Genomic DNA, 144,179 nt, shown 5'->3' on the forward strand with positions numbered 1-144,179 from the left:
AGGGGCCCCTCAGGGGTGCATGCTCAGTCCCCTCCTGTACTCCCTGTTCACTCAAGACTGCACGGCCAGGCACGACTCCAACACCATCATTAAGTTTGCCGATGACACAACAGTGGTAGGCCTGATCAACGACGAGACAGCCTAGAGAGAGGAGGTCAGAGGCCTGGCCGTGTGGTGCCAGGACAACAACCTCTTCCTCAACGTGATCAAGACAAATGAGATGATTGCAGGTGCATCTTGATTCCATTGATCATCCTTGAGATGATTCTAAAATTTGATTGGAGTCCACCTGTGGTAAATTCAATTGGTTGGACATGAGGACATCCATACTTACTTCATCATTCTGGACAAGTGAGCGCTCTTGGTGCCTTCGATGAGCTTTTCAAGACACACTTTGTTTTTGGTATTGCTTACAATACAATGCTGCGCAACACGTACACCTTCATACAGACAACTGTGTACAACCTAGACATTGGGAAGGTTAAGGACTCCAAAGGTTGTTGAGTTCAGAGCTAGACTCCTGCACTAATGCCGATTTAAGTTATGATGATATGTTTTGTTTGCCAAGCTAGTCATGGAGGTACCAACTTGCTCGTGAGGCATTTCAAGTTGATGCATGGAATGTGCTCTGGTAGAACTCTTAGACTAAAATGTGGTCAAGCAGATTGTTGTTGTGTGTTTGGTACATTTTCAGGCTTTAGGAAGCATTTGAACAGGGCACATTCAGGAGACTGTCAAATTGTGTTAAACGCTAACTTGGATGCTAATACAGCAGTTGATAATCAACCAAGTAATGCTGATTATCCTTCAAATTCTAGTTGTAACCATGTTGTACCAATATCTAACAAGAACCCACTTGATATATGTGAGTCTGCTATTGCACAACTGCAGGTGTAGGTCAGACAGCTGTAAATAGTTTTGTATCTTCCATGGAAGAAGCAGTTCAAGAGATACAGGGTCAAGCTGAAGTGACCGCTCGTACATGTATGTCTTCAAAAGACACAGAAAATGTCAGAAAAATCCAACATTCTTTTCAGGATATTGAAAATCCTTTCACATTGTTGAATTTTGTATCAAAACGAAGTGCTTATATCATACAAAAATGGGGAACAGTTCAACCAGTTGAGAGTCCTTGGTGTTAGATTTGACAATGGAAGAAACACAACTACTGGAACTTATGATCAAATAGTTATAACTGATCAATTTTCGTATGTTCTAATTCTCGAGACATTGCAGTCAATTTTGAAGAACCCAAAGTGGCATGTTTAACTCAGGGCACAATTTTAAAGATGGAGTTTACTTTGATTTGTAAGATGGACAATACATAGGCAACAACGTCGCCTATGGGCACAAACCCACCATTGCTGGACCAGACAGAACTGGCAAAAAGTGCTCTTCCATGACGAGTCGCGGTTTTGTCTCACCAGGGGTGATGGTTGGATTCGAGTTTATCATCGAAGGAATGAGTCTTACACCGAGACTTGTACTCTGGAGCCGGATCGATTTGGAGATGTATGGTCCGTCATGGTCTGGGGTGGTGTGTCACATCATCATCGGACTAAGCTTGTTGTCATTGCAGGCAATCTCAACGCTGTGTGTTACAGGGAAGACATCCTCCTCCCTCATGTGGTACCCTTCCTGCAGGCTCATCCTGACATGACCCTCCAGCATGACAATGCCACCAGCCATACTGCTCGTTCTGTGCGTGATTTCCTGCAAGACAGGAATGTCAGTGTTCTGCCATGACCAGCAAAGAGCCCGGATCTCAATCCCATTGAGCATGTCTGGGACCTGTTGGATTGGAGGGTGAGGGCTAGGGCCATTCCCCCCAGAAATGTCTGGGAACTTGCAGGTGCCTTGGTGGAAGAGTGGGGCAACATCTCACAGCAAGAACTGGCAAATCTGGTGCAGTCCATGAGGAGGAGAAGCACTGCAGTACTTAATGCAGCTGGTGGCCACACCAGATACTGACTGTTACTTTTGATTTTGACCACCCTTTGTTCAGGGACACATTATTCAATTACTGTTAGTCACATGTCTGTGGAACTTGTTCATTTTATGTCTCAGTTGTTGAATCTTATGTTCATACAAATATTTACACGTGTTAAGTTTGCTGAAAATAAACGCAGTTGACAGTGAGAGGACGTTTCTTTTTTTTCAGAGTTTACTTTACTTTGAGAAATTTTACCCCAAAGTTTAATTCAATTTTAGTAAATATTCACTTATGTGCACTCTTCCATACCCAGGACCTTAAAACGTATGGATTTGATTCCATTCTTGAGCCAATAGTAAGCGATTTGAAAGTGCTTGAGACTGAGGGTATTGAAGTTCCCTTCTTCAGTGGTTGTATACATGGCAGTATTGTCCCAAGTAAATGGAGATAATCTTGGTAAACATTGCCTGTTTGGTTGTGTGGAATTGTTTAGTGCTCGTTATTGTTGCCATTTTTGCCTCACTGAGAAAGTGAATTTTCAAACTGTGTTCTCTGAGGATGACCCAAGAGTGACTTTACGAACAAACACATGCACTCAGACCATTGTCAAATTCTTCAGTCAAACCCAACACTACCTCATGTGTACGGTGTGAAGCATGCTTGCTTATTGAACTCTGTAGTACTTCAATACTACAGACAATTCTTCTGTTGATATAATGCATGACATTTTAGGAGTTGCACAATTTGAGGTAAAACTTGACTACTGTAGAGCTGTTCTGTGAAGGGACTAGTACACAGCGTTGTACGAGATCTTCTGTTTCTTGACAATTTCTCACATGGAATAGCCTTCATTTCTCAGAACAAGAATAGACTGACGAGTTTCAGAAGAAAGTTATGTTTCTGGCCATTTTGAGCATGTAATCGAACCCACAAATGCTGATGCTCCAGATGCTCAACTAGTCTAAAGAAGGCCAGTTGTATTGCTTCTTTAATCAGGACAACAGTTTTCAGCTGTGCTAGTGTAACAGTATAACTTTAAACCGTCCCCTCGCCCCGACACGGGCGCGAACCAGGGACCCTCTGCACACATCAACAACTGTCACCCACGAAGCATCGTTACCCATCGCTCCACAAAGGCCACGGCAACACTACTTCTAGGTTTCAGAGCAAGTGACGTAACTGATTGAAACGCTGTTAGCGCGTACCCGCTAACTAACTAGCCATTTCACATCCGTTACACTCACCCCCCTTTCGACCTCCTCCTTTTTTCCGCAGCAACCAGTGATCCGGGTCACGGCACCAATGTAACAGTATAACTTTAAACCGTCCCCTCGCCCCGACACGGGCGCGAACCAGGGACCCTCTGCACACATCAACAACTGTCGCCCACGAAGCATCGTTACCCATCGCTCCACAAAAGCCGCGGCAACACTACTTCTAGGTTTCAGAGCAAGTGACGTAACTGATTGAAACGCTGTTAGCGCGTATCCGCTAACTAACTAGCCATTTCACATCCGTTACACTAGCATAATTGCAAAAGGGTTTTCTAATGATCAATTAGCTAATCCAAGTTTATCATTTTAAAAGACTAATACAACGTGCCATTGGAACACAGGAGTAATGGTTGCTGATAATGGGCCTCTGTACACCTATGTAGATATTCCATTAACAATCAGCCGTTTCCACCTATAATAGTCATTTACAACATTAACAATGTCTATACTGTATTTCTGATCAATTTGATGTTATTTTAATGGACAAAAAATTTGCTTTTCTTTCAAAAACAAGGGAATTTCTAAGTGACCCCTAACTTTTGAATGGTAGTGTACATTTTTGTCTTCTAATGCCTCTTAAGGGGAAAGTAATCTAAAAGTAACTGAATGTAATCAGATTACGTTACTGAGTTTGGGTAATCCAAATGTTACGTTACTGATTACAATTTTGGACAGGTAACTAGTAACTGTAAGAGGTTACATTTAGAAAGTAAGCTACCCAACCCTGTCACAGATACACAGCATTCCAGTTCTGGCATAGGAATGGCCTGGTGTTTTTCAGTGACCTCTTTTTTTAATAACACACGTGTCTCATTTGAAACTCTGAGTGTTGACCATAATATTCCCAATACCCACTTTTTTTAGGTATCTCCAAAATCGTGGCTTACCTAAAAAAATATTCCCCTTCATTTCCGCTCCTGCCTTTTAAAGTGTCTAGTTGAGAGGTGCTTAGACCTTAACCCCTATCTGAAGAGCACAATATCCAGGTTATACAACATGATACAGAACATGAACCTGCCTTCCTGGGAAAATACCAAGTCTGCATGGGAACAAGACATGGGTGGCGAGCTACCCGATGACATTATGGCAACGTAGTATAGAGCGATTTCACATCTCATAATTTTGCATAAGGCACGGTTTCATTAATTTCAAAGTCTTACACCATCTCCATTACTCAAATTACAGACTGTTAAAAATATATTCAAATGCCTACCTAAAGTGTTTGAGATCCTATCAGAGTTCAGCAACTGTGGGGCATATGTTTTGGTCATGCCAATCTCTGAGGAGGTATTGGGACACCATATTTGAGGCATTTTCATATCTATGTAACATCTGTTGACCCCAATCCGTTCACTGCTATTTTTGGTATACCACCTTTGGATTGTACTGTTACCACCCACCAGATGAATGCAGGAGCATTTGCTTCACTTCTAGCTCGCTGTCTTATCCTCTTTTAATTGGAGGTCGGCAAGACTTCCTTCTCTTACGTAGTGGGTTATGGACGTGATGTCATCTCTGCCACTTCAAATGGTTAGATACATTTTGTGCAGGGGTCCTGAGAGAAGTTTGTCCTGACTTGATCCCCTTTCATTGAACATGTAGAGAGCCTATTTTTCATAGTTTAGCTCTCACATTTCAGTATAGGCAGTCAGGTCCTGTGTAAGTGGCTGCGATTTGTTAATAGGAATCCACTGTTACTGTCATACCTGTTTTACCTTTGTTATATTTACTATTCTGTTCTCTGTTGCCTTGTTGTCTCCAGCCACTGTATGGACTGGATTCTCCTGGTCCTGGGGGCCCGGAGGGTGCAAGTCTTTGTACTTGCCCAAGTGATGGAACACTTGATTAAATTTACCAACTCATTACCAAACTTGTGACTGGAGTCAAGCGAGTTGGATGGGGGGGCGGGGATGTGTGCCCCCTCGGGTCCCCGGGGCCAGGACTGGGGGACGCTGTCATAGGCCAGATGGTGTTTGAGCTGCTAGTGGAGAATGGCTGTATTTTTTTTCAGTACAGGCAGTTATGTCAGTGGCTACGGTGTGCAGATAGGATTCCACTATTATTGTGACACCCATTGTATTTTATTTTGTGTTATTTAATGTTTTGTATCATTATATTGTTTTTTTGTATAATGCCTTGGTGGGTGTGATAAAGGACTGGGGATGTTGTATTGATGTCAATGTCTCCATGTTCTCAAATTTGAAAATAAATATGTGATATAGATATAAAAACAAAAGATTTGAATCCAGTGTTGTGCAACAGAACAGGAACTTCTGCCCTCTCTGTAATATGTTTCCGGCAGCAATCAAACTTGGCAATTAAGATTTGGCTTTATCTGTATTTAAAGGCTGTTTTCGATCAGATCCGCTTTAGCTGACGTCCACAGAGGTTGTTGTTTATGCGGTGTTGGAGGTGGAACTGTGTTAGAGCTGTTAAATCCACAAGCGGCTCCTGACATTATTCCTAAAGCGGATATTCTCTTTCACATATCATCTGTGGTAATCAACAGTGTCCCTTTCTCAATAAACCACCCCTGCATTCCCTAAAAAATAAATTTCACAGGTGTCACTTTGAAATGATTGCTAACACTTTATTTGCATAGTTCACATGTAGATGCTCTAGACTAACTATCTACTAACCTCATCCTTGACTTAAAGTTAACCCTTGGCCTAACCTTAACCTAACCCTTATTCTAAATCTAACCCTAACCGTAAGCCTACAGATACAATCTATCCAAATAAAGTGTGACTAAATTGTTTATCATTCACAATCTCTGTGCTTGCCTAAAGATGAGGGGGTTCAACCTTGGGACAAAGTTATTTTTAAGTTAAAAGGGTAAGGCCCAGGTTAGGGTTAGTATTTTCTACCATACTCTCAATCATGCAAGTGATGGAATAATGTCATTGCATTTCAGAATGAACAACTTTTTCTTAACTTGGTCTGTGAAAATATGCAGAAGCAGATGTTTGGAGAAAGATTAAGCAAATCTTGCTGTAAGTTTAAGGTGGTTTTACTGATATACCACAGGGGGGCGACATTGTATACTTTCTGTTATACAATGTTGCACACTGAAAGCAGTTTAGGCTGCCAGAGAGGCTATGACTACACAGGCAGCTCAATTTTTTTCACTTTTGACCAATCAGATCAGCTCTGAAAAATATCTGATTTGAAAATAACTATTTATATGTGAGAAATATCCAGTAGGCATAAATGAGTCCGCCACTCCAGGTTGAATACTAGAAAGTGTAAAATGAAACAAATGGCTTAAGAGACCACAACATCTTTATTTACAAACTACATTCATACAAACAAGGCCACAGGTAGGTATTTACAGAAGTGTGTGTGTGTGTGTTGACCCCTCACTGCAGTCGCCCCCTACATGGCCAGTGCTACAGACATTGGCTTCAGGTCCAGGCTGCAAGGTGGTGCAGCTAAGAGAAGAGAGGTAGCAGTTCACTTTCAGGTGTCCATATGTGACATGGCAGTGTTATCATCAGAGGATGACTTCATTAGACAAGTTGATGGTTAATGCACATTCTGATGATGGTGAAATGTGGTTTAGCTAGATATCATGATGCTGATCTTAGGCCAGTTACAGACATCTTAGTTTTTCCTGAAGGTAAAATAACTTCTGATTTTATGACAGTGCTGCATGAACCAGCAGAGGTAGACAGAGGGTGTAAACTGTAGGTTATGTAGGATGAACCATCAGACTGTGCAGGATATGGGCAGTAGAAGCAGTGACATATTTTCAGACTGTGGTCATGACTTTGAGAGAGCCGGCGCGGAATCGCAGAATCTTCTTCTTCAGGGCGTGAGAGGCTTTGATTTTGACAAAGGCCTTGGGCTGCGAGGAGGCCTCTGGGGAGGCCTTAGGGGAGGAGGAAGAGGAGGAAGCAGAGGGGGCCAGGCAAGGGGGCAGCTGCTGGGGCCATACCAGCCCCCCCTCATCAGAATCACTGGAGAGAGAGCTGGAGGCAGGGGAGTACACCTCACTCATGCTAGACTCTGACTCCCCAGGGGTGGCCCGCACATAGCCCTCTCCCCGACACAGAGGTGCTCTCTCTTGGTATTCTGAGAGGCAAGGCTGGGCATGGACCTGGGAGTGGTGGTTGGGGTTGGGATGAGAGCAGGCCTGGGTGTGGCAGGCCCTACGAGGTGGGCGTCTGTGGGCCTGCTCATCCTGGGTCTCCCCTTCCTCCTGGCTGAGCTCCAGGGTGGAGCACCAGCGTCGCCCCCCAGCGGTGTTCCTGTGCTGGGGGCCTGCATATGGGACCTGGCCCCTCTGGTGCTGGGGGTGCTCGGTTGTGCTGTACCTGCGCTTAGGGAGTGCCCTCTGCCCCATCAGACTGTTCTCAGACTGGGAGTGGCAGGTCTTGTGGCCAGGCTTCTTGGAGCTCTGTCTCTCCTCATGGCTTTTCTTCCCCATGGCCCTGGGTTTTGAGCTGCTCTGGTCTGGGGACACAAAGGTTCGGCTGGGCTTGGAGGGCTCTAGAAGATAGTGTGAGGGGGAGCATTCTGGAGGAAAGTGTGAAGGGGAGTGTACAGGGGTGTGGCAGGCCTGCCCAGGGATGTACTGGGCACTGACCAAGTGGTTATATGAAGCCGGGGAGTTGGGCAGCGGGTAGTGCTTTGGGGAATCAGACGCACTACTAAAACAAGGGTCCAGAGCGCCACAAGTGGGGTCCAGGGAGGGTGGATGGGCCCCGGCCAGGGAGTGGGGTCTGATGTGGGGGTAGGGTAAAGACCGATAACAGTCCTTCTCCATGGATGGGGCCTCTCCCCCCCATTCCTCCCTGTCTAGCGAGTCACACCACCAGGCCTGGCACTCAGGGTCAGGGTAGAGGTCCTGTGGGTCAGAGATGCAGTGCTCGGAGGTGTGAAGAGTGTGTTTCCTTCGCAGGCTGCTCTGCCTGTTGATGCTGGAGGAATAGGGGATGGAAGGGTCAGGCCCCAGGCTGGTACGAGGCATGCAGGGTCGGGGTGAGAGCGCGTAGCGATGGATGAGACCCAGGATGTAGCCTTTAACCCTCATGGCCTGCTGGAAATCCTCCTGAGTGGCCTGGTCCTCATCCTCCCAACCCTGGGCACAGTGTAGGTCCCACTGCCAGGGCTCCTTGGCCGTACCCTCCTCAGCGATTCCCTCAAGGTGTGGGTAGGGGGCAGAGAAGGAGAGGGGAACAGTGGCATGAGGGGCTGACTCCATCAGACTCTCACCTGTCAGCTGGAGGGCATATCCTGTAGACAGAGAGCACAGAGAGAAGTCAATTGATCAATTGACGGGTTTATTTTACTACTGATACGAGTACTTAATGCAACTAAAATAATGATGCAATAAAGTAAAGACAGTCCATGGTATTGTTGCTATGATACCATGAACCCTATTGTGGTTGAAAGAGAGCTGTTGATAGTGGAGAGTGGAGCTGAACTCACCCAGAGACTTGGGCCTCTCTGTGCTGCTGAAGCCCCAGCCAGGGTGGGGCTCTAGGAAGTCAGAGCGACAGGAATGCCCCTTTGGAGACTGGCTCTCACTCGACTCATAGAACCCTGGGAAACACAGATGATGTCACTCATTAGACCTCTATCAGGCTTTCTCAAACCATATGCTGACAAAACTCATTTCCAATTGTTTGTCCCTTTCACAAACCACAGAACAACTAACAGTAGCAAGAAGGGCATGAAAACAGCATTTGTCAAAACTAATGAAATGTTAGTCATTATATATGTACTTCGGGGAAATATAGGGCCACAATTCTTGTAAAAAAGTACACAGAAAATATACAGAACATGGGTCAAACACATGCAAAAAAGAAGTTTAATTTAAGTGTCTACATTAAGAAAAATATAACTACACAATGCCCCTCTGATGTGGTTCAGGGGTTAAAGTTCAAAAGTCAGAGAATTAAAAGGTGGTAGCATGAGGAGTACCTGAGCTGGGCCGACTGTTCCCCATGTCCCCTTGGGTCCCCTCATAGGTGACATCATCTGTGTCCACTCTCAGCTCGCCTACCTGCTGTTCCAGTGCCAGCATCAGCCCCCAGGGGGAGCTCTGGAGCGCACTCTGAAACAGACCAATACACAAGCATGATCACACAAACACAAGACATACAGTACCAGTCAAAAGTTTGGACACACCTACTCATTCAAGGCTTGTTCTTTATTTTGACTATTTTCTACATTGTAGAATACTAGTGAAGACATCAAAACTATGAAATAACACATGGAATCATGTACTAACCAAAAAAGTGTTAAACAAATCAAAATATATTATGACAGCTTTGCACACTCTTGGCATTATCTCAACTAGCTTCATGAGGTAGTCGCCTGGAATGCATTTCAATTAACAGCTGGGCCTTGTTAAAAGTTAATTTGTGGAATTTCTTAATGCGTTTGAGCCAATCAGTTGTGTTGTGACGAGGTAGGGGTGGTATACAGATGATAGCCCTATTTGGTAAAAGACCAAGTCCATATTATGGCAAGAACAGCTCAAATAAGCTAAGAGAAACGACAGTCCATCATTACTTGAAGACATGATGGTCAGTCAATCTGGAAAATTTCAAGAACTTTGAAAGTTTCTTCAAGTGCAGTCGCAAAAACTATCAAGCACTATGATGAAACTGTCTCTCATGAGGACCGCCACACGAAAGGAAAACCCATAGTTACCTCTGCTGCAGAGGATAAGTTCATTAGAGTTAACTGCACCTCAGAAATTTGCAGCCCAAATAAATGCTTCACAGAGTAACAGACACATTTTAACATCAACTGTTCAGAGACTGCGTGAATCAGGCCTTCATGGTTGAATTGCTGCAAAGAAACCACTACTAAAGGACACCAATAATAAGAAGAGACTTGCTTGGGCCAAGAAACACAAGCAATGGACATTAGACCGGTGGAAATCTGTCCTTTGGTCTGATGAGTCCAAATTTGACATTTTTGGTTTCAACCACCGTGTCTTTGTGAGACGCAGAGTAGGTGAACGGAAGATCTCTGGATGTGTGGTTCCCACCGTGAAGCATGGAGGAGGAGGTGTGATGTGTGGGGTTGCTTTGCCCGTGACACTGTCAGTGATTTATTTAGAATTCAAGACACACTTAACTAGGATGGCTGCCACAGCATTCTGCAGCGATACGCTATCCCATCTGGTTTGCACTTAGTGGGACTATCATTTGTTTTTCAACAGGACAATGACCCAACACACCTCCAGGCTGTGTAAGGGCTATTTGACCAAGAAGGAGAGTGGTGGTGCTGCATCAGATGACCTGGCCTCCACCCAACTCAACCCAATTGAGATGGTTTGGGATGAGTTGGACCGCAGAGTGAAGGAAAAGCAGCCAACAAGTGCTCAGCATATGTGGGAACTACTTCAAGACTGTTGGAAAAACATTCCAGGTAAAGCTGGTTGAGAGAATGCCAAAAGTGTCTAAAGCTGTCATCAAGGCAATCGGTGGCTACTTTGAAGAATCTAAAATCTAAAATATATTTTGATTTGGTTAACACTTTTTTGGTTACTACATGATTCCATATATGTTATTTCATAGTTTTGATGTCTTCACTAGTATTCTACAATGTAGAAAATAGTCAAAATAAAGAAAAAGCCTTGAATGAGTAGGTGTGTCGAAACTTTTGACTGGTACTGTACCTAATTATAAGTCAATGTGAATTATGACTAAGTGTAGTACTTTTTCCATTTAACTGGATGACAAAAACACACTATTTAGCTTATACAGATAACCTTATACCGAATGTTTTATTCCCACCTTTGGATAGTGGAGGTAGTATAGGCCTACAGACATTAGTGTGCATGACCGCATGGGCTGCATGCATGCTACTAAAGCCCCATTCCAGTTATGTAAGATACCTGAGGATGCAACTAGCTGGAACATGAATGATTCACTGTAGTGGGAAATGTGTTGAGATGTTATTTTTGTGGATGCACACGCAGCAGGACACACAAATCATACACCAGGGAGGAAGAAAAAGTGCAATTGGACATGCTTGTTCAAGTCAGCCAGGCAATTTCAGGTCATCTGAAGAGCACTCACAGCCAACACACACTAGCTACGCATTGCCTCCCCAGCACACACACACACTTCAATTTGCCTATTATGACTGTTGCTACATTATGTCATTTTAACAGATATCAGCAAAATGCTGTGACCTCCTCTACATTACAGAGTCTTTGGGATGGAGAGGCTGTTAGACAACTAACAGGAATTGCTGTGTGTGTGTGTGTGTGTGTGAGAGAGAGAGAGAGAGAGAGAGAGAGAGAGAGAGAGAGAGAGAGAGAGTGTGTGTGTGAGAGAGAGGCTTATTTCAAAAAGGATGTAGCTGTACACTGCTGGAATGCAAAGAATGTATTAAAAGTGACCAAGGTTTCAGCAGCAAGCGGACTCCATCAGAGAGTGGCAGGGAGGGGAAATTCTTCCTTGAATTAAATGAGAGTATGTAGAGCGTGCAAAGACAGATGAATGAAAAATTCAGTCTGTCATTTTGTCATAATAAGGAGCCAACCTTTACCTGAGCCAAACCAGCATCATACCAATGCAAGCTAACATAACGAGCTAGACAGTATAAAAACACTCCACATACTGTAGATCCCAATTTTCCTATTCAGATGCTGAGTAAAAAAACAACAAGCAGCACCATATCTGGTCATGAGGTTGGCTGCTGTTTTGGTCACTCAGCAGCGCTGGAATCATTTCTGGGATTCTGGGTCATTTTTCTCAGGCAGACTAGAGTAGATCAGTGTGATAGAAGCGCTGTGTTTGTGAAGAGACAAAATACCCAAGCCAGGCTGTGTCTACCTAAGCATCCATTATGCAATAAAACCTATTGGAGAGATGCTTTCTGTCACTAAACTAATATCAAACACGAAACCATTGTATTATGGTGGTTACTAATAGGTGAGTGGAAGAGATCTCCAGGTTTTATAGCTACCTGAGTGCGAGCAAAATAAATAATACAAGGAAAGAAGGAGGAAGAGAGTGTATTGGAAATCAATATATCCATGACACACTTTCACCCAATTGATCATTAGGCCTAGGTCCTCCGGCAAGCTCACATGGATCTAGAACTAGCAGGCACTGTGACAATTAGGCTGGCTAATTAAAACATAATGACACAGAACACAAACAAAGCTTTGAGGACACACACACAGGACACATACACAAACATAGCTGACTTCCAGAGTGTGTAGCTCTGTAGGGGTCTCATTCATGACTCACTCACTCCCTTTCATGACGATACTTTTGATTCTGATGCATTATTAATTAACGCCTCTTGGCTCCCAGATCTCATAACGCACACTGCCTGGTGTCATTACTATTTGACTGCATCTTGTGCTCTCTCCGGTGGAGAGAGGGATGGAAGGGGAGCAGCCAGGCAGCTTCGTGGCAGCACACAGACATGCATGCACACACACACCATGTTTACATAACAGGCGTGAATGGGGCATGCAGGCTGCACACTCCAGCCTCTGTGGTCTGCCTCCCCAGAAAGGACAACAGGCTCTGAATGGACTCTATCCAGCTTGACTTCAGTCAGTCAGTGCTCAGGTGACACAGCTGCTCAGAGCCTCCAGACCAGAGGGAAGCTAGGTTAAAGGGACAAAGCCCGAGCCCAGGCAGTGCTCACCCACACATATCATCAGTCACTCAAAGCCCCGAGCCCAGGAAGCTCTCACCCACCCATATCATCAGTCACTCAAAGCCCCGAGCCCAGGAAGCTCTCACCCACCCATATCATCAGTCACTCAAAGCCCCGAGCCCAGGAAGCTCTCACCCACCCATATCATCAGTCACTCAAAGCCCCGAGCCCAGGAAGCTCTCACCCACCCATATCATCAGTCACTCAAAGCCCAGAGCCCAGGAAGCTCTCACCCACCCATATCATCAGTCACTCAAAGCTCCGGGCCCAGGCAGCTCTCACCCACCCAGACATCAGCCACTCAAAGCCCCGGGCCCAGGCAGCTCTCACCCACCCATATCATCAGTCACTCAAAGCTCCGGGCCCAGGCAGCTCTCACCCACCCAGACATCAGCCACTCAAAGCCCCGGGCCCAGGCTGCTCTCACCCACCCAGACATCAGTCACTCACTGCTGAGAAGGGAACTCACACTAATGATGTGGCACTCTATGGAAGACATGGGCACACGGCGTCTTAGACATGCCCAAATGACCACACACTGAGGCCAAGCACATAGATCAATAGAGACGCAGATGTATGCACTCGCACACACACAAGTCTATCGACACACACGCACACACGGGCTTGCTAATGCTTGCACTCTCCAAACACACACAGCATGGTGGCTCAGAGTGGGGTCAATGTCTTGTGCTTTACCAGCTGCTGTCTGGCATGGCATGGCTGTCAGCAACTACACACTGGGCCTCTGGGCCTATAGAGAGGACAGGAGGCCCTGGGGCAAAAGCAAAGGCCAAGGAAACTCTCCCCAACACTCCCAGGAGAGGGCAACATGGGTCAGTTGCTTCTATGTGAACCTGCCTTAAATCCCCCACACAACATAGACTCTCTACATGCAATATGAGATTGGGTCCAGTGGGAAACACATGGAGAAGTGGTGATTGAAGGGCTCAATAGAGGGGGTTCAATTAGACATTGATGTCACATAATTCTCCAACCAATAATCTCCAAGGAATTTTCTGCGAAATTATTTGCATGCTTGGAAAGACAATGAAGTTAATATCTGTCAGTATCTATCGATCCAAATGGACAGATCCCTCAAATGGACCGACCGGAATGACTTAATGAAATGTGCACAACAAATTGCGAGAAAATATGCGGCATTTAGGGGCAGTCACTCGTCGAACAGTGTAAAAAATAGTATTTACCATCACGGTCGAAGCGGAGCCAGTTTGCCCTGCGTTGACATCTCATTAGGTGATGTGTTCCAGTTGTGCATTCAAAGCGGCGGCCGAGGTGCATGATTCGCCTGTCGGCGCACCGAGGCCCTCGTGTGCATTAGTATTCCTCTCCATATGCGCCTATTGTTTGGGCCGCGGCGGAGGAGAGGAACGTGGGGGGAAGCTGGGAGGAGAGGGAGGCGGCTGCTTTAATTTCTTTCACCCTCTTTTATAGAAGCTTTCTATTGAGAACAGTGGGCCGTGTGCGAGTCGATGGTGTAGTGTAGTCTAAAGGCTACTAGCCTGTATATCTTTTCTTTTTTTAAAGATAGAGGGCTGAAAATTGGGCGTAAGGAGATAACTGTGACATCCCATTCATTCCAAAGAAAAACATGTATTTTTTGAAGTTATGTTTTATTTTTTTACAAAAGCCCATTTTTTCTATAATAGGCTAATGTTAAGCATGCGTAATAGTTGCCATCGCGGATAGCTAACGCTCTTTTTTATTATTTGGGATGACATCGGTTGGATGGTCGGATTCTCTGTACGCGTGGTGATTTGAGTGATGGGACACGCATCACGCCCACCTCTGGCATCATAGTTCCTAACGTTAGTTCCCACAAGGACATCGAAAATCTCCACAGTCTAAAGAAACGTGCCTCATAACTTATATCTAAATCATATCATATATGATGCTATACTATTAATATCAGATGAAAATGTATTTAATACAAATGTAACTATTCACATGTCCTATCAGCTCCCATTATGAACTCATTTGAAAAATAAAAGTAAACGAATGAATATGTATAAACACTTGCTAAGTAAAATACAACATAAATGTAGGACCATGCAGGGACCATGCAGGGAACAATGGGTCATTAAACGGTGGACTGCAAAAGACGGGTGCTCCAACCCCCATTCCGTTTCCCCAAGGCATATATTTGCAGCCGAAGGATGGGAACGATTAGATCCTTTCAGATGGGGATACTATTAATCAAGTTAAGTAACTTTTCTTGCAGATAAGTTTCGTCGCTGGACAATAGGCACACACCACCAATGCATTGTCCACTAACGGGGGAAACAAATCGTATTTTATATAGGCTACGTAGCCTATCCCTCTATAGAGCCTAGGGGTAAACTGGGGGTTAATCGCAGTGGCGACCGACCACCCTGGTCGAGTAGCCATTCTGTGCACTACAAAAATGTTCCTACGAGGTGAATTAGCCTATCTATTTGTCACATAAAAAGGCAACAATGTCCAAACTACCTCCACCTCTTTTAAACTTCTTACCAGATGACGTCTCAATGTCAAGTTCTCTTGCCCCCAGCTGCTGAAACCCGATAGCTCGTTCCTTGTGTAATTTTCGGGCATGGGCTCCCCCAGGGCCAGAGCACCGAGGACCAGGCACTCCTGCCTCTGCTTGCGGAGCTCCAGCTCACAGAGTCCGGTCAGACTGGCCTCCATACGCTCCTTATTCCGACTGCGCTCCGCAGTCATTGGGAAAGAAAAGGCACCGTACATGGTTCCAAAACCTTTTCCAATGGTTTGATAGAAACACCTGAATTACTTACAATATTTATTTTACAAAATATTATTGCTCAAGTCCTTATCTTGTTGTTTTTTAACCCCCTTGTTGCAACCAGTTTTGTTCTTCATCGCACATGTGGATATCCAAGCTGATTTCTTTGCATTAGGTTAGGCTATAACGCTGGTTGCCTATTTGCAGCATGAGTGCCTGTGGCTGTGCGCTATACATTTTCTATTTCGCAGCTGTCAGACGTAGAATGGTGTGATCCGCCCTCCTCCACAGTCTATTGGCTCTGATATCGCAGTCAGGATTTCATCCACCCCTTGAAATCTAGCCCCAATTGTCATTTGATGAAGAATGCTGTGTGTCTTGGTGGGATGGCTATAGCCCATTCCCTATGTATTTTCTCATTAACTTTACGCACTATACATCTTCCCCAGCCATGCACACTCGAATACTGTGGGTTGAGGCTGGTTGGATGGTGTCATCCTGTTGATGGCATGTTTCATTATGTCATTTTGAATGAAATATGACGATAAATAAGAGGGTCAAGAGATATGAATGGCCAATAACCCTTATCATCAATAGTATCGTTAGTCATATCCCATCCAGTAAGCAACAGGAAGTAACAAATATATTTTAGACATCTTTTCCAGAAGTTGCCATCAGGTGCAATTTAGGTGCTGAATGAAAGATGAAAATACATTTTAAAAAATACCTATTTTCCAGATGTTGAAAGTACAAAATGACTTTGAAAATACGTAATTTTTTGTCATTGATTCTATGACTAAATTTCACCTGCACATACTGTACATTCTCAATTAAGTAAGCATGATATTACAATAATACTTTTCCAAGCCCATTAATATAAGAAAAGAGGAGACAACTGATGATTGCAAAAGAATATTTATTTTTGTTCCCTTCTGTCACATCCACTGGCAGCAATGATGTTCAAACCTATAAAATAAACCAATAGACCACTCCAACTAGAATAACATTCTCAGTAAGGGTTACATCATTTTTATTGTATTGCTATGACTGTTATATGTTGTTGTGTATCTATCTACCTTAGTTGAGTCTGTAAGTGACTCCGGATAAGAGTAGATAGAGTACATTAGAGTAAAGTTGGGAAGAATACAGTACCCTATACTTTTCATTACTGTACTCTACTGTCCCCTAGCTAAATAAGGTTAGCTGATCTGGACATTTCTGACAAGTTATAAATAGCTTTGTAAGGTATGCAATGACTGACATGACAAGAGGAAAGCTGATGATGCACTACCCAATTTCGAAATTGCACCTTGTGCATTCTATTACAACTTTCAAGAGTAAGTTGAAAGCCGGACTGAGTTCTTAAAATGTGTATTATTTTATTATTATCTGGGTTTTTTGGGGGGGGGGGGGGGGGGCTGCCGACCTCTCCCACACAGCCTAACGCCTCCTCTGCTCCCACACAGCCCAACGCCTCCTTCTGCCCCCACACAGCCTAAATCCTCCTTCTGCTCCCACACAGCCTCCTTTTGCTCCCACACTTCCTATGCCTCACAGTCCTGTGGCTGCGCCTCCTAGGGACTGGGCGAGCACGAGAGTAGCGTCTGCGTCTGGGCGTTATGATGATAGATGATATTTCAAACTACACAGATTGAGTGGCTGAACCCGCGCCATGCACGCCATGCACGCCTCCAACTCAATCATCAAGTTTGCGGACGACACTACAGTGGTAGGCTTGATTACCAACAACGACGAGACGGCCTACAGGGAGGAGGTGAGGGCCCTCGGAGTGTGGTGTCAGGAAAATATCCTCACACTCAACGTCAACAAAACAAAGGAGATGATTGTGGACTTCAGGAAACAGCAGAGGGAGCACCCCCCTATCCACATCGACGGGACAGTAGTGGAGAGGGTAGTAAGTTTTAAGTTCCTCTGCGTACACATCACGGACAAACTGAATTGGTCCACCCACACAGACAGCGTTGTGAAGAAGGCGCAGCAGTGCCTCTTCAACCTCAGGAGGCTGAAGAAATTCGGCTTGTCACCAAAAGCACTCACAAACTTCTACAGATGCACAATCGAGAGCATCCTGTCGGGTTGTATCACCGCCTGGTACGGCAACTGCTACGCCCACAACCGTAAGGCTCTCCAGAGGGTAGTGAGGTCTGCACAACGCATCACTGGGGGCAAACTACCTGCCCTCCAGGACACCTACACCACCCGATGTCACAGGAAGGCCATAAAGATCATCAAGGACAACAACCACCCGAGCCACTGCCTGTTCACCCCGCTATCATCCAGAAGGCGAGGTCAGTACAGGTGCATTAAAGCAGGGGCCGAGAGACTGAAAAACAGCTTCTATCTCAAGGCCATCAGACTGTTAAACAGCCACCACTAACATCAAGTGGCTGCTGCTGTCACGTTCTGACCTTAGTTCTTTTGTTATTTCTTTGTTTTATGGTCAGGGCGTGAGTTGGGTGGGTTATCTATGTTTGTTTTTCTATGTTGGGTTTTTCGTTTGGCCTGATATGGTTCTCAATCAGAGGCAGGTGTTAGTCGTTGTCTCTGATTGGGAACCATATTTAGGGAGCCAGTTTTCTATTGTGTTTTGTGGGTGGTTATTTTCCGTGTCAGTGTTTGTCCCACACGGAACTGTTTCGGTTTGTATTTCACGTATCGTTTATTGTTTTGTTTCTGTGTTCGTTTGTATCATTAAAATATATTATGGACACATACCACGCTGCGCATTGGTCCTCCGATCCTTGTTACTACTCCTCCTCAGTTGAGGAGGAGGACAGCCGTTACAGCTGCCAACATACTGACTCAACTCCAGCTCACTTTAATAATGGAAATTGATCAAACATGTATCACTAGCCACTTTAAACAATGCCACTTCATATAATGTATATGTATATACTGTACTCTATATCATCTACTGCATCTTGCCATCTTTATGTAATACATGTATCACTAGCCACTTTAAACTATGCACTTTTATGTTTACATACCCTACATTACTCATCTCATATGTATATACTGTATTCGATACCATCTACTGCATCTTGCCTATGCCGTTCTGTACCATCACTCATTCATATATCTTTATGTACATATTCTTTATCCCTTTACACTTGTGTGTATAAGGTAGTAGTTGTGGAATTGTTAGGTTAGATTACTCGTTGGTTATTACTGCATTGTCGGAACTAGAAGCACAAGCATTTCGCTACACTCGCATTAACATCTGCTAACCATGTGTATGTGACAAATAAAATTTGATTTGATTTGATTTATTTACAGTTTTCCGCGTCAATGACATACGTCATCACATTCACATGATGCAACAACCAACAAAGCAAATCACTTGTGACTTCATCCCCATGGGACTATAAAAAGGGACTGCACGGCATCCCTCTGAATTCAGATGATATTTTGGAACGATCATGGATTCAATAGTTTTATACTAAATCAGAAGCATCAACAGTAGTTGCCACAGATGTGGTTCTACTGTGGTTCTACTCCCGCGCCATACTGAGAAGTTACACCCCAAAAGTCCCTTCAGTGACCAATGGGGGCTTCGGCCGGGCAATATTTGTCTGGCAGGCCAGCCTTGACAACAAGAGCGGTGGCAATCACCCATTGAAAATATGGTGGATTTCTCTATTTAGTTTTTTATTTTCTTTGCTTAAAATGTTTATTTCAAAAGTATATTTATTTGAATAAATAAATATATTTTAATATAACTCTCATTATTCATGTCTGTATGTCTTTGTATATATTTGGGTAAATATTGTAAAACAAAATGTATTAAAGACATTTTTTATTTAATTATCATTACTGTGATACAAATTAAATATAACTTCAAAGAGATAAAAATTACATACTTAAAATGTGGAGGCTCAAAATACCCATTTTAAGAGAAACATGGTATCTCAATTACCTTGAAAAGGCCTTTATGTAAGACATATTAGCTTGTTCTGTCACACCCTGATCTGTTTCACCTGTCTTTGTGATTGTCTCCACCCCATCCAGGCGTCGCCCATCTTCCCCATTATCCCTTGTGTATTTATACCTGTGTTCTCTGTTTGCCTGTTGCCAGTTCATCTTGTTTGTCAAGCTTACCAGCGTTTGTCCTGTCAGCTCCTGGTTTTTCCCCAGCCTCTTTTTCTCACCCTCCTGGTTTTTGACCCTTGCCTGTCCTGACCCTGAACCTACTGCCTGACCACTCTACCTGAGTCTGCCTGCCGTCCTGTACCTTTGCCCCATCTGGATTTCCGACCTCTGCCTGACCCTGCCTTTCTGTACCTTTGCCTATATTGCTCTAATAAACATTGTTACTTTGTTACGTCTGAATCTGGGTCTTACCAAAATAGCAACACTTGTGTATGTTTCATAGAAATATATATTTCATAGAAATACCCATATACAATTTTGAATGAGAAAAAGTCCAAAAATATATTAGTATCACATTGGTGTACATATGATCCCGCAACATGTTCCCGCAATACACATTTCTGAATGTCAAGAAAGGTCTTTGAGGATAAGGAACTGCTTTTGCAAGGAGAACAGTGAACTCTGAAATCTGATGGTCAAAATATTGACATATTTTGAGAAGGTATGAGTAATGAATTTGTTGTGCGCATGGGGATTTCTGTACTAATTAATTACTGATGTGTTGTTGTAGAATAATGGCTGAAGCAGGAACAACCCACACACATATAGTGCTAGAGGTATATTTATTTTACAGGCTACATAGCGTAATATTAGTCTGGTAAATATGTATCCAGTACTACAAGCGTGGGATGGCATTATTCTAAAAAACACGTAAATCCGTCCTTCATTGACAGCCTACTTAGTATGCGTAGATGAACCATGTCCCCATCTTGTGGCCTAAATAATAATTGCATTACCATGCCGCAAGGGCATGGCTGAGCGTTTCTTGAATTATATTTATAATTTACCATAGTTAGTTAATCTGTGTCGTTTACAGTGGAGCAAATGAAGCATAGTGGGCAGAACAAGTAGGGAGATGAGGCGAAGACAAGCATGAGCTAGCGAGATCCTATTGGCGCGTTGTAGAACGTATTTGCATATTTATGTCATGGAACGGCTCCTCTGTGAAGTGCGCGTGTGCACAAACCAATTTCGACTGTGCACTGCTTGTAAACAACGCAATTTTTCAAAACTTTGGCAAAGCGTCAAGTCTATACAACTTGGTGCACTGTGTTCGTAACATATTCTAGTTTTGGGAGAGTAAAAAAGTATTGAGATCAGATGTTTATTAATCGATGAGAAAATGATTAGGTGTTGAGAAAACGTTCAAAACGGATGCTTCAGTTTTATATCCCCTGTGACGTGTCTGGGTTACCCTTCTGTCTGTGGTTTCCTTTTGCAAGGGTGTAGACTTCGTTCTAACGCGTATAAACACAAATTAATCACGCAGCTGACCAAATTACGCAAAATATGACTTCTGGGTTAACAGAGATTAAATATAGTATATCCAGATGTGCTTGATAAAAGTTGTTATTAATCAAGACTGTAAGAACCCCAGAATCTAGCTAGTTTATTCATCAAGACAATCCTAAACTATGTTTCACTCACCAATGTTCCCCTCTTTGCCTTGCTGTTGTTGCTGATGTAGTTCTTGTAGGCTTCATCAAGGAGAACATATATTTTAAAAGAGAAAACGTCACAAATCTTGAATCTTTTTGTTCAATTTTTATTCATACCTCCAATCTCTACTTCACATCTACCAGAAAGCCACTTTATCTTAGTCTCTATTAGGCAAAGTCATTGGCAAGTCAAAACCCACGCACAGCGCAGGTTTGATTCTCTTGTCAGTGTGTGTAGACTGCAGATATACACAACGTATACTTACAGTATACCATATATAAATCTAATTAAGAATCCTTTTACAGATCAAAACAGGTCTAAAAAACAAACATTAGGTTTTTGAACTGAGCTACACCAGTAAGATAATGCCAAGACACACGTGTTAAAAGTGTGTTCAGTAGTCATTTGTTCAGTAGTAATTTTCAAGAAGGTTGGGACTCCTGTAAGTTAGCCAGAGATTCAACAAGGCATATTTCAATTAATGTAGTCAGTGAAGAACACAACGTATGCAGTAATGGTGCTGTCAAGACATCTGGAGCCTTGGTTACAGAGCTTTAGAGCCAGAATAGCAATCATACAATCATACTTGCTAATGCCAAAATATGTGAGAGCGTGCGCAAAAAAAAAAGAAGCTAATCAGATCTATGAGAGGTCATGAGTTATATTTTTTAGGTGATTGCTTGTAATGCTGAATAATATGATTGAATAGCCTGTGTTTTCTATGAATATTGTTACAATATGGTATAATAAATAGCTTGTTGCATAAACAAACATCAACCATACCCTTATAACTAGTTCATGTTTACTCATATGACACATAACATGCTATAATTCTGCATAACAGCTAATTCCATACTTATAAACTAGTTATAATGTTTTGTGGTATTGTCATGAATTTCAGAATTAGATGACTTTAAGTTAACATTTGGAATGAATGACAATTAATACACCCATCTTATGCAGACATTCTAGTTGCTAACATGAGAAACCCATGGGTATGTTACCGTGCTTCTTTCAGATTATTTGAAATGGTCCATTTCAATTACTGAAATAAATTTAGAAATCCAAGCAATTTTATAACTCAAAAAGTCCATACACTTAAAAAATAAACAAAGCATTTCAATCACATTTTCACATATGAAATATAATCACATATTTGAAACATAACCCCAGCATATCTTTCAGTATAATATAGCTTGATTGTGAAAGGGATTTCTATAAAACAGAAATATTTTCCAATCACTGTTATTCAGATCTTAAGATGTCCATAAATGACCAATAATACACGCTGCAGGAGAGCCAAGCCTAAAACATGCTCATTCAGTAACATCGGAAACCCAGAATTAGAATCTAGCCTGTCATGAGAGATCACTCATTCAGTAACTCACCAATGCAACGCCAGCACACATTAAAGCCGGGGAGTCAAACATACTCAACATACTTTAAAACTACTAAAACCAAATCGAAACTGTGTAGAAATCATATAATGGACTTACATTCATACAGTTTCTTGACTGTGTCCAGCTTGTTATCAATCACCGAAATTAAAGCTAGACAGTCAGAATAGAGGATTTTCTTTGTTGCACTTTTTGATTGCGAGTAAATACTGTAGAACACATTTTCAAAACGTCACTCCGGACCTCGTTCGTTGAGGACCGAATGCGGCCCCCGGGGCAAAATCCGTTTGATGCCCCTGCATTAAAGAGATAGATATCCACTCCTTCACAGTTCACGCACAACCCACTCCTGTCCGGTCTAACCCTGAAATATTTAAGCGAGAACAGTCACTCACAAAATCATGTAATTACATCATCAAGTGAACAGAAATGTGTTGAAATGAAATTTCAATCAAAGTTACAGAGTAAGCATTCTATTATATTGGATACACATAATACTTTTTAGAATGCAAAAAGGGCTTCCGTTTCACTATAACATAAGGGCTGCAATACCACTGAATTTCTTTCATTCAACATTTGGAAGGTCTTTAAAGTGCAGTACTGTTTCTCTTTTTGGAAGTGATTTTATCACTGAGCTCATGCCGCAGCTAGGGGTTACACTTCAGACATTGCCTACCTGAGGTTAATCCAGCAGGTATTTACTTGTCTTTCAATAAATCAATGACAAATAGCTAATTGAAAATGAATGACATCTTCTGAAGGCTTTATCTACCCTCTGTTATGGTTCAATTGAATTGTGTACAGATTCCAACACAAACACTGGACATGGAGAGTGGGGGTGTGTATATGATTTTGAATAAGCAGGGATGCAGGTTGTTGATATGGATAAGCAAAGAGGGTGTGTGTGTGTATGGTTGAGTCAAGCCACTTGGCATGGACACAGAGATGTCCATATGGGCTGATTGTAAACTGTTAGCCAGAGAGGCTAATGCAAGGCTGCATCCAAACACATGGGCATTATAAAAGGCAGTTTGGCTACATGTGCCAGAAATGAAATGTTGAGACACATCCATGTGTGGAATGATAGAAATGTCACACTGTATAAATTAACACATGTGCACACACACACGCACACAGAAACATACAGTACACTCAAGCACACATGCATACTAGACATGTCACAGACATATCTGGCATGCTTTTCTGAAGAAAACAGTTTTCTTTATAAATTATTGTACCCAGCTAGAGCTCTGATAACTTTCCTATATACATAAATAAACAATTAATATATGCTATGCGTATATATCTTGAAATATTCAATATTGAAATATACATATATATTTCAAATATATTTATATAATTATTTTAATCTTCAAACATTTTTAAGAGATATAGTCACAGTTTAGTAATAAAACACTTATGTAAGAACACAGGTCTCCCTAATTGTCTTGCTGCAGTATCCCTTTTTCAAGTATCAATGACTTCTTAGTCTGCATGCTGTCTTTTCCAACACAAAAGACTACTGGTCAAGTTGTACTACATTCTTGGGTCTTATGGATCCGTACAAACTAATTTTGATAAATGTGCAACAAATGGAACTAATTAACACTGTGCATAAAACAAATCACCAGTAACTGATAAATAAAAGCTCTGTATTGTTGCCGTACTTTGAAAGTAGAAGTGACAGGCTAGCTATCATTCATAAAAATTGATCAAAATACTGTTCCACAACTGATAAGTTGATAAGTCTGATGGACAATGAACTGCATTACCCAACTAGTAAAATAGTGGCAATACAACGTTAAGCTAATTCATAAACCTTCAAGAAGACTCTAAATTCCATAAATTCCTGTTGTTAACAGGAGATCCATTTGCCACCAAGCATGGATGTTTTGACACGCCACATTACATATCCTCTCTATCCCCAACAACATCCTGCAATCTCTTAACGTTTCTCTTTATTGAGTACCTGTGAGATGGTATCCTCCTCCACCTAAGTCAATCATTATGCAAATTCCAACACAACAGCCTAGCTCTAGGTGATTAGGGAAACCAGCCCTGATGCACTGTTGAGCCTGGGGGAAAAACAAGGCAGTTGAGACATTTCAGTGGAAATGTGCTTGGACATACATATACTCTATAATATATATTTGCTGGTGATCCTGCTACTCTAGAGCATGATCTGTGGCCACGATCAGAGGAGTTCATAAAAGGGACACTGCAGCGCGGACCTGTAGGGGAGGATCGGTTTGGAACAGTCAAGGGAGTATAGAAAGTCTTGAGACTGTAGGTCCCCTTTCCTCGTCTATCTTTCCTCTTTTGTTTGTCTTTAGACACTCACAGAGCAGGAATGGAACCACAGACAGACGCTCATTGAGAGGAGTTAAGGTGAGGAGTAAAATCACATGCTGAGCTTTTTGTTGTCCTCCATTCCCCATGTGGCAATGGCTGACAGTACAATGTCCTTCCAACATTAAAAGACAAAGAAAAATAAGAGACAGAAGTGGCGTCAAGGTAAGCAGAGCTGTTGCCTTCCCACGATGCCTCAGTGCTGTGGGAACCCCACTGTTCAATTCCTGTCTGTGATAGGGGCACTTCCTGACTTGCGGGGTCATGACCTCTGTGAGCTGGGGGACGGCAGCCGGTAGGCGGTCCCTGTCACACTGGGGCCAGCTTGCCTGGCGGTCGGTTGGTCTCTTGTCTCTCTTTGTTTTGTTTGCATACTTATACACAAACAGTTCCTATATTGCACACCATGCCCTCATGGCCTAAGCTCGTATGTCAGTGGTAACGGCTTCTTTTCTCCTCAGCTTCTGAGCTGTAGTCCCTTAAGCCAATGCCCCTTTGAAGGTTCAGTAGAGAGTCTTTCATCTGTAGAGGAAAACAGAAAACATTAAAACCCTGCAAGTAACTATAATCATAGTTTCTTATGAGAAATATCTTTCACACTTTGAGACCCTGCAAGAAAACCTAGAGGATTTGATTCTTAGCCTTGTGTTAATGCTTGTAACTGTATCTGTCCTCTGTGTTCCCTACCTGGTCTAATAGTACCACTGTTCCCTACCTGGTCTGATAGTACCACTGTTCCCTACCTGGTCTGATAGTACCACTGTTCCCTACCTGGTCTGATAGTACCACTGTTCCCTACCTGGTCTAATAGTACCACTGTTCCCTACCTGGTCTGATAGTACCACTGTTCCCTACCTGGTCTAATAGTACCTCTGTTCCCTACCTGGTCTAATAGTACCACTGTTCCCTACCTGGTCTGATAGTACCACTGTTCCCTACCTGGTCTGATAGTACCACTGTTCCCTACCTGGTCTGATAGTACCACTGTTCCCTACCTGGTCTAATAGTACCTCTGTTCCCTACCTGGTCTAATAGTACCACTGTTCCCTACCTGGTCTAATAGTACCACTGTTCCCTACCTGGTCTAATAGTACCACTGTTCCCTACCTGGTCTGATAGTACCACTGTTCCCTACCTGGTCTGATAGTACCACTGTTCCCTACCTGGTCTGATAGTACCACTGTTCCCTACCTGGTCTGATAGTACCACTGTTCCCTACCTGGTCTAATAGTACCTCTGTTCCCTACCTGGTCTAATAGTACCACTGTTCCCTACCTGGTCTAATAGTACCACTGTTCCCTACCTGGTCTAATAGTACCACTGTTCCCTACCTGGTCTAATAGTACCACTGTTCCCTACCTGGTCTAATAGTACCACTGTTCCCTACCTGGTCTAATAGTACCACTGTTCCCTACCTGGTCTGATATTACCACTGTTCCCTACCTGGTCTGATAGTACCACTTTTCCCTACCTGGTCTGATATTACCACGGTTCCCTACCTGGTCTGATAGTACCACGGTTCCCTACCTGGTCTGATAGTACCACGGTTCCCTACCTGGTCTAATAGTACCACTTTTCCCTACCTGGTCTAATAGTACCACTGTTCCTTACCTGGTCTGATAGTACCACTGTTCCCTACCTGGTCTGATAGTACCACTGTTCCCTACCTGGTCTGATAGTATCACTGTTCCCTACCTGGTCTAATAGTACCACTGTTCCCTACCTGGTCTAATAGTACCACTGAGGATTTGATGATCTCTCTCCACTTCTGCAGCTCAGCGTCATGGTAAAGCTGTTGGGACTCCAGGAGCTGGGCCCACTCCATCTGCGTCTGGGGCAGTTTACTAGACAGAAATACACACATACTATCAAACACACCCAGATGCCACACGTTTTTTGAGGTTGGGAAAACAGGATGAAGCCCATGTGGTTTTCAGATTAAACTAAACAGGCATATGCAGTCTGGGTTTGACTAAGTACACAGTCATATCAATTCTAGTATTATGTAGACAATTGGCATAATGCCAAAAACCTATGGGTGGTTAGCGACTTAGCGTACCTTTCATGTATCCGCAGCCCTTGCCAGGTGGTAAGATGCTGTGCAGAATACTCCAGCATCGACAGCTTATAGAACAGCATCATGTTGAGGAACACCAGCAAAACCAGGCTGAAGGAGGAGAGGAAAACAGAAGAATGTAAGGGACAAAGGAAAGAAGATGAGTAATGAAAGCTACACAGCTGCTTTAGTCTGCATATTCATTAACCTCTACAGGATCGGTGTCCTGACCTCGGGACGGTTGAGCTAATGTAGGCTAATGTGATTAGCATGAGGTTGTAAGAAACAAAAAAAATTCCCAGGACATAGACATATCTGATATGTGCAGAAAGCTTAAATTCTTGTTAATCTAACTGCACTGTCCAATATACAGTAGCTATTACAGTGAAAGATTATCATGCTATTGTTTGAGGAGAGTGCACAATTATGAACTTGAAAAAGTATGAATAAACCAATTAGGCACATTTGGGCAGTCTTGACACAACATTTTGAATAGATATGCAATAGTTCATTGGATCAGTCTAAAACTTTGCACATACACTGCTGCCGTCTAGTGGCCAAAGTCTAAATTGCACTTGGGCTAGAATAATTCATTATGGCCTTTCTCTTACATTTCAAAGAAAAATACAAAAAAACATGTTTTTTTTCTTTGTATTATCTTTTACCAGATCTAATGTGTTATATTCTCCTACATTAATTTCACATTTCCACAAACTTCAAAGTGTTTCCTTTCAAATGGTATCAAGATTATGCATATCCTTGCTTCAGGTCCTGAGCCACAGGCAGTTAGATTTGGGTATGTCATTTTAGGCAAAAATTTAAAAAAGGGGCGGATCCTTAAGAGGTTTTAATGAACCAGTTACAATGAGGAAGGAGTACGTTTCCTGGTCAGGTCTAAGAGGTTTATCTTTAGCCAGATGTACCTTAGACAGATCCTATGGCAAGCAATGAAAGGAGAGGAGAGGAGAGGAGAGGAGAGGAGAGGAGAGGAGAGGAGAGGAGAGGAGAGGAGAGGAGAGGAGAGGAGAGGAGAGGAGAGGAGAGGAGAGGAGAGGAGAGGAGAGGAGAGAGGAATCACATTCAGAAGACAAACAAAACAAACAAATGTTTAACACAGAATCAGATTTTTGATAACTACTAAAGATTTAAAAGAGAGTTGAACTGAAATGACTACACATGAAACACAAATGATTAAGATGGATCTGAAAGTGAGTGTGTATACTGCATGTGTGTGTGTGTGTGTGTGTGTGTGTGTGTGTGTGTGTGTGTATGAGTGTGTGTGAGATAGAGAGTGTACTCACACAAAGCTGATGATGAGCAGCAGTTTGGGCACGCTGTAGAGGGAGAAGCCTCCAGGAAGGTGCTCAGGCATGTGCCTGGTCTGAGTGGAACCTGAGGGGGGCAGACCAAACACGGACCAGGTCAACTAGATATATTTAACACAATATGATGTGTGGAAATGTATAACAGTGTATGTAATGTATGTACCTTATGAAAGTGTATAAGAATCTACAGTGCATTAAGAGTTTATAAGAGTGTGTATTAGAGTATAAAAAATGTTAAAGAAAGTAAAAAAACGTAAAAAAAAAAAAAAAAGTGTACCCCTGCCATCTGACCTGTCACGCCCGCATGTTTGATGCGGTGGATGACCTCATCATCGGTTGGCGTGGTGACGGGGCTGAGGAGGGCGTCGTCCAGGTGCTGGCTCCGTAGGTGGACCAGGGGTCTCTTCCTCCGCCTCACAGACGTCTTCACCCCCTTGACCTTGGGAGAAGGCCGGGTCGACCCCAAAACCACATCCTCCACCTTCGACAGCTCCAACTCTGATAGGGCACCACAGAAGCCGCTTTTACGTTCATACATTAGGATGGCTTCCGGTCATCAGATTAAATGTTGCTGGATATTTGGTGTGACAGACTTAACAGCTAGTAGAGGAACTTACCAAGATGGCGGAAGTTCTCGTCCAGCCCGCTCCAGAAGTTCTTCTCGATGAAGCCCTTCACTAATCCCCATGGCTGTTTTCTGTAACGCAGCTCAGTGGACACCCTAGGGACAAGGCATCCACTGGTTTAAGTTGAGGCAGCGTTTCTAAATGAACATGTAATAGTTTCAAGAGCCACATGTTATTACAACAGCTGCTATAAGGCCCTCCTCACCTTAACCGGCACTTGTTCTTGGCCACCCGTGTCAGCATGTAACGGTTGAGCGTGTAGAAGTAGTCGTGGTAGGGCACGTCGTGTGTGGTGACTTCAGCATCGATGATGTAGCACTCACTCTCATGGCTGGCCTTGTACAGTGTCTGCGTCTCTGTGACCGTGGCTGTCTTGGGGGCCAGCGGGTTGGACAGGGAGATTGTGTACATGATCTCTCTCGTCTGGTTCCCCGCTGCGTCGTCCTTCTTCCAGGGGTGAAACACTATATCTGTGTGGCGTTATATGGATACACATTCGATCACTACATAGTCAAAGGACAACACCAATGGAAGAGACAATAATGTGATGCTAACGCCAACGGACAGAATGTCTGACTGACCTGAAAACCTGCGCTGCTCCATGAAGTCGGTCATAAACTGGGATTCTGTGAAGAGGATGTCATACATCTTGTCCACACTGAACTTGTAAACCTCATCGATGTACTGTCTCCCTTTAAGGTCATCGTGGAAGGCCTGCACCTCCCCTGCTGGAGAGCCATAGAGGGAAACACACTTTAGATGAAGTGCCCTTGGGGACATAATATCATATGGAGACAGTATTACCAAGACTTAGCGGCATCACTGAAGAGCCTGTTTCATGCCATATATACAGTATATGCATCAAATCTGTTAATGGATGGAAGATTGAAGCCGTACCCTCATCGTGGGTCTCTGAGGAGTCGCTAAGTTCGGTGGGGATGTCTTCATTGTCGTTGAAGTCCAGGGAGGTCGAGGGCACCAGGCCGCTGGCCTCCAATAGGCTCTGCTCCAGCACCAGGGGCAAGGCCAGCAGCTCCCCGTCAGGGAGGCAGTCGATGTACTCCTCTGGAGGGAGGTCAAACTAGAACACACAGAGGGGGAGGAGGAGGGGGTTAGTCACTAGAAAGACACTGTAGGATACTTTAGTACATAGTTATGAGTAGGATTGGTCTGTGTTCATGTTTTGGTTATCAAATTACGAAACATTCCCCATATGCAAGTTATAGGCAGAATAACAAATGCATTTCCCACTCCATCAAAACAAATAACAGTAATTGATTTAACCTCTGACCTCTATTATGTCGCAGAGACTCACAGAGAGGGGCTCGCTGCTGATGGACGAGCTGATGGTGCTGTTGGTGATGATGCATTTCTTGTGTATGGATGGTGGGCTGCCCTCGTGTTTGGCCTCCGCGCTGCTCTTAGACGAGTTGTCATTACTGATCTCATTCTCCTCGTTAGGGATCTCCTCACAGAACCTGCACCATCACCGTGGGGGAACAGGGACCAGCTGGAGGTTAGGGTTAGGAGTTCTGGAGTGTTGCTGAGAGGGATGTGAAGCGGGACTGAGAGGGTGGTGTGTATTTGTGTATGCTTCAGTAATGAGGCCAGCCTCTCATAATAACCCGACAGAAGATCAAGGGCATTTTAATCAACCATGGTAATTGATGAGGCATTGTTTATATCTGTATCTGGGAACCACACCCACCCCATGGTGTTGAAGTCGTCGTCAGGGGGAACGTAGTCCTCGTCGTCACTGGTCAGGCCTAGTTCGTTGCCATAGCACTGATGGACAAAGTGCCATAGCTCTTTGGGGCACAAGGGCTAGAGCATTGGGTTAGAGATGACACTCAGTACAGCAGAGACTTGGATTCAATGGAAAAGAAAAGTAGCAATATACTGAACATGTAGATCTATTTGTGATGAGGTTAATGGAGGTTGCTGGCTTACTTTGTCCAGCAGTGCATTCTGCCACAACCTGAACATCATCATGTAGGTCCTGTCCCGCGCTCCAAATGAGGTGAAAAAGTGCTGTGAGGAGAGAATGGAAATAATTCAAAAATATGCTCTGAAATAAGGTGAAGGAGAAGGTTTGAGCCTCCCCTCAGTCAGTGAATGCCAAAAATTCAGTCCCTCTCCTGTCTTACCTTCTCACCATCTGTGGACACCTGGATGGCATTGGGGATGAGGCGGGCTGTCTTCTCCTTCGTCATGGTGCAGATGTCCTTCAGCCTCACTGTCAGCTGCACACACATGCAAGCAAAATAGTTTTTTCCCCAGCATTGCTTAATATTCAGATAAATATATCTGTTGAACTGTTCCTGAACCACATTAAGGAAATATATACTGTGATGCAAACCATAAAAATACAATCAATTCTATTTCAATACTGTAAACTAACCAACACCAGAGACATATAGATAAGATCAAAAGAATAGAAAGCCCCAGGCAGAGGCCCAGTGCGTACCAGCGTTTCCCAGCGGAAGATGTTGCTATAAAAACAGATCCAGTTTTCTGAGAGGTAGAGTCGGCCCTGCAGGAGAATGTCTCGTTGTAGGGCGCAGGAGTAATCTGCCAGCACAGGTCAGAGGTCAAATATCAGAGCCCAGGAAGAATACATCCACCCATCAAGGTCGGGGTTAATTATATTTCATCATAGTCAATTCAAAAGATGAATTACCTGAATTGATAGTTTAAATGGAATTGACTCCAACCAGCCAATGCAAACGTGTCCAAAACCAAAAGATTTTCCTATATCCACCATATTGCTGACAGAATTGGTCATAGTTGCCTAGTATTTTGCGTTAGTAACTCACCCACGATGAGCCGCTCTGTGTCCGGTAGCTGCTTGAAGAGCTTCCTGAAGTCCTCATTACGCTGTTTGTATGTGGGGCTCAACACCTGGAGAGACGGAGAGCAACAATGATAACTTCTTGAGAGAGGGACGACTCACACGTACACATTCCTGAACACACGCTCTCTATCTCACATATACACACTGAACTGCAATGGACTGCATCCATTTTCACAAGGGCATTTTATACAAAAGCACGATCCCCTGTTGACATTAAGCCACTTCAAGACATTCAGTAAGCATGCTTTTGGGCATCGTGAGCATTCCTAATGTGAGTCACATTCCCAAGACAACAATATATAGTAACATCATTATACGAACACACACAATGCTGCTTTTTGTGGCGCAACAGTTAATATGTAGGACAGAGAGGGACAAAGACACAAATCAAATCTGTTCTGTTAGCAAACCCTTATGTGGCTATTGGTTTATCTTATAAAACATAGTCTGCCACCATTGTCGGTTTAGATCATGAGAAGAAATGTTCTGTTCTCACACAGAGGAATTCATTCTCTCTTGTTACATTCTCAGGCATTAAGGTACATCTTATCTTGGGCCTGGATTCAGGCTTGTTTAAAGAGGGAAGTATTGCTGTGACCCACAGCCAGTGTGAGTGCAGGGGTGAGTGCTCTATGTGTCTGAGCCAGATGCTGTCTTTTAATAGGAACAGCTTCAGGAAACAATGCCTGCCAGTACGGTAACCAAATACATCCCTTCGTGGGAAAAACCTCTCGCTGCTTCAATCTGAAGGAAAACATCAGACTGTTCACATTAACATCAACTAGCTACAGTACATGTTCTATACTCATATAACAAGAACAGCCCAGAATGGATAGACATAATCTGTTTCTGTTAAGCTATGAATGAAAACCACTGGTGCCTGTCAAGAAAACTTGATAAATTCGAGAACTTTGAAGGCTGGAAAAAGGCTGGATTATGAGTCGGACATATTTACAGTCTAGAAATGTTCACAGAAAGTACTCTCTATAACTGCCTAACATATCAAGAGTATTAGACCCCCCATTTCACAACAAAAGCCTGCCTATTCCCCTTAAACTACAGGCTTCTTACTTTGTCCAGGGAAAGGGTCCATGGGTACTATGGGAATGCAAATAGCTACTGACTCATGCCTTTCATTTCATTTGCTTTCCAAAATATAATTGCGGGAGGGAACCACAGAGTTATGCTCTTGGAGCAGGTACAGTACACAAACTGCCCATTCCAACCTTCTCACCCCTCTTCCCTCCCCGCCGCTACCCCTCCTGGCATCAGCTCTCTAGGGGTAGGGTCAGTCACTTACTGCAGGGACCTCCTCTGACTCCCAGTCCTGGTCTTGGTGGTCCAAGGCGGCCCAGCCCCACTCCCAGCCAAACTCTCCCCGGGCCGGATCCTGTGGGAGCCACCCAGCCAGGGCTTTATCTAGCTCCACCTGCCAGTCTGACTCTAGTCCTCTGTGAGCCTCCTGAGCCTCCATATTCCACTCACTTCCCTCAGGCACATGGGCGGACACCTAAACCAGTGGTGCCCTCGTGGGGTCCTCAGAGTGGTGGATTTCAATGCGGGTGGTCCAGGTCTGCTGCAGACAAACAGACAGAGCTGTTGTTGTCCAGTGGTTGTTTCTTGGAGACTGCTGTGACTGACCCGGTTTGGGTGCTACTCCCTTTCAGTGTGAGAGCTGGACCCAGCTGACTGCTGCCACATGATTCCAGTCCTCTCTCCCTCTCCCTCTGTCTCTATCAAACACAGAGAGGAGCTGCGGCCGTTAGCCTCTAGTAACCCTGGCCACAAGTCTTTTATTATAATGGCAGCTCTGGCAGGCATGCAGTGTTACCCTGTCCAGATCCAGACGCCTCAGAGTGCTTTGGTGAGCACAGCTCAGACACACCAGCAGCGAAAGCAAGAAAAATATCCTTGGTAAAGAGAAAAACACAGAGAAAGAGAGACTGTTTCCTAACTGGAAAGCGGTGCAGTCCCGTCTCGCTGGCTGACAAGGTGATTGAGTTACAGAGGACAGATGTGCACACAACCTTCAGTTACTTCTACGCTGCGTGAAGAAAAACAAGTCCATTCATCTTGAGTGGTGTGGCACGGAGTCACATGACAGCTCAGTCTAATGCAGTTGGAGTATTGCACCTCTGGGAGTATGTCCACTTCCCCTGTTGTTGACCATTCAGGTATTAGAAAGCAATTGCATGAGAGGCTTAACACATTTAGAGGTGTTACTATTACTAAACCCCCCCTGCATCCCTGTGACCTATTTCCCTACTCTCTACCCCCCACAACTCTCCTGTCCCTTAAGGTCAAGTAATGCACTCCTGAAACCAGATCCCTGTCAGTAACTACGATCAGACTAGATAGACAGGCACAGAGATTGGTTCTCGTCTGACTCTGAGCTGGGTAAAACAACCTATCAGCACAGTGGTGGGAGGTGGACACGACAACATCAACAAAACAAAAACTGTGGCTACATTTGGCACTCCATTAGGCTCACTTGTGGTTGGAATTGTGCCCTGGAATTCCGCCACAAATTCCACACCTTTCCTGCTTACTCAATTTCCACAACCCCCCTCAACATCTAGCCAAATCAGTGAGGAGAAATAAGCTCCAGGAAACTGAAGCAAAATAATCCTCAGCACACTATTGAAAACAGTGCAGATCATTCACAGATCCCTCTCAGACGTGAACAGCTTTCGTCCTGTTGAAAATGCCTCTGCATCCCGTGAATAAGGTTTCATCAGACGTTTGCGAGCCATGCAAGTTCACTCTCTTCGAAAACTGGATCCAAGAAAAACAGTCAGATAATCGAGTAGTATCTGAATTAAAAGTTTTTCCAAGAGCTTTTCCTAAAAAGGAAAATGAAGACTAAAGCAAATGCAGAAGCTATTGATACGACTATCTCCCATCTTCTCCAGGTGACAATGTGACAAGTCCTAGGACAGTGTAGCTGCCAGGTGGTGATGGGGATATAGACAGTCCCCGAGGTGGCGGTTAATCATTAACCTGCTGGGTAAACAGGGAGAGATGTCGGAGACCGGCACAGTCAACCAGGGTGGGGCCCCATTAGTTTCAGGGGTGGTTTACTGTCTATCCCCACACAAACAATGAGGCCAGTCTCTCACCCCACTGTCCGTAGGTTGCTACAAAACCACTCTAGAGAGGAGTGGCCAGGAAGATGTATGCATGTGTATAGCTATTGTAAGTGGCACTGCCAAGGGAGTGTGCATGAATGTGTGTGTGAAGACTTTTGTCTCAATCTGAAACACACCTTTCTTTGACACTTTCCCTGCCAATGGTCTGTTGATGCTGGGAGGGTGGAGGGTCTGTTGATTAGAACCAGATGTGGGAACAGCTCAGCAGAGAGGTGCTGGCTGGTTTAGAAACACAGCCAAGCCAGGATCGCTGACTATTCACCCTGTCCTGCATAAGACACACTGCTGTAAAACATATGTGTTAGGAGATCTACAGTGGTGTCCTTTGTGTGAGAATCTACCTCAGAGTAAACATGTCTCTCCCCCTTCTCTCTCTCTCTCATATGCAGGGGAGATAAACTAGAATGTTTTCATAGACCAGAGAGTATGAGGAGGCAGACATTTCACCTCACAAATCTCTAGGAGAAAAGCAGTCTCTTAAACCAGCCACTTTAGTCACTGTCGATACTATGAGCCACTACACTCGGTGTCTGGCAGACATTGATTTCCTTATTAATACCTCAACTGCCTGCGTAGGACCTGTACAGTTGCCATGAAAGCATTGCAACAGAGTCATTAGGAAAGTTGATACGGCAGGGTGGGGCCTGTTGTGTGTCTCTACTGGGCTTAGACCTCATATCAGGACGGTTGTGATGTAATCCCAGTAGGTTCAGTGCCATGGGAGAACATCACTGCCTTGTAGAGAAACACAGTGACTGCATGGCCTACCACATACCCTCAGGTATAGCACTGCATCAGACACATACCGATATACGTTTCAATGGTCCAGAACAGAGATTAGGCATAATTACATAGTTAAAGCTTCTGGGAGCAACATCATGTCTAGATTGGCATTATGATGCTTTCCTTTAGTAACGGTAGAACAGTAGAGAAATGAAGGTGAGTAGCTAAAGGTGAGAGTATCAGAAAGCATTAGATGTGGACCATGTTTTTTCTCAACATTCTGGAGAATCTCCATTTCAGGTTTCACTATGCAACAATGCCCCACCTATAAATGAGTCCATAATGACAAAACGAACACATTTGAAGACGTAGGAGGACTGGAACATGCTAACCAGTCTCATGCTCCATTCCCCTGTCATTCAAGGCATTCAGGGCTGCTCCAGACACTGACCATGGTCCGTGGGTTTAGTATGATACACTGAGCAGACTTGTTACCACCTCGGGGCTATTCAGTAGTCGCAGACCGTTTTGCAATGGAAACTGTTTACCGTTTACTCTAGGAACAAAATGGAAGCAAACGGAACGAAACAGGGAGGGACATACAATAATTCGTCCATTAGAAACTCTCGTTTTCGTTTACCTCAAAAAATAAACAACAAAAATGACAAAAAAACATGGCAAAACATTTTCCGTTTGGAGTAAACAGTTTCCGTTGGTGAAATTTTCGCAACAGACGAAATGTTTTGCAACGGTCTCCGACTAATGAATACACCCCTGTTGCATCACCACCATCACAGCTCTGAGAAGCCTATAGTTCCCCTTCACACAGCAGCCATTTTGAAAACACTATTTTTCCAGACACAACCACAATGTGGCCATGGCATTGTGTCATCTAACCACCATAGTGCTGCATATTGTGGCTTCGCTCTCAGGTGGAAACAACGTACTGATCAATCAAATCAATGAGGGATGAGGAGCAGACAAGTGGAAAGGGAGACCAGCCAAGCGATCCAAGAAAAAGGAATAAGCAGAGAGATATTTGAAAAGTTGCACAAGAATACAAGTCATGCTTACTCTCAGGATGTGTTGTCTTTCATGCTAGGGAAAGAGGGGGAATATATAGACACAAAGAACAACAAAAGAAAGGAATAAAACAACAGAACAAGGGAAAAGAAAATGGAGTCCCACAGAGACACCATAGGAGAAACCATGGCTTCATAATAACACCATATCTGGGTATCAAATCCTTTCTCACATAAAGATGGCCAACTGAGCCATCAAGTAGATTTACTTGGCAGTTTTAGAAGAATCATAACGAAAGGAACTAATTTCAGCCCCATTAGAATGTAGCAACCTTGTCTCTTAGTACACTGGCCGGCAACCTTGTGTTAAGTCAGGACCTCTTGTTGTAATGGTCTTGGTGTTGGACTGAGATCACTGGATCAGGCTGTCACCATACTTTCGCTACAAGATGCCTCTGTCTGTCAAACATTTCATCTATGAATCACATCTGTAGTAAGGTATGGGAGTTTGCAACAAAATGGACACTTTTATTCATCCTCACAGCATTTGGTTCATTTATTATTCATCTGGGACATCAGTCATTTTTCTGATTAATTCAGCATGCCATCACACTGTCACCCTAGACTCTTAGAACTCTAAATCCCACTGGTTAGCATCCTGGGTAAGCCTGAGCTCCATATGAAAGTGACCTTTGGCATTTACCCTTGTGTGATTCTAAACAGGGTCTAGGACCCTTCACCTCATAATCTCTCTCTCTCTCACACGCACACCTCTTAACACAAAGAGTAAGAAGAGGATGAAACTTACATTGTACCAGCTCTGGCTCTTCTGTAGACAGCGAGGAGCAAAGCAGATAGGAGAGAACAAAGACAAGTGTAAGTCAATGAGACAAGGACACACCAATACTTGGCCACAGGGCTCAATATCATAAACACATAGAGGTCAAGGGACAATAAAAACCGACAGTGGGTATTTATAGAAGGTGTGAATGTCAACCTCTGGGTGGACACATCCTACCATGAATACAGGCCTCTGCTGCTATCCAACAGAGTTGTATCCCTTTGAGCTTGTCACATATTTTAGTTAGACTTTTCATCGATTTCTTGATTTCTGTGTTGTTTTTGGGCCTCACAAATATTCATTTGCATGGATATTTGATAAGCAGATGGTAGATTGGGCTAGGGTTGTGTGTGGTACAATATATTTATCCTTGTTTCTAAGTGTTTAAATTATGTATTAACGATTTAGAGTTGCTTCTAAATGCTTGTGTATAGAGATGAATTGTGTACTGCTGTGTGTTGTATATTTTCTGACAGCAGAGGGCAGTATACACACTGTTATTGGCAGGACCATAACTTACCTGCTTCTGTTTTATGGGGCTATAAAGAGAGTGTAATACGTCTCACCATTGTGATCCGAGAGGGAGGCATGCTAGGGACCATCCAGTGGGTGAATAAAGGGCAGGATAATCAAGCACGATTTTAGCGGTAAATAAATGTCAGTTTGTGTCAAGTAGTAAATAGCAGGAGTAGAACAAAATGGCTTCCTCTTGACACCATAAAAAAACTTAACCAGAGAACTACAAATAATATGTTTGGTAATTTCAGTGACAACATACAAGAGGCATACTGGTGCGAGGCTACTATTGTCAATCAATCCTTTGGAGATGTGAATGTAGATAATCCAATATTTCAGCTATCAGATAAGCGTGTAGTGTTTCCTGTCTGAGAGTTGTGAGGCCCCAGTCCTGTTCCTGGGCTTTGGGCTCTGACGTGGACAGGGCTAATCTCATCTGAAGGTGACAGAGGCGTGAGAGACGACTTAAGCCTTATGGTGTCTGCATAGTGTGTGTGTATGCGTGCCATTGTAAATGTGTTTTAGAGTTGGTGTAATTGCATGTTTGTAAGTGCATCTTTATAGCAAAAGTAAATGTGCATGCATGTCTAAATCACATGTTTGCTTCCCCACGAAGCACATGTGTGTCTGGGGATGTGTGTCAGCAGCACTACGAATCAGGTTAACACCCACTGATTAAGTGCACTGTGTAACAGAGAGAGCTTGTGTACGGCAGTAGTGTCTTGACCTGGATTCCCCTGAGGATCAGAAAGGCCTGGGACGTCTAGTTACTTTACACAACCAGGCCAGAGTCATCTCTCTCACTCTCACTCACTCACTCAATCACTCACTCACTCACTCACTCACTCACTCACTCACTCACTCACTCACTCACTCACTCACTCACTCACTCACTCACTCACTCACTCACTCACTCACTCACTCACTCACTCACTCACTCACTCACTCACTCACTCTCTCTCACACTCTCACACTCTCACACTCTCTCACTCTCTCACTCTCTCACTCTCTCACTCTCTCACTCACTCACTCACTCACTCACTCACTCACTCACTCACTCACTCACTCACTCACTCACTCACTCACTCACTCACTCACTCACTCACTCACTCACTCACTCACTCACTCACTCACTCACTACCGGGCCAAACCAGAACTGGCCAGCGCTAGCTGTAACCCAGACAAACCTATCAGGTATAACCCACATAGCTTCAATCAACACTAGAACAACAAAGTAGTTCTGATGAACAGAACTGAGAAGGCCTGATCAACCTAGTGGAACAGTAAATAAAGACTGTAGCACCAAGCCTAAAGAATAATCTGATCTAAGTGCATACATTTTAGTACTTTTTCATACTGGTCCCCCATGGGAATCGAACCCACTACCAACTGCTAAATCCCACAATTCCACACCTACTAAAACACTCAACCAACCATGCTCTACCAACTGAGATGTTATATCAACGTTTTGACACATCACACATTGTACAAAAGGAGTGACACTTTAAGGAGGGAGGAGAGAGGAGAGGAGGAAGTTCAGGTCTGAGACAGGAAGTGGAGACAGCTAGGGGCGCAGACTGACATCACACCACAGGAGGCTGCTGAGAGGAGGACGGCTGTGCATTGCCACCTGTGCATCACACATCTACAGAGGATGGGAAGAGGTCGTCACTGGTCAAATCGGGCTAGGGGATCAATGGGCAAATAAAAGCAACAGGAAATGCTTACTTTAATCAGGTTAAGTCTGTCATACTGAAAGGAAATTAAAGAGAAAATGAAGAGTTAACCAACATGAAGGAAAGAGCTCAGAAACAAGAGAGGGGAAAAGGCTTTGTTTTTGATTTGCATGTCTACTAAGAGTACTAGGCTAAAACACTAAAATATCCAGGTTTGCGTACTTGTAGTGCCAAGACACACTATTGTCCTATCTAACTCTACTTTCATGATGTGTCCATGTCTCAGTGTTTTGGTCTGAGATGGGTCTTTATGCTGAGTCTCTATGTACTCTCTCTGTAGTGCTGCTTACTGTTTACAGTTCCATCAACAGCCTCATTGATTGATGACAGTTGGAGACTGAGCAGAGCCGTCATCACTGAAGCAGCCAGCCAATTAGTTGGTGTGGGACCGCCGGCCCAGGTCCTCTACAGAGAGGAGCCCCTCTCCCTGCCTGCCTGTCTGTGTGTTTCTGGATTGCATTAGACTAGGGTGACAGAGCTCACGTTGCCTGGGCGACTGCACACAGTGCCAGGGTCATGTGACTCCTGCTGACCGCCGGCCGGGGGCTCACGTGGGACCAGAGAGGGCTGGCACTCGGACACACCACGGGCCTGAGGGGTGATGTCATCGACTGGGTGTGCTGTGAAATGGGACAGACACCGCCTGAACACCAACTCAACTGACCAAATGTCGCTTGGCTGCCATTAACACCATCCTGTCTGCCTGTCTCATAGTCCGTGACAAAGCTGAATGTAGCCGAATGCAGCGAATGTGCTGACGTGCATCAAAGGGTCCTTATATGAGAATGCTGTAACTAACCGGTGACACATGGCCTCTGCTGCTGTCTTGTCTGAGGAGAGGAGTGGTGTATTCTGGGCTTGTGGTGCGAGGCAGAGAAAAGGAGCTTCTGATGTAGAAAGCTCTAGGGTCATCAAAAAGTAATGTCACACAGGAGTGGTGGAAAGGGATGCGGAAGGAATTTTACAGTCTCCCCCTGCCACCATCCCTCTGCATTCAGGCACATACTCAGCATCTCAGAGATTAGGGTGCTCTTAGTTTAGACACAACAACGAGCTATGTTGAAGTTTTAATGGACTTGGGGCAGGGGTTGGAGGAGATAGAACAGACTGAAGCACACTGAGACAAGCTGGGAGAGAGACGTGTCTGAAAGCCAGCAGCCCTGCAGGGAGTTAGATGAGAGGAAAGGTGGCAGGGTGGCAGAGGGGGGTAGAGGAGAAGGTTATAGCAACATGGATACCATCTGCAGGGAGTGTGTTCAGATGGAAGAGGTGGGTGGAGGGGGCACATGACAGCTCACAAGACATGGAGGTGGGGTGGGGTTAAAGAATAGAAAAGAGTAATGCTTACTTTGGAAAGTCGCTTGTGAGACTAGCATGCATCAGGAGAAGAACAAAGAAATCAGAAACAAAAAAAACTGCAATATACAACAGCTGAAAGAACCCTTTTTTTTTTTAAACAGTCAGTTTCAGATCACAGACATTTCATATGGCGACAGCGAAAGTAAGAGAAAGCAGGCGCTCTGTGTCAAGAAGAAAGAATGAGAGAAGAGGAGAACACAATGACAACAAAAGCAACAGGTGTCTGACACCACAAGGACTGGGGAGCACTGTGGGCAGTGAGTGAATGGGAAAACGGATGAGAGGTGAGAGAGCCATTGCCGCCAACTACCACACTCCTTATCACTTCACAACAATAAGATTTTCAGAGGAGGAAAGTACTAAATATATCACCCAATATTCTCATGTTCATGTTTTGCTTAAGATGTACGCTGAGTTACCCACAGTCAAAGCTCCTGTCCTTCACTCCACTACCTTACTCTTCAATTCAGATTCTGATGAGCGAGAAGTGAGACTACAGCCTCTTGACCTGCCTACTACCCTCTGTCAGAACGAGCCTTGCAGAGTTGAGATAGCTGCAGTTAATGACTGGCTGACTGCTGCGATGGAGTGGGCTGATTGACTGAGTGCCCGGCCTGTGATTACAATGCTGCTCTGATAGGACCAGATGGATCCAGGGGATGGAGGGAGATAGGGATGTAGGGTGGGAAAAGGGAGGGAGGGAGGGAGAAAGGGATGGAGGGAGGGGAAAAGGGAGGGAGGGAGAAAGGGAGGGAGGTAGTAAGGGAGGGAGGTAGTAAGGGAGGGAGGTAGTAAGGGAGGGAGGTAGTAAGGGAGGGAGGGAGAAAGGGAGGGAGGGAGAAAGGGAGGGAGGTAGTAAGGGAGGGAGGTAGTAAGGGAGGGAGGTAGTAAGGGAGGGAGGTAGTAAGGGAGGGAGGGAGAAAGGGAGGGAGGGAGAAAGGGAGGGAGGTAGTAAGGGAGGGAGGTAGTAAGGGAGGGAGGTAGTAAGGGAGGGAGGGAGAAAGGGAGGGAGGTAGTAAGGGAGGGAGGTAGTAAGGGAGGGAGGTAGTAAGGGAAGAATACAGTGAATCTGTGGTATAAGCATCTTTCCTGATGATGATGGGTCCTTATCCACAATTGATGTGCTGAGGGTCTCGTTACTCAGTCTATGATTGGCCAATTGTACGAGAGTGACAGTTAGATCTGACCTATAGTTTGAGGATGGAAGTTGGACATTACCCTATCAGAGTCATAGCAGCTTTTATCAGGAGTACATTCTACCACTGTCAATTGGGGCTACATGAGGATGGCATGTTTGATCCAGTATGGTGTGCCGATGCGGAGGTATGATGGGGGTAAAATCACTATGGAATGGAAAATAAAAGCTGATAAAACCATGCCATTTCACAAGATATCACGATATCTCACTCCTTCTCGTTGACTATTTCTTACAGAACATGTTTTATGGAATGCAGGAAGACAATAAGACTTTACTGGCAACATTTGGAGGTTATCAAGACATTATGTCAGGGGTAAACAGTAAAAAAAAATATCTTATCACAAAACATAATTAATCCCCCTGTATCACCTCAGTGATCACCAAATAAATGTTGATTTCAGATTGTATTGGAAGTGATGTTCAGGAATGATACACATGTCTTGCTGAACTGAAGTGATAGGCCAGACTGACATGATTTATTTGTGAGTTATGAATGCACTGTATGATGAACTAGTCATTTTGAAAACGGCACTGTTGGCAGTCTATTTGAGACTATGACCTGTACTGTCTTGTAGTGTGATTGGTGGAAGAGGACTATGCCCCTGTACTGTGCTGTAGTGTAATTGGTGGAAGAGGACTATGATCCTGTACTGTGCTGTAGTGCGATTGGTGGAAAGAGGACAATGATCTTGTACTGTAGTGTGGGTGGTGGAAAGAAGAGGGCCCTGAAACGGAGACGGTCCACCTGCGCAGTGATGCTCACCTTGGAGTTCTTGCCTCCGCTGCGGGCGGACTGCAGAGAGTAGGTTCGCTGGACCACTTGCTCGGGGGTGGAGGGGGACTTATCAGAGGAGTGGTCCGAGTGGCCCTTCTCCACCATATTCTCACTAGGCTCCAGGCTCTGGGGCGTGGGCGAGCGCGAGCGTTTAGGACGCAGGACGGGCGAGCAAGCAGGCGTGCTCCTGTTCGAGTTACTGGCAGTGCTGGGGGTGAGAAAGAGAGAGAGAGGGAGTATTAATTCTACTTCTCTAAACTCTTTCATCACATCATGAAACTACATATTCTGCACTGTTTGAAAATGTAGGGACGGAGCAAAACCCATTAAAAAACAATGACACACATTACATGAATAACACAGGAGTAACTAATAGTACGACTCCACAGTTCATTTAAACACCTTATCTAAGTGTAAGCCACTTACTTTTACACTTATTTTACCAGGTAAGTTAAGTTGACTGAGAACACATTCTCATTTACAGCAACGACATGTGGAATAGTTATATAGGAGAAGAAGGGGGATGAATGAGTCAATTGGAAGCTGGGGGTGATTGTGTGACCGTGATGGTATGACGGCCAGATTGGGAATTTAGCTAGGACACCGGGGTTAACACCCCTACTCTTATGATAAGTGCCATGGGATCTTTACTGACCACAGAAAGTCAGGTCAGCCGTTTAACGTCCCATCCAAAAGACTGCACCCTACACAGGGCAATATCCCCAATGACTGCCCTGTCCCCAATCACTGTGCCTCCTACTGGCCCTCTAACTTCCAGTAGCATCTGGTCTCCCATCAAGGGACCAACCAGGACAAACCAAGCTTAGCTTCAGAGGCAAGCCAGCAATGGGATGCAGGGTGGTATGCTGCTGGCTAAATGTTAATGATGCTAATGTGTTGCCGTCCCACAGGCAATGCTAGGCCTACTAGTGTACCATGTAAAGACTGAGACGTATGATCCCATTCATCCCCAGAGTGAGTATTGAGGTTACATCACGGCAAATAGGCTTGAAAGCTACCCACTAACACAGTTAATAACAACAGCAGCTAGCCTACATAACCCACAGATCAATAACCACAACAGCAGCAGCTAGCCTACATAACCCACAGACCAACAACAGCAGCAGCAGCAGCTAGCCTACATAACCCACAGACCAACAACAGCAGCAGCAGCAGCTAGCCTACATAACCCACAGACCAACAACAGCAGCAGCAGCAGCTAGCCTACATAACCCACAGACCAACAACAGCAGCAGCAGCAGCTAGCCTACATAACCCACAGACCAACAACAGCAGCAGCAGCAGCTAGCCTACATAACCCACAGACCAACAGCAGCAGCAGCAGCTAGCCTACATAACCCACAGACCAACAACAGCAGCAGCAGCAGCTAGCCTACATAACCCACAGACCAACAACAGCAGCAGCAGCAGCAGCTAGCACCAGAAAAAATAGCATAGTCAAAAACAGATGGCATACTCTACATGAGTCATGAGGATTAGTGAAAACCATAAGTCAGATAATGTATGTAATATCCCACTGCTGTATCTTTAAAGAGCCAGGAGAAACACTCACCCGGGGTGCACGTGTAAATACACACTGAAAAATTATACAGCAGTGGGATATACAGATTGGATAGAGGTAGAGAAATGTAGCGCTAATAGAAGAGGAGTGCAGAGGAGGATAGGAGAGGAGTGAAGGAGAGGAGGAGGATAGGAGAGGAGTGAAGGAGAGGAGGAGGATAGGAGAGGAGTGAAGGAGAGGAGGAGGATAGGAGAGGAGTGAAGGAGAGGAGGAGGATAGGAGAGGAGTGAAGGAGAGGAGGAGGATAGGAGAGGAGTGAAGGAGAGGAGGAGGATAGGAGAGGAGTGAAGGAGAGGAGGAGGATAGGAGAGGAGTGAAGGAGAGGAGGAGGATAGGAGAGGAGTGAAGGAGAGGAGGAGGATAAGAGAGGAGTGAAGGAGAGGAGGAGGATAAGAGAGGAGTGAAGGAGAGGAGGAGGATAGGAGAGGAGTGAAGGAGAGGAGGAGGATAGGAGAGGAGTGAAGGAGAGGAGGAGGATAGGAGAGGAGTGAAGGAGAGGAGGAGGAGAGGAGAGGAGTGAAGGAGAGGAGGAGGATAGGAGAGGAGTGAAGGAGAGGAGGAGGATAGGAGAGGAGTGAAGGAGAGGAGGAGGATAAGAGAGGAGTGAAGGAGAGGAGGAGGATAGGAGAGGAGTAAAGGAGAGGAGGAGGATAGGAGAGGAGTGAAGGAGAGGAGGATAGGAGAGGAGTGAGGGAGAGGAGGAGGATAGGAGAGGAGTAAAGGAGAGGAGGAGGATAGGAGAGGAGTGAAGGAGAGGAGGAGGATAGGGGAGGAGTGAAGGAGAGGAGGATAGGAGAGGAGTAAAGGAGAGGAGGAGGATAGGAGAGGAGTGAAGGAGAGGAGGATAGGAGAGGAGTAAAGGAGAGGCGAGGAAGAGAGGAGGAGAGGAAAGGAGGAGAGAAGGGAGGAATGGAGCGAGGGACGCTTCCCTTCCTGAACCACAGGCCAACCTGTTTATTAGGTCCTGTCTCTTGAGACCAGCCTGCAAAGACAACGTCCCAAATGACACCCTATTGCCTTTAAAATCCACTGCTTTTGGTCAACGCTAGTGAACTGGGTGGGGAACTGGTTGGGGAACTGGTTGGGGAACTGGGTGGGGATCTGGGTAGTGAACTGGGTGGATAACTAGGTGGGGAACTGGGTAGTGAACTGGGTGGATAACTAGGTGGGGAATTGGGTAGTGAACTAGGTGGGGAACTGGGTAGTGAACTAGGTGGGGAACTGGGTAGTGAACTAGATGGGGGACTGGGTAGTGAACTGGGTGTATAACTAGGTGGGGAACTAGGTGGGGAACTGGGTAGTGAACTAGGTGGGGAACTGGGTAGTGAACTAGGTGGGGAACTGGGTAGTGAACTGGGTGGATAACTAGGTGGGGAATTAGGAAGTGAACTGGGTGGATAACTAGGTGGGGAACTGGGTAGTGAACTAGGTGGGGGACTGGGAAGTGAACTGGGTGGATAACTAGGTGGGGAACTAGGTGGGGAACTGGGAAGTGAACTGGGTGGATAACTAGGTGGGGAACTGGGTAGTGAACTAGGTGGGGAACTGGGTGGGGAACTGGATAGTTAACTGGGTGGTGCTGTGGGTAGTGAACTGGGTGGGGCTGGGTAGTGAACTGGCTGATCCTAACTGTCAGTGATCTCTGTGGCTGTGCTCTGCAATACCCAGAGCTGATCTCTCATCTAACTAATTGGATGGATGGATCATCAGCTCTGATAGAGTACATTGTGGTTACAAACAAATGATGTGGTGTTGTTATTTGATAAGGAAAAGTGTGTTTGTGTTTGCACAAATGTACTGCAGGTTTCTGGAGAACTGACTGTATGCACACGTACCTACTGCATAATACTTCAACATACAAGACAACGATGATTCAGAATATGTTTGAGCATTTGTGAGTATAGGCCTATGTACCTGTATAAGAAAATGTGTGTGTAACGGTATACAGTTGAAGTCAGAAGTTTACATACACTTAGGTTGGAGTCATTAAAACTTGTTTTTCAACCACTCCACAAATTTCTTGTTAACAAACTATAGTTTTGGCAAGTCGGTTAGTGTCTGAACCACAAGTAATTTTTCCAACAATTGTTTACAGACAGATTATTTCACTAATAATTCACTGTATCACAATTCCAGTGGGTCAGAAGTTAACATACACTAAGTTGACTGTGCCTTTAAACAGCTTGGAAAATTCCAGAAAATGATGTCATGGCTTTAGAAGCTTCTGATAGGATAATTGACATCATTTGAGTCAATTGGAGGTGTACCTGTGGATGTATTTCAAGGCCTACCTTCAAACTCAGTGCCTCTGCTTGACATCATGGGAAAATCAAAAGAAATCAGCCAAGACCTCAGAAAAAAAATTGTGGACCTCCACAAGTCTGGTTCATCCTTGGGAGAAATTTCCAAACGCCTGAAGGTACCACGTTCATCTGTACAAACAATAGTACGCAAGTATAAACACGCAGCCGTCACACCACTCAGGAAGGAGACACGTTCTTTCTCCTAGAGATGAACGTACTTTGGTGCGAAAAGTGCAAATCAATCCCAGAACAACAGCAAAGGACCTTGTGAAGATGCTGGAGGAAACAGGTTCAAAGGTATCTATATCCACAGTAAAACGAGTCCTATATTGACATAACCTGAAAGACCGCTCAGCAAGGAAGAAGCCACTGCTACAAAACTGCCATAAAAAAGACTGCATCTGCACATGGGGACAAAGATCGTACTTTTTGGAGAAATGTCCTCTTGTCTGACGAAACAAAAATAGAACTGTTTGGCCATAATGACCATCGTTATGTTTGGAGGAAAAAGGGGGAGGCTTGCAAGCCGAAGAACACCATCCCAACCGTGAAGCACGGGGGTGGCAGCCTCATGTTGCGGGGGTGCATTGCTGCAGGAGGGACTGATGCACTTCACAAAATAGATGGCATCATGAGGATGGAAAATTATGGGGATATATTGAAGCAACATCTCAAGACATCAGTCAGGAAGTTAAAGCTTGGTCGCAAATGGGTCTCCCAAATGGACAATGACCCCAAGCATACTTCCAAAGTTGTGTCAAAATGGCTTAAGGACAACAAAGTCAAGGTATTGGAGTGGCCATCACAAAGCCCTGACCTTAATCCTATAGAAAATTTGTGGGCAGAACTGAAAAAGCGTGTGCGAGCAAGGAGGCCTACAAACCTGATTCAGTTACACCAGCTCTGTCAGGAGGAATGGGCCAAAATTCACCCAACTTATTGTGGGAAGGCTACCCGAAACGTTTGACCCAAGTTAAACAATTTAAAGGCAATGCTACTAAATACTAATTGAGTGTATGTAAACTTCCTACCCACTGGGAATGTGATGAAAGAAATAAAAGCTGAAATAAATCATTCTCTCTACTGTTATTCTGACATTTCACATTCTTAAAATAAAGTGGTGATCCTAACTGACCTAAAACAAGGCATTTTTACTCGGATTAAATGTCAGGAATTGTGAAAAACTGAGTTTAAATGTATGTGGCTAAGGTGTATGTAAACTTCTGACTTCAACTGTATGTCAATGTATGCATGTAAAAGTGCACAGGATATATGAGTGTACAGGAAATGTCTCACAAGCGGCCCTCATAATATGTAGTGCTGTGGAATCAGCGAATAATGCAATGAGCTGGTACAAAGCAGAGGACACTGCTATTTCTCCTGCGTGCGAATCACTGTCTGAACCCAGAGACTGCCTGAGATACACACACACACACACACACACACACACACACACACACACACACACACACACACACACACACACACACACACACACACACACACACACACACACACACACACACACACACACACACACACACACACACAAGTATAGACATACGCACCCACAGGGCGCAGATGCACCTGGATGCACATTGACGCAGACACTGACACACATAAGCACACACACAGAACAGTTCTCATATGCCAGTGGGCTGTGTGAGCTGCATCATCTTTCATGTCACATCCTGGCTCAGTTACTAACGATCTCACGCTCACCTGACTTTCATCAGATCCACAGAACCAGACAGAGTTATGATCAGAGCTGAGCACACAGGACACACCGTACTAGAACTACCCAGTCAGATATCTGCCAGTCATCATCATCACCATTAACTGTGGGTTTATAACCCCATTATGGCCAGTCTCACTCCATAAGTATAATGGCTCTGACTGACCACAGGGTCATAATGATCACAGGCCCTAACATCACCTGCTGTCAGCTCTGTTCTCTGTCTCCTGATTGGATAGAAGCCTATGCACCTGTATTTCAAAACATTAATTATCAACCTAAGCCGACTAATATTGCATGCCTAGAGCCTAAATGCATTGAATGTGCGTCTGAAAAATGTTCAGAACAGTGCAGCCAGTTATCATGAGCATTCAGTTGGATCACACATCCCTCAACATGATAAAGGCTGCGTCTCCATGGAAACCAACATCACTGCTTTTTGTCAGGGAGGAATTCTCGGCAGTGCTCTCCTCTTGAGATAAAACAAAACAATGGGAACATGGATAAATCCTCAGCATATGAATGGAGGTTTGATCAGCTCACTCCCAGTAATGTGTGTCTTTGCTTATTAGACAAGACTAGGTACACATGCTGCTAACATGTACAGTCAGACAAGAGCGTTATAGCCTTAGCCAAATCAAATCAAATGTTATTTGTCACATGCTTCGTTTACAACAGGTGTAGACTAACAGTGAAACGCTTACTTATGGGCCCTTCCCAACAATGCAGAATTTAAAAAAAATAATAACATGAGGAATAAGTACACATGCTACAATGAGTTACTCTATGAACCAAACGTAACATGTGTGACAGGCCATTACACATTACTGTCAAGTAAATTGTCTCCCGTTTGTTCAGCATGAGAGGAGAGGAGACAAATGCATGGGCGGTAAGAATGGCATCCTACTGCAGAACAATAGAGACAGTTGTTTCTGGATGTTAGCCTATACCTGAAGCTGACCCAGAACAATAGAGACAGCGGTTTCTGGATGTTAGCCTATACCTGAAGCTGACCCAGAACAATAGAGACAGCGGTTTCTGGATGTTAGCCTATACCTGAAGCTGACCCAGAACAATAGAGACAGCGGTTTCTGGATGTTAGCCTATACCTGAAGCTGACCCAGAACAATAGAGACAGCTGTTTCAGGATGTTAGCCTATACCTGAAGCTGACCCAGAACAATAGAGACAGCTGTTTCAGGATGTTAGCCTATACCTGAAGCTGACCCAGAACAATGACACAAAATATTAAAGTAGCTGCACAATTTGTATATTATGACTTGTAAGAGAAAATGATGTGGTTGTCATGACTAGTGAGAGACAATGCATGGCGGATTGTGGGTAAACAACTAAAAGCCTATCTGGCTTCTCGCCCCTACAAATGAAGCGCAACAAAGCACCGTCTATATGAATATTGCTATAGCAACTGTGACTAGAGAGAATTTATTTAAATATTCATAATATGCTTCTATATATAATCTACTGGGCAGAGACAGACCTTCTGTTGAGCTTGGCCTTTTAACTGGAAATAAGGGATTTGGAGGGGAAGGGAGAGACAACACTATCATGGCTGACTTTGATTGAGGACTGAGTAGAACTGGGTAACCTGCTAAATTAGTATAATATGCCAATCTGCCATCTAATAACATCATTTGCATACAGTTTTGAAGCTAGGCCTCACAGCCATACAATACTTATTTCTGAGCCCCTCCAAGACGTATGATACCTACTACTAGTCTTATTACTTTAGACAGAAAGTAGGGAGGTTGGTCAGGGAGGATGTATGAGTGTTTACTGCGACCGTCTAGAAATCCAAAGGTTGCATGCTCGAGGCGAAGACAACTGTAGCATTTTAACTCTTCCCCTAACCCTAATTCTAACCTTAACCCATTTGACCTAACCTGCTGTATAATTTGTCTAACCTTTGTCGTTAGTTCACCTAACCACCAACATAAATTCTGCCCATAATTCTCCTTTATTGTTACTATGCAACTAGCAAACTGGCCTCAGAGAAAGACATATAATACTATACATTCTCAAAGATGTATAATATGTTACTTCAAGCAATTCATATGCTGCTGTACGACCGGGTAAGACGTATGATACTGTACATCCTCTAATTTGTATGATATTTTTACATTCATAATGTAGTCTAAAGTAATGTAATATATCATACTAAACGTACGTACCAAATCCTACAAATTGCCCTGAGACCAGGTTGTGTGTGTAGCTACAGCAGGTCCCTAAGGCAGGGAAGCAGCTGGGCTCATCTGCATTACAGCACCAGAAACAATCAGTCCTGACTGTATTGTATGTAAGATAAGGTTGATAAGAACATGGACTGTATATACTGCAGCAGAACAACAAAACAATGCACTTGGACTGCACATGGAACACAGATAGACCAAATATAGACCACACAAGCAAATGATGGTCAAAGAAAGAACACTGAGCAATAAGATGCAGGTTGAAAAGCATTATAATGAGCTTGGTGCTCTACACATGCCCAGTGAGAAAAGCAAATCCATCTGCTGGTGAAACTTTGTTGCTGTCTTTTTGTAATGTGCTCTAAATCTCTGGGCTCAGGCTATCCAAACGAGGAGGGCAACGCTTCGCTTCACAATGCACGGAGTTCCGGCCTGTTTCGAGGGGCCTTGTTCTCACTGACGCTTTTGCTGACCCTGGAAAATAACCATCTGGCAATGGACCTTGTGCTTCACCATGCTAAAAGTGCAGGGGTGGACCGAGCTCAACGGCAACACACGCACGCACACAAATCATGCATGACACAGCTTCAAACAGCACATACACACACAGCACATACACACAACTAATACTAGCCTACACTTTCAGACACCACACTCAAACACACCCATGCAATAAACTCCATACAATAAACACACTACCCCCCCCACTCCCAACACCCCCCCCCCCCAACTACCTACCAACACACACACACACACACACACACACACACACACACACACACACACACACACACACACACACACACACACACACACACACACACACACACACACACACACACGTTAAATCCGCTTGGGCCACAGAACTACAAGTCCACCATATCCAAGCCGATCGACGGTCTCAACTCCTCACCAGTCAATCATAGGCACAACAGCATCCTTAACATTGTTCACAAACATCCAGCTTCCGTTGGTTGCTGTGACGCACTCAAAAACCTCCATATCCTCATATAGAGAAAGGAGCAGCAAGGAGCTGTTCATCCAAGGCTCATCTGAGAGCTCCTTCTCCTCTCTCCCCGGGAGAGAACAGAACAGGATAGAGAGAAGAGAAGAGCCCTGGGAGATTTCCTTCAGCAGGCTTAGGGGTCTGATCTCCTCCTGCCAGCGTGATCTCTTAATAACAAGCTAGATTACGTCCCTGTGACAACACCTGCCAAACGGGACAAGCGGATCGCTGGGCTGTTGACTGACACTCCCCTTCCACCCCCACCCATCTGCATATACAGCACTGGAATGCAGCACAAGTGTGTCTGTCTTTCTGCATGCAGACAGGCAGGCTGCTCTCTCCCTCTCTACTAACCTGGTAGCCATGTAGACCCAGCTCCGATGCGATCAGCCCCCTTTCAAGCTAAGGCTTCATTCAACCAGCGGGAGCCGCAGACGGGGGAAGGGAGGAGGGACAGAAGGATGAGGGGAAGGGGGGAGGATGGGTTCCGGAGCATGCCAGGAGGATGAGAGGAAGCAGAGAGAAGAGAGAGCACAGAGAGTTCCTTTTGGAGAGTGTAGAGGCTAGTCCACAGCCTATTTCTATCTCTCTGTGTCTAGCTATCTGAGGCTGCTCCCTCCCTCCCTTTTTCACTCACAGACTCCCCTCTCTCCTGTTCCCTGTGCGTTTGTCAGCTCTTCCTCTTGACTGGTGCGCCCTGTTCCCCATGCATTTGTCAGCGCTTCCTCTTGACTGGTGCGCCTGCTATGTCTGTATCCAAGCAAGGGTGTTCTCGACTCTCGCAATCACTAGTTTTATCTAATATTCACAGGCACACACAGGCTGATAGAGTAGAAGAGAGGCGAGGGGAACAGTGGCAGATAGAGTGAGGGACGGAGAGTGACAATGGCAGAGAGAGTGAGGGAGGGAGAGTGACAGTGGCGGAGAGAGTATGAGGGAGGGAGCGTGACAGTAGCAGAGAGAGTGAGGGAGGGAACGTGACAGTGGCAGAGAGAGTGAGGGAGGGAGAGTGACAGTGGCAGAGAGAGTGTGAGGAAGGGAGAGTGACAGTGGTGGAGAGAGTATGAGGGAGGGAATGTGACAGTGGCAGAGAGAGTGAGTGAGGGAGGGAACGTGACAGTGGCAGAGAGAGTGAGGGAGGGAGAGTGACAGTGGCAGAGAGAGTGAGGGAGGGAGAGTGACAGTGGCAGAGAGAGTGAGGGAGGGAGAGTGACAGTGGCGGAGAGAGTATGAGGGAGGGAACGTGACAGTGGCAGAGAGAGTGAGGGAGGGAACGTGAGAGTGGCAGAGAGAGTGAGGGAGGGAGAGTGACAGTGGCAGAGAGAGTGTGAGGAAGGGAGAGTGACAGTGGTAGAGAGAGTGAGGGAGGGAGAGTGACAGTGGCAGAGAGAGTGTGAGGAAGGGAGAGTGACAGTGGTAGAGAGAGTGAGGGAGGGAGAGTGACAGTGGCAGAGAGAGTGTGAGGAAGGGAGAGTGACAGTGGTAGAGAGAGTGAGGGAGAGAGAGTGACAGTGGCAGAGAGAGTGTGAAGAAAGAAGAGGGAGAGAAAGACAAAGTGGTGGCTTCTACTTTGCATTCTGCCACTGCTTGGTGCTCTGAGCCTGCTGGCCACTCAATTATTCATGCTGTTCATGAATGGAGGGGCTGACATCACCGGCATTCAGGTCACTTTACATTCTGGCCTCTTCTGAATCATACAACCAATCCCCAGAAGACCCACTACACCCCAGAGCACACTGATATAAAATGTACAATACACATACAGTACAGTTCAGTCCACCCACCCATAACCACCTACAAACCCACCTAAACTCAGCAAAAAAAGAACTGTCCCTTTATCAGGACCCTGTCTTTCAAAGATAATTCGTAAAAATCCAAATAACTTCACAGATCTTCATTGTAAAGAGTTTAAACATGGTTTCCCATGCTTGTTCAATGAACCATAAACAATTAATGAACATGCACCTGTGGAACGGTCGTTAAGACACCAACAGCTTACAGATGGTAGGCAATTAAGGTCACAGTTATGAAAAGTTAGGACACTAAAGAGGCCTTTCTACTGACTCTGAAAAACACCAAAAGAAAGATGCCCAGGGTCCCTGCTCATCTGCGTGAACGTGCCTTAGGCATGCTGCAAGGAGGCATGAGGACTGCAGATGTGGCCAGGGCAATAAATTACAATGTCCGTACTGTGAGATGCCTAAGACAGCGCTACAGGGAGACAGGATGGACAGCTGATCATCCTCGCAGTGGCAGACCACGTGTAACAACACCTGTACAGGATCGGTACATCCGAACATCACACCTGCGGGACAGGTACAGGATGGCAACAACAACTGCCTGAGTTACAAAAGGAATGCACAATCCCTCTGTCAGTGCTCAGGCTGTCCGCAATAGGCTGAGAGAGGCAGGACTGAGGGCTTGTAGGCCTGTTCAAAGGCAGGTCCTCACCAGACATTACCGGCAATAACGTCGCCTATGGGCACAAACCCACTGTCGCTGGACCAGACAGGACTGGCAAAAAGTGCTCTTCACTGACGAGTCGCGGTTTTGTCTCACCAGGGGTGATGGTCGGATTCTCATTTATCGTCGAAGGAATGAGCATTACACCAAGGCCTGTACTCTGGAGCGGGATCGATTTGGAGGTGGAGGGTCCGTCATGGTCTAGGGCGGTGTGTCACAGCATCATCGGACTGAGCTTGTTGTCATTGCAGGCAATCTCAACGCTGTGCGTTACAGGGAAGACATCCTCCTCCCTCATGTGCTACCCTTCCTGCAGGCTCATCCTGACATGACCCTCCAGCATGACAACGCCACCAGCCATACTGCGCATTCTGTGTGTGATTTCCTGCAAGACAGGAATGTCAGTGTTCTGCCATGGCCAGCAAAGAGCCCGGATCTCAATCCCATTGAGCACATCTGGGACTTATTGGATCGGAGGGTGAGGGCTAGGGCCATTCCCCCAAGAAATGTCCTGGAACTTGCAGGTGCCTTGGTGGAAGAGTAGGGTAACATTTTACAGCAAAAACTGGCAAATCTGGTGCAGTCCATGAGGAGGAGATGCACTGCAGTACTTAATGCAGCTGGTGGCCACACCAGATACTGACTGTTACTTTTGATTTTGACCCCCTCTTTGTTCAGGGACACTTTATTCCATTTCTGTTAGTCACATGTCTGTGGAACTTGTTCAGTTTATGTCTCAGTTGTTGAATCTTGTTCTGCTCTTACAAATATTTACACATGTTAAGTTTGCTGAAAATAAACGCAGTTGACAGTGAGAGAACGTTTATTTTTTTGCTGAGTTTACAAACCAAGGTAAGAAAAGTAAGAACTAGGCCATTTCTAATTGTGAAATGTGTTTACATCAATAGGCAATACAAGCATCTCTTTCTATTCCCGTATGCGTCTATTTACAAGGTGTGAAGTATACTGAACAAAAATACAAATGCAACAATTTTAACAATTTTACTGAGTTCCAGTTCACTTAAGGAAATCAGTCAATTGGAGAGGACGATCAGATGTCCGTCCTGGCTCCTTGTAAATTCATTAGGACCTAATCTATGGATTTCATATGATTGGGCAGGTTGCGTAGCCATGGGAGGGCCTGGGGGGGCATAGGCCCACCCAGTTAGGAACCAGGCCCAGACAGAAATACTCAGTTTCATCAGCTGTCTGGGTGGCTGGTCTCAGACGATCCTACAGGTGAAAAACCCGGATGTGGAAGTCCTGGGCTGGCGTGGTTACACGTGGTCTGCGGTTGTGAGGCCGGTTGGACATACTGGCAAATTCTCTAAAACGACATTGGAGCGACTTATGGTAAAGAAATTAACATTCAAGAGATCTGGTGGACATTCCTGCAGTCATCATGACAATTGCACGCTCCCTCAAAACTTGAGACATCTGTGGCATTGTGTTGTGTGACAAAACTGACATTTTAGAGTGGCCTTTTATTGTCCCCAGCACAAGGTGCACCTGTGTGATAATAATGCTGTTTAATTAGCTTCTTGATATGCCACACCTGTCAGGTGGATGGATTATCTTGGCAAAGGAGAAATGCTCCCTAACAGGGATATAAACACATTTGTGCACAACATTTTAGAGAAATAAGCTTTTTGTGCATATAGAAAATGTCTGGGATATTTTATTTTAGCTCATGAAACATGGGACCAACACTTTACATGTTGCGTTTTTATTTTGTTCAGTATAATTTTTCTATTTACACTTTCATCTCACAACATACAGTGGATTCAATATTTATAGTTTATTATTTATTTATAGTTGCCTCCAGCACCACCAATAGCTGGTGTAATGAAAACAGGAAACAATTAAATACTTGAGATATTACACTGATATTACAATTAAATACATTGAGATATTGGATCATAAATCTAATGGTCCAACTCCTACAGACCTTAAGCCATATGTCAATCTGCACTTCAAAGACGTTCGCATTTACACTTTTGTTATTAGTCATTCTGCTGCAGTGAAAAACGCTTGCTTGAGTTATTTTCACTGAACTTTGCATTTGAAGTTCCCACTTTAAATACTGTCGTCCTCATGACTCGCTAAGAAACTGTAGTTTTAAGTTGGCAACAAGGTAATTTATCAGCCAATGCCACTTCAGGCCTACTTAGCTTCACATAGGCTACACAGGCAGCCCAATTCTGATATTTTTCCACTAATTGGTATTTTGACCAATCACATTAGATCTTTTCACAGCAGATATTTTTTAGAGATGATCTGATTAGTGAAAACAAAAGATCAGATTGGGGTTCCTGTGTAAACACGGCCATAATTAATAACTAATTTACACAAATGAATATTACCCTTCATCAGGCTTTAGCTTCTTGCTGCCTCCGCAGGGCTGGACTTGAGTGGTTCCATCAAGATAGAGAGCATCTAAAAATACCACTGGCAAAGTTGTGATTTATACTTTTTTTCAAAACCTATTAAGGATGTGTATGCTGCCTGGATACACCATATCACTAAGTTCATCAGGTTGATCGGAAAACTTCACCCACAGGTTCGCCCAAAAAGGCCTTATCCAAGGGGGTGGAACTCTTTGTCCAAAGTTGGGTCACTCACATAGCTTAAATGCTGATGGTTAGGTGTTTAATCCACTTTACATCTCATGCTCTTCCATTTGAAAGCTGCATATATCAAAAATACCCATTTGTCAACTTTGTCTAGTACATACAGTAGTACATAGTACAGCATCAGACATACTGCAATGATACACCCAATATATGTGCCTTATGATTCAGTTTCATGTAAAGAAAACACCCCAAAAAAGCCTGAGGTCTGGTGCTGGAAATAAATGACCCTGTGGGGGCTCTGGCTAGCGCTGTGGGACAAAGACTCGTACCCAGCCCACAGCCCAGTCTCTCCCTGCCTGGATAAGCCTGCCTGGCCTCACATCAAAACTAACCTACTTTTTTTTGCTCTCATTGTTGTGCACCCAGGGGAGACCCAGATGGCCCAACACTGAGAGAAACACTAAGGCATGCCTGGGTAGTGTATGGGGTCCATAGGAGTAGCTAAATGGCTTGTTCTGCCCCAGGCCTGGTTTACTACTAGTGCCACACGGGTCAGTATTGTGTTCTTTTAGACGCTGTTCCAATGACCGCCCAATGTTGAGAGCCTCCGATCTGTCTTTCTGGGCCAAAAGACTGTTTACACTGTCACCATGGCAACCCCGATGCGGCATTGCATAGCTGCATCAGAAGTGTCTGTCTCAGCCGGCGTTATTTGGCCATGTGGTTACCACGGCGACAAGCCATTTGTGTGTGTTGCCACCACTCTTGAAGTGGGAGACCAGAGAAAGACAGTGAGAGAGAAAGGGAGGGAGAGAGAGAAACAGAGAGGGGGTGGAGTTGGGGAGAATGGACCGCCTCACAATCAGATATTTATCCTGTCAATGGGTGTTGGGACATATTAGGATAGCACTCACACACTAGGTTATCTACTGGCATGGTGTTTTAAAGTGCACTTCGCTGAAAGCAGTGTTGCACAAACTCCAATCTGAGAGTATCATCCCCTGAGCATGGATCAATGTGCTTTCCTCACGTTAGAACTCTGTCAAAACAGCACTTCTCCCCCTTACACTCAGCAGACAGGACACACAGAAGATATTTAGTGAGTCCTGCTGAGACAATTCAGCAAAACTGTAGTGTGTGTGTGTGTGTGTGTGTGTGCGTGTGCGTGTGTGTGAATACAAGCCACAGTCTGATAGTGTTTTATACTAGACTATAAGTTAGATATGTATCACAGTGAAACTACCACTGTACATCCGTCCCTGCTGCCCTGCTTTGAGAGCAACTTGGGGCCAGAAAGACAGCGCGCTTGGGACTGCAGGGAGTTTGGGGGCAGGGTCACTGAGGGGTGACAGAGGGAGAGGAAACAGGCTGCCAACAGGACAAAGCCCTCCACAGGACACACGGCATGGCACCAACCGCCAACGGGACAGGGACAGGGCCATCTGTGGAGGACGTGGCAGAAGCAGGTCTCTGGGCATGGGGGTGGTGAGGAGGGTTGATTGTGACATGCAGGACTGACTGACTGGGAGAGAGGGGTATTTCTTTATTTGGGCCCCAACTTAATGCAGTACCCCTAGAAATCTGACCACTATAGGGAACCACTGTGAACAAGGCAATACTTCATGCACCTGTACACCCAGTTACTGTATTACAGAATGACTAGTCTGAGATTAGGGATTTTATCTAGAAAGAATCATACTAATACATCGAAATAACCTGATATGGATGAAACACAATTAACTATTTGAAATGCTGTAAATCTTTGAAAAACATTGAAAAGAGAAACACAATGCCTTCATAAAAGGGTAATTCAATTCAAATTTTGTGCTTTACAAAAACATGCAGAGTGGGGTTAGAAACAGCGAAATGTCCATTCTGCCTTTATCAGCAGGCCTATGACAAATCAAAACCTGACCTATTATTTTTTATCTGGGAGAGAAAATGATTATATTCCAACTGCTCCGTAAATCACCTGGTGCTCAAAGGTCTCTCTCTCATGTACGGCGGAAATATATGGAATTCAGGGAATGGGTTCTTTACTATGCTTTTAAAAAGCTTAATGGAAAAAAACTTTAATGTTCAGTCAACGTTCATTGAAAAAACAAGCGTACAGATGGAACCCTTCAGCGTGCACTTTCATTAGCTAGCCACCCGTTAGGCAGGAATGGCACGGACGGACGCCGTGGACTGTGTACGCCTGGCTGCTCCTAAATAACACGGCTCACGGTCCATTAATGACGAGGTGCAGGCCTCTGTGTGAATACAGGGAGTGTTAACACTGTAGACTAAATGCTCTCAGCTTCTGTTAACACTCAACTGCCCCGGCCTGACTCCATACTATACATCATTACAACAGGCTTGTTCAATAACCATTCAGCCTATATAAAGAAGAGCCGCTGCCTTTGGGTCAGTGTCCCCTGCTTTCTGATATATCTGTTTTCCTCGCACAGTAGTACTGGAAAGCTTGGATAGACACTTGTGAGAATATGATGCAGAAATGGCACTTAGTTTTCACAGGCTGTGTCTTAGCCAGAATCCACCTCCACTTGAATGACAGTCAATCCAATAATAACCCAAAGCTGAGATACAGACAGTCATCACCATCCCTTCTCCTCACACATAATCAACAGATATGGGCTGTACTATCCCCTTGCCAATGCCAGCAAACAAACACACAAGAGTATGTTGAAGCAAAATATGGCCAGCTAGTTATATGACTGTTGTTTTGCAGGTTTGTATTGATTATGATAGGATGCTAATGTTATGTATTACATCAGGGTGCTGGATATACAGGGAGAGCAGGGTTTTTTCTGGATCTAAACGGGGCTGAAGTGTTGGGCGTGGCAGGGGGCAATGGACACGGTAGGCTGTTGGCGCGGCTGACTTTTAGAGAACATTTGAGGCCCCCATCGTACCGAATCTTTGAATTTAAGCCAATGTCCTGCAGTTCTACAAAAATTTTCAAAGCGCATAGAGACATTTTTGCAGTTTTAAAGGTCAATTCCTGCAATTCTACACATTTTGCCATTGAGCTGAGAGAAAATGTTGCACTTTTAAAGCTATTTTCCTACATATTCTATGCATTCAGTCATGGCTAATGCTGTGTTATTTTGCTCAAACCTAATAACAAAATCAATACTGCTAAATTCATTGTTTTAGGAATTTTCTATTCTCCCAGACCGTCTATCTTTTACTTTGGTGATTGTTAGTTCTCAAAGATGATAGTATACAAAAATATATGGCTACATGATCTTTTCCACATACTTTATATCTGGTTTTAGTCATTAAAGTTTACACTGAAAACTTTTTTCCATCCTGAAAATGAACTGTTTGGTAGAAATATCCCTGGAAAGCTCTGACCGTGCGGGAGGAAAGCTTATAAAGAATTGGAGATGACAACCGGCCGCTTGGAGAGAATACGGTGAATACACAGACAGAGAGAGAGACAGAGAGACAGACAGAGAGACAGAGAGTGAGAGAGATATTAACAGTCATCACCTACAGAGAGATGAACCTGGAGAAGAGTCCCTTAAGCATTAAGCAAGCTGGCCCTGGGGCTCTGTTCAAACACAAACAGACCCCACAGAGCCCCAGGACAGCACCACAATTAGAACCAACCAAATCATGAGAAAACAAAAAGATAATTAATTGACACATTGGAATGAATGAACAAGAAGTATAATGCTATTTGGCTCTAAACAGAGAGGTGGGAACTGAGCTGCACTTCCTGACCTCCTGCCCAATGTATGATCATATTAGAGACACATATTTACCTCAGATTACACAGATCCACAAAACAAATCCAATTTTGATGAACTCCACAGTGCACCATCACAGCCGCAAGATTTGTGACCTGTTGCCACAAGAAAAGGGCAACCAGTGAAGAACAAACACCATTGTAAATACAACCCACATCTATGTTGATTTATTTTCCCTTTTGCAGTTTAACTATTTGCACATCGTTACAACACTGTATATTGTAATGAACACGATGGGAGACAGAGAGATGGTTTCAAGCACAGGGCGCAGCAAATGTTTATTTGTAAAGGACCACAGGAGGAGGCAGGTAGCTGGGTCCAGGGGCAGGCAGAAGGTCATACACAGGAGGCAGCAGGTAGCTGGGTCCAGGGGCAGGCAGAAGGTCATACACAGGAGGAGGCAGGTAGCTGGGTCCAGGGGCAGGCAGACGGTCATACACAGGGGATCCAAAAAGGCAACAGTACAGGCAGGGAAAAGGCTATTCATGTCTTCCGGGAGATCAGGCAATATGTTGATAACAGGAAATACAATAGGCTAAAGTACAGGCAATAGGCGTTGTTAGTGAGGAAGGCAAAAACTATCATACACAGGAGGATTAAATTACTGGAAAAACAGAGCTCAGAATAGAAGTGTCACAAAACAAACAATACCTCACAATGATGGGGTGCAAAGAACTGAACTAAATAGTGTGTGATAATGACATACAGGTGTGTGAACAGGTGATCACAATTCAGGCGATTGGGATCTGGAGAGTGAGCTGTGTTCAGGGGATCTACATGTTTGAGAGTGTGAGTTGGAAGCAGACGTTACATATATAGCCATAATATGACATTTGAAATGTCTCTATTCCTTTGGAACTTTTGTGAGTGTAATGTTTACTGTTGATTTGTGATTGTTTATTTCACTTTTGTTTGTTATCTATTTCACTTGTTTTGGCAATGTAAACTTATGTTTCCCATGCCAATAAAGCCCTCTGAATTGCATTGAATTGAATTGAGAGAGAGACAGTAGGAACAGCAAAGCTCCAGTCCAGGGAGAACAATCATGTGTCTCACTCAGAGAGAGACAGAAAGAGAGACAGAAAGAGCGAGAGAGAGACAAGATTTTGTTCTGAAATTCTGGCAAACCCAGGCCACTTTGCAGTTGTTCTTTTCATGGCAAGTGGAAAGAGAGAGAGTGTGTAAGTGTGTGTCTGTGTATGTGTTAAGGGATAGGGGAAATTGTCTAGCGTTTTGTCATGTGTTGGATGCTTCCATCGGAATCCTTACGAATAATACAAATTCAGCTTGCCACATAACAGTTACCATGGCACTGGCCTTACTGAATAATACAGAGACATTTCATTTATAAGGGCCTTTCTTCATCCCTTACGGCTTTTAATTATGTATCCCCATCTTGGTGCAGCCCGGTTGGGGAGCCTCCATTGTTATGTCACTGAAAATAACCCTGCAGAAAATGTCCCTGTAGGAAGACAGGGCAGCACTGTATAATAGATTACTGTTGTGTGTGTGTGTGTGTGTGTGTGTGTACAGACAAACACTGCAGTCCGCTCTGAGTGCGAGTGTTTGGTCCACATGATAAAGGAACTGCCTTTACAGTATCAGCCACCAGTAGGCTAACAGTCAGACATGTGCAGTGTGAGTTCCATCCCCTGGTTCGGGGAAGGGTTAAAGTTAGGGTTAGGGGAAGGGTTAAAGTTAGGCTTAGGTGAAGGGTTAAAGTTAGGGTTAGGCGAAGGGTTAAAGTTAGGGTTAGGCGAAGGGTTAAAGTTAGGGTTAGGCGAAGGGTTAAAGTTAGGGTTAGGCGAAGGGTTAAAGTTAGGGTTAGGCGAAGGGTTAAAGTTAGGGTTAGGCGAAGGGTTAAAGTTAGGGTTAGGCGAAGGGTTAAAGTTAGGGTTAGGTGAAGGGTTAAAGTTAGGGTTAGGTGAAGGGTTAAAGTTAGGGTTAGGTGAAGGGTTAAAGTTAGGGTTAGGTGAAGGGTTAGCTCAAAGTGTTAAGGTTCTACATCTGCATTACTTGCTGTTTGGGGTTTTAGTCTGGGTTTCTGTATAAGCACTTTGTGACATCTGCTGATGAAGGGCTTTAGAAATACTGTTGATTGATTGAGGTTAGGGTTAGAGTTAGGGGGAGGTTTAGCTAAGATGCTAAGTCGTTGCAAAGTAGCTAAAACGTAGAAAGTAGTTGAAACGTTGCTAAAATGCTAAAGTTGTTCGTGTTGAGATTCGAACTCGCAACCTATGGGTTGCTAGACATTTGCGTTTTTCGCAGACCCATCCACTCCAAGCAACAACCATACTTTTGTTTTTTTGTGTTAAGTAACCCTCTGTCTTATGTAACCATACAAAACTTAACATATCATACTGCAGTGCATTCGGAAAATATTCAGACCCCTTGACTTTTTCCAAATGTTGTTACGTTACAGCCTTATTCTAAAATAGATTTTTTTTTAAATATTCCCCCTAATCAATCTACACATAATGACAAAGCAAAAACAGGTTTTTAGAAATTTTAGCAAATGTATATACATTTTTTTTTTAATATCACATTTACATAAGTATTCAGACCCTTTACTCAGTACTTTGTTGAAGCACATTTGGCAGTGATTACAGCCTCGAGTCTTCTTGGGTATGACGCTTCATGTTTGGCACACCTGTATATGGGGAGTTTCTCCCATTCTTCTCTGCAGATCATCTCAAACTCTGTCAGGTTGAATGGGGAGCGTTGCTGCACAGCTATTTTCATGTCTCTCCAGAGATGTTGGATCGGGTTCAAGTCCGGGCTCTGGCTGGGCCACTCGACGACATTCAGAGACTTGTCCCGAAGCCACTCCTGCGTTGTCTTGGCTGTGTGATTAGGGTTGTTGTCCTGTTGGAAGGTGAACATTCACCCCATTCTGAGGTCCTGAGTGCTCTGGAGCAGGTTTTCATCAAGGATCTCTCGGTACTTTGCGCCGTTCATCTTTCCCTCGACCCTGACTGTCTCCCAGTCCCTGCCGCTGAAAAACATCCCCACAGCATGATGCTGTCACCACAATGCTTCACCGTAGGGATGGTGCCAGGTTTCCTCCAGACTTGACGCTTGGCATTCAGGCCAAAGAGTTCAATCTTGGTTTTATCAGACTAGAGGATCTTGTTTCTCATGGTCTGAGAGTCTTTTTGCCTTTTAGCATACTCCAAGTTGGCGCTCATGTGCCTTTACTGAGGAGTGGCTTCCGTCTGGCCACTCTACCATAAAGACCTGATTGGTGGAGTGCTGCAGGGATGGTTGTCCTTCTGGAAGGTTCTCCCATCTCCACAGATGAACTCTGGAGCGCTGTCAGAGTGACCATCGGGTTCTTGGTCACCTCCCTGACCAAGGCCCTTCTCCCCCGATTGCTCAGTTCGGCCGGGCAGCCAGCTGTAGGAAGAGTCTTGGTGGTTCCAAACTTCTTCCATTTAAGAATGATGGAGGCCACTGTGTTCTTGGGGACCTTCAATGCTGCAGACCTTTTTTTGTACCCTTCCTCAGATCTGTGTCTCGACACAATCCTGTCTCAGAGCTCTATGGACTTCCTTTGACCGCATGACTTGGTTTGCTCTGACATGCACTGTCAACTGTGGGACCTTATATAGACAGGTGTGCCTTTCCAAATTATGTCCAATCAATTGCATTTACCACAGGTGGACTCCAATCAAGTTGTAGAAACATCTCAAGGATGATTAATGGAAACAGGATGCACCTGAGCTCAATTTTGAGTCTCATAACAAAGGGTCTGAATACTTATGTAAATAAGGCCTTTACTTTGAATACAATAGCAAAAAATTCTAAAAACCTGTTTTTGCTTTGTCATTATGGGGTATTGTAGTAGATAGAGGTTATAGAGGTTTTTTAGAATTAGGCTGTAATGTAGAAAAAGTTAAGGGGTCTGAATACTTTCCGAATGTACATTAAAATGGAGTGCCTCGGATTCACATACAGAATAACACAAAATGCTATTAGACCAGGTTGGGTTCCTGTATATTGGCTTCACTCCCTGTCCTGCTGTTGCTGCCTCTGTGCAGATTAAACCCACTCCGAATGTCATATCAACAGCAGACATCCCCACACTGGGGCCGGTGCCAAATCATTACCTATCACACTGCCCCCTCCCTGGGGTTCCCACTCCTTCTCTTCCTCATCCTCCTTTCAGAAGTAACACTATACTAACAACCACTCACCCACCTCTCCTTTCATTCATCCTAACAACACCACAAACCCACAAAGCTAACCTACAAGGCCAGTATTTCATCATAAAAGTTTATGAGGGAAACAGAGCGACAGCAAAGACTCTGATCTATAGTGATGTACATCTATGGGCATCACAATTACAGTGTTGGGCTTCCCGTAAGAGGCCTCTGCCAATCAAATTGACTTCAGGCTTACACAGTAGGATGGACCTTTCGCTGGGGACACACACGGGCGGGCACACACACACACTCTGATGGTATGAGAAAGAAGTATTTGGATGAGTGTGGAGAGAGGAAGCAGGACGTAGATTGCTGAAGCTGCTCCTCCTTTTTTCCTGCCATTCTCTGTAATTCTTCACTAAAAATATCCGGCAGAGAAGGCGGCGCATAAACAAACACATTCAGAGGAGAGGGTGGAAGGGAGAAGGAAAGGGAGAGGGAAACAGAGTAAGAGAGAGAGAACAATAGAGAGAAAGAAAAAGAGGGAGAAACTGAAAGAAAAAGGGAGATAGAGAGAGTGTGGGGCTGCTCTTTTCCTGGTCAGTCCTTTCCTAATTTCCTTTCTCCAGATGCTCCACAGAGGCTCCACTGGCCATGTGTCCACACAGTAACAGTCACTGGCAGAGGCTCCACTGGCCATGTCTCCACACAGTAACAGTCACTGGCAGAGGCTCCACTGCCATGTGTCCACACAGTAACAGTCACTGGCAGAGGCTCCACTGCCATGTGTCCACACAGTAACAGTCACTGGCCGAGGCTCCACTGCCATGTGTCCACACAGTAACAGTCACTGGCAGAGGCTCCACTGCCATGTGTCCAGTATTGGACATACAGTGGGGCAAAAAAGTATTTAGTCTGCCACCAATTGTGCAAGTTCTCCCACTTAAAAAGATGAGAGAGGCCTGTAATTTTCATCATAGGTACACCTCAACTATGACAGACAAAATGAGAAAAAAAATCCAGAAAATCACATTGTAGGATTTTTTATGAATTTATTTGCAAATTATGGTGGAAAATAAGTATTTGGTCAATAACAAAAGTTTATCTCAATACTTTGTTATATACCCTTTGTTGGCAATGACAGAGGTCAAACGTTTTCTGTAAGTCTTCACAAGGTTTTCACACACTGTTGCTGGTATTTTGGCCCATTCCTCCATGCAGATCTCCTCTAGAGCAGTGATGTTTTGGGGCTGTTGCTGGGCAACACGGACTTTCAACTCCCTCCAAAGATTTTCTATGGGGTTGAGATCTGGAGACTGGCTAGGCCACTCCAGGACCTTGAAATGCTTCTTACGAAGCCACTCCTTCATTGCCCGGGCGGTGTGTTTGGGATCATTGTCATGCTGAAAGACCCAGCCACGTTTCATCTTCAATGCCCTTGCTGATGGAAGGAGGTTTTCACTCAAAATCTCACGATACATGGCCCCATTCATTCTTTCCTTTACACGGATCAGTCGTCCTGGTCCCTTTGCAGAAAAACAGCCCCAAAGCATGATGTTTCCACCCCTATGCTTCACAGTAGGTATGGTGTTCTTTGGATGCAACTCAGCATTCTTTGTCCTCCAAACACGACGAGTTGAGTTTTTACCAAAAAGTTCTATTTTGGTTTCATCTGACCATATGACATTCTCCCAATCTTCTTCTGGATCATCCAAATGCTCTCTAGCAAACTTCAGACGGGCCTGGACATGTACTGGCTTAAGCAGGGGGACACGTCTGGCACTGCAGGATTTGAGTCCCTGGCGGCGTAGTGTGTTACTGATGGTAGGCTTTGTTACTTTGGTCCCAGCTCTCTGCAGGTCATTCACTAGGTCCCCCCGTGTGGTTCTGGGATTTTTGCTCACCGTTCGTGTGATCATTTTGACCCCACGGGGTGAGATCTTGCGTGGAGCCCCAGACCGAGGGAGATTATCAATGGTCTTGTATGTCTTCCATTTCCTAATAATTGCTCCCACAGTTGATTTCTTCAAACCAAGCTGCTTACCTATTGCAGATTCAGTCTTCCCAGCCTGGTGCAGGTCTACAATTTTGTTTCTGGTGTCCTTTGACAGCTCTTTGGTCTTGGCCATAGTGGAGTTTGGAGTGTGACTGTTTGAGGTTGTGGACAGGTGTCTTTTATACTGATAACAAGTTCAAACAGGTGCCATTAATACAGGTAACGAGTGGAGGACAGAGGAGCCTCTTAAAGAAGAAGTTACAGGTCTGTGAGAGCCAGAAATCTTGCTTGTTTGTAGGTGACCAAATACTTATTTTCCACCATAATTTGCAAATAAATTCATTAAAAAATCCTACAATGTGATTTTCTGGATTTTTTTTCTCATTTTGTCTGTCATAGTTGAAGTGTACCTATGATGAAAATTACAGGCCTCTCTCATCTTTTTAAGTGGGAGAACTTGCACAATTGGTGGCTGACTAAATACTTTTTTGCCCCACTGTACATACCAGGCTCATGCTTAATGAGAGAAAGGTTGTGAATCTCCTTCTCAGGCCATTTCCTCTTACACATTATTGTACACCCACACACATGCATGTAAACAAATAATTTCTTACATTAGAAGTACTATACACACACACACACACACACCACACATGCACACATGCACGCACACACACAGTCACATGTGTTTACAGCCACTCATACCCTCGATCACAGACACACGCTTAAATAGCAACAACAGCCACATCTGAACATTCCCTTTGATGTATACACAGTTTTGCCTTACCATGCGAGTTTGAAGCCTTTCATCAGTGCAAAGAGGAGTGTCTGATGGCCATGGCGTCTTCTCGCCACTGTGCCGCACGCTCATACCACGGCATGCTGGGACAGAGGCTGGCCTCCCGTACCCCGAGAAGGAGAGAGGGATAGAGGGAGGAGTGGATGGGCAGATCTGCTCCGGTTGAAGCCTGGGTGATGGTGTGCTCCTGTTCTCTCCTCTCGGCTGGACTCTCTCCCTGGCTAGAGCAGGCTGAGGCTAGGGATCCGCAGTGTTAAGCACTAGTGCCAGTAGCCCTTTCAACAGCCAGTTGTTCTCCAGCTTAACCGAGAGTGAGGTAGACCGTACTGTGTATACATCATGTGGGCTAACTCACCACATAAACAAACATACACTCAAGAGGATGCCAGTCTCCCCTACACTTGCCAGGTTCCTACTGAGCATGCTCCGTTCTGCTCCCTCCCTCTCCTCCATCCTCCATCCTCTTCCCTAGATGGCTCACTCGCTCTCCTGCATGAACGAGGCTGCATGGTCATGGAGATATTGCAATCGTTTTACGCTTCCTCGTCAGACCCAGAGGTAATCAGTGTCAGCAGTTTGACCTCTTAATCTATTAATACAAGGCACAGTGTGCACTGAGGTATTCTGTCTGTCTGTCTGTCTGTCTGTCTGTCTGTCTGTCTGTCTGTCTGTCTGTCTGGACCAGAAGTCCAACTGGGGACATTTTGTTTGTCCCCACAAGGTCAAATTCTATTTCTAGGGGGTTTAGGGTTTTTCGTAACAAAGCATGCTTCACTCATGCTGCCAAACATACCCTCGTAAAACTGACCATCCTACCGATCCTTGACTTTGGCGATGTCATTTACAAAATAGCCTCCAACACTCTACTCAGGAAACTGGATGCAGTCTAACACAGTGCCATCCGTTTTGCCAAAGCCAAAGCGACCTGTATGCTCTCGTTGGCTGGCCCTCGCTTCATATTCGTCGCCAAACCCACTGGCTCCAGGTCATCTATAAGTCTTTGCTAGGTAAAGCCCTGCCTTATCTCAGCTCACTGGTCACCATAGCAGCACCCACCCATAGCACGTGCTCCAGCAGGTATATTTCACTGGTCACCCCCAAAGCCAATTCCTCCTTCGGCCGCCTTTCCTTCCAGTTCTCTGCTGCCAATGACTGAAACGAACTGCAAAAATCACTGAAGCTGGAGACTCATATCTCCCTCACTAGCTTTAAGCACCAGCTGTCAGAGCAGCTCACCGATCACTGCACCTGTACATAGCCCATCTATAAATAGCCCATCCAACTACCTCATCCCCATACCGTTAAGTATCTCTACTTGCACACATCTATCACTCTGTCACGTTCCTGACCTGTTTTCTGTTAGTTTTTGTATGTGTTAGTTGGTCAGGACGTGAGTTTGGGTGGGCAGTCTATGTTTTCTGTTTCTATGTTGGTTTTGGGTACCTGATATGGTTCTCAATTAGAGGCAGGTGGTTTTCATCTCCTCTGATTGAGAATCATATTAAGGTAGGTGTTTTCACTTTGTTTGTCGTGGGTGGTTGTCTCCTGGGTCTGTGTTTGTTTGCACCATACGGGACTGTTTCGTTCGTTCGTCGTTTTGTGTAGTCATTTTCCTGTTCGTGAGTTCATCGTGTTATGTAAGTTCTTATGTTCAGGTTCGTCTACTCCGTTTGTTGTTTTGTTTAGTTTCAAGTGAAGTTCGTGTTTTTGTCTTTACTTAAAATAAATCATGTCATATCAAGACGCTGCATTTTGGTTCAATCCCTGCTCCTCCTCTTCGGATGAAGAGGATGAGGAACGCCGTTACAGAACCACCCACCAATCCAGAACCAAGCAGCGTGAGTTCGAGCAGTGGACATGGGAGGACGTGTTAAATGGAAAAGGTTGCTACACATGGGAGGAGATCCGAGCTGGAAGAGATCGCCTTCCATGGGAACAGCTGGAGGCGATTAGGAGAGCGGAGGCAACGGGAGAGAGAGACCGGATTTATGAAGGTACGCGGCTAGCACGGAAGCCCGTGAAGAAACCCCAAAAATTTCTTGGGGGGGGCTAAGAGGTAGTGGGCCAAGGGCAGGTAGGAGACCTGCGCCCACTTCCCAGGCTAACCGTGGAGAGCGGGAGTACGGGCAGACGCCGTGTTACGCAGTAGAGCGCACGGTGTCTCCTGTACGTGTGCATAGCCCGGTGCGGGTTATTCCACCTCCCCGCACTGGCAGGGCTAGATTGAGTATTGAGCCGGATGTCATGAAGCCGGCCCTACATATCTGGCCACCAGTGCGTCTCCTCGGGCCGGTTTACATGGCACCAGCCTTACGCATGGTGTCCCCGGTTCGCCTACATAGCCCGGTGCGGGTTATTCCACCTCCCCGCACTGGTCGGGCGACGGGGAGCATTCAACCAGGTAAGGTTGGGCAGGCTCAATGCTCAAGGGAGCCAGTACGCCTGCACGGTCCGGTATTTCCGGCGCTACCTCCTCGCCCCAGCCTAGTACCACCAGTGCCTACACCACGCACCAGGCTTCCAGTGCGTTTTCAGAGCCCTGTTCCTCCTCCACGCACTCTTCCTATGGTGCGTGTCTCCAGCCCAGTGCCTCCAGTTCCGGCACCACGCACCAGGTCTACAGTGCGCCTTATCCGGCCAGAGCCATCCGTCTCCCCAGCGCCATCTGAGCCATCCGTCTCCCCAGCGCCATCTGAGCCATCCGTCTCCCCAGCGCCATCTGAGCCATCCGTCTGTCCCGAGCCATTAGAGCCGCCCGTCTGTCCCGAGCCGTCAGAGCCGATAGTCAGTCAGGAGCCGCCAGAGCCGCCAACCAGACAGGATCTGCCAGAGCCGCCAACCAGACAGGATCTGCCAGAGCCGCCAACCAGACAGGATCTGCCAGAGCCGCCAACCAGACAGGATCTGCCAGAGCCGCCAACCAGACTGGATCTGCTAGAGCCGCCAGTGAGCCATGAGCGTCCAGAGCCGTCAGCCAGCCATGAGCGTCTAGAGCTGTCAGCGAGCCATGAGCGTCCAGAGCCGTCAACCAGCCATGAGCGTCTAGAGCCGTCAGCCAGCCATGAGCAGCCAGAGCCGTCAGCGAGCCATGAGCGTCCAGAGCCGTCAGCGAGCCATGAGCGTCCAGAGCCGTCAGCGAGCCATGAGCGTCCAGAGCCGTCAGCGAGCCATGAGCGTCCAGAGCCGTCAGCCAGCCATGAGCGTCCAGAGCCGTCAGCTAGCCATGAGCGTCCAGAGCCGTCAGCTAGCCATGAGCGTCCAGAGCCGTCAGCCAACCATGAGCTGTCCCTCAGCCCAGAGCTGCCATGTATCCAGAACTGCCCCTCAGTCCAGAGCTGTCTCTCTGTCCGGAGCTGCCCTTCTATCCTGAGTTGCCCCTCTATCCTGAGCTACCTCTCTATCCTGAGCTACCTCTCTATCCTGAGCTACCTCTCTATCCTGACCTACCTATCTGTCCTGAGCTACCTTGTCCCGGAGCTGTCCCTTATTTTGATGTTACCCGGTATATTAGGTGGGTGGAGTAAGAGGGTGGTCATTCTGAGGGAGAGACGTAAGCTGGGATTGACTATGGTGGGGTGGGGACCTCGCCCAGAGCCTGAGCCACCACCGTGGTCAGATGCCCACCCTGACCCTCCCCTAGACTTTGTGCTGGTGCGCCCGGAGTTCGCACCTTAAGGGGGGGGGGTTATGTCACGTTCCTGACCTGTTTTCTGTTAGTTTTTGTATGTGTTAGTTGGTCAGGACGTGAGTTTGGGTGGGCAGTCTATGTTTTCTGTTTCTATGTTGGTTTTGGGTACCTGATATGGTTCTCAATTAGAGGCAGGTGGTTTTCATCTCCTCTGATTGAGAATCATATTAAGGTAGGTGTTTTCACTTTGTTTGTCGTGGGTGGTTGTCTCCTGGGTCTGTGTTTGTTTGCACCATACGGGACTGTTTCGTTCGTTCGTCGTTTTGTGTAGTCATTTTCCTGTTCGTGAGTTCATCGTGTTATGTAAGTTCTTATGTTCAGGTTCGTCTACTCCGTTTGTTGTTTTGTTTAGTTTCAAGTGAAGTTCGTGTTTTTGTCTTTACTTAAAATAAATCATGTCATATCAAGACGCTGCATTTTGGTTCAATCCCTGCTCCTCCTCTTCGGATGAAGAGGATGAGGAACGCCGTTACACACTCCAGTGTTTAATTGCTATATTGTAATTATTTCGCCACTATGGCCTATTTATTGCCTTCCCTCCCTTATCCTACCTCATCTGCACACACTGTATATATACTTTTTCTATTGTATTATGTTCGTTTATTCCATGTGTAACTCTGTGTTGTTGTTTGTGTCGCACTGCTTTGCTAAATCTTGGCCAGGTCGGTGTTGTAAATGAGAACTTGTTCTCAACTAGCCAACCTGGTTAAATAAAGGTGAAATATATATTTTTTTAAAGGTTCGAATTAGTGTTAGGATTAGGTTTAGGAGCTAGGGTCAGTTTTAGGGTTAGGTTTAAGGTAAGAGTACGGGTTAGGGAAAATAGGATTTTGAATGGGACTGAATTGTGTGTCCCCACAAGGTTAGCTGTACAAGACTGTGTGTGTATGTGTGTGTGTGCTTACATATGGGAACATATTTTGTGAGAGGGTTGACATGTTTTGCCATGGGTTTTGTCATGGATGTTCTTTTCACAACACATTGAGAACATTAAAGGTATTATACATGGGGAGGTGAGGAGGCTATATCACTTCCTGAAGCTACTGGGCATTAGTGTCACCAAGCCCCTTCTCCATGCCCCCTTAAAGACAACACTCTCCAAACACAGTAGGCAACTAAACCACAGGCACTGACTGGGTCAGAGTGCATCACATTCCCCCGTTGGAATCACCTTAGAGGGCATGCATTACACCTCATTAAGACAGCGAATGCAGCTATCACTAATGTTAACCACTCTCCATGTATGTTACCACAACCCAAACCTTTACTGACTCTCTAGCTTATTACACTAGGTAGGTAGAATTACAGCAGAATACATATAACACAAATTCAATCATGTGTATTCATTGTACTAATATATAAGTGGGATTCATTAGGGAATTATGGGGTGAAACAAAGCACTTGTCAACACGGCAGACTAGGCCTACTTAAAATAGTTAAATGACATGTTTTTTCATTTTCATGTCTCTGACACTCCTCGTGCTCTGTGGATGCACCTCCCTCGTGAGAGTGAGTTTAAGAAGCAAGCGATTTGATAAAGGAAGGAAGGAGGGAGGGACACAGGGTGTGAAAGGAGGGTGAGATCATATTAAAGTTCTGGTGACCAGAACAAGCCTGGCAGAGATCCGACTCAGAGTCAGACCCGTGATAAATCTGCTGCTCCATCCACATCAGCAGAGAGAGAGAGCCTGCTGCTGAGTCACTGTCCCTCACTTCCCTCACTGCCCCCCCCCCCCCCCCCCCCCCCCCACTCTGCTCCCATTCCGGTGGGCCTGAGAGGGAGACCGAACAGAGGGGCTCACAGAATTATATAAATTACACTCCAAATTGTCAGATTCCAACAAGATGCTGAGCATGCCAAAACATCTTCCAGAGATGTGATCTCTAGACATCTCTAGTCACACTATCACAGACATGAGTTTAGTCACTGTTACTAACCGGCTACCACCCAGTATTCAACCCTGCACCTTAAACACTGCTTCCATATGTACACTGAACAAAAATATAAACGCAACTTGTAAAGTGTTGGACCCATGTTTCCTGAGCTGAAACAAAAGATCTCATGAATTTTCCATACACACACATTTTCCATACACACCCATTTTCCATACACACATTTCTCTCAAATGTCATGCACAACTTTGTTTACATCCCTTTTAGGGAGAACTTCTCCTTTGCCAAGATAATCGATCCACCTGACAGGTGTCAAGAAACAAGAAACTGATTAAACAGCATGATCATTACACAGGTGCACGTTGTGCTGGGGACAATAAAAGCCCACTCTAAATAGTTCACTTTTGTCACACAACATAATGCCACACGTCTCTGGGATGCTTTGGATCGTTCCAGTTTCCACCAATATCCAGCAACCATTGAAGAGGAGTGGAACAACATTCCACAGGCCACAATCAACAGCCTAATAAACTCTATGCGAAGGAGATGTGCCGCGCTGCATGAGGCAAATGGTGGTCACACCAGATATTGACTGGTTTTCTAATACACACCCCTACCTTTTTTTAAGGTATCTGTGACCAACAGATTTATATCTTTATTCCTAGTCATGTGAAATCCATAGATTAGGGCCTAATGAAACAGTTCATTCAGCCTAATTTACTGCCTTTAAAAAAAACATAGCTAATGTGGCTGACTTGCTTAAACAAATGTGGTTTCTACAGACAATTAAGATGTACAAACTACATCATAAGGGGACGACGTAATTTCGATAAGACATTAGTGAGCGAGCTAGGACGTAGTCAATATAGCTATTTGTTCAGCACTTTTGAAATGTACAGCAACATAATTTAGAACATGGGCCATTCTTACAGCATTCTCCCTGTACACAAAGTCAGAACCGTAGGATAAATAAAGGGGGCATATAAGCAGACAATGAAAGCTCTTACAATATTCAATGATGCCATTTCTCTAAAACAGGTAATAGGTTACATGTGCACCACCAAGTCAGAACAGTAGTCAAAATTAAGAGGGAAGAATTGACCAAATTATTAGGACGAGGCACATGGGTTACTAATAGCGTACTACACAACGTACACTTAGTATTACTTTCTTAGCTACAGTATACATACAGTGGCAAGAAAAAGTATGTGAACCCTTAGGAAATACCTGGATTTCTGCATAAATTGGTCATAAAATGTAATCTGATCTTCATCTAGATCACAACAATAGACAAACACAGTCTGCTTAAACTAATAACACAAACAATTATACGTTGTCTTGTCTTAATTGAACACACCGTGTAAACATTCACAGTGCAGGGTGGAAAAAGTATGTGAACCCTTGGTTTTAATAACTGGTTGACCCTCCTTTGGCAGCAATAACCTCAACCAAACGTTTTCTGTAGTTGAGGATCAGACCTCCACAACGGTCAGGAGGAATTTTGGACCATTTCTCTTTACAAAACTGTTTCAGTTCAGCAATATTCTTGGGATGTCTGGTGTGAACTGCTCTCGTGGTCATGCCACAGTATCTCAATCGGGTTGAGGTCAGGACTCTGACTGGGTCACTCCAGAAGGTGTATTTTCTTCCGTTGAAGTCATTCTGTTGTTAATTTACTTCTGTATTTTGGGTTGTTGTCCTGTTGCATCACCCAACTTCTGTTGAGCTTCAATTGGCAGACAGATAGCCTAACATTCTCCTGTAAACTTGGGAATTCATTTTTCTGTCAATGATAGCAAGCTGTCCAGGCCCTTAGGCAGCACCAAACCATGATGCTCCCTCCACCATACTTTACAGTTGGGATGAGGATTTGATGTTGATGTGCTGTGCCTTTTTATCTCCACACATAGTGTTGTGTGTTCCTTCCAAACAACTCAACTGTAGTTTCCATCCATGTGCACTTTTGCAAACTTCAGACGTGCAGCAATGTTTTCTTTTTGGACAGCAGTGGCTTCTTCCGTGGTGTCCTCCCATGAACACCATTATTGTTTAGTGTTTTACGCATTGTAGACTCATCAACAGAGATGTTAGCATGTTCCAGAGATTTCTGTAAGTCTTTAGCTGACACTCTAGGATTCTTCTTAACCTCATTGAGCATTCTGTGCTGTGCTCTTGCAGTCATCTTTGCAGGACAGCCACTCCTAGGGAGAGTAGCAACAGTGCTGAACTTTCTCCATTTATAGACAATTTGTCTTACCGTGGACTGATGAACATCAAGGCTTTTAGAGATACTTTTGTAACCCTTTCCAGCTTCATGTAAGTCAACAATTCGTAATCTTAGGTCTTCTGAGATCTCTTTTGTTCGAGGCATGGTTCACATCAGGCAATGCTTCTTGTGAATAGCAAACTCAAATTTTGTGGGTGTTTTTTGTAGGGCAAGGCAGCTCTAACCAACATCTCCAATCTCGTCTCATTGATTGGACTCCAGGTTAGCTGACTCCTGACTCCAATTAGCTTTTGGAGAAGTCATTAGCCTAGGGGTTCACATACTTTTTTCAACCTACACTGTGAATGTTTAAATGATTTATTCAATATAGACAAGAAAAATACAAGAATTTGTGTGTTATTAGTTTAACTTTTTATGGCTGCAGGGGCAGTATTGAGTAGCTCTGATTAAAGGTGCCCATTTCAAACGGCCTCGTACTCAATTCTTGCTCGTACAATATGCATATTATTATTACTATTGGATAGAAAACACTCTCTAGTTTCTAAAACCGTTTGAATTATATCTGTGAGTCAAACAGAACTCATTTGGCACAAACTTCCTGACCAGGAAGTGGAAAGTCTGAAATCGAGGCTCTGTTCTTCTTCCTGCCTATACATGGGCATGATACGTAAGAGTCTACGTGCACTTCATAGACCTTCCCCTGGATGTCAAGAGGCTGTGAGAGAAGAAATTTAGTGTTTATCTTGGTCTGAATTGGAATACAAGCTCTTTGTATGACGTGTCCCTCATTTCCGGTACTCTTGGGAGCGCGAGGTGGACAGTGGGATTGCCTTCTGTTTAGCTGCCGTTATGGACGACTACTATCTCCGGCTTTGATTTTATTTGATACATGTGACCATATCATCGTAAAGTATGTTTTTTCAATATAGTTTAATCAGATTATTTAATTTTTTTCGGGAGTTTTGCCGTGTTCCGTTCTCTGACTTTGTTGACGATGGAGCGATTCGTGCCACTTGGCTAGTGCGCGTGCTAATTGAAGAGGGAAAGTTGCCGTTCTAAATCCAAACAACGATTGTTCTGGACAAAGGACACCTTGTCCAACATTCTGATGAAAGATCAGCAAAAGTAAGAAACATTTTATGATGCTATTTCATATATCTGTCGTACATGTGAACTAGTCGTGGGCGCCCAACGTTTGGGTACTCTAGCTATACCGAAGCTGCATATCGTAATGAAGTTATTTTTAGAATTCTAACACTGCGATTTCATTAAGAACTAATGGATCTATCATTTCCTATACAACATGTATTTTTTAGTTATGTTTATGAATAGCTATTTGGTCAGAATATGTGTGTCAGAAAAAGTGTCAGGAAAAATCCGGACGTAGTGGGAAAAAGTAGCTAAGTTAGCACAATGTGTAACCATTAATTTCAGCTCTAAATATGCAAATTTTCGAACAAAACATAAGTGTATGTATAACCTGATGTTATAGGACTGTCATCTGAGGAAGAAAATCAAGGTTAGTCAAAAATTATATATCTTTTGCTTGTTTGTTACGATCGCTAACTTTTGCTACTGGGAAATTGCTTGTGTTTTTGGCTATTGTGGTAAGCTAATATAACGCTATATTGTGTTTTCGCTGTAAAACACTTGATAAATCGGAAATATTGTCTGGAATCACAAGATGCCTGTCTTTCAATTTTACATTTACATTTAAGTCATTTAGCAGACGCTCTTATCCAGAGCGACTTACAAGTTGGTGCATTCACCTTATGATATCCAGTGGAACAACCACTTTACAATAGTGCATCTAACTCTTTTAAGGGGGGGGGGGGGGGGGGGGGTTAGAAGGATTACTTTATCCTATCCTAGGTATTCCTTAAAGAGGTGGTGTTTCAGGTGTTTCCGGAAGGTGGTGATTGACTCCGCTGACCTGGCGTCGTGGGGGAGTTTGTTCCACCATTGGGGTGCCAGAGCAGCGAACAGTTTTGACTGGGCTGAGCGGGAGCTGTACTTCCTCAGAGGTAGGGAGGCGAGCAGGCCAGAGGTGGATGAACGCAGTGCCCTTGTTTGGGTGTAGGGCCTGATCAGAGCCTGAAGGTACGGAGGTGCCGTTCCCCTCACAGCTCCGTAGGCAAGCACCATGGTCTTGTAGCGGATGCGAGCTTCAACTGGAAGCCAGTGGAGAGAGCGGAGGAGCGGGGTGACGTGAGAGAACTTGGGAAGGTTGAACACCAGACGGGCTGCGGCGTTCTGGATGAGTTGTAGGGGTTTAATGGCACAGGCAGGGAGCCCAGCCAACAGCGAGTTGCAGTAGTCCAGACGGGAGATGACAAGTGCCTGGATTAGGACCTGCGCCGCTTCCTGTGTGAGGCAGGGTCGTACTCTGCGAATGTTGTAGAGCATGAACCTACAGGAACGGGTCACCGCCTTGATGTTAGTTGAGAACGACAGCGTGTTGTCCAGGATCACGCCAAGGTTCTTAGCACTCTGGGAGGAGGACACAATGGAGTTGTCAACCGTGATGGCGAGATCATGGAACGGGCAGTCCTTCCCCGGGAGGAAGAGCAGCTCCGTCTTGCCGAGGTTCAGCTTGAGGTGGTGATCCGTCATCCACACTGATATGTCTGCCAGACATGCAGAGATGCGATTCGCCACCTGGTTATCAGAAGGGGGAAAGGAGAAGATTAATTGTGTGTCGTCTGCATAGCAATGATAGGAGAGACCATGTGAGGATATGACAGAGCCAAGTGACTTGGTGTATAGCGAGAATAGGAGAGGGCCTAGAACAGAGCCCTGGGGGACACCAGTGGTGAGAGCACGTGGTGCGGAGACAGATTCTCGCCACGCCACCTGGTAGGAGCGACCTGTCAGGTAGGACGCAATCCAAGCGTGGGCCGCGCGGGAGATGCCCAACTCGGAGAGGGTGGAGAGGAGGATCTGATGGTTCACTGTATCAAAGGCAGCCGATAGGTCTAGAAGGATGAGAGCAGAGGAGAGAGAGTTAGCTTTAGCAGTGCGGAGCGCCTCCGTGACACAGAGAAGAGCAGTCTCAGTTGAATGACTAGTCTTGAAACCTGACTGATTTGGATCAAGAAGGTCATTCTGAGAGAGATAGCAGGAGAGCTGGCCAAGGACGGCACAATTTCAATTGCTGTACACTATGTATTTTTCAGAAATGTTTTATGATGAGTATTTAGTTATTTGGCGTTGGTGTCTGTAATTATTCTGTCTGCTTTCGGTGCAATTTCTGATTGTAGCTGCAATGTAAACTATGATTTATACCTGAAATATGCACATTTTTCGAACAAAACATAGATTTATTGAATAACATGTTATAAGACTGTCATCTGATGAAGTTGTTTGTTGGTTAGTTTGGTTGGTTCTTGGTTAGTTAGGTTGGCTTTGTGCATGCTACCTGTGCTGTGAAAAATGTCTGTCCTTTTTTGTATTTGGTGGTGAGCTAACATAAATATACGTGGTGTTTTCGCTGTAAAACATTTTAAAAATCGGACATGTTGGCTGGATTCACAAGATGTGTACCTTTCATATGCTGTATTGGACTTGTTAATGTGTGAAAGTTAAATATTTAAAAAATATATATTTTGAATTTCGCGCCCTGCACTTGAGCTGGCTGTTATCATAAGTATACCGACGTCGGGCTTGCAGCCATAAGAAGTTTAAGCACACTATGTTTGTCGATTGTTGTGACTTAGATGAAGATCAGATCAAATTTGATGACCAATTTATGCAGAAATCCAGGTAATTACAAAGGGATCACATACTTTTTCTTGCTACTGTATCTCCCTGGCATATTACATAATTTATGCAGCAGAATACAATACATTTTTGGACTCACCTTGTTGTGCTGTGCTCACATGAACAGGTCCTTCGTGGGCAAATTTTGTCATCAAACTTCGTCATCAAAGTCTGGCATTTTCTGAATTTATGGCACTCTCAAAACTGGGAACTCGAAAAAAACAAGATCAAATCATGACGACGTCAGTGATCTTCAGGTTGTAGCTCTAGAAAGAGGCCTGGTTTCCAAAGGGTTCACTGACTGAGCTTGGAAAAGAGACCCTTAAACCCAGACTTGAGATCACACAGCCACTCCACTGAATAGCAGGCTAGCGATTGCTTTGCAATGCTAGCGATTGCTTAGCCACTAATATCGTCCAAACCACTCATTGTTGAATTTCTCTTCATTATTTCTCTTCATATGACATGGATTAAAAATAATGTGCCAGTAGATTGTCAACTTGATTTATGATGACTGCTAGCTTGCTAGCTAAGATGTATGATTTTAAATCCATTTTAGAATAAGGATGTAACGTAACAAAATGTGGAAAAAGTCAAGGGGACTGAATACTTTCCCGAATGCACTGTATTTATATAGTGTATTGTAGGTATTACTGTACTGTTGGAGCTAGGAACATAATAATTTCGCTATATAAAATCTGCATCAAATATGTACGCAATCAATAAAATGTCATTTGATTTGACAAAGCATGGACAAAATACATTGTCTATAGCTTCAGTGCCAGTCCTGACCCTCCTTGTGTGCTATAGCTGATGCAGAAGGATAGAACAGTGAGGGGGCCATCAACTCAGATTAACTCGCACAGCAGGACAATACATTACTCAATTACTCATACCCAGTTCCTTTATGGAATACCAAAGAGAAAGATGAACCACTACCAAAGAGATGTATACTTGAGGTCTGAGATGTTTTCCCAGATAAACAATACCCAGAGGCACTGGGCTCCACAGTAACAGAGTGACACAAACGACCACAATGTCTTCCACTCCACATGATGTTTCCTGGAAACCAGCAGAATTTTCAGCAATGACACGACACATTTTCTCTTGCCCAGTGTCTTTGTGTACAAATTGACATGGTTATTGTGTCCCTGCCTGTGAAGAACGCTTCCATGAACCAATAATGACGCAAAACCTCTTGTTGCTCTAACGATGTCATCAGACTAATGAATGTAATCAACTCACTGGCCATCTATGGGCATTGAGGAGGTAGCTCAGGTGGCCTTTTACAGTATGATGTTTTTAGGGATGTTGTGTCTAGTTTTCTGCATGTTGTTGTGGCTAAGTCAGTGCTTACTATAACTGGTTTAATATTTATTCATTTATTTTCACTAGTTAGTTTTATCCAGTGACTGTTCTTTTGATGTTGAGATGATTTCAGCCCTTGCTGTTCTTCTGCACTGTACAGAATGCAACAGGAGGATGCTGTGGAGCTTTGTCTGTGAGGCTGAGGCTCCAGCGTAGTAGCAGGGTGGTGCTGAATGGACAGCTCCCTGTAGGAGAGAAAGCCTGTCTCCCTGTAGGAGAGAAAGCCCTTACCTTAACCAAACCCTTAACCTAATTTAAAACAAATCTGAAATGAAATAGCCACTCCACTGAATAGCAGGCTTTGCTTAGCCACTAATATCTTCCAACCCACTCATTGTTAAATTTCTCTTCATTATTTCTCTTCATATGACAAGGATTAAAAATAATGTGCCAGTAGATTGTCAACTTGATTTATGATGACGGCTAGCTTGCTAGCTAAGATTTTGAAAGTATTATTTTAAATCCATTTTAGAATTTTAACCTTTATTTAACTAGGCAAGTCAGTTAAGAACAAATTCGTACTTTCAATGACGGCCTAGGAACAGTGGGTTAACTGCCTTGTTCAGGGGCAGAACGACAGATTTTGTACCTTGTCAGCTCGGGGATTCAATCTTGCAACCTTTTGGTTACTAGTCCAACGCTCTAACCACTAGGCTACGCTGCCGCCCCAGAATAAGGATGTAACATAAGAAAATGTGGAAAAAGTCAAGGGGACTGAATACTTTCCCGAATGCACTGTATTTATATTCCGGAGTCTGACACGGTTCGTTCTAATATTTCTATATTTCTTAATTCCTTTATTTTTCTTTTGGGGATTTGAGTGTATTGTAGGTATTACTGTACTGTTGGAGCTAGGAACATAATCATTTCGCTATATAAAATCTGCATCAAATATGTACGCAATCAACAAAATGTCATTTGATTTGACAAAGCATGGACAAAATACATTGTCTATAGCTTCAGTGCCAGTCCTGACCCTCCTTGTGTGCTATAGCTGATGCAGAAGGATAGAACAGTGAGGGGGCCATCAACTCAGATTAACTCACACAGCAGGACAATACATTACTCATACCCAGTTCCTTTATAGAAAACCAAAGAGAAAGATGAACCACTACCAAAGAAAATGTGCTGAATGGACAGCTCCCTGTAGGAGAGAAAGCCTGTCAGGCGGGCAAGATTATAAGGAGACTACTGACCTGCAAACGACTAACCTGACCCTTACCTTAACCAAACCCTTAACCTAATTTAAAACATATCGGAAATGAAATATGGGTTTGCAGGTTGGAGTGTCCGTATAGCCTTTTCCTTGTCAGGGAGCTGGGACAGATTTGTCCGTCTCTCATCAACACCCACTGCTGACTGCACTACACCAGCAGCAACACTGACTATTAAAGGTTTGTGCCAGTTAAAATAATCTCTATCACAGGAATTTAGAATTATATTTATGTCAGTAGAAAGACACATGTTATGCATTTAAAAAAAAAATATATATATATTTTTTAAAGAACAGCAATGTCAATGTCCTGATCTACAGCTTGCAGTGGCTATAGATCAGGACATACATTTGTAGTTTCAGTATATCTCTACATTTATTATGTCATCTCAGTACATTTATTATGTCATCTCAGTACATTTATTATGTCATCTCAGTACATTTATTATGTCATCTCAGTACATTTATTATGTCATCTCAGTACATTTATTATGTCATCTCAGTACATTTATTATGTCATCTCAGTACATTTATTATGTCATCTCAGTACATTTATTATGTCATCTCAGTACATGTATTATGTCACTGTTATGCGAGTCAGCAGCAAGAGACTCACATGATTTGTGTAACTATTTCAAATGTCCCGAGTCCAAATCCAGCCCAGACTTTTTATTTGTTCCTAAGAATAGTATTTCTAGCTAATCTGCATTAATTCCACACTGTGGTGTGGTGTGTGGGATGGGATGTCTATTTTCTTCTGTCAGGCAGGCCAGAGATCCTATTGTGCTGCCTGCTGGGAGTCTCTCCCTAGGACCATATTTATGGTCACAGTTTTTTTCAGACACGTATAGGTTGACCACTGCCAGCCAATCAGACTACTATGGGCGATCAGGTGACTGAGTGGCTGTCACATTTGTTTACCGTCAGACCGACCAGGGAAAATGTGTCCACGCTCGCCAATGCCAACCCCACAGTCGCACATGGCCAATGAGTTTTTCCTAGCCACCGTGCTTCTACACCTGCATTGCTTGCTGTTTGGGGTTTTAGGCTGGGTTTCTGTACAGCACTTCGAGATATTAGCTGATGTACGAAGGGCTATATAAAATAAACTTGATTGATTGATTGATTGAGTGGGGACACAGAGCTGTAATGGCCCTACTGTCACAACCACGCACACCTGATGTAATCCACATGGACAATCTAACACACATACAGTTCAAGAGTTTAAATACTATGGGATTAGCCAGCCCAGACATAACCAAAACACCACAGGGCAGAAACAATGGCCAAGTCAAGGAAACACTTTTCTCAAAAGTTAAAAGAGAGATCTGATCATGCTCTGGCTCCACCATAAATAAAATCACAAAGTACATTAAAGCACTCATTAAAAACACAGCCGCTTCCTGCTTCTGCTGCAGCAAGGGAAGCAGGACCAAAATAGACAGGCTCTCACACCAAATCCCCAACTCACAGAATTAATACCAGAACAAAAAAAGGAGAGGAGAGGGGTGGGCCAGGGAACAGACTGTTTGGATGCATAAAGAAACCAATAGACTCCAACATAGCCAGTCGAGTAAAAACATTTACGTTTCCAGACACCATGACTGACAAAGGAACTCTTGCTGTCTGTTGACTGTGATGACGGACAGAGAAAGAGAAAACAGACTTGATGCGAGTGCAACAGGGTATCAAACACACCTCTGTTAGTGCGTGGTGGGGTCAAATGGAGGGGGTAGTAAGTGATGTGACAATGACAAACAACTTGTAGGTTGTAGTGAACAGGAGCAGTGTTCTGCCACAGTGAGAGATGGGTTGTGCTATCCGGGAACCTTGGAACATCCCTACCCTAAACCCTAACCCCTACCATAACCTTAAGCATAACCCTTACCTTACCCTAACCTTAACCCCTTACCTTAATAATTTATCATTTTTACTAAAATGGGGTAAAGTCAGAGTTGGGACATCTCAAGGATCTCACTTAGACTTTCCGTGAGAGATGTGCTCCTGTACCCTTACAGTATATCAATGACTCAACCCAAGATGGGCCCTGAATGCTAAAAGTAGTGGCAGCTGTGTTAGCTCCAGGAAGGGATGTCATATGGTGTGGTGAGGACTGGAGGATTGTGTTCTGCTCTCTTCAGGTTTAGTCAGCATTCTATTCTATTCTGTATGGCTGTGACCTCACTGGTGATGCTCACAGGCTATGTGGACAGTCTCCCAGGGCCTGTCTGTACTACAGTATTGTATTTACAGTACTGTACCCACTACTTGTCCCTAACTTCGTCCTTCAATACTTGACTTATTCATCTCTGCAGTGGACATACAGGTAACTGCCAAAACAAAGTATATTGAAAGCAGGTGCTTCCACACAGGTGTGGTTCTTGAGTTAATTAAGCAATTAATACATCACATCATGCTTAGAGTCATGTAGAAAAATAACCAGTTGCCCATTATTTTGGCTACAAGAGGAGATCTCAGTGACTTTGAATGAGGGGTCTAAAAATGAGCATAGATGGTTTAAAGTGTGTGTGTGTGTGTGTGTGTGTGTGTGTGTGTGTGTGTGTGTGTGTGTGTGTGTGTGTGTGTGTGTGTGTGTGTGTGTGTGTGTGTGAGCCACCAGATCACAACCCAATCATACACTTATGGTAGATTCTGGAGTGGCGCCTGAGACAGTGTTTTCCACCACCATCAACAAAACACCAAATTATGGAATGTATTGTGGAACAATGGTGTCGCATCCCTCCAATAGAGTTTCAGACAATTGTAGAATCTATGCCAAGGTGCATTGACACTGTTCTGGTGGATCTGGTGGCTCGTGGTGACCATACACCCTATTAAGACACTTTATGTTGGTGTTTCCTTTATTTTGGCAGTTACCTGCACATATGAGCCAGGTTATCGTTACTCATTGTATATTTATTCATTTTTCCATTTTTCTCTCTGAATTGTTGGGAAGGGCCTGTAAGTAAACATTTCACTGTTAGTCTACACCTGTTGTTTACTAATCATGTGACAAATAAAATGTGATTTGATTGTGCCTTTCTTCTAATAAAGCTGGGAAACATAGCACCAGACTGACATTATTAATACTCACCCCTACTCTTTAATACAAAAAAAAAAGTCAATTGCACATTGGAGTATTAAATCCTTTCCAAATGGATAAAACTGTACACAACAGTGATGCTTGCTGTGCTGAGTGTAGTCACAGCATCATGACGTAACCTTTACCCTCTATTCTCATAACAACTGAATGCCCATGTGTATGCATGGTGAGATCAACTTCAGCTTCAGGTCTCTTATCTGTTTATAGCTCTGTGTTCAGATGCAAACCACTGGAGGTTTGTATCTGAACTGGAGGTGTCCTTACAAACCCGTATCCTTACAAACCACACTTCCTGGTGGAGGAAGGTATTATTAAGGTCGAGGCTGCGTGACCAGATCGAACTACACGTCCCCCCAGGACACCTCTTCCCCATAGCTAAACAACCTTAAAGTATTTCACGTGTTACTTTACGCACCACATTCTTCACCCTCCCTATTTCTTCACGATTCCCACTTCACTCACCCTCTTCTAAACCTTTCCTATCAGTGACACATGACGATTTACATGTCTGCCTCATATTTCTGAACAGCTGAAATAAAAACCTTGAGGAGATACGAACAAACATTCCAAGAGCAAAACAAACATTCTGTATTTTTCCAGACCCCAGAAAGAATACTCTGTTGCCATAGAGATAAATGGGATGCGTCATTATCAAAGTCAGGAGTAGTTTGCCTGCTGTTTGAAGGCCATATGTGGACCTTGCCTGCTGTTTTCATTCATTCATACACACACACACACACACACACACACACACACACACACACACACACACACACACACACACACACACACACACACACACACACACACACACACACACACACACACACACACACACACACACACACACACACACACACACACACACACACTTTTTCATCTGTTTACTGTTAGTTGTCATGCCACAAAACCCCACAAGGCATTCAAGGATGGCACTTGAGCTATTTTGAGCTGAGCAGATGATCCACGCCACTCACTATGAAAAAGCAGCATCATTTACCAAAGCTTCCAGAAAACAGCCTTGCACGCCCAAACTTCACATTCCAAAAACCTACAAAGAGATAGAGTACATCCTCTACAATCCGACCTCAGGGGATGAATTGATGGAAAGCTGAGATTACATCATCATCAGGTCGTGTACCACCAAAAGGGTGGTTACAGTGTACTCTGATGGACATCAGAAACTGACACAAACAACACATATTACATAGCTCTGCTTGCGTAATCTCAGAGGTGATCTATTACCCCAATGGTTTGACATATTTGGTTGTGTTTCCCTGTTTGACAAATCCACCGGTACAATTGGAGTGGGGCGAATGCACCAATGCAACTTAGGTAAAGCTGTTAAAATACATCTAGCCTGGATCTAGTTTTAGGATACAGCTATCCTGTTCCTTAGGGACATACAATACAGTACAGTAGTGGGCCAACTCTGGATCAGCTAACCAGGGTGACTGTGCAGACAGTACAGTGCAGTGCAGAGCACACTGGAGCCATGGTGACTGTCCCTATACAATACAATGCTGACAGAGACCTGATAGACCATGTGCTTGCAGGAAAGGACAAGTGGCAGCAACTCTAGTACAGTATTTAATGAGACTGTGATATGTGAAGACTGACGAGCCATTGGGTCAACACAGTGCCAGGGCAGTCAGGGCATTCACACCCTATGGAGAGTGCCCCCTCTGGTGGTATTCCTGAATATAGTTACAGCTGAGTGAAGTGTTTTATCTGGGTAGGATATACATTATAAGCAGTACAGTATGAATGGTGCAATATTAAAGGCTTTGATTTGAGTGTTTTTAAACAAACTACAGTACTTGTGTCTGTTTATTGAATACAGTATATCCTACCTTTGTGGTCTCCATATCAGTTTCTTCCACTTCCTCTGCTTGGCCTATCAGTAGAGAAGAAGGCGTGAGACTTTAATATGGCTGAGGAAACAAGACATGGGGTGGCACACAGGAGAATTACCATGATGCCTAACACCAAGCATGCCACCGGGCGGGGGTGGGAGCACTGTGAGAGCTCTGTCAGTTCACCACAGCCCACTGGCGGGGAGTCAGTATCTGTATACCTGGTCCTCTGAGGAACAACATACAGCAGAACCCCCATTATCAAAGGAGGCCCAGGCTAGCAGACGCCTGAGGATATGAACATTGTCCCTGTCTGGCTTTGCTCAACGTGATGAAGAGCAGCATGATCTTTCAATGCTGAGGATGATGCGTGCTCTGTTCTGCTATTATCATATTATTATAAAGAGTGTGTGTGGAGAGTGGCATAAGAGAAAGACAGGCTTCATTCAGATTACAATAATAGAGCCAACTCTGTGATATCTACTTAGGCTAGGATAACTCTATTATTTTGATCTAACTCATTTAGAGCTACTGGTTTACCAAGGGATGGTGAAAATTTTAAACCCATATAGGGGGAAAGCCCTGCCTCTCTCCAGTGCCCACTGACTACAGGGAACACAGACAAAACAATCACCCAAGGCCATGGAGTGATGATGTGCGTGGGAGGCCAGTGGCTCATCTTCCAGGCCTCTCTCTTCCACCAGTGACTCAACATGCAGCCCTGTGCCCACCTCCTATGAATCACTCTGTTCGGCGGCCCTTAGTTCATTCTATCAATTCATATCCTCAGAGGGTGAGAGTCTTACATTACTGGATTCCACTCACTAGGCAGACTCATAACTTCCCACTCTCTCACTTATGTATGAAAGTGGGCTTCCCGGCACCCATTAAAGTGGTTCCCTGAGCTTGGCTGGCTGATGATTTTCCCTCAAACCCACGCTTGTTATTTAAGGCTGAAAAAAATCTTACATTTGGCTCAATTTTCCTGAGAGATATTGTTAAATTTGGTGGCTTCAAACAGATTACATATCCTACCATCTGCTTTGGTTGATCTGTCTCTCCATACCCTCACAGCTCCCTCTGACAAGTGCCAGACCTCCAGGACTTTCATCCCACGAGTAGGCAGAGTGACAGAGACCCATGCCCTCAGAGAGCTGGCCCCTCTGGGGTAGTGACATTGAACCAGGGTCTTCCTATCTCCCCACCCCTGGGCTACATTTAAGTCATTTAGCAGACGCTCTTATCCAGAGCGACTTACAAGTACATACATTCATACTTTTTTGTACTGGCCCCCCGTGGGAATCGAACCCACAACCCTGGCGTTGCAAGCGCCATGCTCTACCAACTGAGCTACACGGGACTACAGGTGGACTGCCCTAGATTGATTAATATATGGCACCTTTAGGCCAGCTTGGGAGAAATCTATCACGTCTGGACAGATAGGATACAGATCACACCTCTTGATTTATGCAGTCTGGGAGAGACCTCCCAAAAAAGAGGGATGGGATGAAGAAGAGAGGGATATTTTTAAAATTTATTTAGGTTCTGCATGTCCTCTTTGAACACATCTGCCAGTCGACAGTTCTCTGTAGTTCTGCAGTATCCCTGGTAAGTTACCCACGTGGGCCTGCAGCGTTTTCATCACCAGCCCACCGCTACTCCACAATTAAGGATCTAACTTAATTACCTAACTGGGTATTGGACAGATGGACTCTGCTCATAATGATGGGTACATGAGTGCTTGTACGCAGTACAATTAGCATTCAGTAGCTTGTCTGCTGATGTGGTGAGATGCAGGTGTTTACAGTGCCTAAGCAGCAGGACAGATTCACTAATGATCGTAACAGAATTACAGCCAGTCACCAGAGGTCTGATGATTAGTCAGCACGTCACAGCACAGCAGCTCAAGTTCAGGTCTACCTGCAGACACATGGTCGAATGGATGTGTAAGGATGGATTAGTGAGGGGAAAACATTAGTACAAAATGTACAGTTCCCTATTGGTGACAGAGATGAGAGACAAAGTACCAGCCATATCATTAATACACCAGTTGGGACCACTGAGTGTCTAGCTGGGTAACTAGCCTCACCTGTGTAGGGAGATCTCAGGTGAGACAGATGCCCACCCAGCATGTAGCAGGAGCTGTTTAAACCCTGTGAGACTGTGACTGATAGACTTTCTGACTGGTTTGTTTGTGTGTTTAATAAATCAGCCTCCATGTGGGAGATCAAACTGTTACTGTTGGAAACTGTAAATCTTAAAATAGTCTTAAAAAATCTAAAAACCAAGACACTTGTAAACACATATAGTATTATGTGTGTCAGAGAAACCCCTCTTGGTAAACTGGTTAACTTGGACCAATCTATTACCTCCAGAATTATCATATTCCATGTTGCAGTAATGGTGGACTGAGGTGGGCTTCTCCTAATAGCCCTCTATGTGCTCATTAGTGACAATCATTCACAGTAATTGAAAAGAGACAAAGAGAGTTACGGAAGGATAGCAGAAAATGATCTGTCGGGTATTCATCACTGTGGGGGTACAGGGAGTGCCTGCAGGCCACACTGGGTTCTCAGCTTTACAGGGAACATAAATCTAGCCAAATTACCCCTAATGGAGCCGACTGAGGAGCACAGATCCCAGTACAGATTTGGGAGGCCCACAAGCCGGCTGGAAGATCCCTATACTCCACTGAAGGTCTTAAACAATTATAAACATCTATAATTGTCTAATGTTCTGTAGTGATTTAAGCTACTGCCTGCTAACTGGAGTGTCGATCTGATTATGTTACATATATAGGTGTTGTAACGAAGGATCAAATTCCACATACTGTATTATGTTTGTTATGAAGTGCTTAGGGAAGGAAACTGGGGCTGTTGAAACTGTTGCAGGAGGTTAATTGGATATTGAAACAAAATGCAACAACAAAGATTAGAGAAGTCAATGTCACCATCAGCAGAAAAAACGTCTTAAAGGCCCAGTGCAGTCAAAAACGTTTTATATATTGTGAACATGATGATAATTCCCTTTTTTTATAACAGCTGTTTGAAAAGGTCACCTGAAATTAGAGCCAGTTTTGGTGGGATGGAATTTTGGCCTACCTGGTGACATCACCAGGCAGTAAATTTGTTAATACACCAGTAAGAAAGAGCGTTACAAACCTCTCTGCCAATAACAGATCGTTTTTAATTTCCCCCTCCTCACTCAGACCACCCCAAACAGTCCATTTTAACTGAAAACAATCACAGTAAGGTACATAATTGTTACCCAGAAATGATTTGATATTCAGATAAAAACAGCTGCATTGGACCTTTAACACTGCAGTTTTACTCACAACTCACTTTCTTAGAAAATGGAAAGTAGAAAGTGGAATACACTTTTATACACATAAGATGTCAACCTCATATGAAGAGACCACATTCTATTAACAGAGGAAATACTGTAGGAGTAGAACAGACTCATTTTACATGTGGTACAAGACTTAATAAACTATAGGTAAAAACTTGATAAGAATAGAGACAAAAGAACCTGACCTTGTTTTTGTGCATGGTGAACAGACAACACCATGCTGTCCCTTCGCCTGGCTCTCATGGCCTCGCCCGCTCTGCTCTCTGTCCCACTGTGTCTCTCTGTCAGCCTCAGTCTGTCACAACACTACTGGCCTGCTATGTCATCCTCCCGGCACCCACGAGTACAATCACCACATCCCCTCTCACACAACACACCCAAGCTCTAACAAAGACAGCTCAAGTCTCACGCTAGCATAAAATGTGATGTCTAACGTAGACAGCAAACGTCTCAGTAGGTTGGTCTTCTGAGAAGCATTAAAACCTACATCAAGTCCAAAGAGTTAAGGTTGAGTGACTCAAATGCTTCCATTATAACCATCAAAGTAAAAATGTAACACACAACATCCGACTCTCATCTTCTGCATTGAATTCCATATGGTTAATAAAAATGTTAAGCTATTTCCTGTAAAATTCTCCAGTAAAGAGGTAGTTTCCTGCTCAGGTCAGGTGCTCTATTGGTAACGTTACATTCCTACAGTACCTCTCCTCCACAGATGCTGCTGCTGCTGCTCTCAGCTGTGTGTGGATGAGCAGTTGTATGGAGGAGGATGGGTAAAGGACGCGGACGCTCTGATTGGTTGTCTTGGCATGGTGTGTGTGTGTGTGTGTGTGTGTGTGTGTGTGTGTGTGTGTGTGTGTGTGTGTGTGTGTGTGTGTGTGTGTGTGTGTGTGTGTGTGTGTGTGTGTGTGTGTGTGTGTGTGTGTGTGTGTGTGAAGGTCCTGGGTAGGCTCACAGAGATGTGGTTACCTGGCAAGGGTGGTCTTCCTTCTCTGCTCTCCTCTCTCTCAATCTTTCTCGTTCTCCCTCTCCTTTCTCTTTCGCCCGTCCTTTCTCTCTCTAGGTGCTGTAGGAGCTGCGAGACATGCGTTAGCAGCTCAAGTTGCTCTAGACTGGAGCCTAGCGGCATCTATGTGAATAGGCATATCAGCACTTCTCTCCACTGCACGGAGAGATTGAGAGAGAGAGGGGAGAGCAAGAAGGGGGAGGAGGAGTGCAGCTGCGTCATGACCTCACAGTATCTCCTACAGACATAGCTGCCCTGCCCTGTCCCTGACCCAGATTTATCAGTCATCCATTATCACGTCATCATTTAAAATCCCAAATCATCATCATTATCGTATCATTGGCATCATCATCGCCATCATCATAACTGTTATCACCATGATCATAATCATCTTCATCATTATATAGCTCAGTGACAAACATTAGTGAATGTCACCTCATAAAATCAAAGATGGAGTACTGCAACTACTGTATAAATGGACTCTTTACAAGGTGCAATATTATTTGAAAAAATATTCACCTAACTGCAACAATTTGTCAATTTTCTGTAAATTATTTATTAATTTTGTTTACTCCAGGGCTCCCTAACAGAGTAAAGAGGAGGATCAGGTTTCACAAACTGAAGGGGGAATAGGTAATGTCTCACCCCACGGACGGAGGGATGAATCAACGATCTACCGATTGAAAGGCGGAAGAAAAACGATGTGAGAAATCTATTCCATTGAGGAGTAAATGGATAACGCCTCACAAGCACTGAATGAATAACTTTACAGTCCATTTAGCTGAACCTGCGTGGTGCTAATACATACGATATTCACAAGCTGTGTAACAGGAGGCAATTGACCAATAACTTCACATAGGCTACCTCTGGTATATAAGCAGAATGTATTTTATTTAAGAGAATGTGCGAACAGTTTTACTGTCGTTACCATTGGTAACACCCTTGTATTTTTATGTTTTCCTTCGAAATACCCCAATTAACACATCGGCTTGGTGTATTCAACCAAATAATCAACAGCGTACAAACTTTGTTGTTACTACGCAGCGAAACCTATATCACGACTCAAGTCAACATCTTTTTATTTTAGTCCTGAAAAGTGCAGGTTTAAACAGTTTTTAGACACAACACATCCACACTTTGGCCAACTAAATGGATTTCTGCATGTATTACTTACAGTGGCCAATACAACCAACAACATACTGATCGCAAGTCATCATTGTGTGAATCATGACCACCAAGGTATTAGCACTCCAGTCTTCTGGTCTCAGTGCAGGGTAAATACCCTGTTGACCACAGAACCCAGAGCTCTACTGCACAGCCTAGGAAGATAGAAGGCACTTCCTGTGCCCTGAAATTACACTTCTCAATAATGCATGAAGATGCTCTCAGTGATATGCCTTAACCATGACTGTCTTGCATTACAGCTGGAGGTTTGAGCTTGGTAAGCTTCTGAAGAGCGATGTTTCCATCCTGTGTTGTCTTAAAGCATGAGATACATTTCTGACATGTAGGTACACTTAAGTTGGCTATAGAAAAGCAACAATCGGCTTCATCCACACTCCCATAATACACTTATTATGAGCTTATTGTATTGGCTATTTTGAAAGGCAGGGACATAATGGTTGGACACAAACGAAAGAGAATCAGATGGAGTTTAGTAGACCATCTGTAGCTCACGTGATGTGATGGTGGTCAGGGACTATAGTGGTCCAAACCTGGCTCTGTCTGTTCATCACACAACCCGCATGACTGGCTATTCAACTCAGGCCAGGCCAGACACATACCACCACTCCACCAGTATGCCTGATCATATCCTGTCCTTCATGATCTGAACAGATAAGGTCATAGATATTAACGACCAATAGGAATGCATTTTGAAAATTTTACAAGATAGTTATGAAAGAGGATATATCTGTGTAACTGCATTAATTGTAAGTAACCATGGTAACCCAAGACAAATTACCTCAAACTTGCCTAACAATGACGAGGGACAACTGAGGATCAGCTCCCTGTGTTTTAAGCAGTTTCACCTGCAAACACATCAACATTGTCCTTAGACCCCTCTCCCTACCTATAAAATCACTTCAATCAGCAATCCCAACCTTAACACAACAACAATCAGTCATCCCATAAACACACACATCCACACTAAAATAACACACTGCTGACAGACCTACTGAACTGTGAATTGTGTGTTGATAGTAGTTTCCCCTTCTACAAACATGCACAAGGAGTAATGACAGGGGAACAAAGACAACTACCATACTGCACATCCAAATCAAAACCTTCATGCATCGCTCATACCTCCCCATTGCAATACTATCACTCACCTTTTGGGCTTGTGTCATATAAACAGTGTTACTCAGACCTGGCAAGTGTCTCCACAGGTGTAACAGTCTAAAGAGACCCTTCAGAATGAAGTGACTGCACACAGATCTTCAAACCGACCAATCAGAGTAGCTAACAGACGAATGGCAGCAGTCTGCTGTCCACTAACAAAGCCCTGTTTGTTTCCCATATTGTGACTGATGTTGTTTCTCCAGTAAAAACAAACAATGACATTCCATGGCTTGCAACTGTATTCACGACTCGCCTTTCCAAATGAAAAGCGTATTCAGACACCTCAGTCAGCAGGGACAAAGCCACAGATCTAGCACATGCAGGGTGGGCGGGCTGGGGGCCATAGGGTGACAGGACAGCAGCCTCCTACACACCACACCATCTAACCCCACAACCTATACACCACGTCATCTAACCCCACAACCTATACACCACGTCATCTAACCCCACAACCTATACACCACACCATCTAACCCCACAACCTATACACCACACCATCTAACCCCACAACCTATACACCACACCATCTAACCCCACAACCTATACACCACACCATCTAACCCCACAACCTATACACCACACCATCTAACCCCACAACCTATACACCACACCATCTAACCCCACAACCTATACACCACGTCATCTAACCCCACAACCTATACACCACGTCATCTAACCCCACAACCTATACACCACGTCATCTAACCCCACAACCTACACACCACGTCATCTAACCCCACAACCTATACACCACACCATCTAACCCCACAACCTATACACCACGTCATCTAACCCCACAACCTACACACCACGTCATCTAACCCCACAACCTATACACCACACCATCTAACCCCACAACCTATACACCACGTCATCTAACCCCACAACCTATACACCACGTCATCTAACCCCACAACCTATACACCACACCATCTAACTCCACAACCTATACACCACGTCATCTAACCCCACAACCTATACACCACACCATCTAACCCCACAACCTATACACCACACCATCTAACCCCACAACCTATACACCACGTAATCTAACCCCACAACCTATACACCACACCATCTAACCCCACAACCTATACACCACACCATCTAACCCCACAACCTATACACCACACCATCTAACCCCACAACCTATACACCACGTCATCTAACCCCACAACCTATACACCACACCATCTAACCCCACAACCTATACACCACGTCATCTAACCCCACAACCTATACACCACACCATCTAACCCCACAACCTATACACCACGTCATCTAACCCCACAACCTATACACCACACCATCTAACCCCACAACCTATACACCACGTCATCTAACCCCACAACCTATACACCACGTCATCTAACCCCACAACCTATACACCACACCATCTAACCCCACAACCTATACACCACGTCATCTAACCCCACAACCTACACACCACGTCATCTAACCCCACAACCTACACACCACGTCATCTAACCCCACAACCTACACACCACGTCATCTAACCCCACAACCTACACACCACGTCATCTAACCCCACAACCTACACACCACGTCATCTAACCCCACAACCTACACACCACGTCATCTAACCCCACAACCTATACACCACGTCATCTAACCCCACAACCTATACACCACGTCATCTAACCCCACAACCTATACACCACGTCATCTAACCCCACAACCTACACACCACGTCATCTAACCCCACAACCTATACACCACGTCATCTAACCCCACAACCTATACACCACGTCATCTAACCCCACAACCTACACACCACGTCATCTAACCCCACAACCTACACACCACGTCATCTAACCCCACAACCTATACACCACGTCATCTAACCCCACAACCTACACACCACGTCATCTAACCCCACAACCTACACACCACGTCATCTAACCCCACAACCTACACACCACGTCATCTAACCCCACAACCTATACACCACGTCATCTAACCCCACAACCTACACACCACGTCATCTAACCCCACAACCCATACACCACGTCATCTAACCCCACAACCTATACACCACACCATCTAACCCCACAACCTATACACCACGTCATCTAACCCCACAACCTACACACCACGTCATCTAACCCCACAACCTATACACCACACCATCTAACCCCACAACCTATACACCACGTCATCTAACCCCACAACCTATACACCACACCATCTAACCCCACAACCTATACACCACGTCATCTAACCCCACAACCTATACACCACGCCATCTAACCCCACAACCTATACACCACGTCATCTAACCCCACAACCTATACACCACACCATCTAACCCCACAACCTATACACCACGTCATCTAACCCCACAACCTATACACCACACCATCTAACCCCACAACCTACACACCACGTCATCTAACCCCACAACCTACACACCACGTCATCTAACCCCACAACCTATACACCACGTCATCTAACCCCACAACCTATACACCACGTCATCTAACCCCACAACCTATACACCACGTCATCTAACCCCACAACCTACACACCACGTCATCTAACCCCACAACCTACACACCACGTCATCTAACCCCACAACCTACACACCACGTCATCTAACCCCACAACCTATACACCACGTCATCTAACCCCACAACCTATACACCACGTCATCTAACCCCACAACCTATACACCACACCATCTAACCCCACAACCTACACACCACGTCATCTAACCCCACAACCTACACACCACGTCATCTAACCCCACAACCTACACACCACGTCATCTAACCCCACAACCTATACACCACGTCATCTAACCCCACAACCTATACACCACGTCATCTAACCCCACAACCTATACACCACACCATCTAACCCCACAATCTATACACCACGTCATCTAACCCCACAACCTATACACCACGTCATCTAACCCCACAACCTATACACCACAACCTATACACCACACTATCTAACCCCACTACCTATACATCACTCCATAACCCCACAGCACAGGTTCCACCACTGCAGCAGAGAAAAGGAAGCATAGGGGAGAGTATAGACTTACCTGATCTTGTCCGCTGCACTGTCAGACCTGGAAGGCAGAGAGATGAGAAAGGAGATGTCATTCACAGGGGCATCCTCGTATACTTCACTCATACAGATGAATACCTTAACAAACCCATGGCATAATCAACAGTTATTGTCCAATCGCAGAATTCTGCAAAAGCACCTAAAACAATGAGAGAAGAGGCGGTCATCCTGGATAATCTTGTAAGCCAGTTAGCAAACACAACAAATCACAGAATGCATTTGTCAGAGCAAAACCTCTTCAGCTGGTGCAATGAATGCTAACGCTAATAACCTAGCCTGCTCCTATTACACAGGAACATCTACACACTGCCACCGGCATCCCAGCTAGCCTACCGGTAAGCCAGCTAGCCTGTGCCATGCTGTAGCTTCACTGTAAGCAAACAAACCGCTGCAGACAGCCACAGATCAGACAGAACATCCAGAGCAGACATTAAATGTAGCTGTTACCTGCAGAGGAGACATGACATTCCGTGCCCTCTAAAGCTGGGTACAGACCGTTCAATCCCCAGCAGCAGCAGCCAGGTATTACAAGCAGAGAGAAAAGAGTAGCATTCAGGAGAAATCCCATAAGGTCAAACGTAAGGTTCCTATTCGGAGCAGTACACAGAGAAATAGCGGGGGAGGAACTGTAGAGAAAAAGAGCGGGACAGAGAGGAGAGCAGGAGAGAGTGAGAAAGAGGGAGAGAGAGGAAAGGGAGAGTAGAATGTTGTAGCCTACCGTAGATACTATAGAAGAGAGTGAGAGAGAAATGAAGAGAAAGATAAAAAGGGGGATTCCAACAGCACGAGCTCAGCTGATTCTTCAATAATGGTTAATACTGTATTTCAATTTATTCAAAACCATTATCACTGCTTCAAGTTTCCTCAGTCAATTTGGCTGTGATTTGTTTGAATGTCTAATCTTTTTCTGTCACCACTAAACCACTGTATGACGAATCCATTTTCATTACAAAGACGCAGCATTTGAAAGAGGCAGATATGACAGGTGCCTTTAGAAGCTTCAAACAGCCTTCCCTTTCTCCAGAGTGAGCTCAGGCCATTGAGTTCCTCCTGATGTGGTATCTCATAGCTGAGGTATGATCTTCTCTCTCTCCAGGCAGGGAGGCAGGCAGGCACCACGCTCTCTCCCTCTCTCTGTTCTCTATCTGATTTACTCCCCATGCCTGACATTTGTGCTCCCTGAGACCACTGCAATATATCCCCACTGCTGACAGAGGTAATATTGAGCTGGAGCCGCAGCCATCCACCCACTCACACCACATCCCACTCACACCACAGAGAGGGGGGAACAGTATGTTCTCACTCACTTTTAAAGCCCTGCCACTAACATGTGAATTACATTGCTAGCAAATTTAGCATGCGTAATGATCACAGGTCACTCACTTAGTGAGGGACGACGAACCGCCCTTGCTGTCTCTGCCTGGCTAGCTCCCCTCTCTCCACTGGGATTCTCTGCCTTTGACCCTATTACAGGGGCTGAGTCGCTGGCTTACTAGTGCTCTTCCATGCCATCGCTTAAGAGGGTTGAGTCACAGACGTGGTTTTGACAGGTTTTGCTCCCCCACGGGCTCGTGCGGTGGAGGAGATCTTCGTGGGCTATACTCAGCCTTGTCTCAGGGTAGTATGTTGGTGGTCTGTTGATATCACTCTAGTGGTGTGGGGGCTGTGCTTTGGCAAAGTGGGTGGGGTTATATCCTACCTGGTTGGCCCTGTCCGGGGGTATCGTCGGATGGGGCCTCTCTCGCTCCCTCTCGGAGGACCTGAGCCCTAGGACCATGCCTCAGAACTTTCTGGCCTGATAACTCCTGGCTGTCGTGCTGCTGCTCCAGTTTCAACTGTTCTGCCTGCGGCTATAGAACCCTGACCTGTTCACCGGATGTGCTACCTTGTCTCGGACCTGCTGTTTTCGTCTCGTCTCGAGACAACTGACATTTACTTCTGAGGTACTAACCTGTTGCACCCTTAACCACTGTGATTATAATTTAACCCTGCTGGTCATCTATGAACGTTTGAACATCTTGATGAACAATCTGGCCTTAATGGCCATGTACTCTTATAATCTCCACCCGGCACAGCCAGAAGAGGACTGGCTACCCCTCAGAGCCATGTTCCTCTCTAGGTTTCTTCCTAGGATCCTGCCTTTCTAGGGAGTTTTTCCTAGCCATCGTGCTTCTGCATCTGCATTGCTTGCTGTTTGGGGTTTAAGGCTGGGTTACTGTATAGCACTTTGTGACATCTGCTGATGTAAAAAGGGCTTTATAAATACATTTGATGGATTGCTTGATAATATCAAGTGCCTTGAATCCTTACCTTATCATATTACTTCTTGTTATTGTTGCTGAATTACAATAATTAAAAACAGCTAAATTGAAGACTAACATGTCCCATAGAAGAACATGTTCATTGCAATCATTACCAACACCATGAAAAGTGCCTCTAAATTGTCAATAATGAGCATTACAGTCCAGATGCCAAGCACTGCTGAGGACCAACTGACATCTAGTGGTGACAAAGAGCACTGCTGAGGACCAACTGCCATCTAGTGGTGACAAAGAGCACTGCTGAGGACCAACTGCCATCTAGTGGTGACAAAGAGCAGTGCTGAGAACCAATTGCCATCTAGTGGTGAAACAGAGTAGGGCTGAGGACCAACTGCCATCTAGTGGTGACAAAGAGCAGTGTTGAGGACCAATTCACGACTGGACTACCGACGTTATCTGCCCGAGGGAGTTATCCAACTGGCCCCTCCGTCGCGACGTTACCTGAACGCCCATCTGCGGCCCGCTAATCGTTAGCTGTCTTATCGGCTGCTATCTGAATAGGTCTACCGGACAATTTTTCTTGGGTCACTATAACTATATCTATTTTGCCAATTGGATTGATCCCCTCTACCACACGGAACCCCACTAATCTACCGTCGGAAGCTAAAAACAGACCTCTATCCTATGCTAGCTTGCTACTGATGGCCCGGCTAGCTGTCTGAATCGCCGTTACCCCAACCAACCTCACTACTCACTGGTCCCTTATGATCACTCGACTAAGCATGCCTGTCCTTAATGTCAATATGCCTTGTCCATTGCTGTTCTGGTTAGTGTTTATTGGCTTATTTCACTGTAGAGCCTCTAGCCCTGCTCATTATACCTTATCCAACCTTTCAGTTCCACCACCCACACATGCGATGACATCACCTGGTTTCAATGATGTTTCTAGAGACAATATCTCTCTCATCATCACTCAATACCTAGGTTTACCTCCACTGTATTCACATCCTACCATACCTTTGTCTGTACATTATACCTTGAAGCTATTTTATCGCCCCCAGAAACCTCCTTTTACTCTCTGTTCCGGACGTTCTAGACGACCAATTCTCATAGCTTTTAGCCGTACCCTTATCCTACTCCTCCTCTGTTCCTCTGGTGATGTAGAGGTGAATCCAGGCCCTGCAGTGCCTAGCTCCACTCCTATTCCCCAGGCGCTCTCTTTTGATGACTTCTGTAACCGTAATAGCCTTGGTTTCATGCATGTTAACATTAGAAGCCTCCTCCCTAAGTTTGTTTTGTTCACTGCTTTAGCACACTCTGCCAACCCGGATGTTCTAGCCGTGTCTGAATCCTGGCTTAGGAAGACCACCAAAAATTCTGAAATCTCCATTCCTAACGACAACATTTTCAGACAAGATATAACGGCCAACGGGGGCGGTGTTGCAATCTAATGCAAAGATAGCCTGCAGAGTTCTGTCCTACTATCCAGGTCTGTACCCAAGCAATTTGAACTTCTACTTTTAAAAATCCACCTCTCTAAAAACATATCTCTCACCGTTGCCGCCTGCTATAAACCACCCTCTGCCCCCAGCTGTGCTCTGGACACCATATGTGAACTGATTGCCCCCCATCTATCTTCAGAGCTCGTGCTGCTAGGCGACCTAAACTGGAACATGCTTAACACCCCAGCCATCCTACAATCTAAGCTTGATGCCCTCAATCTCACACAAATTATAAATGAACCTACCAGGTACCACCCCAAAGCCGTAAACATGGGCACCCTCATAGATATCATCCTAACCAACTTGCCCTCTAAATACACCTCTGCTGTTTTCAACCAAGATCTCAGCGATCACTGCCTCATTGCCTGCATCCGTAATGGGTGAGCGGTCAAACGATCTCCACTCATCACTGTCAAACACTCCCTGAAACACTTCAGCGAGCAGGCCTTTCTAATCGACCTGGCCGGGGTATCCTGGAAGGATATTGATCTCATCCCGTCAGTAGAGGATGCCTGGTTATTTTTTTTTAAATGCCTTCCTCACCAATAAATAAATAAGCATGCCCCATTCAAGAAATTTAGAACCAGGAACAGATATAGACCTTGGTTCTCTCCAGACCTGACTGCCCTTAACCTGTTTGGGCTGCAGGGGCAGTATTGAGTAACCAGATAAAAGGTGCCCATTTCAAACGGCCTCGTACTCAATTCTTGCTCGTACAATATGCATATTATTATTACTATTGGATAGAAAACACTCTCTAGTTTCTAAAACCGTTTGAATTATATCTGTGAGTCAAACAGAACTCATTTGGCACAAACTTCCTGACCAGGAAGTGGAAAGTCTGAAATCGAGGCTCTGTTCTACTTCCTGCCTATAAATGGGCATGATACGTATGAGTATACATGCACTTCATAGACCTTCCCCTGGATGTCAAGAGGCGGTGGGAGAAGAAATTTAGTGTTTATCTTGGTCTGAAGTGGAATACAAGCTCTTTGTATGACGTGTCCCCCATTTCCGGTTTTCTGGAGAGCGCGAGGTGGTACCTGGATTTGCCTTCTGTTTAGCTGCCGTTATAGGCGACTACTATCTCCGGCTTTGATTTTATTTGATACATGTGACCATATCATCGTAAAGTATGTTTTTTCAATATAGTTTAATCAGATTATTGAAATTTTTTCGGGAGTTTTGCCGTGTTCCGTTCTCTGACTTTGTTGACGATGGAGAGATTCGTGCCACTTGGCTAGTGTGCTTGCTAATTCAAGAGGGAAAATGGACGTTCTAAATCCAAACAACGATTGTTCTGGACAAAGGACCCCTTGTCCAACATTCTGATGGAAGATCAGCAAAAGTAAGAAACATTTTATGATGCTATTTCATATATCTGTCGTAGATGTGAACTAGTCGTCGGCGCCCAAGTTTTGGGTACTCTAGCTATACCGAAGCTGGATGTCGTAATGAAGTTATTTTTTAGAATTCTAACACGGCGATTTCATTAAGAACTAATGGATCTATCATTTCCTATACAACATGTATTTTTTAGTTATGTTTATGAATAGCTATTTGGTCAGAATATGTGTGTCAGAAAAAGTGTCAGAAAAATATCCGGACGTTGTGGGAAATAGTAGCTACGTTAGCACATTGTATAACCACTGATTTCAGCTCTAAATATGCACATTTTTGAACAAAACATAAGTGTATGTATAACCTGATGTTATAGGACTGTCATCTGATGAAGAATATCAAGGTTAGTCAAAAATTATATATCTTTTACTGGTTTGTCACGATCGCTAACTTTTACTGCTGGGAAATGGCTTGTATTTTTGGCTATTGTGGTAAGCTAATATAACGCTATATTGTGTTTTCGCTGTAAAACACTTAATAAATCGGAAATATTGGCTGGAATCACAAGATGCCTGTCTTTCATTTGCTGTACACTATGTATTTTTCAGAAATGTTTTATGATGAGTAATTAGGTATTTGACGTTGGTGTCTGTAATTATTATGGCTGCTTTCGGTGCAATTTCTGATTGTAGCTGCAATGTAAACTATGATTTATACCTGAAATATGCACATTTTTCGAACAAAACATAGATTTATTGTATAACATGTTATAAGACTGTCATCTGATGAAGTTGTTTGTTGGTTAGTTTGGTTGGTTCTTGGTTAGTTAGGTTGGCTTTGTGCATGCTACCTGTGCTGTGAAAAATGTCTGTCCTTTTTTGTATTTGGTGGTGAGCTAACATAAATATACGTGCTGTTTTCGCTGTAAAACATTTTAAAAATCGGACATGTTGGCTGGATTCACAAGATGTGTACCTTTCATTTGCTGTATTGGACTTGTTAATGTGTGAAAGTTAAATATTTAAAAAAAATATCTTTTGAATTTCGCGCCCTGCACTTGAAGTGGCTGTTGTCATAAGTGTACCGACGCCGGGCTGCAGCCATAAGAAGTTAACCAACACAAAAACATCCTATGGCGTTCTGCATTAGCATCGAATAGCCCCCGTGATATGCAACTTTTCAGGGAAGCTAGAAACCAATATACACAGGCAGTTAGAAATGCCAAGGCTAGCTTTTTCAAGCTGTAAAGTGACACTGTAAAGTCCATGGAGAATAAGAACACCTCCTCCTAGCTGCCCACTGCGCTGAGGACAGGAAACACTGTCACCACCGATAAATAAACTATAATTGAGAATTTCAATAAGCATTTTTCTACAGCTGGCCATGCTTTCCACCTGGCTATCCCTACCCCGGTCAACAGCACTGCACCCCCCACAGCAACTCGCCCAAGCCTTCCCCATTTCTCCTTCTCCCAAATCCAGTCAGCTGATGTTCTGAAAGAGCTGCAAAATCTGGACCCCTACAAATCAGCGGGGCTAGACAATCTGGACCCTTTCTTTCTAAAATGATCTGCCGAAATTGTTGCAACCCCTATTACTTGCCTGTTCAACCTCTCTTTCGTGTCGTCTGAGATTCCCAAAGATTGGAAAGCAGCTGCAGTCATCCCCTTCTTCAAAGGGGGGGACACTCTTGACCTAAACTGCTACAGACCTATATCTATCCTACCCTGCCTTTCTAAGGTCTTCGAAAGCCAAGTCAACAAACAGATTACCGACCATTTCGAATCCCACCATACCTTCTCCGCTATGCAATCTGGTTTCAGAGCTGGTCATGGGTGCACCTCAGCCACGCTCAAGGTCCTAAATGATATCCTAACCGCCATCGATAAGAAACAATACTGTGCAGCCGTATTCATTGACCTGGCCAAGGCTTTCGACTCTGTCAATCACCACATCCTCATCGGCAGACTCGATAGCCTTGGTTTCTCAAATGATTGCCTCGCCTGGTTCACCAACTACTTCTCTGATAGAGTTCAGTGTGTCAAATCGGAGGGCCTGTTGTCCGGGCCACTGGCAGTCTCTATGGGGGTGCCACAGGGTTCAATTCTTGGGCCGACTCTCTTCTCTGTATACATCAATGATGTCGCTCTTGCTGCTGGTGAGTCTCTGATCCACCTCTACGCAGACGACACCATTCTGTATACTTCTGGCCCTTCTTTGGACACTGTGTTAACAACCCTCCAGACGAGCTTCAATGCCATACAACTCCCCTTCCGTGGTCTCCAATTGCTCTTAAATACAAGTACAATTAAATGCATGCTCTTCAACCGATCGCTGCTTGCACCTACCCGCCCGTCCAACATCACTACTCTGGACGGTTCTGACTTAGAATATGTGGACAACTACAAATACCTAGGTGTCTGGTTAGACTGTAAACTCTCCTTCCAGACTCACATCAAACATCTCCAATCCAAAGTTAAATCTAGAATTGGCTTCCTATTTCGCAACAAAGCATCCTTCACTCATGCTGCCAAACATACCCTTGTAAAACTGACCATCCTACCGATCCTCGACTTCGGCGATGTCATTTACAAAATAGCCTCCAATACCCTACTCAATAAATTGGATGCAGTCTATCACAGTGCCATCCGTTTTGTCACCAAAGCCCCATATACTACCCACCACTGCAACCTGTACGCTCTTGTTGGCTGGCCCTCGCTTCATACTCGTCGCCAAACCCACTGGCTCCAGGTCATCTACAAGACCCTGCTAGGTAAAGTTCCCCCCTTATCTCAGCTCGCTGGTCACCATAGCAGCACCTACCTGTAGCACGCGCTCCAGCAGGTATATCTCTCTGGTCACCCCCAAAACCAATTCTTCCTTTGGCCGCCTCTCCTTCCAGTTCTCTGCTGCCACTGACTGGAATGAACTACAAAAATCTCTGAAACTGGAAACACTTATCTCCCTCACTAGCTTTAAGCACCAGCTTTCAGAGCAGCTCACAGTTTACTGCACCTGTACATAGCCCATCTATAATTTAGCCCAAACAACTACCTCTCCCCCTACTGTATTTATTTATTTATTTTGCTCCTTTGCACCCCATTATTTCTATCTCTACTTTGCACATTCTTCCACTGCAAATCTACCATTCCAGTATTTTACTTGCTATATTGTATTTACTTCGCCACCATGGCCTTTTTTTTTGCCTTTACCTCCCTTATCTCACCTCATTTGCTCACATTGTATATAGACTTATTTTTCTACTGTATTATTGACTGTATGTTTGTTTTACTCCATGTGTAACTCTGTGTTGTTGTATGTGTCGAACTGCTTTGCTTTATCTTGGCCAGGTCGCAATTGTAAACGAGAACTTGTTCTCAACTTGCCTACCTGGTTAAATAAAGGTTAAATAAATATACATTTAAAAAATTGTCATCTAGTGGTGAAAAAGAGTAGGGCTGAGGACCAACTGCCATCTAGTGGTGAAAAAGCAGCAGTATAATAAGTAGACAGAATAGAGTCATTTCCTGAGCATCCTGATTCATACAGTCAGCGCTCTCCCCTTGCTTTCATCAAACCACACAAACAATTAAACCCTTTTGAATAAATACAAAACGTAGAATACAAACAACAGAATACACATACAAGTAAATTCAGAATCTTCTTGTATTTACCTCTCCTCTCGGATGAAGGGAGTCAGGAAGCGAGAGGAGTCATCGTCGTGGCTGCTCTGCTGGCTGCTGTGTGACAGAACACAACAGAGAGGAACACATGTCAGTCATACACCAATACACAATCACTCACAGAATAAATCCTATGAAAACATACCATGTGGCCCTACCCACTCCAGGTGCATTCATAGAACATTTCACTGCTACAGTGATTCTGTGTCCTGAGAATATGTACATCAGTACACTACAATAGATGTACTTCTTAGTTATACCCACTAGATAGCACTACAAGACACACACAAACACTGATCATGAGTCATACAGAGATACAGAGGTAAAGATCTGTGGTGGAGATGTTCACCAACCGTATACTGTGGCATTTAATAGAATCCCACCCGTCCTGCTGTGCTGCTTGGATACCCGTTAAACACATTCTATCTCTGTATACTGATTTGATTCCCAGTTAGAGGCATTTTAAGTCCATCCAGATAGACAGGTAACTGCCAAAATAAAGGAACCACCAAGATAAAGTGTCTTAATAGGGTGTTGGGCCACCATGAGCTGCCAGAACAGCTACTCTACTGGAAGCATGCAACACCATTCTTCCACGATAAATTCTATAATTTTGTGTTTTGTTGACGGTGGTGGAAAACGCTGTTTCAGGTGCCGCTCCAGAATCTACCAGAAGTGTTTTATTGGGTTGAGATCTGGTGACTGAGACGCACACACACGCACACACACCCACACCCTTTAAAAACCCTATGCTCCTTTGAGACGCCTCTTTTAAAGTCACTGAGATCTCTTCTTCTAGCCATGGTAGCTAAAAATAACGGGCAACTGGGCATTTTTATACATGACCCTAAGCATGATGGGATGTTTACTGATGAATTAACTCAGGAAGCACACCTGTGTGGAAGCACCTATTTTCAATATACTTTGCATCCCTCATTTACTCAAGTGTATCCTTTATTTTGGCATTACCTGTAGGTAGCTGACATGGAGAAATGGTCTGATATCTAAGGATGAGCACTTTTCAGAGGAACTTTGACATCGTCTTTAACATGATCATACATGATCATGTTAAAGACGATGTCAAAGTTCCTCTTTGAAAAGTAGGGGCAGCTTTAAACATAATAGATTTGCATAAGACAGATGTTCAGAATTATCCAAAGAGAAACTGAGAGCTATGTTTCCTCCAGTCTCCTTCACGGTATTCAAAAGTAAAACAGAACCTATGAAATCTGTTTTACTCATCACGTTGCCTCTGAGGAGCCAGTTTAAAACTGCAGACTAGGCCAAATAATGCTTCAGTAAAATACTGTCAATCATTACGTGTTTTGAGAGTGTCCATGACGCCATAGGTTTTTAGAGAGGGCCTTTTTTTGTTGTTGCTTTGGTCATATTCCCCACTGTCAACTTAGCGTCTGTGGTTTCTCAACTAGCATGCCAGACAGTGAAGTTCTGCCTAAGTTTTCCAGGTAGTTATTAATGTTGTTTTAAGGGTTGGAGGGAGATGTATACCCTAGTGAAACATTCAGAAATGCCTGGATTGCACCTGCTCTACAATAAATCAGGTGTAGGTTATTAGTAAACTCACTGCTCTGAGTTTGTTTGAATGTGTGTGATGGTCAGACTAGTGTATGGAGTGTACACCATTGTGCATGCCTCTTTCAAAACACAAGCAATGAAAGTTGACGTAGCATAAAGCCTCACTAAATCATTCATAACTCATACACAATTGGTTCAATATGTGCTTTGAACATGATAGCTACTGTAGGAGATGTAACAAAACACTGTAGGTTTAAAGAGCACTGGCATTACATCAGACTTAGAGGCATACAGAGTAGTGGTCATGGTGTTTTCTCCGGGCTTTGAATTAATTCCAAAGCAATTGCTTTTCAGGATGAGTTTCTGAGAGGCAATCCAAACAAAATGGAGGACTTTAATAGACTATGAGACAACCATCCCCTCGGCAACCATATCTCCTATTATGTTATCTGTATAAGTATCAACAGTGGTTGATTCGCAAGAAATAGCCACTTACAAAAAAACGTGAGCAGGGTTAACATTTCTCCTTCACCACATTCCTTAGTTGAAAGCTGAGGAAAACCTGTACACTAAAGAAAAATAATAATCTGCTCCTGGGAATCTCTTCAACAAACCATATCAGAAATAACCCTTCTAAAAATGCATTTGGGAGGCATTTCTAATCTCTTCTATTGCATTAGCAACACTTTCCAAGTCTTGTTAACTGTTATCTTCAATCTCCAATATCTTGCCGAAATGTTTTGTCTCTGAAATACTTAAATCCACGGTCCAGACAGAGACACTAATGCCTGGTGAAAGATACTGTCCTGATTCCCTAAATAATTCCAGGTCTTATCTGCTCACAACAGAGAATCCACAGGGGCTAAAGCGACTACAACTGCCAGACCTCCCACACACATACTATACTCACACACTGCCAGACCCCCCCACACTATACTCACACACTGCCCCCCCCCCCCCCCCCCCACTCATACAATGTCCCCCCCCAAACTAAACTAACACTTCCAGGTTCCCCTAACACAAACATTCCACTCACACAATCTGATCAAAACACTTGAGACACTACCACACACACATTCTCAAGATAAAGCTGGCCCTGTTCCTGAACTGGGAGACAGAGACAAGACCAGACTGGAGGAGTTATTACAGGCTCTGAGATGGGATGGTAAGAATCACATTTACACCAAATACACACCATAATATAAACTGGGTGTTTGAGTCCTGAATGCTGATTGGCTGACAGCTGTGGTATATCAGACCGTATACCACGGGTATGACAAAACATGTACTTTTACAGTTCTATTTATGTTGGTAACCAGTTTATAATAGCAATAAGGCACCTCGGGGGTTTGTGGTATATGGCCAATATACCACGGCTAAAGGCTGTATCCAGGCACACCGCTTTGCGTCGTACCGAAGAACAGCCTTCAGCTGTGGTATATTGGCCATATACCACACCCCCCGTGCCTTATTTCTTAAATATAAACTTGACATACAGTGTACATAGCCGTATGGCAGTATGGAGATTAAACACAAACCTTTACTTGTTAAACTGAAACAATAAGTTACAATGTAACTACAGTAAGTTACTTGCACTTACCAATGGGTACGTTTGATGTACAGTACCAGTCAAAAGTATGGACACAGCTACTCATTCAAGGGTTTATATTTATTTTTACTATTTTCTACATTGTAGAATAATAGTGAAGACATCAAAACTATGAAATAACATGTATGGAATCATGTAGTAACCAAAAAAGTGTTATATATTTTATATTCTTGTGCAAACTCTTGGAATTCTCTCAACCAGCTTCATGAGGTAGTCACCTGGAATGCATTTCAATAAAAGGGTGTGCCTTGTTAAAAGTTAATGTGTGGAATTTCTTTCCTTAATGCCTTAGAGCTATCTTCTGTATACCACCCCTACCTTGTCACAACACTTATTGGCTCAATTTGGTAAAAGACCAAGTCCATATTATGGCAAGAACAGCTCAACCAACAAGTGCAGGAAAGGAAGACCCAGAGTTACCTCTGCTGCAGAGGATAAGTTCATTAGAGTTACCAGCCTCAGAAATTGCAGCCCAAATAAATGCTTCAAGTAACATACACATCTCAACATCAACTGTTCAGAGGAGACTGCGTGAATCAGGTGAATTCATGGTCAAATTGCTGCAAAGAAACAACTACTAAAGGACACCAATAAGAAGAAGAAACTTGCTTGGGCCAAAAAACACGAGCAATGGACATTAGACGGGTGGAAATCTGTCCTTTGGTCTGATAAGTCCAAATTTGAGATCTTGGCTTCCAACCGCCGTGTCTTTCTGAGATGCAGAGTAGGTGAACAGATGATCTCGGATGATCTCTGCATTTCCCACCGTGAAGCATGGAGGTGGTGTGATGGTGTGGGGGTGCTTTGCTGGTGACACTGTCTGTAATTTACATAGAATTCAAGGCACACTTAACTTCTTATGGCTGCAGGGGCAGTATTGAGTAGCTTGGATGAAAGGTGCACAGAGGTGCCCAGAGTAAACGGCCTGCTCCTCAGTTATAGTTGCTAATATATGCATATTATTAGTATTATTAGTATATTAGTATTGGATAGAAAACACTCTGAAGTTTCTAAAACTGTTTGAATTATGTCTGAGTATAACAGAACTCATATGGCAGGCAAAAACCTGAGAAGTTCCACTTCCTGTTTGGATTTTTTCTGAGGCTGGTAGATTTTCAACCAAGCTCCCATTGAAATTACAGCGAGATATGGGTGAGTTTTCACTTCCTACGGCTTCCACTAGATGTCAACAGTCAATAGAACTTTGTCTGATGACTCTACTGTGAAGGGGGGCCGAAGGAGACAGGAATGAGTAACCACTGCCATGAGGTGACCATGCTTTGACCACGCGCGTTCACGTGAGAGGCAGCTCCGTTCCATCGCTCATCTGAAGTCAATGTAATTCTCTGGTTGGAACGTTATTCAAGATGTATGTTAACAACATTCTAAAGATTGATTCAAAACATCGTTTGACATGTTTCTACTGACTGTTACGGAACTTTTGGACATTTCGTCACGTTTTAGTGAACGCGCTTTGTGACTTTGGAATTGTTTACCAAACGCGCTAACCAAAGTAGCTAATTGGACATAAATAACAGACATTATTGAACAAATCAAGCACTTATTGTGGACCTGGGATTCCTAGGACTGCATTCTGATGAAGTTCATCAAAGGTAAGGAAACATTTATCATGTATTTTCTGGTTTCTGTTGACTCCTACATGGCGGCTAATTTTACTATTGTTCTGAGCTCCGTCTCAGATTATTGCATGGTTTGCTTTTTCCGTAAAGTTTTTTGGAAATCTGACACAGCGGTTGCATTAAGGAGAGGTATATCTATAATTCCATGTGTATAACTTGTATTATCATCCACATTTATGATGAGTATTTCTGTTGAAACGATGTGGCTATGCACTATCACTGGATGTTTTTGGAACTAGTGAATGTAACGCGCCAATGTAAACTCAGATTTTTTAATATAAATATGAACTTTATCAAACAAAACATGCATGTATTGTGTAACATGAAGTCCTATGAGTGTCATCTGATGAAGATCATCAAAGGTTAGTGATTAATTTTAGCTATATTTCTGCTTTTTGTGACTGCTATCTTTCGCTGGAAAAATGGCTGTGCTTATTGTGGTTTGGTGTGAAAGGCATTAAGCTTTAAAATGGTATAAGAAACATGTATGTCTGAGGAATTTTAATTATGAGATTTCTGTTGTTTTGAATTTGGCGCCCTGCACTTTCACTGGCTGTTGTCATATCATCCCGTTACCGGGATTGCAGCCATAAGAAGTTCCAGCATGGCTACCACAGCATTCTGTATAGGATACGCCATCCTATCTAGTTTGCGCTTTGTGGGACTATCATTTGTTTTCAACAGGACAATGACCCAAAACAGACCTCCAGGCTGTGTAAGGGCTATTTGATCAAGAAGGAGAGTGATGGAGTGCTGCATCAGATGACCTGGCCTCCACAATTACCCAACTCAACCCAAACGTTTGGGATGAGTTGGACTGTAGAGTGAAGGAAAAGCAGCCAACAAGTGCTCAGCATTTGTGGTAACTCCTTCAAGACTGTTGGAAAAGCATTCCAGGTGAAGCTGGTTGAAAGAATGCCAAGAGTGTGCAAAGCTGTTGTCACAATCGCCTGGAGTGGTGGGTGCAGAGTCAATTGCAGAGAGCAGAGGATACTGGGGAAAACTGTCTTTATTTGGATTCCCAAACGAACGCCCAAAACCATAGGCGAAAAATAGACAGAAAAATAGTCCAACCCAACACAGGGCACAAACGGACAGGAACACAAACACGCACACCCTGACTAACAGAAAACAATCCCGCACAAACATAAGCGGGCCTAACAGGCTTAAATAGACATGAATCAAGAAACAAAATAAGAGACAGGTGCAACCAATAAGACCAAACAAACAGAAAAGGAAAAAGGGATCGGTGGCGGCTAGTAGACCGGTGACGATGACCGCCGAGCACCGCCCGAACAGGCAGGGGGGCCACCTTCGGTGGGAGTCGTGACAGCTGTCATCAAGGCAAAGGTGGCTACATTGAAGAATCTAAAATATATGTAGATTTTTTTAAACACTTTTTTGGTTACTACATGATTCCATGTGTGCTATTTCATAGTTTTGATGTTTTCACTATTATTCTACAATGTAGAAAATAGTAAATATAAAGAAAAACCCTTGAATGAGTCGGTGTGTCCAAACTTTTGACTGGTACTATCAAGAGGACTTATCTAAAACTGTAACAAATACTTTATTGGATATCATACAGTACAGATGGATCAGTTTTGATATGGATCAGATTTGATATCTGGTAAGACACAAATGAAGACCCAATTCCAATATATTCTCCGAACAGAGTTGTCCCTTGTGTCAGAGACGGGAAAGATCTGACCTCTGACTGAACAAAGTGTGTCATGCTATGTCCGACTGTCTCCCTTTCAATCTTACTGCTGTATGAGAGAATGATAGACAATCCACACTGTGGGATTTTCATACAAACTGGAATACATTTGCCATTGAAACAATTCAAACTCTAGACAGATAATAGTACATCTAAGACAACTTCAGACCCTATCAAACACGTCTTTGGCAATGATTAGGCCTAGACGCTCATTTGAAACACTGTTCCGAGTCAGACAAAGCACACATAGTTGTGCACTGTCTTGGATTGTCGAACAGGAATTCAGCTAACTGCTAAGGAATAGTGCCTAAACCATGGCCCAGTATTCTCCCATGGTACAACTTATAGCATTATCAGTAGTTAGCGTACTGTACTCACAGCATGTTTGATGGGTGTTCTCTGTGAAGTCCTGCTAAAATGTGCTAAGAACGTCCGGAGGGGTACATAAGTCACACAAGCCAGTTTAACTATTAATGTCATCGTACCATGTTTATACATTAACTGACTAAATACACAGCTAGGTCGCACTTGAGCTTGCACTGAAGCTGTAGTTACCTGTAGCCGTAGAAACTAGAGTCATCCATTCCTCCAGGTTACAAGATTTACCTTGTGAAACAGATAGCTCATAGCCACATTTTTATATACACAATCACTCTTGAGTAAGAATGTAACAATAAAACAATACTTCCTCTGTAACTGATTTACTTTTCGCATTGTTGAAATGACTGAGTTCAGGGCAATGCCCTGCTTGTTGTGGTGACAGGAACAATTACAACACAATGAATGCTTATTGCATTGCTTTCAAGTACACTGACAATGGCCTTGAACCAGATGTGACTACAATGGCTTCACCTAACGCTTGCTACAGACAGAACCTCACTGCAAAATAGGAAACCTGGAAACCATACTTTATCGGTGTGCAAAGGCTAGTATGACAGACCATCCATTTCCAGAACCATACTGTGGGAGTGAATAATGTATAAAGTACATTTATTGTGGTGTTGCAATTGCACATAGAATCTCTAATATGGCCATGGTATTGGAACTGAGAGCCAGCCAGGGGATGTATACAGTAGCTTCCAGCAGACCATCCCCCAACTTCCTCACTACATCACCTGAGCAAGAAGCAGTTCCTTGTTCCCATCAAGGCTGCTCTGACCATGCACTTACACACTCCCCTGCTGGCACTGACAGCCCCCATTGCACTACATTGTAAATCATAGCAATATGAAGAGTGGGAGGAGAACGCTGGAGCCAGAACAGCATATGACAAACAGACATCCACTGTGGGTTAAGTCTGGATCAATGGCACAGCCCTGAAATTAGTGTGCTGTCATTGGTCACAGCTTCCTTTATGAATGCTTAATTCATGGCTGTGTGCTGCAGAGGCAGTCAGAGGCAGTGGTTCCCTTAGGGCTACAAGAGTTGAGATGGAGAAAAATATGTAAATATCTCGTTATGTTCGCTATCTGTGTCGCCTCTACCCAACATGATGGAAATAGCTTGGGTCTGCAATACTGCCAAATAAATAATTGATGATGGGATCATTAATATTGAGTTGTGGTGGTTTTTGTAACATAAGCCCACTGTTGGTCTTTTCAGTCTTCATACATCACTTATTTCACAGCAAAACAGGCCAAGACAGGACAATTCAGCAGCAGAAAGGAATACTGTATGTGTATGTGAACCATTGACTGATAATACAGTGTGAACAAACTGGTTTTGCACTCCTAGAGGGGGGTAAAGTTGTGATTAGTCTGAAAAGGTAATGGTACAGTTTTTCTAACTTAGGGAGCTGATAGGGTTATGCACACATGCCTCTCGGTAAAATAGGATGTTTTCAGTCAAATGGCATAGACATGGCATAATAACCCTCTATATGTCTACCATCTGCTACTACCATCTCTGCTCCCTGCTAGGGGAGAGGGAGAACACAAATACCAGCAGAACTAGAAGCTTCTCCATTCCCCTTAACATAACAAGAATACAGTCTGCACTGCAGGTTCTCATCTTATTGTGTAATATGCTGACAAATCAAATCAAATGTCATTTGTCACATGCTTCGTATACAACAGATAAAGGTGAACAGTGAAATAAACGCTTGATGTTAGTGTGCTGTGTGTTACTCCGGTGCAAACCTCGCACTGTGCACACACTGGTTGAATCAACGTTGTTCTCACATAATTTCAATGAAAGAGCAGTATGTCCAACATACTGTACATATTAGAACAAATTACAACTAGCTCTTTTCTCATGTCAATAAATTGAGAAACTAATGGTTCTTCTACTGGACAGGAAAGAAGTTGAGAATAGATGATCATGTGTGCTGTGGAATTCTCTGCTTCTTAAACCGTGACTCCAAACAGTAAGGCAATTCCATGGTAACAGAATGACGCTGATACTTTTTTCACTTTAAAAGTATGCCAAACTAAAACCATTGATTGCAAAGTTAAGGACTACTTTTAACAAATTCCATTGTCAATTTTACAAAAAAAACATTTACTTGAAAAACAGTGTAGATGTGAAGCTGGGTAATAGAATGAGGTTAAAATCTCCCTCAGTTTTTTATGTGACCATGTTTTCCAAAAACTCAAGCCTCTACCCGCTCCCGAATTAAGATTGAAAGATGCCTGCAGAAAGAATGTGGTGTCAGCTATGACATGACACCTTGAGTTTGCAAAAAATCTCTTTTAGTTATTTAACTACAGTAAGTGATGTGGATTAACACCAGGTAACAGAATGATGGTAACACTATGACACCATGGGTCCCCTGTCATTATCTTCATTGTCATGTATCCTGAATAGGTACACAAAGGTAGAACATGTAATATCCCCCTTCGTGTGTTTGAGTGTAACTCTACACACTGGCTATTAAGGGTTTTCCATTAAAACAATAAGAAATATTCATAAATTCCAGGTGCACAATGCAGAATACGTTCCTATTGCGTATTTTGAATATGACCAATAGAGGGCAATGAAGTTATCTACTGCAGTTAATGGCTGAATCTCAAACCGAACACTTGGCCCCTAAGGCCTTTATCAAGTGGCTACTTTCTGTTGTGTTCGATAGTGATCACTTGAGTCTGCAGTGTTTTGGCCAAAATTAACATCGAGATTATGCACGCTCGACGTCTCATCTGAAAGGTATATATATTCCAAAATTCAAAATCCATTTGCGTGCATTGTCTCCCGCGACCTGTCTTGGGCACGTGCGGAGCGCTTTATATCCTTGGCAAATCATTTTAAAGATGCATATCTATCAATAACATTACAGCATTGTTGCGTTAGGAATTAGTTAAAGATTATATATATTTTTTATGATGATAATGATCTGGACCTGTTAGTGGTAGTTTTGTGATACCTGCACAGTGATTTAAATTTTGTGGAAGAAAAAAAACATACATGGTTAAGTATTTTTTCTTAAAGGGATACTTCGGGATTTTGGCAATGAGGCCCTTTATCTACTTCTCCAGAGTCAGATAAACTTGTAGATACCACTTCTATGTCTCTGCGTGCAATTTGAAGATGTTGTGAACTAGCGCAATTGCTAACTAGCGTCTAGCAGATAGCATAGACTTTCAGTCATTGCGCTAATGCTAGTTAGCTTTGTCTTGCGAAACTACCTATAACTTCCTTCATACTGGACAGATATATAAAAATGGTATGCACAAATTCATCTGACTCTGGGGAAGTAGATAAAGGAAGTATCCCTTCAACATTAACTTCCCATTTTCATTTAAACGTTTTAACATTTAAACATTCACACACTGCCCTACAAAGGCAAAACGCAGTAACTACGAATTTGATCAAAAGTCTGATCTGTAATGCCCAGGTATATTATCTGATTAATGTGGTATTTAGTTTCCTGACAAAAGAACAAGCCAGAATATGTAATGGAGTGTCAGGAATTGCTGTCTGCCAAGACAAAAAAATACTTAGAAGTCAGATTTTGCAGTAAAACAAATTATGTAGTTTCTGCATTTTGCCTTTGTAGGGGTGTGAACGTTTAAAAGTCAAAACATTTTTACAAAATTGGGACGTTAACGCTTAAGGAATATGTTGAGATTTTTAGCAATGAGACCATTTATCTACTTCCCCAGAGTCAGATGAACTCGTGGATACCATTTTTATATATCTGTCTAATTAAACTGGCTATTATTCTAATGATTGCCGCTCCCAAAGAAGAAGACTGGTTTTGTTTGGGGCTGGAGCTCATTAGAATAAATGATTGATATCAAAATGACTTGTGATCAATTCTGTACCCATCATAGTCATTTATGTTTGACAAGTTTGGACAACATAGTACAGCACAGTATAGCACAGTATAGTTCAGTACAGTAAACTATAGTGCAGTACAGTAAAGTACAGTAGACTATAGACCAATACAGTACAGTACAACACAGTAAATTATAGTGTACTCTACAGTACTTAAAAAAACTGTAATCTACTGTACAGTAATGTACTGTATAGTACTGACCTATACCCTGCTCTACTTTTCTTTTCTTTTCTTTTCTTTCCTGTACTGTACTGTATCGTACTGATTTGGAAAGGCACACACCTGTGTTTATAACGTCCCACAGTTAACAGTACATATCAGAGCAAAAACCAAGCCATGAGGTCGAAGAAATTGTTCACAGGGCTCCGAGACAGGATTATGTCGAGGCACAGATCTGGGGAAGGGTACCAAAACATTTCTGCGGCATTGAAGGTCCTCAAGAAGACAATGGTCTCTAGCATTCTTTAATTGGAAGAAGTTAAGAACCACGAAGACTCTTCCTAGAGCTGGCCCCCCGGCCAAACTGAGCAATCGGGGGAGAAGGGCCTAGGTCAGGGAGGTGACCAAGAACATGATGGTCACTTTGAAAGAGTTTCTCTGTGGAGATGGGAGAATCTTCCAGAAGGACAACCATCTCTTCAGCACTCCACCAATCAGGCCTTTATGGTAGAGTGGCCAGACGGAAGCCACTCCTCAGTAAAAAGCACAGCCCGCTTGGAGTTTGCCAAAAGGCACCTAAAGGACTCTCAGACCATGAGAAACAAGATTCTCTGGTCTGATGAAACCAAGATTGAACTCTTTGGCCTGAATGCCAAGCGTCATGTCTAGAGGAAACCGGACATCATCCCTACGGTGAAGCATGGTGGTGGCAGCATCATACTGTGGGGATGTTTTTCAGTGGCTGGGACTGGGAGACTAATCAGGATCGAGGGAAAGACTGGGGCGACGGTTCACCTTCCAACAGGACAACGGCCCAGCCAGAACCCGGACTTGAACCCGATCAAACATCTCTGGAGAGACCTGAAAATAGCTGTGCAGCGACGCTCCCCATCCAACCTGACAGAGCTTGAGAGGGTCTGCAGAGAAGGATGGGAAAAACTCCCCAAATACAGGTGTGCCAAGCTTGTTGCGTCATACCCAAGAAGACTCGAGGCTGTAATTGCTGGCAAAGGTGCTTCAACAAAGTACTGAGTAAAGGGTCTGAATACTTATGGAAATTAGATATTTCCTTATTTTCTTTTTTTACATTTGTAAAAAAAAAATCAAAAACAGTTTTTGCTTTGTCATTATGGGGTATTGTGTGTAGATTGATGAGGAAATATGGCTGCAAGTATACAAAACGTGGAGAAAGTCAAAGAGTCTGAATACTTTCCGAATGGACTAGGGAGTTTTTCCTAGCCACCGTGCTTCTACACCTGCATTGCTTGCTGTTTGGGGTTTTAGGCTGGGTTTCTGTACAGCACTTCGAGATATTAGCTGATGTACGAAGGGCTATATAAAATAAACTTGATTGATTGATTGATGGACTATACATGTACATTCCTTCTTTAATCGCTCAAGTATCCCTGCACATTGTATTAACAGTGCTGGCACTGGACTGACCTGTATATACTGTAAGACCTGTATATACGGTAATACCTGTGTATACGGTAAGACCTGTGTATACGGTAATACCTGTGTATACGGTAAGACCTTATCTACTCCAATTTGCTTATTGCCACAATAGGTCCACAGACGACGCAATCACACTGCACACTGCCCTAAACCATCTGGACAAGAGGAATACCTATGTAAGAATGCTGTTCATCGATTACAGCTCAGCATTTAACACCATAGTACCCTCCAAACTCGTCATTAAGCTCGAGACCCTGGGTCTCGACCCCGCCCTGTGCAACTGGGTCCTGGACTTTCTGACGGGCCGCCCCCAGGTGGTGAGGGCAGGAAACAACATCTCCACCCCGCTGATCCTCAACACTGGGGCCCCACAAGGGTGCGTTCTCAGCCCTCTCCTGTACTCCCTGTTCACCCATGACTGCGTGGCCATGCACGCCTCCAACTCAATCATCAAGTTTGCAGACGACACTACAGTGGTAGGCTTGATTACCAACAACGACGAGATGGCCTACAGGGAGGAGGTGAGGGCCCTCGGAGTGTGGTGTCAGGAAAACAACCACACACTCAACGTCAGCAAAACAAAAGGAGATGATCATGGACTTCAGGAAACAGCAGAGGGAGTACCCCCCTATCCACATCAACGGGACAGTAGTGGAGAAGGTGGAAAGTTTAAAGTTCCTCGGCGTACACAACAGTGCCTCTTCAACCTCCGGAGGCTGAAGAAATTTGGCTTGTCACCAAAAACACTCACAAACTTTTACAGATGCACAATCGAGAGCATCCTTTCGGGCTGTTTCACCGCCTGATGCGGCAACTGCTCCGCCCACAACCGCAAGGCTCTCCAGAGGGTAGTGAGGTCTGCACAATGCATCACCGGGGGCAAACTACCTGCCCTCCAGGACACCTACACCACCCGATGTCACAGGAAGGCCAAAAAGATCATCAAGTACAACAACCACCCGAGCCACTGGCTGTTCACCCCGCTATCATCCAGAAGGCGAGGTCAGTACAGGTGCATCAAAGCTGGGAACGAGAAACTGAAAAACAGCTTCTATCTCAAGGCCATCAGACTGTTAAACAGCCATCACTAACACTGAGTGGCTGCTGCAAACATACTGACTCAAATCTCTAGCCACATTAATAATAAAAAATTGGACATAATAAATGTATCACTAGTCACTTTAAACAATGCCACTTTATATAATGTTTACATACCCTACATTACTCATCTCATATGTATATACTGTCCTCTATACCATTTACTGCATCTTGCCTATGCCGTTCGGCCATCGCTCATCCACATATTTATATGTACATATTCTTATTCATTCCTTTACACTTGTGGGTATAAGGTAGTTGTTGGGAAATTGTTAGATTACTTGTTAGATATTACTGCATGGTCGGAACTAGAAGCACAAGCATTTCGCTACACTCGCATTAACATCTGCTAACCATGTGTATGTGACCAATAAAATTTGATTTGATCTATGTGTACGGTAAGACCTGTATATGACTGCATTCTTGTTCTTTTCCTCTTTGTGTTGTCTTGCATTTCAAGTGTTTTATTTCTTATCTATATTACTACTTCTATTGTTGAATATTAGGAAAGAGCGCAGAGGTTAAGCATTCCACTATACAGTTTTACACCTGCTGTATCCTGTGCATGTAACAATATAACTTGAAACTAGTGATCATGGGGCTTTTCACATGGTAATGCACAGTAACCAAATCATTAGGCTGCATGAATCCACTGATCCTAGGCCTCTATGTTCTCTAAATACATCTATGTGCAGTTCAGCAGGGATTTTCCGAATGATTTTCTTACCTCTAGCTCATGGTGCATTTGAATGCTGCATCAAGGCGCTACTGTATAACTGACAGCTTTTATTCCTGCCTCGTGGTGTGTGTAAAACATATATATAATGTTGAATACAATGGGCAGCAGGCTGCTGCCTCACAATCATAAACCTGTGATTCATATTCAATCTTACAGCTCAATAAAAAAAAGAGACATTCTAACATGACAAGGACCTTGACAAGGTTCTTTCTGTTAGTGTTAGTACTGGCCAAAACGTTAGTGGACCGTGACAGCAGGCTCAAAGCAGCATGAAGGGTTTAAGGGGGAAACAGGAGGGAAGAAAGGAGAAAAGTTTACATTTGGGGGAGGTAATACTCCATACCAACCTGCTCTCGCTGCCGGCGTGCTCCTTCTTCTCTCTCACCCTCAGCCACTTGCGGAGCAGGAAGCGCTTTCGTCGGGGTGAGGCGCTGGGCGTAGAGCAGTTAGACCAGGTGGCCCCATCCTCGTCACTGGATGGGGTGATCTCGATGGAGGGCAGCTGCAGGTACTCCTTGGAGCCCGAGTGGGAGCGGGTAGAGACTAGCCACCCATTCACCAGCCTGCCCCTGTCTTTCTCCTTCTCTCTCTCGCTAGGCACATTCTTCATGCGCCGCATCTTGAAGCGCTTGCGTCGTAGTGTTGGGGTGGACGAGCTTGACCACACAGGACCATCCGAGACCCCACCATTCCCACCATCCGAGTAGGCAGGGGCATCGCGGGGGACACTCAACTGGAGCGACGGGGGCCGTAAGTTCTCGTTCATGGTCGAGGCTCAGACTCACAATCACACTCAGAGACTGCTACTAGGACAGTGGATATTGGAGGAGAGGTGCTGGCTGGCTCGCCGTTTTAGTAGTTGGCAGGCTTGCTGGGATCTGTAGTTGGCGGAAGCTGAGGGGGTAGCTGGTTGTTGAGAGTCAGGTGCCAAGATGCTCCAATAGCACAGAGACACTCAAAAAATACTGGGTCGTCCTCATTTACTGATCTCTCATATAGCCTTATATACTCTTCTGGTTCCTCACCACTGGTTTTCAAGGTTAGCTTACAGGTGAGGAGGTGAGCCCTTCAGATACCCTGGGCCTGGCCTGGTCCTCAGCTGTGGGGAGATGTGTGGCTGTTGCTGGTCGTCGGGCGACGGCGAGACAAGCGATTTGCAGCAGCGTCTCGGGCCAGGAGAGACAGATGGATGAGACGACAAAGTGGGCGTCTGTTCTCCAAGGAGCAGATGAAACATGTATAAGGTCTTTCAGGGAGTGTAACAGTACTCCTCCGCTCTCCCCCGGGACTGGCAGGCCCAGTTACACATTCACAGCTCTCTCGCTCCCTCTGCTCGCTGGCTGCCTGCTGTCCACTGCTGGCTGCTAGGACTGACTGTCTGCTACTCCCAATGCTAAACAGGAAGACTCCAAGTACCGGCAACACTCCAGTCTTGAAGTTGACTGAAAAGATGAGCTCTATACTGTATGCTGTACTGTAGGCTCCAGGTTATTGGTTACTGTCCCATGCCTGTGTTGTAGGTTGGGTAGGCTCTTGCAGTCCGTCGTCTGGAGCGCCAGTGTCCCGCTGTCCTCTCTGGCTCCGCACAGACACGTCCTACAGGTTAGAGGGAGGTGATAGGGGTGCTGAGGGCGATGACACAGCAAAGCAGACACACACACGCACACACAAAGACACGCACACCAACATGCACCCAGGAAACACAATGAACACAGACAGAAAACACACACAAATAAATATGTAGAGGGACACACACACACACTTTCTCATTTACACTAACCTGTCCTTACACTGGTATCTCCATGTAATGCATTTTATGCTGTTAGCAGGCAGTGCTACTCTGTGTCTCCACTGTCTGAGTCCACCACCATACACCTTACTGACTCAGAGAACATTAACCAATAAGAGAAGTTTTGAACTACTAGCCATGTGCTCAAGTCTATATTTCACTGTACAAATGCAAAGGTAATTGTAGACCTATAGGTTCAGATATACCCACTGTGTAATATACTGTACATAGGCCCAAAGACACATTGACGATCACATTATTTAAGTAGCAGATGTATTTGTTAAACTGTGTGATGGGTAAGTGATATTGCCATGGGGAAAGTGTAAATATCTGAGACATGGGGGTCTGAAGAAGACAATTATTATGAAAGAGAAAAACACTTGGATGAAGGCTTTGATGAAGTGATAACCTGTTACTGCAGAATGGAGCTCTAGCCTTCCATTGTTACTGTACGGAGCAGGCAAGTTTCCTGTCCTCTACCCCACACTCTAACAGGCAGGTTTCATGTCCTCTATGACACACTCAAACGGCTGTATCTGTCAACAACACTAACAGTTTTATGTGTCAACAAGCCTGCTCCATGGCCTCTTTACGAACAGTGTGAAGAGACAGCGTGGGTATAAATAACCCCTAAAGCAACCCACAGAGGATATACAGGTAAATACCAAAATAAAGGAAACACCAACATTCACTCAAGTGTTTTCATTATTTTGGCAGTTACATGTAGGTCAGAGCACAGCAGACACACAGAGAAGTCAATGGTAATCATAACCATCTGGGTTTAACAAGCCAGTTTCCCATGACCTAAGCTCTACATATTGACTAATATACAGTATTGTAAACGTTATGCAGAAATAGCTTATTCTGCTTATGGTCATAGTGCTTATTCTATTTTAAAGTACAGGCCTTGATCTTGTAAATCAAGTTGGTCTTTGATAGTGGAAGAGGATGTTTTCCGCTTCAAAACAAACTTTTAAAATCTTGAACGTTCAAAGTTCAAACTTTAAGAGGTCTGTAACCTGTTTAAACTGAATCAATAATACCTTCGTTAGATGAATTGAATTAATATGACCTAGCCAACTACAACAACTGGGAAGATTGATGGATGAATGTGCCAAGGTGTTGCATTTGCAACTGAATTTGAGACATAGTAAACAAATCTACCGATTCAAATCACTGAGTGATTAGCCAGCACTGGCCCCTCTACCCCCAAGAGATTCATTCACCTGGGTGCCGTGGTCAAATATCTGGAGATCAGTACAAATATTACTGGCAGCCAATGATGAACTAGTAGACACTACATCAAAAACTGTTTTGTGCCTCCCGGGTGGTGCAGTGCTAGCTGTGCCACCAGAGACTCTGGGTTCGAGCCCAGGCTCTGCCGCGACCGGGAGGCAAATGGGGCGGCACACAATTGGCCTAGCGTCGTCCGGGTTAGGGAGGGTTTGGCCGGCAGGGATATCCTTGTCTCATCGTGCACTAGCAACTCCTGTGGGGGCTGGGCGCAGTGCATGCTGACCAGGTTGCCAGGTGTACAGTGTTTCCTCCGACACATTAGTGCGGCTGGCTTCCGGGATGGATGCGCGCTGTGTTAAGAAGCAGTGCGGCTTGCTTGGGTTGTGTTTCAGAGGACGCATGGCTCTCGACCTTCGCCTCTCCCGAGTCTGTGCGGGAGTTGTAGCGATGAGACAAGACAGTAACTATCAGCAATTGGATACCACGAAATTGGGGAGAAAAAGGGGGTAATTTTTAAAATATTTTTTAACGATTTTGTTTCCAATAGCTGCCTACAGTAGGATACTGTACCATGTACTATCAGCTGGTTTTCTACACAACACTCAACACACAGGTACTCTGCTGAATGTATTATTCTGTCAAATGACCTACTAAAAGAAGGACAATGTGGAGACAGTTCACCTTCAGGTCTTAGCCATCCAATTATTTTTATGCTAGGTAATAACAATAATGAACAATGTTCAGTAATGAACAAACGTCCCACAATCTGTGAAACGATCGACAGCAAATTTGGGAGAAATTAAAATATCACTCTTCAGATTATGCCTTTAAAGTTGGAAGGTAGTACAATAGAGAGCGGCATTCACACATACACACATACATGCACGTGCACGTGCACATGCACATGCACAAACACACAAACCTCTCTTCCAGGTGTCAATTTCCAAGGTGATTGTGTCCGTGACTCATCAGCAGCAGATTAAGTTACCGGGGGAAACGGAGACTCGTGGCGACACTGCGGGATGCCTTTAGACCTTTCATCTAGTCCGGTCTGAGCATGCTCCACAGCTGCCTCCCCACCTCTCTAAATCAACCCCCACCCCCCCTCTCCACAGACCAACCTGTTGGCAGGCTCAGCGTGGCAGTGGGAAAACAGCATGCATTATACATGCTTTATAAATTCTCTTTACAGCTTCACACGTTCCGGTCGCCCTGGACATGCTCAGGTGAACAGGTGATGTCACCACCACTAAACGAGAGGCTGGTGCTTAGAATGAAGAGACAGGAGGAGAAGAGTGGTCTAACCTCTATACAGTCACTTCATTAATAAGGTGTTATATTCCACTGTAACAGCACAACAGTGAAGTCATGTCATATAACCAGTGGCGATGCATCATTCAGGGCCCCACCTGTTTACCACCTGGCACGCATCAAAAACATTTATTTTTTTTGCCCCACCAAGATGTACATGCTAAAATCGCCAGTGCATATAACATATGGTTTCTACATGAACGTGCACCTGGAAATGATTAATAAATATGCTAAAGAAAAGGAACAAAGCGGTACAGAAGACCACACTGTCCCCGAGCCTTTCTAAGATGCTGGCCTCCCCTAAAAAGGAACGTGCGGCGACTCGAGGCCATCAGGCACAGATGGAGGAACCTCAAATGCCCTCATCATTTATTGTGCCTGGTGTACATTATTAGGACCAACAGCTGGACCCACCACAGAGTCACTTTGCTGTTACAGCTGAGACAGAGATGGCTATTTTCCATTACTTGGACCGCTGCGGTCGACCGCTCTACGCTACAGTCTGACTACTTGACCGCTAGCCTCCTTTCATGCCTCATTTCTGACCATCAAACGTTTCACAGTATTGTTCTGTCTTCTCCCCATTTTATTGTTAGTCCATCGCCATGTCAACAGCACGCAGTAACAAAGCATGTGCAGATTACAGAGTCATGTTAACGATCATAAAGACCATGGAAAAGTAAGCACATGATGTAAAGCTCTGGTGAGGACAGAACAGCAGCTCTAAGTACTGCAATCAGTTAAGACTTTTACATTAAGACTTTTACACGGGTCACAGAACCATTCAGAGAGAGATCAAAGAGGATACATAGCTGAACATTTCATTGTCCTGCCTGCTCTCAGAGAATTAAATAAACTCCTGTGGTGCAAAGCATGGTTAATACTCAGAAAATAGATACTTTGAAGTACTTTGACCGTACTACCTGTAAGTATCACACAGGGCTATCATGAATTATCGTCAACATCTTTTCTATTAGCTTAAGCCTACACTATAATAGAGCTATGGTAGCATCTCTGACTGATAAGAGTAGTCCGCTCTCCTCTCAGCATGGCAGGAAGTCGGAGTGTGTGAGTGAAACAGCTGGTGCTGTGGAGGACAGAGCTGCCTGCAGGCTCTAGTGCTCTGCTGTGATTTATACCTTTGTCAAAAACTTTCAGGCTATACCCTAGTTCCTACTGCATGTCTACTGCATGTCTAGGACTCCTCTTCAAGGAGAATCATACTTTGATCCACAGTGACCATACTGCCAGATGAACTACTGATACAGAACGCCAGTGGACTCGAGTCATCAAACAAAACTACGACTTGAAAAGGAGACAGACAAAGTAAGCTACATGAACAACAAACAATTATGGACATACTGTAGGTACTACCACTCATAAAATATTCATACATTGCAGAAGATTTTATTAAATTCAAGTTCTCTTTTTTTTCAGGGTGAAATGTTACAGACTTGGAGACCAGATTGGAGAACAACACTGTTTGAACAGAACACTTTCAGACCCATTTAGATGTTTAATATGTAACGTAAGAGGATTGCGTTATGCTCCAAGGCACTGGAGGGTGATGCAGAAATACCATGAGTGCTGTTAAGCTGTGAGGAGAACATAAACCCTGCTTGCTCACATAATCACATTTACCCTGTCCTACTATCCCCTTCCTACACAAAAGTTAAAGTAGACCTCACAGGTCTCACAGAATGCCAAAGACCTCACTGTACGCTACAGGCCTCACCGTCCACTACAGATCTCACAGACCTCACAGTACGCTACAGACCTCACAGAACGCTACAGGCCTCACAGTACGCTACAGACCTCACAGTACGCTACAGATCCCACATGCCTCACAGTACGCTACAGACCTCACAGTACGCTACAGATCTCACAGACCTCACAGTACGCTACAGGCCTCACAGTACGCTACAGACCTCACAGTATGCTACAGACCTCACAGTACGCTACGGACCTCACAGTACGCTACAGATCCCACATGCCTCACAGTACGCTTACAGACCTCACAATACGCTACAGATCTCACATAACGCTACAGGTCTCACAGTACGCTACAGACCTCACAGTACGCTACAGATCCCACATGCCTCACAGTACGCTACAGACCTCACAGTACGCTACAGATCTCACAGACCTCACAGTACGCTACAGGCCTCACAGTACGCTACAGACCTCACAGTATGCTACAGACCTCACAGTACGCTACGGACCTCACAGTACGCTACAGATCTCACAGACCTCACAGTACGCTACAGGCCTCACAGTACGCTACAGACCTCACAGTATGCTACAGACCTCACAGTACGCTACAGACCTCACAGTACGCTACAGACCTCACATGCCTCACAGTACGCTACAGGCCTCACAGTACGCTACAGATCCTACATGCCTCACAGTACGCTACAGGCCTCACAGTACGCTACAGATCCCACATGCCTCACAGTACGCTAGAAACCTCACAGTACGCTAGAGACCTCACAGTACGCTAGAGACCTCACAGTACGCTAGAGACCTCACAGTACGCTAGAGGCCTCACAGTACGCTAGAGACCTCACAGTACGCTAGAGACCTCACAGTACGCTAGAGACCTCACAGTACGCTACAGATCCCACAGGCCCCACAGTACGCTACTGGCCTCACAGTATGCTACAGGCCTCACAGTACGCTACAGATCTCACATGCCTCACAGTACGCTACAGACTTCACAGAACTCTACAGATCTCACATGCCTCACGGTACGCTGCAGGCCTCACAGTACTCTACAGACCTCACAGTACTCTATAGGCCTCACAGTACGCTACAGGCTTCACTGGAATCTGATCACTAATTAACCCACTGTAGTGGAGGGGAATAAAGGAACACATTATGTACCAAACCACTGTATTCATGATGATTCATCTTGTATACAGAATCTATACAACTGCTTCTGTGTTGCTTACTGTACGTGCATGTGACAACAATGTCAGATGGTACATGACGATCGAAATGGACCACAGATGGAAATTACTTATGTGGAAAAATCCTGTGTAAACACAAATATCATTTTAAATGCCTCTGGAAATGATCTGTACTATGTTTATCTGTCGCATGAATCTTACATCAGTGGCTACAAGGATTCATATCATACCAACACTCTCCAAAGGCATACTTGTGTGCATTGAGGGCCTTGTACTGTGACTGTATCTTCACACTACACACATTAAAGTGCCATCCTAAACCCAACTCTGCTTGATGAAGTGCATCACAACTAATCAGCCTGGCAGTGAATACTTATGTATACCTCTGACTCTATCTGTCCTAAGAAGAGCTGAATGTTGTTTTGGTCCACGTCTATGGAGGAAAGGAGAGCTTTCACCTTTTATTTACAGTATTCTGTGTGTTCTAAAAATAGCACTTGCTCCAATGTGGACACCTACATGGGCCCAGATTGAGGTGTGGAACATGTAACACTGTATGCTGTGAGTGAAATAGTCAGTCAGACAGACAAGCTTTAACACAGTCTCATTCTAAAACAGTGAAAGGTGGGTTTTCACCAGACCGACAGTGTTTGTTTAAACCACAATCACAGGAGGATATGTCTGGGTTATTAAGCCTGATTGAGCCTGTTAGGAATGAATTAGATGACGGCACATTCATTTAAACTTAATATATGTGATTTGTTCTAACAAAGCATTTGACACACAGTCTATTTGGGTTTGATATGCTCTATTATCCACATTCTATCTTCTATATAGGGTTAAGTGATGTGTTTGCGATAACTGGTTTGTGATAACTAGAAGGAATTGCTTTCATGGCCATAAACAAAAAGAGAGAGAGAGAAAAAATATCATATTACTCCAGTGCTAGCCTCTCTACACTGGCTTCCTGTTAAGGCAAGGGCTGAATTCAAGGTTTTACTGTTAGCTTTTTCCTACAGAGCTACATTTTTATGGAATGGTCTGCCTATCCATGTGAGAGACGCAGACTTGGTCTCGACCTTTAAGTCTTTATTGAAGACTTATCTCTTCAGTAGGTCATATGATTGAGTGTAGTCTGGCCCAGGAGTGTGAAGGTGAACGGAAAGGCACTGGAGCAACGAACCGCCCTTGCTGTCTCTGCCTGTCCGGTTTCCCTCTCTCCACTAGGATTCCCTGCCTCTAACCCTATTACAGGAGCTGAGTCACTGGCTTACTGCTGCTCTTCCATGCCGTCCCTAGGAGGGGTGCGTCACTTGAGTGGGTTGAGTCACTGACGTGATCTTCCTGTCCGGGTTGGCGCCCCCCTCGGGTTTGTACCGTGGGGGAGATCTTCATGGGCTATACTCGGCCATGTCTCAGGGTAGTAAGTTGGTGGTTTGAAGATATCGCTCTAGTGGTGTGGGAGCTGTGCTTTGGCAAAGTGGGTGAGGTTATATCCTGCCTGGTTGGCCCTGTATCGTCGGACGGGGCCACAGTGTTTACTGACCCCTCCTGTCTCAGCCTCCAGTATTTATGCTGCAATTGTTTGTGTCGGGCTAGGATCAGTCAGTTATATCTGGAGTATTTCTCCTGTCTTATCCGGTGTCCTGTGTGAATTTAAGTATGCTCCCTCTAACTCTCTCTCTTCTCTTGGAGGACCTGCCTAGGACCATGCCTCAGGACTATCTGGCCTGACGACTCCTTGCTGTCCCCAGTCTACCTGCTATGGAACCCTGACCTGATCACCGGACGTGCTACCTTGTCCCGGGCCTGCTGTTTTCAACTCTCTCTCTCTACCCACCTGCTGTCTCTAACTCTGAATGATTGGCTATGAAAAGCCAACTGACATGTACTCCTGAGGTGCTGACCTGTTGCACCCTCTACAACCACTGTGATTATTATTATTTGACCCTGCTGGTCATCTATGAACGTTTGAACAGCTTGGCCATGTGCTGTTATAATCTCTACCTGGCACAGCCAGAAGAGGACTGGCCACCCCTCAGAGCCTGGCTCCTCTCTAGGTTTCTTCCTAGGTTCCTGCCTTTCTAGCGAGATTTTCCTAGCCACCGTGCTTATAGATCTGCATTGCTTCCTGTTTGGGGTTTTAGGCTGGATTTCTGTACAACACTTTGTGAGATCGGCTGATGTAAAAAGAGCTTTATAAATACATTTGATTGATTGATTGACTGAATGAATGAAGAGAGAGGTTTAACTAGATATGGCTAATTTGTAGTGTGTAGAGAAGACAGGTTTACAGTATTAATCATCCTACACGGTAATGGTGTTATAGACATCTTTAACATCCTGTCAAAACCACACATTATGTCCAGCTACAAACAGGCAGACCAATCACTGAATCTTTTTCAGAAATTACATTTTGGTTCACGTCATCTCAAACAAAAATGCCTTTTAAGGCCAGTCCGACTCTGTCATTTCCATAGAAGTGATGTCATTAGTGCCGCCACAGTCTCTCGGACAGACCGTTCCCATGCTTCTTCACCACCAGCCACTTCATCAGAGTATCTCCAACTCTCTAGTACAGATGTAGGATCTTTGAGCCAGTTTGCTACAGCAGGGAAATAATCCTGCAGCAACAGGATTATTATGTGGATTCTAATGAATGGACATTTTTGCCTCCATGCCACCTGGCACTGCAGTGTGGGAGAAGGTTTGTGAACTTATTTTATCTGTGAAGAAAACATTGTAGTTTCAATATGACAGAAAGAGAAAGGGCCCTGACTGACACTTCCTGTGAGCTAGAGAATCACTTTCCCAGGCCTGACAAAGTCATGTCACACATTACAGAAGAAGAGAAGCTGTCTGAGGCTGAGAGAGCCTGGCTGTGAGAAGCAAGGGGTGTTATTCAGATAGAGTTGTCTAGGATGAGAGCCAGTGTAAGCTACATTCATACTGCATGCATCCCGAGAGAGTTTCACTCAGAATAAAATGGAGATGGCACATATTATAGGTAGATATATAGCCTACGGTAAAGAGAGAAAGGTTTAGTTAGTCTACAAAGGCTTTATGGGGTAAATGCATACAAAGGAGTGTTTAGAAACATGCAGAATCAGAGGCACAAGGGTGCTATAGAGTAGGACTGGGGACCCCTATGGGTATTCCTCCAGTTGTTGCTGCACACATGCTGCCCTGTATAACAGCTGGCTAGGGGTCATGTTAAAAAGCCAATAGAGAGAGGAGCTATGTGCAGAATGTCAGCAACCTGTCCAACTGACCAGTGGGTATCACTGTGTAATCCATCACGCACCCAGCCTCCCAATATTAATTACTGTCCATATTGAAAGTCTGATTAGTTCATTATAGACATTTTTAAAAAGTGTTCAAGAGGATCCTTAGTTATGGTCTTTGAAAAAGTTTTCAATGAAGTGATACGCCTAATAACTGTTATTTGTTTTAACACTGCCAGGCATGCCAAGCAATATGATTATGTTATAAGGATACGATGCGACTCGAGTCATGGCAGAAGCAGATACTGTATTTTTGACATGACAGTCGATGGACTGCATGATATTTCTATTACCCACATCGATGTTCCCTCAAACTAACTTATAATCGTAGGATGTAATGAATGTCAATAAGTGAACAAGGAATGTTGTATGCTGAAGGAAAATAAGAATATCCTACCTTTGCAGAGGTCCAGCACAAACCGTGGCCAGTGTGACGCGTTTATTTCTCAGTTATAACATGAAATATTCAATTGCCTCCATCCTTATATTTCATTGTCAATTTGAATATCAGCAATACAATGAGACTCATTTCATAAACTCCGTACGATTTCATTGATTTAGCCTGTCAATTGGTTGAAGTTGACTGTGTGGCTATATAGAGAAAAACGCCAATAAAGTCTATTCCATAATCGTTATTTGTATTTCAATGTGCTTTACCTTCAATATGTTCTTCAAAGTTGTAAAAGGTTTCGTCAACATCAACAAGTTTGAGAAGGCTATTCATTGAACGTGAAATTGACGCGGAGTAGTTCAGTGCGCACCGGGAAGTTGATTCGTTGAACAAACAAGAACAATCAGTGCATCTTGTAGGCGGGGCAAAATCCCGTTACTCTGGATCCGAGCAATCATTCCCTGCCTCTCAGAGCCAGAGAGAGCAGACCACTGCCCAGTGACCTATCAGTTGCAAGCACATGCTGCTGACCAAAACAGTAAACTGACCTCCCTCATTTTAACCTCTTAGTTATCGAGATTAAATACATGTTTCCCACAAACTCAGAAACATCCAAAATATGTGAGGTAGGTCTTCCTAAATATGCCTACACATTGTTTAATTTCCTAATGCTATTCAGATTCACAACTTTGACAATCTTTCCACAATCATCATCATCACCATGTCCCCCCATTTCACTTACCTGAGGTATATGAGTCCAGGCAGACAGATACATACTCTACCTCAATGTTCAATGTGATACAACCACCCTGTAAAAACCGACAGCTATATATGATGCCAAATTGTTAGCCAACTGTTGCACAAAATGTTACTACAGCATCCTCTCTCTCTCCGACTGTGTTTTAGCAACAGTTAAAGCACCACCAGACAGTGGGGCCAGAGTCAGTGACTCTTAGTCGTGGCACCCAGCCCAGGAGACATCCACACAGAGCTCTCTACCCGGAACTTGGCACCACGAGAGAAACACCTGCCAGATGGTCAAATTCTACAAGGATACAGAAATGTGCATTTTTTTTGTATTCAAACTGACAGGGGCATTGGACATTTCTAACTATTGTGTTGTGGGCATAATTGGTTGTTAGTTTTAGTTTAGAGTTTCCTTCCAAAAATGAAACACTGTACCTGCCTAATGCACAATTTCCATCCTAATTCTACACATTTTGCCATGGGGCAGAGAAAATGTTGCCGTTTTATAGCCAATTTTCTGCAATTCTACGCATTTTTCCATGACTTTGGCGACGATATCAACGGTGGCCCCCTGGAGGTCAGGGCCCCTGAGCACATGCCCTGCGTGTCCGGTAATGATTAGGCCGACTACGAGGTTTAGATAGCTGGCTAAACTACCTACCTAGCAATGTTAGCTGACATGGGCTCATTGAATGTCATAACAAGTAGAAAACTGCTGATGCCCTACCAAATGCACCTTGTGAATTCTACTTTTCTAAATCCCAACAGTAAATTGAGACCCCGACTGAGTTTATTTATTTTTGGCCCCCTAGGCAGCCACGGGGCTACGAGTAGCACATAGTCTGCGTAAAGGAAGAAGTGGCACTGGTGTAATCTCATGTCTTGGCATTCAATGGTGTTTGGGATAACCTTAAGTGGTGTCTGGCAAACAACTACTGATGTTAATGACAATTTTTTTTGTCTCATTTACATCACATTTCACATTTGTGTTGCACTGATATTGAGTTCAGAGGGAAACATGGCTCATATAGTGAAATCTCTATGATAGATAGTTATGTAATAGACCCTGATGTTAATCCTGACCTTTCCGCCTCTTTCAGAACAAAGGATTAAAAGGCCATAGACAACAGAGTGGACGTCTGTCTGATAGTGTGTGTGTGTCACCACCACCTCCTCACAAGAGCGCTAAGCTCCTCAATGTGACCTGTGTGTGGTCGGTCAAATTCAAGCCTTCTATCTGGCAATGGCCACTCCGCCGCTATTGATAACTTTGCTAAACAATGTTTCTATTGAAGGAGCGGAGCGTTTCCATCTCCTCCATGGTTACAATCAGTTTTCCCTATTAAAACTGAGAGCAGCCAGGAGCCACTGTACATTTCTAAGTGGGAGAGACACGTGACTCAGAACCAGAATAGCATCTTAGCCAATGAGGTGGGGACAGATAAGAGATGTGTTCTTTTTGGCTCCTTGTCTGAAGTTAGTGAACCATCAACATGCCCCTCATAATTTGAGCCTGTTAGAGCAAGAGATGTCTGTTGGATGTGAATAACAGTTTTTGTTATGGAGAATATCCTGGGTTGTATCCTGTGTTGTCTGTGCCAGCCAAGTGATCGATCTGTACAACTGCCTAAGGGTTATTGCAAGTGGGTGTCGGTTTACTTTAGTTTGATTGAAAGGAAAAAGGGCTGTTATAAGAGAGCAAATAAAATGGAAATAGCTGTGACATTTACAGCGGAGGAAATTAAATAAAGTACAAACTGTCAGGAAAAAGTATGTGTCAGTTTTCATCTCCAGTTTCATAAATTATTCTAAAACATACTAGAGAGGTGGAGACTTGACTGTAATTAGATAACAGTTCAAAGAGGTGGAGACTTGACTGTAATTAGATAACAGTTCAGAGAGGTGGAGACTTGACTGTAATTAGATAACTGTTTAGAGAGGTGGAGACTTGACTGTAATTAGATAACAGTTTAGAGAGGTGGAGACTTGACTGTAATTAGATAACTGTTTAGAGAGGTGGAGACTTGACTGTAATTAGATAACTGTTTAGAGAGGTGGAGACTTGACTGTAATTAGATAACAGTTTAGAGAGGTGGAGACTTGACTGTAATTAGATAACTGTTTAGAGAGGTGGAGACTTGACTGTAATTAGATAACAGTTCAGAGAGGTGGAGACTTGACTGTAATTAGATAACAGTTCAGAGAGGTGGAGACTTGACTGTAATTAGATAACAGTTCAGAGAGGTGGAGACTTGACTGTAATTAGATAACAGTTCAGAGAGGTGGAGACTTGACTGTAATTAGATAACAGTTCAGAGAGGTGGAGACTTGACTGTAATTAGATAACAGTTCAGAGAGGTGGAGACTTGACTGTAATTAGATAACAGTTCAGAGAGGTGGAGACTTGACTAATTAGATAACAGTTCAGAGAGGTGGAGACTTGACTGTAATTAGATAACAGTTTAGAGAGGTGGAGACTTGACTGTAATTAGATAACTGTTTAGAGAGGTGGAGACTTGACTGTAATTAGATAACAGTTCAGAGAGGTGGAGACTTGACTGTAATTAGATAACAGTTCAGAGAGGTGGAGACTTGACTGTAATTAGATAACAGTTTAGAGAGGTGGAGACTTTTTAATTTTATTATAATTAGTATTTATTTATAATTATTTTTACTCCCTTTTTCTCCCAAATTTCGTGGTATCCAATTGGTAGTTAAAGTCTTCGCTGCAACTCCCATACGGACTCAGGAGAGGCGAAGGTCGAGAGCCGTACGTCCTCCAAAACACAACCCGGCCGAGCCGCACTGCTTCTTGACACAATGCCTGCTTAACCCGGAAGCCAGCCGCACCAATGTGTCGGAGGAAGCACCGTACACCTGGCGACTGTGTCAGCTTGCCGCAGGAGTCGCCAGAGCGTGATGGGACAAGAACATCCCTGCCGGCCAAACCCTCCCCTAACCCGGACGATGCTGGGCCAATTGGGTGCTGCCCCATGGGTCTCCCTGTTGGCTGCGACAGAGCCTGGACTCAAACCAGGATCTCTAGCGACATAGCTAGCACTGCGATGCAGTGCCTTAGACCACTGCGCCACTTGGGAGAGAGGTGGAGAGACTTGACTATAATGAACTTATTATTGATGATCTGCCTTTCCTGAATCTAAAATAAAGGTTTGTGAGAGGTTTGTCTACGATGCTTCTTAAACATTTGGATATGAAATATTAACACTATACTCCCATTGATCTACCGTAAAACGTCAATTAACGCTGAGTCTCAAATAGCTGCCTGTCCCTTTTAATAGCTGGGCATCAGAACACATTTCAGCAAATAAACGTCTGTTTCAAATAAATGTCACATCTAAATGAATTCGTTACGAGGTTACCATGGATACAGCTCTGCTATTCCCACAGTCACGTGCATTAAACATAAAAAAAAAATATATATACAGTATATATATTCTGTCAACGTTGCTATCTATGGTGCCGGTATCGCTCTCAGTGATGGTAAGGCGTGAACTCGGGGGTGTATGATAGGCAGCCTAGTCTTTGCAAGTCTAATCTAGGATGGATGTTATTATAATGTTTATACTGGTCATACTGGTCACAATACACAGTGTGGTAGTCTTTTCAACATTTTATTGAGCAAAAGCTGTGTGCATTAAGGAAATAGACGCCTGGCTCTAATAAGCACTGGTTGTGCTCCATGATTGAAGCAAATAAATGCCGGGGCTATTAATTTACATTTTAAGGTATTCATGTTTGTGGTTGGGAGGAAAATCAATAAACTTTTTTTATTTAACTAGAGATGGGTGGCTCATGTTCCTCCAAGGCTTGAATCTCTCTCTCTCTCTGTCTGTCTGTGTGTTAGAACTTGGTGGGCTTATCAATGTTTGACTAACTGGTATTGATTGGTGAATGTATTGTATTGTATTAAACTGCCCTTTTTCACTGCATTCCAAACATGAAAAAACAACTAGGCCACTAGGGCCTCTGGAATAGATTCAAAATGACCTTTTCTGCTTTGAAGGCACTCCAATGGAGCAATATCACTTGGCTTGAAGTGATGCTCCAAAGATTAAGTATAATTTCTCCCAGTAGTTTTGAAAATAGTGCTCACGAGCCAAAACGGCTCCCCGATAACTGTGCACATTTGCGTACGTTTGCAATTCATATGAAATGTTACGAATTCAAATTCGTACAATATGTTACGAATGTGTAATTGCTTAAGATCCCAGACTGCACCTTTAAGGAAAGGAGGATACCTAGTGAGTTGTACAACTGAATGCATTCAACTGAAATGTGTCTTCCGCATTTAACCCAAACCCCTCTGAATCAGAGAGGTGCGGGGAGCTGCCTTAATCGACATCCATGTCATCGGCGCCCAGGGAACAGTGGGTTAACTGCCTTGTTCAGGGGCAGAACAACATATTTTTACCTTGTAAGCTCAGGGATTCAATCTTGCAACCTTTCGGTTACTAGTCCAACGCTCTAACCGCTAGGCTACCTGCCGCCCCAAAACTGAATGCATTCAACTGAAATGTTGAACTAAATGGGATGTGTCAGACCCGATTGTACTGGGCTGTTCTCCCATTTTGCAGTAAATGTGTCCTATAATGTCGCTGCTCTAATACATGCTTGGAAAGGGGAGTGGGAGGTGGCTAGACGGTTCAATCACTGTGAGTAGTACATATGGGGCAGCAGCCCATTAAGCGCTATACCATTCACTAAGACAAATACAAAGTACTAACTCATAAATTCCCCGATTGGACTTAAGTTCCTTCTGAAGTTCCTTCATGAACACCTTGTTCATGTTCTTAGCTGGCAAGATGACTGTAATCCATTAGCCTGATAGCGGGGAACAGTCATGTCGTTACAATTGTGTGCTCTTATCTCTTAATTCACTTAATGATGAGTTTGCCAGTCTGAATGACAGCTTGTGTAACTGGAAACACTTTGTGAATAGATCAATGATGTAGCACAGAGCACATTAAACTGCTGTATCATCTAGGTTACCTGTTATCCATGTATTCATCTGTAATTAAAACAGTATAAGCCCTGCCTGAGTCACCTTGTCTTGAAGGATAGTTAGACTGTTCATTTGCCTCCTTTATGGTAGTGGCAGTGAAAGCTGAGCCGAGGTGAGGAGAGATTGAATTGAACCTGGATCTCCAGCCACCCTAGAGAACACATAACAAGATCAATTACACAAATTAGCCACTACTCCAGAAACAGTTAAGCACCCCCACCTCCACCTTTCCATCAAGGTGTGGAGACCAGGCCTGTGGTACCTGTCGTTGGAACACTGGTGGTGAAACTCAGGCAGTGTGCTGTTGGTCGGCAGCACAGACAACATTCAAACTAGCTACTGTAGATTGACTTGACCGAAAAGGCCTTTGTAGTCGAGTTGCACTGCCTGCACAATCTGATGTCTTTGAGTGAGAGAAAGACAGAAAAGAGAAGAAAAGAAAAGAGAGAGAGTGTGAGAGAGAGAGAGAGAGAGGAGAAGTGAACATGTGGGTTTCCCACCAACTGCCAGCTAAAGTAATTGCAGTGTGCAGACAACATCACATTCATCTTCAGCTATCTGACAGCTCCAGAAACACTGAGGGAAGGAATCTGTGGTAGCATTTTTTTTTTTTCACTGTTCAATGAAAATACTCATTCACATACAACATGTTTTGAGAGACATGAAGTAATAAATATACAGTACATGCTTTGGAGGGGAGACAGTTTTTCTCAGTTTCCATGGTAACAATGGAAGTTGGAATTTGTTTTGCTGCTAAGTTTTATTTTCAGACCATTAACAAAGGTCTTGCTATTGTGATGTGTAAAATGTATTATGTTTTATTGTGTTTCCAGTCTTGGTGTTACAAAAGGAACCCATTTGAATTTAAAGGAGAAACAACAATGAACCTCCCACATGTTATCTTGCTTATCAAAGATGTTACTAACATACAGTGTCCCTGTTTCACAGTTCTTCCTATTCCATTAAAGTAAATACCATGATGAAATAATTTCCAAAGTCTCAAGGTCAGACATGTCTACATGGTTGTTCATGAAACACATGTACTATTGGGTACAGTATTAAATCTCAAATTATATTGTGCTGCAACAAAAAAGCATTTCATTCAAAAATTCTCTCCACAGTCACATTTAGTTAGCTGTTAATCGTGATGCTGTTCTCTAAATAATGAAACAAATATGCTAATTATTTCATTAATGAGGCTTCAAATGGTCGTCGACCAAACAAAAACGAATAAATAAGGAAGAAAACAAATGTATCCTCCACCCTGCTAGTTCCATAGGGCATAGATACATCTGCTCCATGAGAAATGTATGGCTGTAGTGGTCCCTTAAAGGGATGATAACTATTTCCTCCCCCACTTCCTATCTCCTATGCAATGCATCATAAATCCTATAGATTACACCCAGCGCATGGAATAACCAGACCAGCTGAGGCTCAAAGTGTGACACAGTCAATCAGGCCATGTCCCTGTCACCTGCAGTGTGCAGTGACTGCGAGCACACTGTGGCCACCAGGGGTCCAGGGAGACTCTAATGATATGGTCCTACAGGTACAAAGAGTTTGATGCATCTGGTGGACATGAGGCGTTAAACTTTTTCATGTCTGTGTGGAAAGGAAACTGACAGTCGCATTGATGGTCAACAGACTTTCCACCAGAGTATAAATTAAATGTTCTTTTGACCAGCGACACTTGTCGCATTCTAATTGTCTACAGACATGTCATTAGACCAAGTATAAACTGGCCAGTGGCGACCCGTCAATTTTGTGTTTGCCTGTTTTGCATGTTATTTTGGCATTAATACGTGTCACATATCTGTTTGAAAACAATAAAAATCCAATCGAATCGTTTAGTTAATATATTTGTTATATTTCACCTTTATTTAACCAGGTAGGCCAGTTGAGAACAAGTTCTCATTTACAACTGCGACCTGGCCAAGACAAAGCAAAGCAGTGCAACAAAAATAGATGTGCAGATGGGGATGTGCAAGTGGAAATACTGGTGTGCAAAAGAGCAGAAAAACAAAAACAAATATGGGGATGAGGTAGGTAGTTGGTTGGTTTGATGGGCTACTTACAGATGGGCTGTGTACAGCTGAAGTGATCGGTAAGCTGCTTTGACATCTGATGCTTAAAGTTAGTGAGGGAGATATGTCTCCAACTTCAGTGATTTTTGCAATTCGTTCCAGTCATTGGCAGCAGAGATCTGGAAGGAAAGGCGGCCAAAGGAGCTGTTGGCTTTGGGGATGACCAGTGAGATATACCTGCTGGAGCGCGTGCTACGGGTGGGTGTTGCTATGGTAACCAGTGAGCTGAGATAAGATGGAGCTTTATCTAGCAAAGACTTATAGATGACCTGGAGCCAGTGGGTTTGGCGACGAATATGTGGCGAGGACCAGCCAACAAGAGCATACAGGTCGCAGTGGTGGGTAGTATATGGAGCTTTGTTGACAAAACGGATGGCACTGTGATAGACTACATCCAGTTTGCTGAGTAGAGTGTTGGAGGCTATTTTGTAAATGACATCGCCGAAGTCGAGGATCGGTTGGATTGTCAGTTTTACGAGGGTATGTTTGGCAGCATGAGTGAAGGAGGCTTTGTTGCGAAATAGGAAGCCGATTCTAGATTTAACTTTGGATTTTAGATGCTTAATGTGAGTCTGGAAGGAGAGTTTACAGTCTAGCCAGACACCTAGGTATTTATAGTTGTCCACATATTCTAAGTCGGAACCATCCAGAGTAGTGATGCTAGTCTGGCTGGCGGGTGGGGGCAGCGATTGGTTGAAGAGCAATAGTGTTGCAAAACAACACAGTTTGATTAATTAGCCTCCATCAGGTTTGAGTAGTGGTCTCGAAGCAGAAACATGTAGCTAATTAGTGTAAAAGGCAGCAAACACTTCCTGCTACAACGGCAGCCAATCTGAGAGAAACTGAGCATCTCTTTGGGGATCACAACACCACTTCGTCATTAGCAGTTGATGGAGACCAGGCGGCACCCTTTGACAGTAATGGATGACTTCAAATCTCCATGAGCATTAAGTTAAACAATCTCTCAGGGAGAGGACAGCTACGGATTTATGTTACTCTAAACTATAATTGGATATTGATTTATTGACAAAGCATCTAGGCATGCAGTAGAGCAGACTGCTGTGAGGAACTAACTGCCAGTACAGTACAGGTAGTAGGACAGGGCCAAGGGAATGTAGTTCTGTAATACACACTTAAGTACACATTCAACAGGTTTCATATCCTGAGGCAACAGGAAGCTTGTGGGAATGGACACATGTATTCTACCACAGATCCTTACTGTAAGTAGGTTTCATTGGGACTAGGGTATAATCTTAACTGTGAGTGATTCTAAAATTGACTCGGTAGAGCCCATTATTAAAGTAGAACTCCATTGCATGGTTCAGTACTACTGGAATCCGTGGTCTGCTGAAAAGAAGTACATGTACTCTCTGTTGAGGGGATAAAAGTAGTGATGCATTGATGAAAACTCTTACCTCTCCCTAAACGAGTGTTATGATTAGGCTGGCTGGAGAAGAGCAGAGTCAAATTAATAATACAGTGTGATTGGTTGGTGCACCTGGAACTAGAACCCCTGGAATATTTCTGGCCAAAATGGATCTAAATCCTCTGTTACTCTGTCCAGTCGTTACATTCCATATTCTCTTTATTAATATGTAATGTAATGTCTGGACAAAGTAACAGAGGCTTTGCCTCCATTTTGGTCAGAAATATTCCAGGGGTTCTAGTTCCAGGTACACCAATACCACTGCTTTTATCCATGAGGTGAACATTTTAATTTTGTCGGAGACTTCTGAAGGCTTGTCATATTGTTAAGGAAACTGTTGATTGGTTGTGTCAAAATACAGCCAACCTGACGGAAAATTATATTTGCAGGTGGACGGGGACGGGTGGAATAAACTAAATTGTGATTTTCTAGTGAGCTGGAAAAAGCATCCATTCATCATGGTGCCACACAATGTCAGCGTTTTGTCCCACATATTTCATATAAAGTATATCACCATAGGAAATGCAGTAGGCACACTCATATCACCTCTCCTCTGCTTATCAGTGAGACAGTAGGCACACTCATATCACCTCTCCTCTGCTTATCAGTGAGACAGTAGGCACACTCATATCACCTCTCCTCTGCTTATCAGTGAGACAGTAGGCACACTCATATCACCTCTCCTCTGCTTATCAGTGAGACAGTAGGCACACTCATATCACCTCTCCTCTGCTTATCAGTGAGACAGTAGGCAATACTTCCATTAAGCAGCACATTTAGATAACTCCAGTCAACTTGTTTGGCAGTCCTTGTATCAATGCCTAAAATACACTGCCTTGAAAATGCAGTCTTGCACTTGCCTGCACCAACTTGTGGCACTGATTCAAGTCTAGATAGAGAATAGAGTGACACCAAGCTATCATAGGCGGAAGTGAAAAGCATCTTTTCTCAAAGCAGACAATTATATAAATATATATATTTTTTTTGAGCAGTGAGATAAATGTGTTTTCAGCATATTGTTTTTACTCTCTGTATCAAACTGCGGTACTCTATCAAACTGTCAAAGTGATCTAGTTGTTTACTCAGAGGATGCACCAGCAGAGACCACACGATACAACATAGTGCAAAAAGGTTTAGATTACTTGACTATGCCTCACCAGCATATAAAATTGAATTCACAATTTTATTGCCAATGCAGCAGTATATTTTCAACAGCCATTCTTAATGCCAAAAGTAAGCTTTAAAGGTAACACCTCCCATTCACCTTGATAAGTTGTCATGGTCCATAAAAGGTGAACAGATAGGGACAGCCTGCTCCATTGTGCTGTTATCATGCTCTGAAACTCAATTAATTGACAGTACAAAGACATTAACAGCTCAGATTAGGAGCCAGGAGAACAAGTGTGGTCCCCATCCATCCCCCTTCATAAATCTGCCATTATGTGTTGGTCAACAGAGGACACTGGCCACCAGCCAACCCACCATCCTGCCAGGTGGAGGTAAACACACTTAATGGTGCTGACTGGAGAGGATGACAAACATGAACGCTGCAGCAGAAATACAGTATATGCAAATGTTTTACTGTATGATGTAAACTATACTCGGTAACACTTGATTTGTATGTGGGCAAATTAAACAAATTCCCCAATAAATAAGGAATCTTTACCCAGACACCAACAAGAAATCCATATGAGGGCTATGTTGTATATAAGATTCTTGACATCAAAGCTGTTCTCTGTTCCACATTTGAGTGACATCCATCTATCTATATAAATCCATGTGTACGTGTGTGGTAAATTGGAAAATATGAATTAGTTTATTGAGGTGTTATGCCGCAGTTGTTGCATCAGAGTTGATTTCACATGTCAAAGCCTGAACTATTTAAAGAGACTGCATCACTACTGGAACCATGGGCACCATTACCTCAGGCATACTTTGTTTAACAATCTACAGTATGTCAGGTGGACTATCACTATAGTCAATATGGTTCATGACAAAAAAAAGCAGTCTTCTCCTTTGCTTTACAATGGCCTTCCAAGTGGGAATACTTGGATGTGATTTGCTACGCTTTCATAGATAGAGTTTCACCTGCTATGGAGTAGGAATATGACTAATAACCGTGTATGATCTTAATTAGTCTGAACAAAGCATGTTAAATAGGGTGCTTCAACAAAGCATGAAATTCAAAATAACTATTCTCCATTGATCCCTCCATGGGGTAATTTAGTGGCTCATTTTCATGTATGTGCTAGAGTTTAGATTTTGGTGATGAATAATTGTTGACTATTCTTCATCCTGCAGGCTCTCCCCATTGAATGAATAATTAATATACAGCTAAATGCACTTCTATGGGAAATCATAGGTTGATCACGACTCAAGGGTGAACTAGACATCATTGTTCTCCAGCAGCATACTTTGTTAATCAGACAAATATGAAATAAATGGACCAAACATAAGCCCTGATTCCCTCCAGTGCTTTGTCCTATGGAGGCATGACGGTTCTTGGACACAGTCAAATTCGAACATCATGTGAGACACAAGCAGTGAGGACAGGACCCTGAATATGATAGAGAAGTATTGACATGAGAGTGAAAAACATCACAAACATACTGAGACAATACTGATGGAGTGAGTATTAAGAGATTGAATGAAATGTGCTTCTTAAAAGTAGCACACATCTAAAGTGTGATACCTGTCTTAGAATGGTGGATTTACCAAGTGGGGTACAGTAGTTAAGAAGAGGTACTCTGGCAGTTTTTCATCCCGATTTGTTACAGAACAAATTTTCAACAAGAATTCAGAGTTAACACCTACTTCAACAATTGGTACAGTTAAGGGATCTATTTTTGTCTGTGCTGTGAACAGGTTCAATGGGTTCTGTAAACAGTTCTCCTGAAGTTGGATTAATGAGCAGTTGGAACTAGCTCTATGGCTGACAGTGTTTAATAGCTAGCTATGGTTGACAGTGGCTTCTAGCTAGCTACGGCTGATAGTGTCTTCTAGCTAGCCATGGCTGACAGTATTTAATAGTTCAACCTGGTCTCAGAGCATTTCATATTATTCTGTACGAACATCTGAGACACTCCTTTTAGTATGATATGTTACGTTTCATCTGGTATTTATTAACTTGTGGATATCCATTACACATTTCGTATGATGTTACGAATTACAATTTGCATTACATGTTATGAACTTGCAATGCGTACAATATGTTACAAATTTGCAAACGTACTATATGTTATGAATTTGCAAAATGTGTGATATGTTACGAATTCTAGCTAGGTGGTTAGGTGGCTAACATTAGCTAGATGGTTAACGTTAGCTAGGCTAGGGGTTAGGGTTAAGCTTAGGGTTAAGTTTAGGAGTTAGGTTAAAGGGTTAAGGTTAGGGTTAGGGGAAGGGTTAGCTAAAAGGGTTAGGCAACCTGCTAAGTAGTTGCAAAGTAGTTAAATAGTAGTTGAAAAGTTGCTAATTAGCTCAAATGCTAAAGTTGTCCCTGATAAGATTTGATCTTGCAACCTTTGAGTTGTAAGATGTTTGCGTTATACACCCACCCATCCACCCCGACCAGGCACCCTACTTTTGTTTTTGACTTAAGTAACTATATGTCTTATGTAACCACACCAAACATAACATATCATATTAATTTGAGTGTCCCAGATTTAAATTTAGTATGCTATGTCTAGTCTATGAGACCAGGATGAATAGCTAACTATGGCTGACAATGACTACCTGAATGGTTACTGGATACAGCTGTTGTTCTCTGTATATTGAAAAGCTTCTCTTTGACTTGACGGCTCAGCCAAACATCATAATGACACCTGCTGATTATAATTGTCAGCAGCACACGTCCGGTTCTCTTAGATACCACCCACTTCCTGTGTGACAATTCAAGCGAGACGTTAGCGGTCCATATTAATGTTATTGTGGTACTGTAATTTCTCTCAGGGGGTCTAAATACCATTTAAATCAAGTAGAATGATTCTGTCAAAACTTAGTGGTCCTGAATTTGATGAGTTGACTAATGGCACAGCAAGGAGTAATAGCACTGACCTCAAGAGGCTTCTGTTAATGGCTTTTACATGAGAATGTCTGATGCGTTGGCAAGCTGACAACCCAGCAATTATTGTATGAAATCATGAGTTTCCTACATCACCACTGGAACAGCAAGCTCCAAGTCAATTAAAAAGTTACACCCAATTAGAAGATCATAATGTTGAAGATAAACTCATATGTGGAGGCTAGTTTGTGTGATCCGCTAACCACCCTGAACTCTCATAGGAAATCCTGAGTAGATTTCCCATTCCAAAGTGAACTCTCAAATGCTCTCAGTTTCTTATTTGGAGAGTTTCATTTCTAAAAGTGGA

The 144,179-nt window shown here is 44.0% G+C and overlaps 2 protein-coding genes across 2 annotated transcripts; both read right to left on the reverse strand.

The window, feature by feature from the left end:
- Positions 1–6,958: 6,958 nt before the first annotated feature.
- On the reverse strand, positions 6,959–15,570 carry LOC120028458 (dapper 1-B-like). The gene is made up of 4 exons (XM_038973668.1): positions 15,364–15,570; positions 9,136–9,268; positions 8,641–8,754; positions 6,959–8,445 (listed from the first exon to the last, which is right to left on the reverse strand). The coding sequence occupies exons 1-4, from the start codon at positions 15,568–15,570 to the stop codon at positions 6,959–6,961; spliced, it is 1,941 nt and encodes a 646-aa protein (XP_038829596.1).
- A 5,786-nt stretch (positions 15,571–21,356) lies between these two features.
- LOC120028998 (protein Aster-B-like) lies at positions 21,357–120,387 on the reverse strand (the record flags this gene model as incomplete). The annotated part of the gene is made up of 19 exons (XM_038974285.1): positions 21,357–25,470; positions 26,672–26,792; positions 26,999–27,115; positions 28,306–28,396; positions 28,621–28,827; positions 28,947–29,050; positions 29,161–29,425; positions 29,537–29,680; positions 29,853–30,036; positions 30,271–30,433; positions 30,664–30,779; positions 30,906–30,986; positions 31,103–31,198; positions 31,423–31,526; positions 31,772–31,856; positions 37,512–37,532; positions 43,117–43,336; positions 105,372–105,437; positions 119,960–120,387. Coding segments are annotated over 19 exons (2,703 nt in total), but the record flags the coding sequence as incomplete, so codon positions are not given.
- Between the last annotated feature and the right edge of the window lie 23,792 nt (positions 120,388–144,179).

Source organism: Salvelinus namaycush, chromosome 34 (assembly GCF_016432855.1).
Source record: "Salvelinus namaycush isolate Seneca chromosome 34, SaNama_1.0, whole genome shotgun sequence".
In the NCBI taxonomy this organism is placed as follows: domain Eukaryota; kingdom Metazoa; phylum Chordata; class Actinopteri; order Salmoniformes; family Salmonidae; genus Salvelinus; species Salvelinus namaycush.

Excerpts from the sequence above, each read along its gene's own strand:
- LOC120028458 (XM_038973668.1), bottom strand. The coding sequence starts at position 15,570 with ATGACTGCGGAGCGCAGTCGGAATAAGGAGCGTATGGAGGCCAGTCTG. Across the intron at positions 9,269-15,363 it reads TGACATTGAGACGTCATCTG|AGTGCGCTCCAGAGCTCCCC; the intron begins GTAAGAAGTTTA and ends GGTCTGTTTCAG. Across the intron at positions 8,755-9,135 it reads GAACAGTCGGCCCAGCTCAG|GGTTCTATGAGTCGAGTGAG; the intron begins GTACTCCTCATG and ends TGTGTTTCCCAG.